Source organism: Tenrec ecaudatus, chromosome 7 (assembly GCF_050624435.1).
Source record: "Tenrec ecaudatus isolate mTenEca1 chromosome 7, mTenEca1.hap1, whole genome shotgun sequence".
Taxonomy (NCBI): Eukaryota; Metazoa; Chordata; class Mammalia; order Afrosoricida; family Tenrecidae; genus Tenrec; species Tenrec ecaudatus.
Genome location: NC_134536.1, coordinates 159,424,277 through 159,560,089, shown reverse-complemented (window position 1 = coordinate 159,560,089; position 135,813 = coordinate 159,424,277). Strand labels below are relative to the sequence as shown.

The 135,813-nt window shown below is 53.2% G+C and overlaps 9 protein-coding genes and 1 non-coding gene across 19 annotated transcripts in view; 5 read left to right on the top strand and 5 right to left on the bottom strand.

Annotated features, from left to right (window-relative positions):
- The first annotated feature begins 1,087 nt into the window (after positions 1 to 1,087).
- PPP1R18 (protein phosphatase 1 regulatory subunit 18) lies at positions 1,088 to 10,365 on the top strand. Of its 2 annotated transcripts, XM_075555318.1 has the most exons (4): positions 1,088 to 1,297; positions 1,688 to 3,272; positions 7,646 to 7,856; positions 9,503 to 10,365. In XM_075555318.1, exons 2-4 carry the CDS (start codon positions 1,716 to 1,718, stop codon positions 9,520 to 9,522), a joined length of 1,788 nt encoding a protein of 595 aa, XP_075411433.1. In that variant the 5' UTR covers positions 1,088 to 1,297; positions 1,688 to 1,715; the 3' UTR covers positions 9,523 to 10,365. The 2 variants fall into 2 exon arrangements, with proteins under 2 accessions (XP_075411433.1, XP_075411432.1); XM_075555317.1 differs by having other exon boundaries at positions 1,088 to 3,272.
- Positions 10,366 to 16,685: 6,320 nt separating this feature from the next.
- DHX16 (DEAH-box helicase 16) lies at positions 16,686 to 34,184 on the top strand. Its single transcript, XM_075555316.1, has 20 exons — positions 16,686 to 17,094; positions 19,759 to 20,003; positions 20,097 to 20,259; positions 20,484 to 20,540; positions 25,534 to 25,788; positions 25,886 to 26,089; positions 26,165 to 26,356; positions 26,902 to 27,012; positions 27,149 to 27,264; positions 27,824 to 28,034; positions 28,167 to 28,265; positions 28,355 to 28,507; positions 30,266 to 30,406; positions 30,594 to 30,756; positions 30,855 to 30,973; positions 31,089 to 31,156; positions 32,605 to 32,767; positions 32,867 to 33,028; positions 33,331 to 33,504; positions 33,963 to 34,184. The coding sequence occupies exons 1-20, from the start codon at positions 16,888 to 16,890 to the stop codon at positions 34,089 to 34,091; spliced, it is 3,132 nt and encodes a 1,043-aa protein (XP_075411431.1). The 5' UTR covers positions 16,686 to 16,887; the 3' UTR covers positions 34,092 to 34,184.
- Positions 34,185 to 34,242: 58 nt separating this feature from the next.
- C7H6orf136 (chromosome 7 C6orf136 homolog) lies at positions 34,243 to 38,614 on the bottom strand. Its single transcript, XM_075555315.1, has 5 exons — positions 38,411 to 38,614; positions 36,225 to 36,623; positions 35,314 to 35,603; positions 34,633 to 34,702; positions 34,243 to 34,530 (listed from the first exon to the last, which is right to left on the bottom strand). Exons 1-5 carry the CDS (start codon positions 38,480 to 38,482, stop codon positions 34,417 to 34,419), a joined length of 945 nt encoding a protein of 314 aa, XP_075411430.1. The 5' UTR covers positions 38,483 to 38,614; the 3' UTR covers positions 34,243 to 34,416.
- Positions 38,615 to 38,881: 267 nt separating this feature from the next.
- On the bottom strand, positions 38,882 to 54,958 carry ATAT1 (alpha tubulin acetyltransferase 1). Of its 8 annotated transcripts, none has more exons than XM_075555309.1 (13): positions 54,538 to 54,795; positions 54,382 to 54,442; positions 53,970 to 54,061; positions 53,803 to 53,863; positions 53,594 to 53,707; positions 53,103 to 53,204; positions 44,660 to 44,705; positions 44,476 to 44,544; positions 42,771 to 42,842; positions 42,374 to 42,617; positions 40,021 to 40,100; positions 39,886 to 39,928; positions 38,882 to 39,283 (listed from the first exon to the last, which is right to left on the bottom strand). In XM_075555309.1, exons 2-13 carry the CDS (start codon positions 54,418 to 54,420, stop codon positions 39,109 to 39,111), a joined length of 1,137 nt encoding a protein of 378 aa, XP_075411424.1. In that variant the 5' UTR covers positions 54,421 to 54,442; positions 54,538 to 54,795; the 3' UTR covers positions 38,882 to 39,108. The 8 variants fall into 8 exon arrangements, with proteins under 8 accessions (XP_075411424.1, XP_075411421.1, XP_075411423.1 ...); XM_075555306.1 differs by lacking the exon at positions 54,538 to 54,795 and adding an exon at positions 54,828 to 54,958 and having other exon boundaries at positions 38,883 to 39,283; XM_075555308.1 differs by lacking the exons at positions 39,886 to 39,928; positions 54,538 to 54,795 and adding an exon at positions 54,828 to 54,958 and having other exon boundaries at positions 38,884 to 39,283.
- A 423-nt stretch (positions 54,959 to 55,381) lies between these two features.
- On the bottom strand, positions 55,382 to 62,925 carry MRPS18B (mitochondrial ribosomal protein S18B). The gene is made up of 7 exons (XM_075555305.1): positions 62,677 to 62,925; positions 61,342 to 61,450; positions 61,153 to 61,250; positions 60,973 to 61,041; positions 59,668 to 59,734; positions 57,591 to 57,650; positions 55,382 to 55,905 (listed from the first exon to the last, which is right to left on the bottom strand). The coding sequence occupies exons 1-7, from the start codon at positions 62,752 to 62,754 to the stop codon at positions 55,610 to 55,612; spliced, it is 777 nt and encodes a 258-aa protein (XP_075411420.1). The 5' UTR covers positions 62,755 to 62,925; the 3' UTR covers positions 55,382 to 55,609.
- A 405-nt stretch (positions 62,926 to 63,330) lies between these two features.
- Positions 63,331 to 78,633, top strand: PPP1R10 (protein phosphatase 1 regulatory subunit 10). Its single transcript, XM_075555304.1, has 20 exons — positions 63,331 to 63,409; positions 63,663 to 64,191; positions 70,180 to 70,297; positions 70,868 to 70,954; positions 71,124 to 71,259; positions 71,618 to 71,669; positions 72,938 to 73,015; positions 73,132 to 73,305; positions 73,529 to 73,634; positions 73,758 to 73,870; positions 74,208 to 74,308; positions 74,653 to 74,797; positions 74,872 to 75,030; positions 75,201 to 75,447; positions 75,637 to 75,700; positions 75,807 to 75,998; positions 76,207 to 76,282; positions 76,509 to 76,622; positions 76,766 to 77,275; positions 77,457 to 78,633. The coding sequence occupies exons 3-20, from the start codon at positions 70,191 to 70,193 to the stop codon at positions 77,564 to 77,566; spliced, it is 2,571 nt and encodes an 856-aa protein (XP_075411419.1). The 5' UTR covers positions 63,331 to 63,409; positions 63,663 to 64,191; positions 70,180 to 70,190; the 3' UTR covers positions 77,567 to 78,633.
- A 5,262-nt stretch (positions 78,634 to 83,895) lies between these two features.
- On the bottom strand, positions 83,896 to 96,876 carry ABCF1 (ATP binding cassette subfamily F member 1). 2 transcript variants are annotated; one of them, XM_075555303.1, is made up of 25 exons: positions 96,724 to 96,876; positions 92,784 to 92,830; positions 92,407 to 92,496; positions 92,107 to 92,236; positions 91,953 to 91,990; positions 91,744 to 91,860; positions 91,049 to 91,123; positions 90,859 to 90,963; positions 89,942 to 90,046; positions 89,589 to 89,711; positions 89,145 to 89,245; positions 88,962 to 89,047; positions 88,532 to 88,671; positions 88,298 to 88,446; positions 88,038 to 88,121; positions 87,805 to 87,929; positions 87,552 to 87,664; positions 87,281 to 87,452; positions 87,108 to 87,182; positions 86,956 to 87,026; positions 85,816 to 85,848; positions 85,567 to 85,735; positions 85,189 to 85,253; positions 85,022 to 85,094; positions 83,896 to 84,917 (listed from the first exon to the last, which is right to left on the bottom strand). In XM_075555303.1, the coding sequence occupies exons 1-25, from the start codon at positions 96,794 to 96,796 to the stop codon at positions 84,751 to 84,753; spliced, it is 2,526 nt and encodes an 841-aa protein (XP_075411418.1). In that variant the 5' UTR covers positions 96,797 to 96,876; the 3' UTR covers positions 83,896 to 84,750. The 2 variants fall into 2 exon arrangements, with proteins under 2 accessions (XP_075411418.1, XP_075411417.1); XM_075555302.1 differs by having other exon boundaries at positions 90,850 to 90,963; positions 96,724 to 96,875.
- A 26,445-nt stretch (positions 96,877 to 123,321) lies between these two features.
- On the bottom strand, positions 123,322 to 130,217 carry PRR3 (proline rich 3). Its single transcript, XM_075555301.1, has 4 exons — positions 129,518 to 130,217; positions 128,790 to 128,852; positions 124,875 to 125,165; positions 123,322 to 124,614 (listed from the first exon to the last, which is right to left on the bottom strand). The coding sequence occupies exons 1-4, from the start codon at positions 129,615 to 129,617 to the stop codon at positions 124,508 to 124,510; spliced, it is 561 nt and encodes a 186-aa protein (XP_075411416.1). The 5' UTR covers positions 129,618 to 130,217; the 3' UTR covers positions 123,322 to 124,507.
- Positions 130,218 to 130,434: 217 nt separating this feature from the next.
- Positions 130,435 to 135,813, top strand: part of GNL1 (G protein nucleolar 1 (putative)) — a 9,611-nt gene continuing 4,232 nt past the window's right edge. Inside the window, exons 1-8 of the mRNA XM_075555299.1 lie at positions 130,435 to 130,809; positions 131,197 to 131,362; positions 131,708 to 131,844; positions 132,002 to 132,153; positions 132,255 to 132,326; positions 133,455 to 133,662; positions 133,826 to 133,921; positions 134,271 to 134,465. Of these exons, the coding sequence (XP_075411414.1) occupies positions 130,737 to 130,809; positions 131,197 to 131,362; positions 131,708 to 131,844; positions 132,002 to 132,153; positions 132,255 to 132,326; positions 133,455 to 133,662; positions 133,826 to 133,921; positions 134,271 to 134,465 (1,099 nt within the window). The 5' untranslated portion in view covers positions 130,435 to 130,736. The remainder of the gene's footprint in view (positions 130,810 to 131,196; positions 131,363 to 131,707; positions 131,845 to 132,001; positions 132,154 to 132,254; positions 132,327 to 133,454; positions 133,663 to 133,825; positions 133,922 to 134,270; positions 134,466 to 135,813) is intronic.
- Positions 135,645 to 135,810, top strand: LOC142453850 (U1 spliceosomal RNA). The gene has a single exon (XR_012785434.1). It is a non-coding gene; the product is annotated as a U1 spliceosomal RNA (small nuclear RNA).

Here is a 135,813-nt window from a genome sequence, read left to right as displayed (position 1 = left end):
GCTCTGAAAGCTGCTGGCTCGGTGCACCTCTCTCCCGCTCCCCGCAATCCCGTGCACACGGCGGGCGAGGGGCAGGGGCGAGCGGGGAGGCGGCGCTGACCGGCCCGGCAGCAACAAAGACTGGCCCGGGAAGGCTAAGGCGTGGGGAGGAGCAGCAGCGGGAGATGGGAAGGGCGGGCCCGGCTCCGAGCAGCTGCTGCTTCCTCCCAAAAGTCCCTGGAGGGCCCTGAGTCACGGGCCGCCGCCCTGGGTCGGTGAGCTAGTGGGGGCGGGTGGGGTGGGGGTGGGGTTCTGGCCCCCGAAGTTCTTCTCCGGGGCCACAGGAGTGAGATTCTCTAAGGACGGGGCACCGACTGAGGTGGTTGGGATGCAAACCGCCCTGAGAGTTCCCGAGCTGAGACCCACGGGACAGTCTTTGGGCTCGAGGCCCCGCCCCCTGTTCCTCCTCGGGTTCCGCCCCGCGCCCCCTTCCCTCTCCCCATTGTTCTCAGACAAAGCGGTGGTCGCCGCCCCCAGCCGGCCCCCAGGTCCCTGTCTCTCCTCCTCCTCTGCTCCCTCCTTCCCTCCTCCCCTCCCTCCCATCTCCGGATCTCCCGGACTCCCTCTCTCCTCCTCTTCCTCTCTCCCCCTTTCCCGACGCCGGGCTCCACCGCACCCCCTCCCCCGGGCCCCCGCGGTTCGTGAGTTGACTGAAGGGCGTCAGGTTTGGGGAGGGGAGTCCTGCTCGCCTTGCTCCTCGGGACCTTGGGCAGACTCTTTGTGCTGAGATTGTTAGCGCGCGCGCATGGCAGACGGGGTCAGGGTGCCTTGAGTGCAGGGCCACCGGAGTCCCAGACTCCGGGGGACCAACTGGAGCGTGTCCTCCCTCCCTCGGCACCCCTGGGCCCCGGGGCGCAGCCGGTGGAGTGGGAGGGGCGGGACCGCCCCCTTCTGGGAACGTGCTGGCAGCCGGAGCGCCTGGGTTCCGAGTGTCCCCCGGGAGGGTTTTCGCCTTGACCCGCCCTGGGGGCGGGAGCAGGGCGGGGAGTGGGGGGGCTGGGGGCGGAGGGGCGTGGCCGAGCTGCACTGGTGGGGAGCCCGGAGCCTGGGGCCCCGCTGGAGCCTGCGCCTGCCAGCCAGGCTTCTGCCGCGCCACTCCCTTCCCCTGCACCCCTTTACTTCCCCTTCTCCCCTCGCCCTCTTCCCTCTCCCACCCCTCTTCACCTCCCCGACACCCCCCACCCCCCGCGAGGCCCCATCGCCCGGTCCCCAGCACTGACCACCCTTCCTGCGCACTCTCATCTCCCTTGGGGTAGCGGTGAGGCAGCCTCCCTCCAGCCCTGGCCACCCCTCACCCCAGCTTCTCTTTCCTCCCACCCCGTTCCTCTGTCATCCTTGGGACAGTATCTAAGACTTCTTAACCTTGGGCTTCCAAATCGGACGTCTTCCTCTTTGCCCTGAATCTGGCCTCTTCCTCTCGCCCAGCTGACACGGCCTCCCCCTCTCCCCCCCCCACTCCTCCCTTCCCGCCCCTCGCCCCCGGGTACATATCTCTTCCTTTTATTTTTCCAGCTTTTCCCGTCCTCTGCCCCCTCCCCCTTTCCCTGTGCCCTCACCTCCACTCCTCTCTCATCTCCCACCTCCCCTCTCCACTTCCTCTCCCCTGAGCCTCGCTCACCAGTCTCTCCTTCCTGTCTTCTGTCCCCAGTGCTCCACAGCCTCACCCCCAGGCAAGCATGGCCACCATCCCAGACTGGAAGCTCCAGCTGCTAGCCCGGCGCCGGCAGGAGGAGGCAGCGGTGCGGGGCCGGGAGAAGGCCGAGCGGGAGCGCCTGTCCCAGATGCCAGCCTGGAAGCGGGGGCTCCTGGAGCGCCGCAAGGCCAAACACGGGCTGTCTCCTGGGGAGCAGGGCCCTGTGCCAGGGACTGTGGAGACTGGGCCTCCAGACCCGGACGAGTCAGCTGTCCTCCTGGAGGCCATCGGGCCAGTGCGCCAGAATCGATTCATCCGGCTGGAGCGGCAGCAGCAGCAGCTGAGGAACGAAGAGCTGCTTGCTGAGAGAAGGCCTGGGCCACTGGAGGCTCGGGAAGGCAGATCCAGCCCCCGGGAGACTCCGGATCAGAGCCCCAAGGGACCAGAGTCCAGGGATGAGAGACTCAGTCCTCTGGAGGCCACAGAGAAGAGGCTGGGGACAGGGGGAGCCTGGGAGGCGAGCCCCAGGCCTTTAGAGCCCCGAGACTGGAGGCCAGGCCCTGAAGAGGCTGGAGGCCAGAGCGGCAGACCTGCAGAGGCATGGAAATGGAGGCTCAGCCCTGGAGAGGCTCCAGAACATGGTCTCAGGCGGACAGAGGTGGTGGAAAGTAAACTGAGCCCCAGGGAGTCTGGCAACCAGAAGCGGGGCCTGACGGAGACCTGTAAAGGGAGGCTCGACTGCGGAGAGGCCCTGGAGCAGAGTTCACAGTGGAGGCCAAGCTCAGGAGAGGACAGCAAACACGTCCCAGAGGAACCTGGGACAAATGAAGACAGGCCTATCCCCAGGCCGGCCCCCGAAGACACTGCAGGTCTGCCAGAGACCCCAGCGAGAGAGGCTCCAGAAAGTGGCCCTGGACAGGTGGAGGCAGCAGAGCCCCAGGGGGCTGGCCTGGTGCAGGATGGCGATCTGGCCTTGAAGCCAACAGTAGGGTGGAAATGGACCCTGAACTCGGGAAAGGTTCGAGAGTGGACCCCCAGGGACACAGAGACTCAAACTCAGAAATCAGAACCTTCTGAGTTGGCTGAAAAGCGGCTGGGGGCTCCTGAGGTAGAGCCTGGAGGAGAGCCTCAGGAAGAGGAGACAGGGGCTCAGAGCAGGCCTCTGAGCAGCAACCTGCAGAACCACTGCTCTGTGCCCTCCCCCCTGCCCCCAGAGGACGCTGGGACCGGAGGCCCTGGGCTGCAGGAAGAGGAAGCAGTGGAGCCCAGGCCCTCACCATCAGTCCCTCTGTCTCCCCCACCCCCTGCCCCACCTGTCCCCCAGGCCTCTGGGGATCCCCTCATGAACCGTCTGTTCTATGGGGTGAAATCAGGGGTGGGGGGGCCCCGCCGCAGCGGACACACCTTCACGGTCAACCCCCGGAGGTCCGTGCCCCCTGCAGCCCCGGCCACTCCGCCAGGCCCTGCTACGGCTGACGCAGCTCCCGGGGCTGGGAAGAAGCGGTACCCGACTGCCGAAGAGATCTTGGTTCTGGGGGGCTACCTCCGCCTCAGCCGCAGCTGCCTTGTCAAGGGGTCCCCAGAAAGACACCACAAACAGGTAGGGGATCAGCCAAGCCGGACTTCTTAGGAGCCTGCTCGCCGGTTCTCTCTAGATGTCGGTCTTTCTTCTATTTTTATACCCCTATATGGTCCGCTTCTATTATTCTTTCTTGCTAATTCCAGCCCCCACCCTTCCTCTGGCTGCACCCACACCCAGTCTTCCCCTGCCCTCCCTTTCCATTCATTTCGGCTGTCTCTGGGTGCGTCTCCCAGGGCGTGCCGGGCTGCGGTTCCTCCCATCCCCTTGAGGCTCTGAGTTCTTCGCCCCTTAGTTTCCTCTGCTTTCCTCAGAATCGGGGACCTTTCTAGTCCACCTGGTGGGTGCCAAGAGCTGAGGCTGACAACCCTGGATCTATTATTTGCAGAGGTACCAGACTTTCCTAGGGGACAGAAGATCAGGGGAGGCCAAGGGAGTGGGTTATGAATTCTAGGGAGAAATGACAGTCAGGGAGGCTCGGGTGGAAAGTTCTTCTCGCCCCAAGGAAGAGGGAGAATGGAGCTGAGGGGACACATCCAAGAGGGGAAGAATGGGACAGGGAGGGCCAGACTCAGAAGGCATTTGAACCCCAAATCTGCCCCCTGGGAGAGGCACACAGAGGCCTTTTGAAGGGGGTGACCTCAGGGTCACCCCCCTGCCAAGCTGGGTCACCACATTAGACAGTACTCTCTTCTCTCTTGGGACAAGAAAAGCCTACTCCTCTTCCAAACTCCCCTCACCCCACACACCCCGTCCTTCCTCTCTTGGCTTCCCCTCCCCTGCAAGCTGGCTCAGAGTTGGTTTTCCCCTTTCTCCCTGCCACCCTAGCCTCCCCTTGAGGTAGAAAAAGAGAAGGGAGTTTGGAGATGCCAGGATAAAAGCCAGCAGGGCTGGGGTTGACTGGGGGAGTCCTGGACAGGGCTAGAGGCTGAGGCCAGCAGAGGAATAAGGAGTTATGGGAAAGTAGGAGTGGCCAGGCTGACTTCTCCCCCTGGCCCTGGCCCTGGCCCAACTTCTTCCAGACACACCAGCCAGTCCCCAGCTTGCAAGTCTCTCGGGGAAGAGAGGTCCCCTGCTCAGACATGTCAGGCTCCGATGTCTGCAGCTGACCTCCCCAGCAGGAAGGGGAAGTGGTAGAACCCAGCGCCACCAAGCAGCCCTCTGCGGCCCACCCACCCACACAAGCCATTCTGACCCTCAGAATGCTGGGAGCCCCTTGGGGAGTCACCCACCCCAGAGACTGGGAAGCCCCGCCTGGCCTCCAGTCCTCATAATTGTCCAACATACAGCATCCTAGGAAATACAGTGCATGTCTGCATGGTCTCCGGAACATCACATGGACCAACGATCTGGGCCAAGCTTGGTCACCTGGTCACAGACTCATCTCCCCCTCCCAGTTGGGCTCTCAGCCTTGGTGCATGCTCTCTGACTGCTACAACCTTACCCCTTAGGGCTGGGGACATGCCAAGTGGGTGACCAGGAGACTCCCCCAGGGGGAGGTGCTCCGAAACATCACCTCCTCCCCAGGTCTGCCCTCGTGTACTGTCCAGAGGAAGAGACAGGAGGCGTTGGGCCTCAAAGCATGGAATCTATTCCATGTTCCATGGGAGCCAGGAACCTGGTGTGCAGCAGGACCAGGGATGTTGACCAGGAGTGGGGGGGGGGCACCGGAAGTAGATCGGCCAAACAGGAAGCCTGGGGTGGGGCCGGAAGGCTGGTGGGGAAGGCTGGGCCTGGGGCCTGCCAGAACTGAGCTCAGGATGTGGTGAGAGAAGGAGGAAGCAGCTGCCTGGGGGTGGGGGGTAGAGGGGGGTAGTTGGAAGCACACAGTTTCCTAGACTGAGACACCTCACCCTTTCACCCTCTCTCAGACCTCTCCTCTCAGCTTCCTGCTCATCAGGACTAGTGGGCTCTGGCCCAGTGCCACCCCAGTCCACTGCCTCAGGGGTACGAAGGCATCCCACCCTCCCTCCTGCCTTCCCTAAATAACTCATGCTGCAGACTAATTCCATCAAACTGATCCCTGCCACTCCAGATAGCTCTGCCTGAGAGGCCAGCCCTTCCCATCCCCAGCCCCCTTGTGTCCTTATATAGCTGATGGGAACAGAGCAAGTGAGTCATTCTCTGCCCACTCCCCCCACTCCCAGGCAAGCGGTGCATTCCTGAGAAGCCCAGTCAGAAGTTGGGTGGTGGTGGTGGTGGGGGGGTGATGAAGGAAGGGGAGGGAGAGACAGTCATAGACTGAGAGCAAGTGAAAGGCCTCTTTCTTCCTCAGTGGGTAACAAAGGATGGAGATTGTTATCTCCAAGCCAAGCTCCTTGTCCTTCTGACTCATGGCAGCTGAAGGGTGGCAGAGTTGGGCTGCCCCATGGGGTTGTCTGGGCACAGAAAGTCAGCCCTTTCTTCCAGGATGTCCCTGGGTGGGTTCAGACCGCCAACCTTCAGGACACATCAGCCTGTCCCACCCCCGGGGATTAGCGGACAAGCGGGTATGGAAAGAAAACAGAATCGGGGTCCCAAACGTGTGGGCAAGCCGGACAGTAACAGAAGCAAACCAAACGCCCTGTCGCTGCCCACTCCACAACCCTATCGGAAGACCTGGCCCGGCGAGTTTCTGAGAGTGGAACTCTTTACGGAAGTAGAAAGCCCAATCTGTCCCTCTGAGAGGCTGGTGGTTTCAAACTGTTGACCCCACCAGGGCTCTTAGTAAGAGAACTGCAAGGGGTCTTTTTCAAGAAACTGGGATTTAGGGGGCCGGGTGGTTGTCCCTTGATTCACCCAGCAATTTGACCAAATTGGACTGGGGGTGGACTATACAAACATGGTCTCCCCAACCTTGGACCTCCTCAAGGGTCCCACTCGACCCTTATCATCCTGTCGTAGCAACACCCAAGCTTCTTATCAATTCATTCTGCCAACAGTGATTGAGCACCTACTGTGTGCAGAGTACTTTTTCACATGTGGGAGCCCTGTCTTCCGTCTTCCACAAAACAAGAATGCCGGCCAGGCCTCTGGTGGCTGGGGGAATTCTTTAGAAGGAAGTGATTAGGAAAGAAACCGCCTACAGGGCCTGTGTGGTGGGATGGGGGGTAGAGGGGGCAGCAGTGGGGGAGGGAAATAAGTCAACTAACTTTGTAACGGACCTACTACCAGAGAGGGATCCATGGGGGTATGGGGGCAGTATACTTCAGGCACCAGGAGGAGGCAGTGCAAAGGCCCTGTGGGAGGGGTGCGCCCTGCGTTTGGAAGAGGGAGGAGCCAGTGGCACGTTGGTCCGCACCCAAGGCATGGGGCAGGTGCCTTTTTCTCTGAGCTGGGAAAACTGGGAAGGGTTTGAAGTCAGAGTGACCTGTCTCTGAGCTCCAGCTGGATCTGGGGACCCAGATGGCCCTTCCACACAGCCCAGCACAAAGCACCTGTCCAGCCACCCTCTGGGTATCATTCTTCTCACAACTGGAGCCCTAGTGGGGACTCGGAGTGCAGGGCTCTGCCCCTTTCTTCCCAAAAGGAGTCCAGGGAAGGCCAGAATGGATCATCCAAGTAGTTCAAGTGGAATGTTTGCATTCCTTTCCCTAATCCCTTGGCTACCAGAGTTAATCCCCCATCCCCACCCATCATCACCCTGAGCTTCTTAGGAGGGCCAGGGGAAGGAGAGTCAGCCTGAGCAGCTGGTCCTCAGCCTGTCCTGAGGGGTGGTTTCTACAGAGGACTCTGTCACTGCCTGTGTGGATAGTCAACTCACCACCTGCACCTCTCAGGGTCTTAGGGCTCATCTGCTTCCCTGCTGTCTGGCATCACGGGGTACCTCTGGGACTTGCAGTTGTCTCCTGTCCCTCTCAGCCCGTTCTTTGCTCCAAGCCCACATTGGAGAGGAATGGGGGGCGGGTGTCCAAGGTTCTGGGATTCCCAGGGGCTGGGAAAGCAGTGTGTTGGTCTCCTTTTTCCTGGGATGCGCTGCCACCACCCAGCCCCCCCATGCCTCTGCCCCGCTTCCCTCCCTGCAATCACACATCTAACCTCTTTCCTCCCCTTGTAAGCATTTCTGGGATCACCCTGGGCGCCCACAGACTTTGTTGTGATCGCAGTATCTATTTCTGCTTATTTTACTTTCTTTTTCCGCCTCCGCCGCTGCCCACACTCTGAAGTGCAGGGACCCTGGTGCCAGATCACTCCTCAGCACTCACACTGCCACTGCATCCCTGCCAGAGCACAGGCCAGAGTCTGATGGTTTTGAAAGGTTATGATTGAAGCAAAAGGGAAAGTGGGGAGTGGCCGGGGAGGTAGGGGAGACTCAGCCTGGCACCCTCTTCCCAGACTCACTCTCTCCAATTCCCATTGCGATTGCTCATCATTTGACTTCAGGGACTGACCAGTCTCCTCTCTCTCACACTCAGCTCAAGATCTCCTTCAGCGAGACAGCCCTGGAGACGATGTACCAGTACCCCTCTGAGAGTTCGGTGCTGGAGGAACTGGGCCCAGAGCCCGAGACCCCCAGTGCCCCTGGGCCCCCAGAAGCTCAGCCAGACGATGAGGATGAAGAGGAGGAACTGCTGCTCCTGCAGCGGGAGCTCCAGGGCGGGCTTCGGACCAAGGCCCTGATAGTGGGTGAGTAGGGCTCTGCCAATCCAAGGGTTCCCCCTGGTGTCAGGGTGATGAACTGCAGTCCAGGAGAGAAGAACCCCCACACCTTCTACCCCGGCCCAAAGCTGCTTCCAACACATGAAAAACCAAACTGGTGGAGGAGTTCCTTCTGACTCAGAGTGACCCTATAGGACAGGATAGAACTGCCCCTGTGGATTTCAGAGGCTGTACCTCTTTAGTGACTAGAGACCATCACTTTGCCCTATGGAGGGTCTCTGTGTCAGAAAAGGTGGCCTGTGGGGAAGTGGATTATGCACTGGGCTGCTAGCCCCCAAAGTTAGTAGTTTGAACCCACGAGCCATTCTTCAGAAGAAAGATGAGGCTTTTTGTGCTTGTAAAGATTAGCAGCATCGAAACCCATCGGCAAAGTTCAGGAGAGCTGGGAAGGGTTTCATGTTGCTCCTGGAAGGGGCTCCTTAGGAGTACTAGTTCAACCGCTTCTTTTATAGGGGAAACTGAGGCCCTGGGAAGCAAAGTACACATCAGGCCTCCAGATTCCACGATTCTTTGTTCGGGGGGGGGCATGGTGCGTGTGGGGGGCAGCCTCTTGTGCAGTTCAAAACACCAGGTCAGCCAAGCCTCAGCTTGAACTCCAGCTTCAATCTTCATCTGAGGTGCAGCCTCAGAGAAACAAGTTTGACCTCCCTAGCCTGTCCTTTGCATCTCAGGAATGGAGTTAACGATCGCTACCTCTAGGAAATGTCGTGGGCTCAGTACTTTTTATGAGCCACCGGAACTGAGGCTGGATACAAAGTTCCTGAGCCTCTCCTCATTCGGGAGTCCCTGGGGGCAGAGCGAGTTGGGACCAGGACTGTTCGCCTGCTGGCCGAGCAGTTGGAGATCCCCGGCTGGCTACTCCATGGAGAAAGGTGGGGCTGTCTGTCCCCATAAAGCCTTGGACGGACGCCCACAGGGCAGGTCCACTCTGCTCCATGAGGGCATGGGTAGGTGGTTAAGGGACCCAGTCGCCTCGATGGCAGTGTGTTTGGAGTTGCTTGGTGGTGGTGTGAAATCGGAGTGATTAAGTACCTGAAGAGCCCCGACGGCCCATTGCAGTGCCCAGCTGCTCAGAGGATGGCTGGTCAAACCCATCCAGTGGTTCCTTGGGAGGAAGATTTGGTGGGGCATCTGCTCCCCTGAAGATCACAGCCATGAAAGCCCTCAGAGGCAGTGTCCATATGTCCTGTGGGGTCAGTATGAGCTGAAAATGACTCTCCCTAAAGCAGCATAAGAATGCCTGGATTGGGCATGGTTACTGTCACTAGTAGGCAAAAGCCTTTGGGGTTGATGCTGCAGGATACCCTCCTACATGCCAACTGCCCTTTCGGGGAGCGCTGGTGGAATAGTGGTTAGTACACATTGGGCTGCTCAATGCAAGGTCAGCTGTTCGAAACCAGCAGCCAAAAGACGGCTTTCTACTCCCATGTAGAGTTGAAAGTGTGGGAAACTGACAGAGGCAGGGCTACCTTGTCGGGTTGCTGTGGGTCATGCGTTGGCAACAACTCGATGCCAGTGAGCTGGGTTTAACTGCCCCTTTCAGTCTGAGGCAGGGAGGATGGGAGGGAAGGGCCCTCACTCATTCGTTATCTTTCTTGCCTCCTCTTGCACAGATGAGTCCTGCCGGCGGTGACTCCTCCCCCTCCTTCCCAGAACTGAAGATCCGGGAGCCTAGTCGATCCTGAGCAGACAGTCCCTGCAGGGGAGCGTGGCCAGGAAGGCACAGCCCCACCCCCCACCCCCCCAAGCTTGCTTTTCTCATCCTGTTTCTGAGAGCAGAGCCAGTTGCCCACCCCTAGCCCGATCCCAAGGTCCCTGATGCGTCGATCGTGCTGGTGCCTCTAGGTGATCCAAGAGTGAGTCCCAGGCTCCGGGGAGATGCACAGAGCCCACTGAGGGCGCGCGTGCGTGTTGAGCACCCCATCTCCACCAGCAGGGGACAACGTGGCCTCCAGGGCCTTGGCCTTCCTTAGCTCCCCACCACCCCCAGGGTACTCTCAGGATTTAAGCACTGTCTCTCCCTGGAAGGCCTGGCCTGCACCCCGACCCCTAGGCCAACACCCTTGTGTTTACAGCCCCTGCCTTCTCTCCAGACCACAGCCTGGTTTACAAACCGGGCAGCCCCCAGCCCCACGCTGCCAAAACCCAGGTTTACAAGCCACGCCCTCTTGCCACGTGAATCCCCTCCCTTCCACTAGCCTGTGTCTGCCTCGGTGGGAGTGGCTCGGGCGTGGCCACTCCCACTTGGGCTCAGTATTACTGTGCCTCAGTCCCCCCCCCCCCACCAGAGGGAAGGTTGGGGATATCTTGACCCTGTACTTCCACACAGTTATTTAATTTCCGTTCTTCCTCGGGGTTCACAATTGAACTGAATGAAAGGAAAGTGGGGTGACGAAGAAGGCAGCTTGCCTTCTCCTTACTTAATTCATTGTGGTTTTGTTTTGTAATTTTCCAAATTAAATGGAGCTCTCTCCGACTCTTGGCTGCTGCTTTTCCTTGGGGTGGGGGAGCCTATGTGGAGGGAAGGCGCTGGGTTCCTCGCGCACCACTTCTCCATCATCCTGTTGGCCCGCGCGAATCCTCTCTGGAATGAAGGCTTGAACCAGGGAACCAAGGTCAAAGCGGCCATCCACAACACACCTGAAAGCCAGAACACTAAAGGTGGTAAACTGAGGACCTGGATGAGAAGGTAATGCAGTTCAATCCTCAATGCTTAGAGCTACAGGTCTGGAAAGCTGACGTGGGTGAAGAGTCTCACGGTTTTGAGAAATAAATCTTTTTTTTTTTTTTTGAGAAATAAATCTTAACACACATTCTTTTTTTTTTTTTAGTACTTGATGAGATTTATTTTGTGAAACAATGCAAGCGGTGATAAGTCCCCAGACACACATTCTTATGACTAAACAACCCTCCAATTACTCCCCCCTCTCCCTCCCATAAAGGAGCTATCATGTAAGAGGAATCATTGCTGCATCTCACTGTTCCCTGTGCCTGGAGGTTGTCTGTAGACAGAGCAATCAGATTCTATAGCCAAACCCACCGTAAAATATAACAGACTCTGTCCTGACGTCTTCTGATTAGGATCACAGACTGTTGCCCCTGGGGAGGGCTCAGGGGCTCCCAAGGCCAACTAGCACTAGGGCAAGATGATGACTTACCTCCTTCTGGATTCTTTATGCTACCGGGTTATGATAATATCCATCAACTCTGTAATACGTTTACTGAACACGCCTGCCTTTTGAAAGCTCTGTCAGCCCCACTACATATACAAACCCCACTGGAAAATGCAGTCTCTCTCTTGGTCCTGCTGTCTGATTTCCTACAATCACAAAGCTGCTCCTAAGGACCCATTGGACTGGGGCGACCCCCTCACCCCACAACTAAATTAAAGGGTTCCAATATGCCTGTTACAAGGCACGCTGGAGATATATATATAATCTCCTTCCGGGGTTAAGATCCATGGAGCGAGAGCCCATGGCTTTAGAAGCCATGTACAGTTGATGGTACGAGTTTTGAGTTGATAGTATGGTTTTGTCCTTTCACTCATCCTCTGCCATAAACGGGGGACGGGGGACATCGGCTCTGTCATACCTGCTTCTTTTTTGTTTTCAGTTGCTGTCGAGCTCATTCTGAGTCACTGTGGTCCACATGTGTCAATAGAATTGGGGACCACTGTTTTTCGGGTTGTTTTTTTTTTAAAAAACAGGTTTTTTAAAAACAGTTTTATCCACACCTCATACAACTCAGTAATTCCATCTTATCAAGAAGAGTTGGACAAGGGAACCGATTACAAGGATCTACATGTGACCTCCTCCCTGTGGGACGGACAACAGAAAAGGGGGTGAAGGGAGATGCCGGACAGGGCAAGATATGATAAAATAATAATTTATAAATTATCAAGGGCTCATGAACGAGGGGGGAGCGGGGAGGGAGGGGAAAAAAGAGGACTTGATGCAAAGGGCTTAAGTGGAGAGCAAATGCTTTGAAAATGATGAGGGCAAAGATTGTATAGATGTGCTTTACACAATTGGTGTATGTATGGATTGTGATAAGAGTTGTATGAGTCCCTAATAAAATGTTTAAATAAATAGATAAATAAATAAATAAAAGAAGAGTTGGACAATTGTCACCATATTCAATTCTAGAACATTTTCTTCTTCCTTGTACTCACTGTTATCCCTATATTTCCCCCTAATTGTAGCAAAAGCAAACACAACAACACATTCTCCAATTCCACAACTTCTACATGTAGAGTCCAGTGCCATCGATTCCACTCTTCATGTTGTGCAACCACCACTGACTTCCTTTCCTAAATGATTCCACCACCATTGGTATAAACTCAATGCCACCTAAGCAACAACTCTCCCCCCTTCGCCCGTGGTAACCATTGGTCAAGTGTGGTTTCTTTTTTCTGTTTTAGTCGTTTTCTTGATATAGTATTCAAATATACATTTCCATGGTTAAATTACTTTTTTTGGGGGGGATAATTTTATTGGGGGCTCTTACAGCTTTTATAACAATCCATACATCACTTGTATCACTCACATTTGTGCATATGTTGCCATCATCATTTTCTTTTTTTTTTAAATCATTTTACTAGGGGTTCTTAAAACTCTCATCCCAATCCATACATACATCCATTGTGTCAAGCACATTTATACATTAGTTGCCATCATCATTCTCAAAACATTTGCTTTCTACTTGAGCCCTTGGTATCAGCTCCTCATTTTTCCCCCTTCCTCCCCGCTATCCCTCCCTCATGACCCCTTGATAATTTATAAATTATTATTATTTTGTCATATCTTACAGACTCCCTTCACCCATTTTTCTGTTGTCCACTCCCCAGGGAGGAGGTTATATGTAGATCCTTATAATCAGTCCTTTCTACCCCACCCTCTCTCCACCCTCCCGGTATCACTTCTCTCAGCAATGGTCCTGAAGGGATCATCTGTTCTAGATTCCTGTGTTTCCAGTTCCTATCTGTACCAGTGTACATCCCTTGGTCTAGCTGGATTTGTAAGGTAGAATTGGGATTATGAAAGTGGAGTTGGGTGGGGACAGGGGAGAGCATTTAGGAACTAGAGGAAAGTTGTGTGTTTCATCGTTGCTACACTGCACCCTGACTGGCTGGCCTCCTCTCTGCTACCCTTCCATAAGGGGATGTCCAGTTGGCTACAGATGGGTCTTGGGTTCTCAATCTGCACTCCCCCTCATTCACAATGATTTGATTTTTTGTTCTCTGATGCCTTATACCCGATCCCTTCGACACCTCATGATCGCACAGGCTGGTGCACTTCTTCCATGTGGGCTTTGTTGCTTCTGAGCTAGATGGCCGCTTGTTTACCTTCAAGCCTTTAAGACCCCAGATGCTATCGTTAAATAACTTTTTTAATGCTTTGCAAAAAATAAATAGGTAAAAAAATAAACGAATAATAAATAAATGAAATAATTGAATAAATAAATGAATGAATAATAAATAAATAAATATACATAATCACAGTCCTTATAGAGCTCTCTCCCCCTAAGACAATAAGTGTTTTCAATGGCTGATATTTTGGTTTTGGTAGGAGTGGGACGGTGATTGCCCAGCCTCCGCTTCTGAAGTGCCTCTGGGTGGACTTGAACCATCAACCTTTCCGTTTGTAGTAAAGTCAACTAACCATGTGTACTAGCCAGGAAACATTTTACTTATCCAGCTAGTCCTTAGCTCTCCAAGCTAGTACAGGCATGATGGAGTAGTCATAGTCATACATAGGATGCTTCTTCCAGGCTAGCCAGGGCAGACTCCCTTTTTGTAAAAATAGAATGCACTAGACAGATAAATCTTTAAAAAATCATTTTATTGGGAGCTCTTACAGCTCTTGTTACAATCCATACATACACACATTGTGTCCAGCACGTTTGTGCATATGTTGCCATCATCATTTTCAAAACATTTTCTCTCTCCTCCAGACCTTGGAAGACAGATGGATCTTAAGCACATGCCAAAGATCTGTAACCACCAAGGTGTCCAAAGAGTGAGCCAGTTCCAAGAGGGTGTGGGTACAGAAGGAAACATAATTATTACATCAATAATTAATTCGGTCGGTCAAGATCTTCATCAGGTGTGATGCAGTCAGGCTGTGACAAAAAAAAAAAAAAAAAAAAAGAAGAAGAGGAAGAAGCTAATATGCCAGGGAGCTCTCAGCCCATCTCAGATACAGAAAACAATGCATCCAAGAAGTCAATAATATAGACCCACCTGAGCCTGTTAACGGAATAGCAATGCTTCGTTTCCCAACAGTAGTATCCAGGAAATCCACTTAACCGTGCGGGTATGAAGCCGAATCAAGCAGAGGTCAGGCAGCCGAGCTTCAGGCAACAAGTTAGCTTTTAAATAAGCAGCCATTAGAGAATTTCTCAAACTGTCAGCAAAAGTTCGGAACTGTTTGCCCATTCCTTAATTTGGGAACTTTCTCCCCTCCCCTCCTCTAACAAGTTTCTGAGCATCAAGGAAAAAAGACACCTTTGTTCCCCACCCCACCCCTCCCAATTCCCCGCTCCCCCATTCCCAGCCCCCTGCCTGAATATCTACCTTGTATTCATCCTTGCTGCAGGTACCAGGCCTAGCAAGCGTCACTCCTAATGATCATGGGCTAGTCTTTCCCAAGCATGGACCTGGGTCTCCGATGTGGACTAGAACTTGAGCTCTCCCCTTTCCTTGCTATCTTTTTGGTCCCCTATTGCTAAGTGCCGTTGGGTGGGTTCTGTCTGACTCACGGTGTCCCTGTGTGCAACAGAGGAAATGATGCCATGCTCGTGCCTACCAATTGTAAAGCGCCAGCTCTCGTGCAGCCACTTGATCAATCCCCTTTGTTGAGAGTCTTCCTTGATATCTTATTATCCATCTCCCCTGCCCCTCTCCCCAACACTTTTGAATGTAAGTTGGGGAAGGGCTATTTTTGTCTGATTCATTCTCTGTTGTACCTTCACCGATTCAAACCAGTTGCTATAGAGTCTATCCCTACTCACACACTGCCAACTCCACTGCCATCGAGTTGACCCAACTCACAGTGATCCTGTATAGGGATTCTCAGGCAAAGCCTCTTCTTTCTCTTGAGGAGCATCTGGCGACTTTGAACCACTTACTTTGTGCTTAGTTGGCCGACGTTTTACTGAATAGCGTCATCACACATTCACACCTGACGCTCAATTTCTTGGGTTTTGATGGGTTGGGTTAGGTTTGACTTTTAAGGCATATGGTTTTGTTTTGTTTTTTGCAAACGTAAGCAGAGAACTCTGCTCTATAACCCAACCTGCCCAAGTTTGTTCTACTGATAGGGCCAAGAGGGGGCCAAAGCTCTTTTTCCATCAGTGACTTCTCAAAACCCAAGGACATCTTCCATAAGCCATCAATATGCATCTGACATCCAACAATTTAATGAAAGCTAACTTGATGCTTCCACTTGGAAGCAGAGAGTTTGGACTCCTGTTATGCACTATGTGTTAGGTAGAGTCCTTCTTTGAACATTCTTCAAACGGAAGAAAGTCAGTCTCAGGAAGCCAGGCATCAATAGGAAGCAAACTAGGTTTTACCACAAAGGCAGCGCAAACTATTTGATTTTTCTTTTTGGCTTTGGCACGCTTCAGACCCGTATCTTTCGTGAGCAGCCTCCCAGCATCGTCCAGTTTTGTCCAGTTTGCATGCCTGTCACAGGACTGAATGATTCCGGCCCCTCTGTCTGTCCTAAACGATTTGTCAAAGCACCACACAGCCCAACGCCACCGACTGTTCTTGGCCCTGCTGGGGTGTTACCGGGGGATCTGTAAAACTATCAAACATCTGCGCCTCTTTCCGATTGTACACCCTCTTCAAAAATACTACCCCCAACACAACACAAACCTCACTGCCATCGCGTGCATCGTGACGCTTAGCGACCCTACAGGACTGAGAAAGGTTGCCTCTGCGTTTCCAAAACCGTGGCTCTTTACATGAACCGAAAGCTGCTGGTGCCCTTGAACTGCTAACCTTGTGGCTCACAAGGCAACGTGTAACCCACTACACCACCAAGGCTCCACAAGCGGATTTGACATGCCGAGCTTATTAACCTCGAGGTGTGGCTTGGGGTAAATGTTAACGGTTAGAAGCTGTAACCTCGAGTCACCCTTGGGATTACATTGCAGATAGGTCCCTTATCTGCTTCCCGCTGTGATCGCAGAGCAATCTGACTTCCTCGTTCCACAGCGGAACTGGGCAGGAAATTCAAAACTGCAAGTCTAAAAGAGACATACACACACACAAACAGTGATACCGTGTAACCTGTGAGATTACATTGTATCAAAGCAAATCACCTCAGATTTGTCCCTAGATCCGTCTCCAGTGGCCTGCCTGCCCTTTTACTGTCATTTGGAAAAAATTTTGCCTGGACATTTTTTGTCCATGGCATCCAAAAAGTGTCACTTTAGCACAAAAGGAGTTTTAGACCAGATAAATGACAGCGACAGTGACTTAGAATTACTCACAGAACTCTGTATTAAAGTATATCATACCTGGAAGGTCGACTAGAGAGATTAAAATGAGCAATTTCTTAAGAATTACAGGCCTACAATATAAAACAAACTTTATGCAGAACAATGTACAGCTTTGGGTACAAAATTACTGACATAATTAGACCGCCAGGGAGGTTAAATGACTCAAGCACTCACGAACTGGCCATCAGGGGGCGACAGCGAGCTTGGGAGGAGGCGGAAGTGGGCAGAGGAAGTGAGGTTCCTCGATTCTTGAGCTCACTCGGCCACCGTAGATCGCAGACCGGAAGCGAGCGGAGCCACTTCCGGTATTTGAGGCCCGGGAAGGAGACGTTGGTTCTGTTAGAAGCTGAACCCCAAAGCCTTAAGGGAGCCAGCTCCCTGGCGGAGCTTAGGCTCCAGCCCGGGGGTCTAGGCCTCCGCGCGGACTGGCCCTCCAGCTCGGCTCCTCGGGACTCTTCAGGCCCCGGAGCAGGGACCCGGCGTCGCCATGGCGACGTCGGCGGGGCTGGAACGCTGGGTGCTGGACGAGCTGCACTCGGTGCTGGGGCTGAGCGAGCGGCACGTGGCCCAGTTCCTCATCGGCACCGCCCAGCGCTGCGCCTCCGCCGAGGATTTCGTGCAGCGCCTGCGAGACACCGACACCTTGGACCTCAGCGGGCCCGCCCGGGACTTCGCCCTGAGACTGTGGAACAAGGTGTCCGGGAGGGCGGGCCCGGGGCGGGAGCCGCGGGAACGGGGGTGGGGCCGGGGCGGAGATTCGGACATGGACCTTCCGAGAACTGCCCTTAAAGTTTCAGAGGCGAAGGGGTTAGCAGTCTAGTGCATAAGCCCCCGTGCCACCTGCTGTAAGTTCGGTTCACAAGTTTGTCTGCTCTGTCTGTGGTCTCCCAGCTGCTGTGCTAGTGGAGAAAATTCGTACCGTAGGCGTAGAACTCACTCCCTGCCATCAAGCCGATACCAACTCACAGCGACCCCATAGGGCAGGGAGACTTGCCCCCTGTGAGTCTCTGACTACCTTTTTACAGGAGTAGAAAGCCCTGTCTTTCGCGGAACGGCGGAAGATTTGGAACCGCGGACCTTGCTTAGTAGCCCAAGGCATGACCCCGATGTGAGAGTTCTGATATGTTGAACGGTGCATCTGACTGATGTTGACTGATGTGGCTCAATAGGGTGGAGTTGAACTCTCTCCCTGTGGATTTCTGAGACTTTTTTTTTTGCTTCACAGTTTTATTGGCACCTAATCCATATATCTTACAATTCCATCGCTCAATCATATTCAAGAAGAATTGTACTGTCATTACCACAACCAGTTTTAGAACATTTTCTCTTAAACACGATTAAATCGCTTTTCAAATGAGTTGTAGAATCACAATCAGTTCTAGTGCACCCTCCCCCTTCCCATATACATTGTTTGCTACCCCTACATCTCCTATAAACTCTCACATTCGTTATTATCACTATACATCTACCCCTTCCATGTTTCACAAACTGGGAAACTCAACAGAAACAATAAAAAATAAAGTGGTAAGGATGAAATAATAATAGTATAAAAGTACAAATAATGAGTAAGAAAGAAAAGACCACCATTAATCAGTATATAAAAAGCCAGGGAATACATTTTTGTTATGGAAGCAAGAAATACTTGCACCTGGACAAATTTCAGGTCCGAGACACAAATCTTGATGGCAGTAGAAAGCTGCCTCTTTCTCCCTTGGGGTGGCTGGTGGTTTTGAACTGCTCGCCTTGTGGTTAGCAGCCCCGCTCAGAATTTGCCGTGGCATCAGGCTGTGAGTCAGCCTTGACTGGGTGGCAGGGAGTGAGAACAAGCTTCCAGGTGATGGGGATGCTGCTGGTCCAGTGACCACACTTCTGAGAGGAAGGCATCAACGCGATGCTCGCGCAGTGCTAGGGGAGGAGAAGGGATGTGTAGCGAGTGATCAGGGAAGGTAGGTCCAGAGATCCACTAGAGTGGAGAAGGGAGGCTGGAGTAATGGTGGGAATGGTGAGATTGTAGAGGACAGGGCCGTGGAAATGTCATGACTATGTTCTGACTACCAAAGTGCTTGTGTAAGGAGTCCTGGGGGTCAGCAGTTTAAGCCTCACCTGCTGCTCCTCGGGAGAATGTTGAGGCCCATCTGCTCCTGTACAGATAGATGTGCAGCCTCAGACACCCTGTAGAGCAGCGGTTCCCAACCTTCCTAAGGCCGCGACCCTCGAATACAGATCCTCATGTGGTGATGACCCCCCCACACCATAACATTATTTTCTTTCTTTTTTTTTTTTCACACCAACAGCCTTACATCATTTATTGTTAAACTTGATTAGGAAGCAAAAAACCAAGGAATAAACCAGATTATTTGCCAATAGAAGTTCAAGTCATCAGATGGGGACAAAATTTGAGCCTGGGAAAATGCAGCCATGCGTGCCACCCTTCAGGGGGCTCCTTACAGCCCCAGCTTGGTTCTTCTCCAATGTCTTCTCTTGGAGTTGTACCTGATTTTATTACCGGTTTTCATTCGAATCCATTGGGGAATGGGCCGATTCTGCTTCTGTTTCTTGGCCAGGAATCTCTTAATCCTGAAAGTCTTATGAGACGACATGGTGAAGTCAGAGCACCACCGCACTCGGGGTGGCAGAGAAACGGAGAGAAGGAGGACCGTAACATTATTTTCATTGCTACTTCATCGCTGTCGTTTTGCCACTGTTATGAAGCAGGCGGCCCCTGTGAAAGGGTCGTTCGACCCCCAAAGGGGTTGTGACCCACGGGCTGAGAACCGCCGCTATAGAGGGACACGGGGTGGTGGAATCAACTTGATGGTGGTGGGCAAGGGTGAAATTGTCCAGCACAGGCCGAGGATGGCAGCCCTCCCGATGAGGCTGTGGAATATGGTGCATGGGTAGAGAGGAGGTTAGAACGCTCACCAGTGTATCCTTGGAGTCTGACAACAGTGCAGGCCGTGTGACAAGCTGCCCCCAAACACCCCATGGAGCTGGTAAGGCTTTTGGTAGGAGCGGCTCAATCGTGGGGAAAGCAAAGCCGGGAGAAGGAGGCTCAGGAACTGCGCACTGGGCTTGCGAGGATCAGGTTCACAAGGGCAGAGGTTTTGTCCTTTTCAATCTAGCCCTCTGTCCAGGACCCAGAATGATGCCTGGCACGGAGCAGACTTCAATAAGTGTCAGCTAAAGGAGGGACTTGTGTCAGGATTCGGGCCATGGTGTGAAGCCATGGGAACGAGAGAGGTGAAGGTTGCTCACAGTCAAGTCATTCCTCAAAGGGAAACGGACTTAGGCGGAGGGCTAAGAAGGTGGGCAGAGATCAGACGTGCCTCCCACCCCTTCTCTTCACCTCTGCTGACAGGTACCACGGAAGGCGGCGGTGGAAAAGCCAGCTCACGCAGCTGAGCGAGAGGCCCGGGCCCTGCTGGAGAAGAACCGGTCATATAAGCTGCTGGAGGACAGCGAGGAGAGCAGTGGGGAGACCGTGGCCAGGGCTGGGAGCAGCCTCAAGAAGAAGCGTAAGAAGCGGAAACACCTGAGGAAGAAATGCCAGGAGGAGGAGGAGGAGGAGGAAGAGGCCTCTGAGAGAGACAAGAGGAAGAGCGGGTAAGTTCGAAGCCAGATGGGTGGGGATGGGGCAGGCAGGTGATGGGACTGGGTTGCCTGGTGCCCTTAGTGATCGCCTGGTTGGGGCTGCAGGGACAGCAGACAGCAGACGGAGAAGCCAGAGTCGGAGGATGAGTGGGAGCGGACAGAGCGGGAGCGCCTGCAGGACCTGGAGGAGCGTGATGCCTTTGCGGAGCGAGTTCGGCAGCGGGATAAGGACCGGACTCGCAATGTCCTGGAGCGGTCAGACAAGAAGGTGTGTGGGCGGCAGAATGTCCCGTCGGTCCCCACGAGGGTCGGGCTGGTCACTGAGCAGGGGCTGTCTGGTGAAGGTTCTCGCTGCCGTACCTTCAGCTGTGGCGAGTCCGATTGAGCTGGGACGTTTCTTTGTGCAAGGGTGTCTCTGAAGGTGCCCTTGCGGTTCTAGAGGGAGAATGAAGGTCTGGCTCTCACAGCCCTCATTCTGCTTTGATCTTCCAGGCGTATGAAGAGGCTCAGAAGCGCCTGAAGATGGCAGAGGAAGACCGGAAAGCCATGGTGAGTCCCAGGGCCCAGGGAGCTCACGGCAGAAGACAAAGGGCAGTGTTTTCTGCTGGGGAGGTTTAGGGAAGAGACAGAGGAAGGGCTCTGGGCTTGTGCATGGAATGACCAGGCCTCCAGAGAATGAAGTTTAGTTGACAAGAGCCATCTGGCAGGGAGGGGCTTGAAGAAGGCCATTGTGCGGATGGAAGTTGTAGAGGGAAGGAATCCTCCATGGGAGCTCTCCACACACCATCCCTGACTCTTCTTTAGCATCAGACCACACTGTATTAGGCAGCTAGGAGCCTTCTCTGTGCCTGGGACGTACAGGGTTACATGCCCGAGGCAGCCGCCATCGTCTCACCGGGTGGCTGGAGGGCAAGGGCAGGGCAGCTGTCTGAGCGCCCCAGAGATGTGCTGACAAGTCGTCTCTGGGAATCTTTCCACCACCTAGCCCCGACATCCCCATGGGGCTGTGGGAGCGCCCCGTGACTTCCGGAGGTGGTCTTCTCACTGGACAAGGGCAGAACTCCTTGACCGTGACGGAATTCGTGAACCAGACTCTCCAGTGTGAGTCTTGGCTAGATTTCCCGAGTAAGGTGGCCCTGGGATTCTTTTGAGAATGTGAAGAATGGCTTGTCGCCCCTCTGGTCCCTCCTGTCCCCGCCCACGGAGTGACCATGGTCTGAGGTGCCCCTGCGGTGCTCATAGTGTTTCATTCGCCTGCCTGAATTGTAACTTTGCTAATGGTTCCTCAGCGAAGAACGTTTCACACAAGTAGAGAAGTTGAAAGGCATGTAGAGCGAGCACGCTGGTGGTGTACTGGGGCGTGTTGGCCGCGTCTCCTCAAACGCCCGTTTGCTTTGTGCCCACTGACTTGCTGTCGAGACGGCGGGTCGGTGAGCCCCAGGAGGGAAGGCATTGTGCTCGAGCTCTCGGTGCTGCTCTCACGCCAGGAAGACAGAGCCGTGATCCTCATGGCGCAACCGAGAACCAGCCCGCCACCGGAAGGACCCCAGACGGTTTTCCATTCCGGAATCCAGCCCAAGCTCAGGAGCTGCCTGTGGCTGTGGGGCTTCTTCCGCTTGTTTGCATTCTTCCTGCTTCTCCTCCTTTCTCGTCTCGTGCGCCGTCCTACGTCTGCATCGTCTGATCTCTGTCTCCTGGCATCAAGCGCTTCCTCACCTGTGCTTGCCGTCGACTTTCAAAGCGGACGTTTGGTCGAAGCGTGCCTGGACTCCATTTAAGCAGTGTGGTCGGAGCTCCCCTTGGGTGGTAATGTACCCCGCACATTCTGTCTGCTGGCCTGCCCTTGAGTACAGATGTCCCTTCCACCAACAGCCTCTCATCGCGTGGTTGCCGGCAGCCACTGCGGGTCCTTCCGGGCCTTGGTTATCTCGTTGGCATTAACCAATGGTCATTGGGGGCCTAGAAGCCCTGGGAGCACGGTGCTTAGGCATTGGGCTGCTAACTGCAGTTTTAAACTCGCTAGGTCAGCGGGTTGAAGCTAGCCACCAGCCGCTCTGGGAGAATGGTGAGGCTTTCTGCTCCGTGTAAAGTTCCAGTCTGGGCAGCCCACAGGGCAGTTCTGTCCGTCCTAGAAGGTCGTTAGGAGTTGGAGTCAACTCGATAGCCATGGGTTTGGTGTAAGTTTTAGTTCGTTCCTCCTGGCATTAATAATAACAATGCTTTCTTTTCTTTAAAGTGTAAGTTTACGTGGAAAACTAGATTTCCATTTAAATATCTCCACACCCTTGTTTCTGTGTTGCTGGGTACGTTTGTCACAATCCGCCATCCTTTCCAGTCTGGCTGTACCATTGCTGTTCCTCTAGCTGCCCTGCCTCAGTACTCAGCTTCGCTTTACAGTACATTCTGGCCTAGTTAACGGCCTAGTGCTTATGTATCGGACTGCTAACCGCAAGGCCACAGTTCAAAACCACCGGCTACTCCGAGGGGAAGACGGTGCTCTCCTCTCCCGTCTAGAGTCCAGTCTTGGAAGTGCCCGCGGACAGGTCTGCCCTCCCCCGTAGGGCTGCTGCTAGAGCCGGCGTCTACCGAGGGCGGCAAGTGTGAGTTTCGCTTTCGGTTTTTGAGATGGTTTTGTAAAGGAGCTCATGACTCACAAGTGACATCTTTGACCTGTCATTTAGCCCAAAGGTGACCTCAGGGGATCATTTCAGTTCAGGGTTTGAAGGCTACCTCAGGACAATAGTCTTGGGGAGTTTTCCAGTCATCCAGTCCAGTAAATTTGGACTTTAGGAATTTGAATTCTTTTCCAGTTCAGGGATCATTTATTGGCCGTTAGGAGTGTTTTCCAGTCCAGTCTGTTGGGGCGCCACGCCCTGGTCCCAAAGTCCTCCTTCAGCATTCCCTGGGACCTTGCCGCTCTGTTCCCTTGCTGTTCCACTGCACTCCCCCAGTGCTTTGCCTCGGTGTGGTGGGATCAGGTTGGGCGCAATTCCCACACTGTGTCTCCGGTGCTGTCCCCCGCAGGGCCATGAGTCAGTGAGGGGCATCATGTCTCATAGAGGGGCCGGCCATGTGATCCTCTCTGTGTACTGGCTGCTCTAATTGGGATCATCGTCCTCAAGGCCCGGTGGGCCAGGCTGTGCTCCACTCTCTCCTCTTCCCGCTGCATCTGCTCCCGTGTGCTCCAATCAGATATGTCCCCCGGAATTTGAATTCTTTTTGCCACATTTTCCGCCTGTTCTGCCAGCATCTGTTTGTTTTGGCTCTGCGCTGACTGGTCGTTGATGCTAGTCAACGGGCACCGTCTAGTGACCCTGGTCTCTGGGTAGAGGAGGTCCTGGTGTAAGTGCAGACTACTTTCCTTAGCTCTCTAGTTTCCATCTTTGTCTTTTGTTCCAGGTAAGGAGAGCTCCCTATGGCTATTTCTTAGGTGGTCGCTCACAAGCTCTTGGCTGCCATTTTTTATAGGAAGAGGAGCATTTTCTCAATGAGTAGGGGAAAGCTTAAATGCCTTCTGAAACTTAACCTCACTGCCGTTGATTCCATTCCAACTCATAGCCACCCCGTAAGACAGGAGAACTGCCCCTGTGGGTTTCCAAGACCTTCAGTCTCTGCAGGAGCACCCAGCCTCGGCTCTCTCATACCCTTCAGAAAAGGAAGGGGGGGACATGCTTATTTCCCATTAATGACCAGTTTTCAGGACAGGGAGTTTGATGAAAGAGTTAACGTCATTGATGATACATGAGCGTTTCCCGCCATTCTCTGTGAGTGTGTGTTTGGCCCCATTGGACTTGTGGGTTATATTTTTGCTATTTTACAGTCTCTTGGGTCATTCTTTTCGATAGGCAGATTGCTCTGATTGTGTGTGCGCGTGTATGCACGCGTGCGCACACGTTTTTCCAACAGTCCACCTGCCTCCGCCCTCAGCCTGAAAGGTTGTTTTGATGGTGGTACCCAGGTCAGGTCACAGTCGTAAACTTCCGCTTCAAGGCTTTAAGACAAGCCACACAATGAAGCGGAGTCTGAGAGTGGTAGGGTACTGGTGGGGGTTTGCCACTGCAAGACCTTGTTGCCACTGTGGAGAGATTGCTGTGGGAGCAGGAAGGGCCTTGAGGAGATAGCTACCCAGCCCCTGCCTACGTCATGTGTCCTGAGACAAAGGTCAATGTGAGTCTGCACCAGACATGGCAACCCCGAGCCCGCTGCCCAGCCCTGGTCAGCCGGCTGCTCCACCTTTCCCTCCTCCCTGCGCCACTTTTGCTGGCTTGAACCTCGGACCTCGGGTTTGGACCACAGTGGCCCTCTGCTGTCTCTGAGCCTGAGCCTGGGGCCGGAGCCCCTGTGGAGTGTCCTACCTTCTCCAGAGCCCTGCCCTGCAGCTCCCCTGTCTGACTCTGGTGCCCCCGCCTGGAGGCTACTTCGCTGCACTCTGCCGATTCCGATCTAACAGCATGGTGTGTGCTGTTGTTTGGAAAGCTTTTCCAGAAAATTACAAGAGAGATACGTCTTTAGAGTCTTTACCTTTAAAAAATCTTTCATGTGAACTTAGGTCTCCCTGATAATTTTATCTCATTTGGAAGTAAAAATGAAATATATTGCCCACGCCATTCTGAAGACCTCACCCATTGTCCTCTGCCTTTTACCCATTTTTCTTTCTGAAATATTTTGGAATCTTCGCTTTATTTCTCATATTTAAAGACAGTCAATTAATTGGCACAAAGGCATGCCCGAGAGTTATTGTAGGTTTGATTCTAGCCACTACAATAAAGTGAATATCAAAATTTTTTTAAAAAGGGTAAAAGTGTGGAAGCCAAGTGACAACATGTGTAGGAGAGGGTTAGTCCCAGAGAGCTAGGTGCGCTGATTATAATATGCCTCATAGAATTGCGCTCTGATCTTCTAATTCCAGCTTTCTGTATCTAATTGATATTCCTCCCTTCTCAAATGGCGAGCATTGGTTTTAAGACCAGGTAACATCTCACAGGGGCAGCGATTGCCTGTGATGTACACTCCACCCCACCCCACCCCCATGGATTCCCTCTTTCTGTCTTTTCCCTTTGAGGCCTGTTCTTCTTAAATATGGGTGTCAGTCCTTTGGTCTTCACCTTTCCACTGACCTCAGTCACATGCTGAAGGTGAGGTCTGACCTAATCTCACAACTGCCTTCCTGACCGAGCAGGTGAAGTGGTGATGCTGACTGACAGAGGGGCTTGCGCAGCTGCTGGGTGCTGCTGCTGCAGGGCAGTGTGGGCTGCCAGCATGTCTTGGGTAGAAGGGGGAACCCAGGCCCCAGCTCTAGGGAAAGCCTGTCTCTGTCTTTCGACGTCTCCCCGGGCATCTGTCTTTCCTCCATTGGTGTTTGCTTCCCTCTGTGTCTGCTGCTGCAGTTGCATTGCCGTAGCAGAGAACACCCTAGTTCCAAGCGGGATTGTGTGCACAGGCACTGGGGTGGGGGGCTCGCTCGTAAGTATTTTGAGGGGACACAGTACATAACCCAGCCTGTGGCATGCCCAGAGGCCTTGACTGCCCGCTTGTGACCCAGGTGCCCGAGCTGCGGAAGAAATCTCGCCGGGAGTACCTGGCCAAGCGGGAGCGGGAGAAGCTCGAGGACCTGGAGGCCGAGCTGGCTGATGAGGAGTACCTCTTTGGGGACGTGGAGCTGAGCAGGCACGAGCGGCGGGAGCTCAAGTACAAGCGCCGGGTGCGGGACCTGGCCCGCGAGTACCGGGCGGCTGGGGAGCAGGAGAAGCTGGAGGCCACCACCCGCTACCACATGCCCAAGGAGAGCCGAGGCCAGGTGAGGCGGAGGAGCCCCACCCCGGCGCGAGCCAGCCGGGCCTGGGCAGGAAGGCTGGAGAGGCAGCCTGGGGGCCTCACTCTCCACCCCTCCACAGCCGGCGCGAGCTGAGAGTCTGGTGGAGGAGGAGTCGGTCGCGCCTGGGGAGGAGCAGCGGCGTTGGGAGGAGGCCCGGCTGGGAGCGGCGTCCCTGAAGGTTGGGGCCCGAGACGCTGCCTCCCAGGAGCCGAAGTACCAGCTGGTGCTGGAGGAAGAGGAGACCATTGAGTTTGTCCGGGCCACCCAGCTGCAGGGCGATGAGGTGAGGCCAGGGGGCTGGGTCTGAGGAGGGTCCGAGGTGGGCCCTGGAGCACTCACCTCTGTCCCCCTTCCTCAGGAGCCCTTGGCGCCGCCCCCGCAGACCCAGGCCCAGCAGAAGGAGTCCATCCAGGCCGTCCGCCAGAGCCTCCCGGTGTTTCCATTCCGAGAGGAGCTCCTGGCGGCCATTGCCAGTCACCAGGTCCTGATCATCGAAGGCGAGACGGGCTCCGGGAAGACCACCCAGATACCCCAGTATCTCTTTGAGGAGGTATGGCGCCTTCCTCCCCCCTCCCCCCCGCTGGGCCTGTGCAGTAATGGCTTCCCTCGGTGGAGAATGAGGAGGGGCCGTCCCCCCTTCAAGTACTTCATCTTAAATCTTACCAGTGTCTGAGCCCGGTCGGCATGTTAGCTGAAAGGAACAAAGAGAGAGACCGAGACGGGCTGGGGGGTGGGGGGAGGGAACAAACAGAGAGCGTGAGGGTCTCCACCCTAGCACTGCAGACCTGCAGGAGCCACACGATGCCCAGTGAAAGGACTCGCTTTCCTGTCCTCATCCCTCTGGCTCCCGTCCCTTCTGGATGCCACCACGTGATTTGTCCTCTCCCTGCTCGGCTCTTGGTGCAACCTGCAGCTGAGCACCCAGAGAGCTGGGTCTTTGCGGCCGAAAGGAGCCCAGTGCGGGTCCTGGGGTGCCAGTCTTCTTGCCCGGTCCTCGCCTCTCCTCCAGCCCCGCCCTGCTTTCCCTGCTGCTTTCTCTGAATGGCGCCAGGGGCCCAGGGATCAGCCTCTGCTTCCTCCCCGCCACTCGTTCAGGGTTACACGGAGAAGGGCATGAAGATCGCCTGCACCCAGCCCCGGAGAGTGGCGGCCATGAGCGTGGCAGCCCGCGTGGCCCGGGAGATGGGCGTGAAGCTCGGCAACGAGGTGAGGCCAGCAGCGGGCCGGAGGGAGGCAGGGCCGTGGTGCCCGGGATGCTGCCCACGTCGCCCTCAGGGCTCCTCATCTCCTCGCCCCAAGTTCCCTGCTGGCACCCCCAGCCCATTCTCGGTCTCCTGACCAGGTTGGCTACAGCATCCGCTTTGAGGACTGCACGTCTGAGCGCACCGTTCTCCGCTACATGACTGACGGGATGCTGCTTCGGGAATTCCTCTCTGAGCCTGATCTCGCCAGCTACAGGTACGCCCAGGATCCCGCCCACCCCTCCCTGTTTACCAACGCCGCCCCGCCCAGGGCCTTGCCGGGTCTCCCCTGAGTAGGCCCCCAGTTCTCGAGTCTTCAGGTGGGCAGGAGAAAGGTGAGGCTGTCTGCTCCCGTCCAGAAGTACAGCCTCAGAAGCCCTGATGGGGCGGCTGTGGGGCAAGTCAGTGCCATGGCAGCAGCTCAGGTTATCAGGAGTTGGGGCGGGAGGGGAGCCGAGACTGCAGAGCGCCTCTCCCATCGTCTGCTCTCTCTGGCAAGAGCAGCTGCTGGCCCTGAGCAGACAGATCCTCAAGGGTGTCAGCCTTCAGAGCTGACCTGTTTCTGTCGGCCGAGGCTGCAGGTGAGCACAGGCCCCGGAATTCTCCGGGTGCTAGGCCTGTGTACCTGGAGGACCGGCTTCAACTTGGAGCCCCACATTCACTGCTGGGGACGAGGGATGGGAGTGGCGAGCTCCCCTCTCCCCCGGGGCACCTCAGTCTTGTCTCCAGGCCTGAGGTGCGCCCACAGTTCCCTCTCGGCCTCGTGCCTTCCCCAGCGTGGTCATGGTGGATGAGGCCCACGAGCGGACGCTGCACACGGACATTCTCTTTGGATTGATCAAGGATGTAGCTCGCTTCCGGCCCGAGCTCAAGGTCCTGGTGGCCTCCGCCACGCTGGACACTGCCCGCTTTTCCACCTTCTTTGACGATGCTCCCGTCTTCCGGATCCCCGGACGCCGGTTTCCGGTTGACATCTTCTACACCAAGGTGCGCCCTTGGGCTCAGCCTGAGGCCGGAAGCTGGGCCTCCAGAGGGAGTTGTCCCAGTGAGGCAGGGAGGAAAAGGGAAGACTTGGCTGGGAAGGAGCCTCCCCGTGACCCCATCTCACCCTCTGGCCAGGCCCCAGAGGCTGACTACCTGGAAGCCTGTGTGGTGTCAGTCCTGCAGATCCACGTGACCCAGCCGCCGGGGGACATCCTGGTGTTCCTGACAGGACAGGTACGTAAGGGGGAGGGCCCGGGGGGGGGGACACACAAGGCAGATGTTTAACCCCCTGTGACAGGGCCCTGTGTCGCCCCCTACCTCAGGAGGAAATTGAAGCTGCCTGTGAGATGCTCCAGGACCGCTGCCGCCGCCTGGGCTCCAAAATCCGGGAGCTGCTGGTGCTGCCCATCTACGCCAACCTGCCTTCCGACATGCAGGCTCGGATCTTCCAGCCCACACCCCCTGGGGCGAGGAAGGTTGGTCGGAGGGGCCTCCTTTTTACAGCCCTCTAATTCTTGCAGCTGGTAGCAAAACCAACCAATGGAACAAACGTGGTGGGCGTCTGCTCCCTGCAAGCTGTGCCCTGTGCAGCTACAGGAGCAGGGCGCTCAGGGCTGGGGAGAGAGGGTGAGTCGAGCCAGCCCTGTGGTCCTGCCAGTGCCTGAGCCGTGGAGAGCATGGGGGAGACTTAGAGGAGAGACCAGGTCTTCAGGAAGGCGGGATTCGGTCTGGACCTTTAAGAAAAATGACAGGAGAAAGACGGGAAGGGCCAAGGTGCATGTGAGGTCAGCGGGCTTGACCCCGTGGTGAGGGAGTGAGTGATAAGCCCATAAAGCTTTGGACTGCAGTTAGGGAGGGCCTCGGACAGCAAGCGGAAGGGGGTGAACTTGAGAGATGGACTGACCCGTAGCACAGAGTGAGCCGTCCTGGGACGCAGTGGTACACGCCGGGCTGCTAACTGCTGGGTCAGCGGGTGGGTGTAACCCGTCAGAGGCTCCCTGGGAGAAAGGGGCTCTCTACCCTCGTGAAGCGTTCCATTCGGGGCAGTTCTACCCTGGCCCGTAGGGTTGCCAGGAGGCGGCACCCACTCGATGGCAGGGGATTTGGTGTTTGGTTTGCAGGACAGAGTCGAACTGCTCCCTGGGATGTCCAAGGGTGTAAATCTTTCCGGAAGTAAACTACCTCATGTGGGGGCTGTAAGCCACTGACCCTTCAATCGGCAGTCCGGTACTTAGCCCAGAGTGCCACTAGGACACCTTGGGAAGGCTGCTGTGTGAACAGAGCAAAGTTCCTGGCCTCTCAGAAAGTAATCCAGCAGGAAAGGACAATTGCCATAGACATGCATCATCCCGGGCGCCACACCCTCCCTGCCATCAGGGAGTGCTGACTCCGAGGGGCCGCTCAGAGACTCAGAGCAACTCAGCGAGAGTGTCTCCGTGGGGTGCAGGGGCGGCCTCTCTCGGAAGGTGACATTATGGCTCAGACTGCATCAGGTGAGGGAGGGACTGCCTGTCCAGGAGAAATATGTCCCCAGCAGAGGGAGCAGCCAGGGAGCAGTCGGCACGCAGGGCTGGAGGGAAGTCGGGAGAGCTCTTGGAGATGAAGTCACAAGGCAGCCAGGGCACCAGGGGGAGTCTGGATTCAATTCTACAGAAGGATGGGACGCCATTGGAGCATGGGCAGTGATGGTGGTAGGTGCACGTTTCTGTCTCCGAGGGGTCGTCCTGAAGCCGAGCAAAGCTGAGCTAGAACAGTAGTCGGCAGCCTGCGGCCCGTGAGCCATGTGCAGCTCTCTCAGCACTTACTGGTTCTCTTTATTTGTACACGTCTACTTGTGACTGTCAGTTTGTACATTGTTGTGTGGGACAGGATCGGCTCTTCCATCTCACAGGTTTGCTGCCCCCTGGGCTAGAGGCCCTGGGGGTAGAAGCGGGGAGTGTGTTCAGGGGCCTGTGCAGGACGTGAGGTGTGAGGAGTGACCTGAAAGTAGGATGTGGAGCTGGGCCAGGAACCATCTCTCATCCCTGAGACAAACCCTGTCCTCGGTTTCACTTCCTTCCTGCCCACCCTGTGCCCTGCTGCCCTTGCTGTCGGCCTTTTGGCCTGGACCTCCTCCCTTGATGTGGGATGCTCTCCCGCGCTGCCTGGACTGCTCCTCTGCCCCTGCCCTTCGACACCTAGCTTTCCAGGATGGCTTTTGCTAGGTGCTTGGAGGGCATGGTCTTTGCCCCCAGGTGGTCGTGGCGACCAACATTGCTGAGACGTCGCTCACCATCGAGGGCATCATTTACGTGCTGGACCCCGGCTTCTGCAAGCAGAAGAGCTACAACCCCCGCACCGGCATGGAGTCACTCACGGTCACCCCCTGCAGCAAGGTCAGCTTGGGTCTTTCTGGGAAGGTTAAGGCCAAATCTCCGTATGGAGAAGGTGCCATTCAGAAGGGGGTTCCTGGAGGAGGAGGACTCCCCCACCGGCCGGATCCACCCAGATTTTGTCCATGAGTCCTTCCCCCTCTTTTCCCCTATCTCATGGTTAGCCGGCCTGTCTCTCCCTTCTGTGCAGGCCTCAGCCAATCAGCGAGCTGGCCGGGCAGGCCGCGTGGCTGCAGGGAAGTGCTTCCGCCTGTATACCGCCTGGGCCTATCAGCATGAGCTCGAGGAGACAACGGTGCCCGAGATCCAGAGGACCAGCCTGGGCAATGTGGTGCTGCTGCTCAAGAGCTTAGGTGGTTGCGGTGCCATCCGAGAGGGAGGAGGGAGATGGGGCCGAGATCCCCTGAGTCCTTGTGGAGGGACCGTCTGACCCCGCCGCATCTTCTCTTAGGGATCCACGACCTGATGCACTTTGATTTCCTGGACCCGCCACCATATGAGACCCTGCTGCTGGCTTTGGAGCAGCTGTATGCCCTGGGAGCCCTCAACCACCTCGGGGAGCTCACCACGGTGAGATGGGAGGGCGGGCGCCAGGGGAAGAGGTGGGCTAGTTCTGGCGACTCCTGGAGCGGTGGCGGCAAAGCCGAGGAAGGACTGGCCGCAGCCGTCTCCTTCCTCCTCTTAGTCTGGTCGGAAGATGGCGGAGCTGCCGGTGGACCCCATGCTGTCCAAGATGATTCTGGCCTCTGAAAAGTAAGCTTCCCGCCCCGCCTGCCCCTTAGCTCACCAGCTTCCTGTGGCCCTGTTTGTCTCTAGGGACGACTTGTGAGCAAGCCGTCACTGCCCCTCTGACGCCCATAAGGTCTTTCAGAGCTGCTTTCTCCGCCGCCATGATAGCAAATGGGGATGGACAGAAACTTCAGGTGCAGAAAAGACAGTGGAAGATTATCTGTTTGAGAGGGACTCTGAGTGATAGCTGGTTTGGGAACATTCTTCAGGGCACCTAGCAAACGAGGAGGTTCCCCCCAAAACACCCAGATTTCTTTCCCCCCAAAACTATGTATTTAAATTTTTTTTTACAAAACAACATTATCACCTTCAAAGTACTATCCATTGCACTTTGCAAATCTGCGATTCCATTCTTGGGAACATTTTTTTCTTATTTTATTAAAAGATCATTTTATGGGGAGCTCTTGCAGCTCTTACAACAATCCATACATCAGTTGTATCAAACACGTTTGTACATATGTTGCCATCATTTTCTAAACATTTTCTTTCCACTTGAGCCCTTGTGCGCGGCGCTCTGAGATGGCTGCGTGAGCAGGTGCACTGTCACGGTAGCAAAACCCGCCCGCCTGCCTGCCACAAATCAGGCCTATTTTGTCGACCACTGTTACACAATCCTTTCAGAGCCTCTAAATAGAAAGCCTGATGACTGCCTATATCCGAGTACAAGCCGAGCTTCCCAGCACATTTTTGTGCAGTGTTTGTGGTGGAATTGGGTGTCTCGGCTGACATTCGGGTCGGCTGGTACTCAAGTGCACCGCAGCGAGGAGACGTTGTGATTATTCAGGAAGTTACCGGCCCTCAAGAATGAGGTTTGCCATCAATGGACAGTCACCTTTTTTGAAACAAGAAAACCACTCGTACACTTGAGATTTTCCCGTAGTGCTGGCCTGGTAAGCTGCGTCCAACACCACAATAATTTCAGCAGCATTTTCCCGAGCAGGAAACAAAATTCCACAGCCGCATACTCTTCTCTTCAGCGGACCATCGCAAAAAATGAGGCTTGAGCAAAACTGCTTTCACGAAAAAATTCATTGTGACCAGAGCGAACCTTCCCAGGCGATGCCACTGGGTGCCCGTACTCGAGTGAGTTGCTTGATGCTCGCCTAGCGGGTAAAATGCCTACTGGAAAAGGTCCGCTCCACCAGTGCAGTTTCAGGTTGTTTTTTTTTGCCCGGTACCCCACTCGTATACCTTTCAACTGCCCAAACTCTCAGAAGCCCCCAATACTCCTGTCATGCCCTCACCCTCTGGCTATCACTTGTGTGTCACCGTGGGGTCGACAGTTCTGGTCACCAGACTTGTAGCCAAGGCCCATCTGAGGCACATATCCATCATGCGCTGCTGGTTTCTTCCTCCCCCGTGACCCTGGGCATCTTTCCTGAAGTGGGTGTGCTGTGCCCTCCCTGCTGCAGGTACAGCTGCTCGGAGGAGATCCTGACGGTGGCTGCCATGCTGTCGGTCAACAACTCCATCTTCTATCGGCCCAAAGACAAGGTCGTCCACGCGGACAATGCCCGAGTCAACTTCTCCCTCCCCGGTGGGGACCACCTGGCGCTGCTCAACGTTTACACTCAGGTGAGTGGGAGTGGAGGCACCCCCCCCCCCCCCCCCCCGCCCCCCGAGCGCTCGCCCTGCTGTGTTGTACTCGCCCTGATCCGCCCCTCCTCTTCACAGTGGGCCGAGAGCGCCTACTCCTCCCAGTGGTGCTACGAGAACTTCATACAGTTCCGGTCGATGCGCCGAGCCCGGGACGTGCGCGAACAGCTGGAGGGGCTCCTGGAGCGGGTGGAAGTTGGCCTCAGTTCCTGCCAGGGGGATTATGTCCGAGTCCGAAAGGTCAGCCGTGCTCCCGGCTACGGGTCTCCACCCTAGAGCCTCCAGAGCAGGCTGCTGTGGGTGGGGTGGGGGGGGGGGAGCAGAGCACACAGCTGCCCCTCCAGCTAAAGCTGGATTCCCCCCCCCCCCAGTGGACTGTGTCCTCCCAGACTGGTCCCCAGGGGCGGACCACTGAGGGTGGGCCCCAGGTAGTTCTTCAGGCTGCCTGGATTGGAAGCCTGAGCCAGTAAGGCGTGAGTGGCTGAGGCTTCTGATTGACGTCTGGCTCCCGACCGACTCCCCCGCCCCCCTTGGCTCCTTAGGCCATCACTGCCGGTTACTTCTACCACACAGCGCGCCTGACTCGGAGCGGGTACCGCACGGTCAAGCAGCAGCAGACGGTGTTTATCCATCCCAACTCGTCCCTCTTCGAGCAGCAGCCCCGCTGGCTGCTCTACCACGAACTGGTCCTGACCACCAAGGAGTTCATGAGACAGGTGAGGCACCCCAGCCAGGCAGAGGAGGCTGTGGGGACAAGCTAAGAGCCCTGTTTCCAGTTGCCGGGGTTGGCAGAGAATCGGGGAAATGCACAGGGGGGTAAATAGTCACAGGCAGGTCCTTTTTCTAATACTCGTCCCAGCGTCTTCTAAGATCTGACAAGAGCTACATAGATTGGTTCTGTAGTTCGCTGTTGGGAGTCAGAACTGGTGGGGAACGCAGTGCCTTCTGCCTTCACAGGGCACACCTGCCAGGTCTTAGGCCCCAGGCTTGCTGGGGCTATTTACTTGTCATGACGGCAGAGGTGTCTTTGCCCTTGGGATGCGGTTCAAGAGCGTGTGCCTTTCCTCCTAGCTCTGCAGTCACACGCGAGCTCTCGCCTGTACGCACACCCGAGTCTAGGTGGCAAAGAAGGCGACGTTACTCATCTCTCCCCACCCCCCCGCCCCTCCCCCAGGTATTGGAAATTGAGAGCAGCTGGCTTCTGGAGGTGGCACCCCACTACTATAAAGCCAAAGAGCTAGAAGATCCCCATGCTAAGAAAATGCCCAAGAAGATAGGCAAGACTCGGGAAGAGCTAGGGTAACAAGGACGAGAACGGAAGTTGACCGAGCCCAGCTGCTGCTCTTGCTGTACGTTATTTAAAATTTCAAGTCAATAAAACTATTTTTGGAGTAAAGCTTGCAGGAGCTTCTGGAATTCAAAGCTCGATCGCGACACATGGCCACTCTATCAGATTAATGTTATCACTTTAGCTTTATTATTTACAAATTAAATTACACAGCAGCTTTACACAGGATGAGATGGACAGACATGGCGGACAGAATTGGGGAAGAATCGGGCCTGCTTGGCTGTCCCCACCCTCTTGTGCGTTGGGTCATCAGTGCCACCACCTCCACCCTGGCTCCCCATCAAGCCTTGGGGCACAGGTGTACGTGGGGTTCTGGTTCCGACAGTCCCAGGGCTACCAGGGCCCCCACGAGCAGTTTCTTCACAGGTGTCGGCGGTGAGTGTGAAGGCATCAGCTGCAGGGAGCAAGATGGAAGGTTAATGCCAAGGGAGGGCAGTTCACAGAGGGTGTCTCCCTCTTCTCCCTCCCCCCAACCCCTCCCCATTCTAGGACTCACTTTATCCAGGCGATGCCGACAAATGAGGCCACTGGAATTCAGGTAGAAGGTAGAATAGGCATCGTAGGCCCTGGGGAGGGGAGGGAAAGGGGGGGAGGGGGAGGCTTTGTGAGGGAGAAGGCAACTGGCCCTCCCAAGGTGTAATTCAAGCATTTGTTGAAACTAATGGTTTTCACCTCTGCCGGGAAGAGGCTTCAAAAACAAGATGGAAAACTTCGCGACTCCCTTTTTGCTTCAATCTCCCACAAACTTGGACGTCCCCTCGTAATCTTTAGATGCCTGCATCTTGGGGGTTTTCAAAAAAATCCTAATACCCAGGTTGCAAATGTCTAGACCAGTATTTTAAAAGATTCCTAGGTGACTGCCCTGTGCCAGGGAATTGAAAAACCACTGACATAAGCACACGGTGTTATAGACTGAGCCAGTGTGGAGGATTCTGCTGGGCCAGAAGCTTGCTGTGAGGCTTAGCTCTTGAACAAAGGTACTGTCGCGTGTTCACCCGAAAGGTGCCGCTCAGAAGTTTCCTAACATACTCAAAGCCTTCGCTCTGCTCCTTACACCAGACAGAAGCAGCTCACAGTCAAGTCGGGGTGGAGCAGGCTGTCTGGGAGACGAGATGGTGATTATAGAAGGGAGACTACAAATGGAGTATGGTTTGGGTCCCTTCTCATTCTCTCTCACCGGTACAGCTCCTCTTTGTCCCGCTTGTAGAAACGCAGAAACAGCGTGTGGATGGGTAGACCCACAAGCCGCCAGCGGGCTTGCAGGGTCCAGTTCTCAGGGTGGCGGGTCAGCTGCAGAACCTCCAACCGAAGCTGCGCGAAGTAATTCCAGGCCAGAAAACGGCAGAGCGTCAGTGCCATGATGTACCACGCGCGGCCCCTGGTGCGCATGTTCAGGATCTCATTGATGAATTCCACGTCGGGGGAGTAGAGCGTGAAGTCGTGGGAGTGCAGGAAGAGGTTGGGAAGCTAGGAGAAAGTGGGGAAGTCGAAAGATTAATTTGCTGCTGAGGGAAAGGTCCTCGTTTCAAACCCGGGGGGGGGGGGGACATGACAGCTTCCAATATGATTTACAACTTTGTCAATCACAAAGATCAACCTAGGATCCCCTCAGGAGGATGAGCAATAGAAAAGCGAGTAAGGAGCAACAGGGGACAATGTCAGATATGAAAATAATCTATAGCTTATCAAGGGTTCGTGAGGGAGGGCGGGCAGGAGAAACGGGGAACTGATATCGGGCTCACGTGGAAGAACGCTTTGAAAATGATGGCGGCAGCATATGTGCAAATGTCCTTGACACGGATGAATGTATGGATTGAGATGAGAGATGTAAGAGCCCCCAGTAAACGTATTTAATACAAATTTCCAACTTTGGAAATCCCAAAGGGCCATTCCACTCAGCCCTGGTACTGTAGGGTCACTCAGTGGCAATGGGTCAACTCCGAGTGAGGAGCAACTTTTTCAAGAGAATGTTTACAATTAGCTCTATCCCCGCCAAATGGTTCCATGAACAAATCCAGGAACTAACCTATTTCCATTATGACCCATAACCCCCCACGGTAGACAAAGACCACTTTCAACATAACTTACCTCTTGTCTCAGTCTCTCATACATGACAGCCAGGTGTTCCTCCATACTGCCGTCCCCTGATGGCTTGCCAGGGGCGGGGTGGGCAGTTCCAGGGGCTTGGAAGGATATTAAAGCCCCTGGGTAGGGGCAGGGAGGTCCTTCAAAGAGACTTCTAAGCCCATCCAGGCATCCCCTGTGCAACTCAGGCCCTGGTCCCTCCTCTGCATTTCCTGGAGGGAGAACTATCCACGGTGAATTGAGAGCCTGGACCTGAGGGAGAGGTAGCCACGCAGGCTGGGGAAGTCGTCGAGGAGAAGGGCATGAGGGTGGGGGGAACCAGAGCAGGGAAGGCCGGGGAGCAGCTGTCGTGGAGTGGGGCCAAAGTGGTGGGAATGGTAGCGCCCGTGGAGAAAGCTGGTCCTAAGGAGGGAAAATAAACAGAAAAATGAAGAGGTTGGTTTCCTGATGCCTCTTCATCCAAATCCTGTCCATTCACTGTTTCTTGCTTCCACTGGCTTCTCTGAAGAGGAGGGATGGAAGGAGGTAGTAGAGGGGAAGGGACGGGCTCAGCTTCACCTCCCTTTGAGAGAACCTTCCCCAACCATTAACCAAACCCCTTTACATTTAAGATTTCAGCACTGTCTAGGGTGCAGGGTTTTTTGTTTTGCTTTTTAATATAAGAATACAGGTTTGAGGGAGGTGCGGGGAGGGCGAGGAAAAAAAGGGAACTTGATGCAAAGGGCTTAAGTGGAGAGCAAATGCTTTGAAAATGATGAGGGCAAAGAATGTACAGATGTGCTTTATACAACTGATGTATGTACATGTATGGATTGTGATAGGAGTTGTATGAGCCCCTAATAAAATGATTAAAAATTAAAAAAAATACATGTTTGCTAGGGGCTCAAGTAGAAAGAAAATGTTTTGGAAAAGATGATGACAATATATGTAAAGATGTGTTTGACAAAATGGATATATGCAATAAAGCCACCAAAATTGATCTAATATTTAAAAAAAATGGATATATGCATGGATTGTTTTTCTTTTTTTAAATCACTTTATTAGGGGCTCATACAACTCTCATCACAATCCATACATACATCAATTGTGAAAAGCACGTTTGTACATTCATTGCCCTCATTCTCAAAAAACATTTGCTCTCCATTTAAGCTCCTGGCATCTGCTCATTTTCCCCGCTCCCCCCCATATGCATGGATTGTGGTAAGAGCTGTAAGAGGCCCCCAATAAAATAAGATTTCAAAAAGAACGTTTGATGAGTGAGTGGGCCAACGAGTCAGCAGGCCTTTACTGTCCTGTGGATGGAATTACGTGGCCCACAGGACCTCTACAATGAAGCGTTAGGCAAACGTTGTACCAGGAAAACACCCAAGTGAGGCCAAGGGCAACTGTCTTTGCCCTCCAGTTCCACTGTGCAGCCCTGCCCTAGACACTCATTCCCACGCCTCTTCCTATAAACGTCCTCCTATAAACCAGGGAGCTAAAAGCGCCGCCGGATTGCTACAGGGAGTATATCTGATAATGACCGCAAATAAAGCGTGGCACCGCTCCTCCCAGTGCCAGCCCCTCTGAAGGGCACACACCACCGCGGGAGACCCCGAGGCCTGGCCTTCACTCTCCCCTCTGGTTCTGGGCACTCAAACTGTCACCCCAAATTACGCCTGGCCCGCGCCCGCCATCCCCAGGGTCCCCGGGCTTGCAATCCATCCCGGCAGGCGGGCAGGTGCAGGTGTCCCCGGCCGGGGGCGGGGCCCGAGAGGGTCCCCAGGGCCAGCTTGGCTGTCACGACTACTATGCAGGTGGCGGTGCACAGGCTGCGTCCGCAGGGCGGGTGGCGCCCAACGGGGCTGCGGGGCGCCGCGAGAGCCAGGCGGCCAACCTCCTGTCCCGTCTGCCCTTCAAGTCACCTCCAGCCCCAGGTAACCGCAGACCCGGCGTTAAGGACGCGCCCCGCGATGCCTCTGCCTCCACCGCGCCGGCCGGCTCCCGGAGCGGCGAGCGACGACATCCTGGGCGCGCTCGACCCCCGCGCCCCCCGCGCCCCCCGCCGCGCCCCCCGCGCCCCTCGCAGGGCCCAGGTGGCAAGTGGCGGGGCGCGGCTGGTGCGCCTGCGCGGAGGCGGGGCGTACTCTGCCCCCCGCGCCGGGCCGGAGGAGGGTCTCTTCCCGGCCCCTCGCCCCCGCCGCTCTCACCTGGGGTCGTGCTTGGTAGGCGCGGAGGCTGGGGCCGAGACGGCGGGCCGCCCTCCGGCAGCGCTGGTACATGGTCTTCCGGGAACGGAGAGCGCGCCTCCCGAGTCCGGCCCCCGGCCCCGGCCCGCGGCGAGCGGCCCCAGAGCCGGCTTAGTGAAGGGGAGAGGGAGGGGGTGGGGGGAGATGGGGCCGAGGGAGCGAACGGGATGCTCCGCGCTTGCGCACTGTGTGCTCCAGAGGACGCTGCCGCGCTCCGTTGGCAGCCAGCGCGCCTGCGCCTGCGCCGGCCGCCGCGGAGGCTGCCTGAGTGCGCCTGCGCCTGCGCCAGCTGCCGCGGAGGCTGCCTGAGTGCGCATGCGCCTGCGCCGGCCGCCGCGGAGGCTGCCTGAGTGCGCCTGCGCGACCAATAAGCGGCGCGGAGAACGGTCCACCCACCGGCTTGGGAGGTTGCGCTGGAATCTGAGCGGGAGATGCGGCAGGATGACCGAGTCCGGCCGGCCGGCCGGCGCGGGGAGCTGGGTGGGGCTGAAAGAATTAAAAGCTTTAGAATAGTTCGTGATACGAATATTTTTTTATTACACTGCTTTATTTTTAAAAACCCTCTTTGAAGCCTGTTGAATGAATGAATGCATCAGGCATTGTCTGTGTCCCCTAATAGGGAAGATACACGATCTTTGGCACCGTGAGGTAGCTGAGGCTCACCAGGGCCTGGTGCTGCGACCTTCCTGCAAGTTTCGAATGAACCTGGCGTTGAACATGCCCCCACCTACTCTCCAGGCCTGGGTAGGTGGGTCCTGGACCTGCAAGGAGACTGTGTGCGAGGGTTGCTCCCTGGGCCCATTCTGGGACACGATCTGATCCTCACTGGCAGACCTGGGAGGTGGAGAGGGGGTTACAGGAGAACTAAACCGATAATTAAGATCCCCCAAACTCTTCCATGTCCACCTGGTCACGTTTTTGGTGAGGTCTGAGGCTGGACCCCACTAGTTAAAATCAAATCCACTGCCATCCTTATTGCTTCCAACTCCCAGCGACCCATAACGACCAGTTAACACTACCATCAAGTCAATTCTGACTCTCAGCGACCCTGGAGGACAGAGCAGAACTGTCCCTGTGAGCTTTCGAGGTGAACACTTCATTGGTGTAGAAAGCCTGTCTTGCCTTTTCCTCCCACGGAGCAGGCGGGTTATTTCATGGGGTGGCAGCCTAATGCATATTCCCTGTGCCAACCAGGCTCTCCACTACTTAGCTGTGCCCGAAGAATGTGAAGCCCTTAAAAATACCAAGGGAGGGCATTGGTCTTATGGGGAAAGAGGCTTGTTAAAGCGGCTTATTCGGTGCTAGGTAGAATAATTAAAGGCGAGGGCTGGTGTGCAGTACAAAGATGGAGGAGGAAGACATGGTCAAGAATGATGTCGCAGGGCGGGAGGTGTGTTGTGAACAGCTGGTTGAGGGGAGGAGGGTCCAGACCTCACCTAGTCTGTGTTTCCTGTCCGCCCTGCTTCCATTCTTGCTTGCCTGTGGAAATAGCAGGCACATGCAGGGAAAGGTTGGGTAGGTAGTGATGTGGCCTACCTGGTGTTGTGGTAGCGAGGGGGAAATAGCCTTACCTGTGTCTAGGGGTGAGACATTCAACCCCCGGTGGCGGCTGTAACAGCAGCTCTGGGCTACCAGCCCTGGGGTGGTCTCCCTGCAGAAGAAATTGGAAGTGATAGGGAGAGGCTATGGGGTGGAGAAATCAGAGAGGAGTAATGGGAAGATCATGGAGGGTGGGAGGGGAGGGCAGTCTCCCTCTGGGCTTCTAAACTCTAGACGTGGCGGGGAGGGGAGCTCATTTCTCACCTCAGGATTTTTGGAGTAGTCCAGATCCGTTAAAAGGACAGTTAAATGTGATCTAGGTCGTCATTAAGACTCACATGACAGGTAAAAAAAAATGTTGGCGCAGGTGCCCGGATGTCGGGTTTGGAAAGCGTGGCCGCTTTAAATATAGGGTGACAGACTAGAGGGAGAGAGGGAGCGAGGAGGTTGGACTTAAGAGGAAAAGGCAGGCAGCCTTTGGCATGGTGACAGACTGTAAGATGCCCGCAGAGGTTAAGGGGTTGGCCACAGAGAGACCCAAAAGGCTTAAAGGGAGAGGGAGTAACAAATCACAGAGGGGGAAGAGGAATCCCGGGAGCCATCGAGAGGTGGGTGGGTGGTCGGTCCGAGATGGTGGTCAATCTTGACATATCTTGGTAAAGCCTGTCCCAAAGTAGAGGGTAGAAGTCCCTGGGGAGGGCTGGAGATCCAGCAGTGAGGGGTGGGCGGGCGGCAGATCCTAGGAGGGAGCTGAGACTCCTTGGCAGAAGATCTGCGTATCCCAGAGGCACGGAAATCCCAGGGAAACAACGGGGGTGGGGAGGGTGGGCGACGCACAAAAGAGACCGAGACCTTGAGATGGCTTTTCATTTTTGGATGTTTTTCATTGAAAATGTCAGTTTAAAAAACACAGAAGAATCCACACTTTATTCAGACAACACTGAGCAGAAGAAAAGGGAGAGTGAGTAGGGAGTGTGGGAGATCCTGCTCCCGGGGGTTTGGGGGAGACGGTGGTGTTGTGTGTGGGAGTGATCGGAGGGGGCAAGGATGTATGCCGTCCTGGGTGTGGAGCAGGGAGGGAGGAGCGCAGGAAGGAGGCCATGGGAAGAACGGCCCAGCTTTCCCTCCACACAGTGTCGCGTGACAGGGATACATCGGCAGCTAGATACACCCGGGGGAGGGTCGATATGATGGGGGGATTCCAGACCTTACAGGTCCTTGAGACCAGGCTTCAATCCTGAGACAGGGCCAAGAATGATCCCAGCGGGCTTAGCTGGTCAGGGGAGGTGAGTGGGCGCCCTGGAGTCTCCTGCTGAGATGCAGCAGACAGCCGCTGGAGCATCACACTGGGGGAAGTGAAGAGTTTGGCAATGTTGAGCCGACCCCCTTGGGGAGCTGGTAGTTCCGGAAGGTCCCTGTCCCACCTTGGGAAGCAGAGCTCAGCACAGGCGGCACGAGCAGGTGGAAAGGACGCGTGCGGTGGGTGGCACAGGGCCGGCCTAGAGCCCTCGGTGGACAGTGGGGAGAAAGCAGGGCATGTTTTCCCGGGAAGACTCCTGACCGGAGTTCCCTGCCAAAGGACGCCCTTGGGCTTTTCATAGGGCTCGAGTCTGACAGCAGGCAAGAAAGAGTGTGCTTTCCTGGGTCCTGAGGCGGAGCCACCCAACCACGGGGTCTGGCAGCAGATTGAGGGGTGTCCAGAGCTCGAGTGAGGAGGGAAGGGGGCTTTCAGGGGGCCGGAGAAGAAGCTACAAAGAGTGAGGCCATCTGGGACAACCCAGTCGTCCAGGAAAGAAGGGGGGCCCCGCGGGCTGTCAGTTCCTCTGAGCCAGTCCTCGGGATGGGGGTGAAGAGGGAACCTGGGGTTCTCGGGGGAAGGGGTCTCTGCCCACCCCAGATCCCTGAGGGAAGGAGGGGAGCTGCCTGTCAGTAACGACTCTCCTCAGAGCGGGGCAGGGAGCTGTGGAAGGGTGTAGGGACAGGAAGAAGGGAGAGGGAAAGTGGGGAGAGAGAAAGAGAAAGAACCATCAGAAGCGAAGAGAAAGCCAAGGAGAGAAGTAGAGCTGCCCACTGGCCTGCTGGCACGGCTCGTGGCACGGCAGCACCGACGTGAACCACTGGCCAGACACCCTGCCCCTCCATGCCAGGCTTCTCCGACCCCCCACCCGATGGGTCTCGGGGTGCTTCTGACCCCAGGCCTCTCCCTTTAGAAAGAGAACCGTCAGGGTCCACGGAAGAGCCCCATTCTGCTCCTTCACCGACATGTCTCTTGAAGGTTTCGGGGTTCCCCAGCACATCTACCCCGATGCTTCGAGCCTCGGATGGACTCGGATGGTTTCTGCCACGTCTCAGCCCCTCTTGGAGCCTCCCGAGCCCTCCTGTTACCTGGTGCGGCGGCGCTGGGCTGGGCTGCCCCCCGAGTCAGTGGCAAGCAGAAGGCGGGCGGTGGGATGTGGGGGGCAGAGGCGCAGGGACCGCAGCAGCTCCTGCTCTGGCACAAAAGGGCGGAGGGGGCCCCGTTCAGGTGAGTTTCCCAGGCTGCTGGAGCGGGGAGGTGGGTGGGCTGGAGGTGTGGTGCGGCGTGGGGCCCTGTTTAGGGGCCACGGAGGCTCCACGGCTACCTTCAGAACTGGGGTGGGGTGGGGGGTAAAGAGCCAGACAGAAAACAAGGGAAGACAGATGAATGCCATGAACATGAAATTAGGACAAAAGAGAAAGCAGAGCCCGTAGAGGCCACAAATCCTCCCCCGGGACCCCAAGCAGCCCCATCCCCTCGGCTTACATTCTCGGTCACTTGAGGAATATGGTTTAATGTCACCCTCTGCTCTCTTGGGCGGCAGCTTCCTTGCTGGGGCTGGTGGCAGAGGGAATGCAGGGAAGGTGAGCCCCGGGGGACACGGCTTGAACCCCTCCTTCCTGCCATGCCCCCCCACCCCAACTCCAAGTCCCTGCTCCCTGATACCCAATTCCTCCTGGGGAAGGAGATGCATTCGGTGCCATGGCAGAATCAGCTCGGTGGTCGCGTCAGCCCACCAAAAGGGATTGCAAAGAGGATGGCGTGCTGGAGTACTTTTGAGGAGAGCCGGAGGAGGGAGGAGGCCAGAGAGTTGAGGGAGAAAGATCAAAGGGGAGACTGGGAGGGGGGGCCTGGGAGATGCAGGAGAAGGGCAGCCGAAAGAAAGTGAGCTCTTACTGTCTGTGGGTGCTGCCAGGCCCCCCTGGGATTCTGAAGCTGTGCAATGGTCCCAGCTGGGCCCACGAGGACCCTGGGTCCCTCTAGATAAGATGGACAAAGCCCTTGGTTAACCAGGGATTGCTTGGGACAGGCTGGGGGTGGCCAGAGGGACGTGGCCGAACCTCTCCTTGCTTTGCAGCGATGGGAACAGATTTAAAAAAAGAAAAAACAGATTTAAAAAAAAAAGACAAGGAAGACTATGGACGCCTAAAAGGCGTTAACGGACTAAACAGGGGTGGGGGGAGGCAGCGTCCTGCACAAAGCAGCCTCCACTTCTCACCTGCCCCCACCCTTCCCTCTTGAGGAGTTCCTTCATTTGTGGCACGGGGTGGCCTCGCAGCTAATTCACTTAAGCTCTGTCACCATGAGCCTCCCCCCATGGGGGCTCCAGGCAGGTCTGTGCTGGTGCCTGCACCACCCTTGTTAGCACGTAGAGTAAGAGCCAGGAGGGAGCAGCCCAGGCGAGCAGAGCAAGCTGGGAGAGACAGCGGCTCTCAGCCCCTGGCAGCGAATAATGCCGGTACGTAATGGCAAACAGGAGTGGGTGGGTGGCGGTCAGTCCCCGTTCTGGTCATGAGGAAAGGGGAGAGCTAAGCCACAAAGGCAGCTCTCAGGAGCGTGGCACCTCTGAGCAGCGAGCAAGCGCTGCACAGCCGGCTGAAGGGCTGTGGGATGTCCACCTGTGGGCTGCAGTGGACAGGAGGGTTCAGCTGGGCAGGGCGGGAATCTGTGTGTCTGAGTCAGAAGGGAGCGTGGGAAGCATGTTGGCAACTCGTATTGTTGGTGCCCCCAGACCGAGTTTGTGATTTGATTCGAAACGTTCTGAAGTCGTGATGAATTGTCTTCCAAAAGGAATGCCCACACAGTGGGCCCTTCAGGCTACTCTGCCCGTCGCCTGTCTGATGTCTGCACACAGAAAAGGGGTTCGCACGTGCCCGTCCCTTAGGGGCTCAGGGTAGCCTACAGGGTTGGCGAGCGCTGGCTCTGGACTGTGGACGGGCCTGCAGCAGCAGGAGGCTCCACAGGCAACAGTTACCAAAGAGACTCTCTGGAGCTTGCTTAGTCAAAAATCTGGCCAAGTCTAAAAGGCACCGAGCCACCAGGAGGGCAAAGACAGTGCGGTCAGGGTGCCGGAGGCTGGGGTTGCTTTACAGTCTCCAACGTGCTCCACAGAGTACTGCACCCCCCAGGCCTCGCGAGCAACTAGCGGCCACTGCACTGCGATCGACACCCCCGTTCCGTGCAGCTTTACCCGTGGGCGTGGGATCCAGCGCAGCAGCACGGGCGTGTCGAGCTGCCCTCAGAGAGTGAGCAGGGGGCCCTGTGAGGAAGGAAGTGGTGGTGCCCCTCAGTGAGGGGTCAGTGGGACCAAGGGGTCACCTTTGTCCGTCCCCTCGCCCCAACTACTCGAGCAACCCGAGAGAGAGACAACTTACGATGCTGATGCGCGAAGAAGCCTTCGAAGACCACAAAGTTGTTCACCTAGAAGATGACGCCGGTGACAACAGAAAAAGTTGTTCATTTAGCCACTCAGCATATACTTGGGATACAAGCTCTTTGCTAGAAACAAAGTAACTCAGTACAAAGCACAGGAGACAATTTCCCCCTCTTTGGAGAAACAAAGTAACTCAGTACAAAGCACAGGAGACAATTTCCCCCGTCTTCCGGCCAACGATCAAAAACTCAAACCTTGAACTTCTTAACCTGATGAACATCACTCAGCGGCGGGGAACATCTGGACGGGGGGCTTTCCAAGGCCCCCCAAATCAAACTCATCAAGACCAGCTGACGTGACACACCTCCTAAGAGAAGCAATCCCAGCCACCACACCAGGGCTGAGTTAATGGAATGTTTGGCCACAGAGAGCAGGCTCATTTTCAAGGCAGTAATGCTGCGTGGCCTGTGAATGATGTCCTAAATACCCAAATGGCCCCGGCAGAAAGGGGGGTCTCCACTCTTGACCTAAGTCATGCCCCTGAATTTCCCATGTGGAGATCCTTGAAATACGAAATATTTACTAACTGCATATTTACCTCAATGAAAAGAAGCCCACACACCCTGACAAGCTGATCCTAAAGTTCACATATAATTGAAAGGAACCTCAAGCAGCCCGAATCATCTACTAAAAGAAGTCCACTCCCCAATTTCCAAACTTATCCAAAGCTGTAGTCATCAGTCAGTGTGGTATAAGGGCAGACCTATAGCTGAACAGAACTCACGGCCCAGAAGTAAACCCTCACATCTGTTGTCAATGGATTTTTAAAAAAATCATTTTATTGGGGTTTTGTACAACTCTTACCACAATCCGTACATCCATCCATTGTGTTGAGCACATGGTACATTTGTTGCCATCCTCATTCTCAAAACAGTTGCTTTCTACATGAGCCCTTAGTATCAGCTCCTCATTTTCCCCTTTCCTCCCCACTTCCTCTCCCTCATGAACCCTTGGTAATTATTTTGTCATGTCTTGCCCTGTCTGATGTCTCCCTTCACCCACTTTTCTGTTGTCCATCCCCTAGGGAGGGGGTTATATGTACATCCTTGTAACTGGTTCCCCCTTTCTCCCCCACCTTCCCCTTCCCCTTCTTGGTATCGCTAATCTCATTATTGGTCCCGAGGGGTTTATCTGTCCTGGATTCCCTGTGTTTCCTGTCAACTGATGTCAGCAAAGGTGCCAAGGCCATTCAGTAAGGAAAAAACAGTCTTTTCAGCAAATGGGTCAACTGGATATCCACATGCAGAAGAATTAAGTGTGACCCTCTACCTCACACCATATACAAACCCCCCAAACCAGTAAACTAGACTTATAAAATATGTTCTACTTCAAAGGGCATTATCAATCAATAAAGTGAAAAAGACGACTCACCCAGAATGGGAAAAGAATTTGTAAATCACACATCTGATAAGGACCCGATATGTCAGATAAAAAAATCGCTTATAACAAAAAGTTACACATTACGATTTAAAAGTGGGCAAAGAACTTCAAGACCCAGACGATGTGCAAGTGACCAATAAGCCCATGAAAAATATTCTGTTTCGTTAGGTACTATAAGGACTGAAGTAAAACCACAATAGTTAACCTAAGATGGCCAATGTGGAAAGAAAATGGGAAATAGCTGTTGCAGAGGCTGGGAGTGAGGGGAAGCACATGCACTGCTGGCAGTTACATAAAACGGGGCAACGGCTGTGGAAAACAAGCTGGCAGTCCCGCACCCAGCCGCACCCAGGATTCTCTACTCCTCGGTATATATTCAAAAGAACCGAAAACTTACGCTCCAGTAAAAACCTGCACGCAAGTGTTCGTGGTGCCGTTGTTCACAATGTGCTCCTATGGCCATCGGTCCCTGCTGACTGTCAGCCTGCTGTGGATTCTGAGACTGTAGCTGTTGATGGCAGTACGGAGCCCCGTCTCGCCCGCGGAGGTGTGATGGTGGTTTCGAACTGCTGACCACGTGGACTGCAGCCCACTGGGTAAACCACCACCCCACCAGAGCTCCCCTATTCAGAGCGCAGTTTTATCCACATGTGAAACACGCTACAGGGACGGGCCTTAAGAGTAGCCCGCAAGAGAAAGAAGTGCACCACCACCCAAGGTCACGCTGATGTGATTCCACTTAGAGAGCACTGGCAAATCCATCGGCAGAGATTAGTGGTCGTCAGGGGCTGAGGGGAAGAGGAGAGAAGTGGGGATGACGGCTTACTGACTGCGGGCTCTCTTCCAGGGCGATGAAAACACTCTGGAGTGAGTGACGATAACCGTGTAGCATTGTGAAGATACAAGAGAGAAAAAGCCAAAGCAATGAATTCTGTGCTTTAAACGAACATGCTGATGCCTGCGTTCTCGGAATTGCATTTCACAAACCAAACCCACGCACCCAGGCTCGGCTTTTACGTTCGCCCAGGAGCCCAAAGGAAAAAGTGCACCCAGCACGCTGAGCCGATCCAAACTGCCCAAGCAAAACCAGACGGAAGAGTAGACTGTTTACAAAACAACAAGGAAAACAAGGATGAGGGAGCCCACCCAACACGAGGGAGGCACAGGCGTGCTCTGTTGAGTGGTTTCCTGGTACTCTCCCCTGTGGCTTGCCCTCCCCACCTGCGCCTGCGGTCAGTATTTTAAAGATTAACGAACAGGGTTGAGAGGCCCAGCTTGCTCAAAACTAACGAGCTTCATGAGGCAGAGCCGGGCTTGAAGCCCCTGATGTCTCCTTCGGTGCACAGTGTTTATGCCAACAATACGGTGTAGTCATTAGAACAGGCTCGGGAATCAAGCCTCCACTGTACAACTCAGGTGGACTTTGTCAAGCTCCCAATTTGTATACATGCAAAACGGAGTTACAAATAATACCCTATTTCCCCCAAAGTAAGACATCCCCGAAAGTAAGACCGACTTACAGTTTTGCCTCTCGCTGAAATATAAGGCATCCCCTGAAAATAAGACCTCCCTGAAAATAAGCCCCCCCAAGTTACCTCTGGACTGTAGAAGTGGGTGCCACTGCGCAGCTCACTGTGGGCCGCAGCACAGCCAGAGCAGACAGGAAGTGCAAGGTCTCTTTTAATAAAACAACAAATAAATGTGTACCGTATTCTTCATGGAAAAATCAGACATTCCCTGAAATTAAGACCTAGTGCATCTTTGGGAACAAATATTAATATAAGATACTGTCTTATTTTTGGGGAAACAGGGTAGCACCAACCAATTGCAATGATCAGTGTATAACTGCCTGCCCCCCCACCCCCCGGGGATGAACAATAGAAACATGGGTGAAGGGAGACAGAGGTCGTGAGATATAAAATAATAATTTATAATTCATCTAGGGTTCACGACGGTGGGGGAGGGCGGAGGAAAAAAGGAGAATCTGCTACCAAGGACTCAAGTAAAAAGAAAATGTTTTGAAAATGATGATGGCAACATAACATACATTAGTGTTTGATACAATGGCTGTGCGGATTGTTGTAAGCGCCACCAATAAACTGATTTATTAAATAAGTAATAGCATCCATCTCGAAGAGATGTGCACAGATCGCCTGAAATGAACCCCCCAGATCTCGCTCACAGCTCAGGAAACTGTGTAGCGCTGGCAGAACAGCAGCGACTTTCTTTGCTCACCATGAAAATAGTTATCTGTGAATAATCATCAGTCACCAGAAGCAGTGCAGAACAGACACAGCCTCTGTAGCACCGAGGAGACTTTATAAACACATCCACAGAGGTCAGGGAAGGGGGGGACTCACGGGCTGAGGACAGCACCCCCAAACATGGCCGGAGGGTGGTGTCTCCACCCTCCTTGGAAGCCTCCAGAAATCTGAGGTCACGTCAAAGCAGCAGCAGGCTAGGAATAAGCCAGGATGGCTTGGGCTGCGCCCGTCTGGCACCCTCCCTTTGGGCCAACGCTTCAGCTAACACGCTCTGGGGGAAATCCCCCAGTTATCCTTGAGTCCTGTGCGCCCTTCCAAACTGCGTGTCAGGGATCGAGTTGCCAGTACCCCCTTCAGAGTCGGGAACGCTGGGCCGCAAGGAGCTGCCGCTCTTGCGAAAGGCACAACTCCCACCAGGAGGTGAGAAAGTGGCACACCCGAGGGTGGGGTCACTGTCACTGGGTTCTAAGTGTGGACACCGTGCACCAGTGCATTCTTTGCTGGGTAGCTTCTCAAAAGTATTCCCAGCAGCAGCCTCGTGTACGTGGTCATCCTGGGGCTCAATGGAACCAATGAAGAATTCACTCCTTTCCCAAGAGTGTTCACGAAAACATCAGCTGTTCTCTGTAGTGGGGACGGCTCAGGTCTCCTGTTATAACTGAGTAATCCGTCTGATGGCAAACTCTGCGCTCCGTCTCAGTGCACTGGAAGGCCTGGGACGTGCTGAGTGGAGCCTGCCTAGCTCCTGCCCTGAGCTCTGCTTTCGGTCTGTGAACGCACCAGAACACGCTCAGCCACAAGAGCATGTGGGCCGTGTCCTGGAAGTGCTGGCTGGTTTAGCAGCCCCCGGCCTTTGCTCATGCTAACTCCACTGCTTCCTCTCCATGAGCTCCCTCGAGCCCCACCTGACCACCCTCATCTTCCAGTTTAAAGCTAAGTCAAGCCTTTCTTTCCCGTTGCCTCTCCCGAGGTGTTGCTCACCACCTTGTCCCTCTGCCACCTCTGTACTTCCGCCCACCGAGCCAGTCGAGAGGTGCATGCCCCTCTCCACGGCTAACCTGCCAACCGAACCCACTGCCTGCCCACTCACGAGTACTTCAGCAGTTCTCCCACTTGCTCTGGCGTCGCCCTATTGCGCTCTCCGGAACGCTGGGACGACGCTTATGGGAAAAGCGGCACCTTTCCCCCTCATAGCAGTGAGAGGCCTGAACCATTGGCCCGGAGGCCAGCAGCTCAGTTCTCAGTCCCCAGCACCAACGGGCAACGGGTTTCAGTTAAAATAATTGTCTTTTCTTGCTGTCTCCAATTCCTATCTTCATCTCCCCAATCCACTTGCTTATCTCGCTCTCTCGCTCCTCTTTGCTTGGTGATCTCACTCTGTCTCTTCACTTTAAACACACCTACCGTTCACAGACACTCTCCAGCCTGCACACGTTTTCTCGGAGCTCCAGGCAAGTACTCAACTGTCCCCCACTCAATCTGAGCGCATCACAGACATCTCCAACTTAACTTACTCTAAATAGAATCCGAGTATTTCCTGCTGAAGTGGGTATGCATTGGGTTGTTAACCACAAGGCCAGCAGCTCAAAACCACTAGTAGAAAGACAGGACTTTGGATGAACAATCTGGAGGAGAAAACAACCGGACCGACAGTTCCGGGGGGACATGGGAGAGGGGGAGGTGGGGGGAAAGGAAGTGGTGTTAACAAGCCCAGGGACAAGGGAACAGTGATCCAAATCAGTGGTAAGGAGGGTGTAGAGGCCCAGTAGAGCGCAATCAAGGGTAATGTAACTGAGGGGAATTACTGAAACCCAAATGAAGGCTGAGCATGATAGTGGGACAGGAGGAAAGTCGAAGGAAATAGAGGAAAGAGCTAGGAGGCAAAAGGCACTTATAGAGGTCTAAATAAAGGCATGTACATATGTAAATATATATATGAGGATGGGAAAATAGATCTATGTGCATATATTTATAGGTTTAGTATTAAGGTAGCAGATGGACATTGGACCTCCACTCAAGTACTCCCTCAATGTAAGAATACTTTCTTCTGTTAAACTGGAATTCCACGATGCTCACCTTTCCAACACAATCGCTGAAGACAAAGCGGGTGCATAAGCAAATGTGGTGAAGAAAGCTGATGGAACTCATATCAAAAGATAAAGTGTCTGGGGTCTTAAAGACTTGAAGGTAAACAAGCAGCCATCTAGCTCAGAAGCAACAAAACCCACAAGAAAGAAGTACACCAGCCTGTGTGATCATGGTGTTGATAGGATCAGTTACCAGACATCAAAGAACAAAAAATCATATCATTATGAATGAGGGGAAGTGCAGAGTGGGGACCCAAAGCCCATTTGTAGGGCACTGGAGATCCCCTGGCAGAGGGGTCTCGGGGACAAGATGAGCCAGTCAGGGGGCGGGTGATGTAGCACCGATGAAAAACACAATTTTCCTCTAGTTCCTAAATACTTCTCCCTCGTCCCCCAACTATCATGATCCCAATTCTACCTTACAAATCTGGCTAGACCAGAGGATGTACACTGGTACAGATAGGAACTGGAAATCCAGGGAATCCAGGGCGGATAAACCCTTCAGCACCAGTGGTGTGAGTGGCAATACTGGGAAGGTAGAGAGAGGGTGGGTTGGAAAGGGGGAACCAATTACAGGGATCTACATATAACCTCCTCCCTAGGGGACTGACAATAGAAAAGTGACGGGAAGACATCAAACAGTGTAAGATATGACAAAATAATAATTTATAAATTATCAAGGGTTCATGAGGGAGAGGCAGTCGAGTGGGGAGGGAGGGGGAAAATGAGGAGCTGATGCCAGGGCCTTATGTGGAGAGCAAATGTTTTGGGAAACGATGAGGGCAACGAATGTACAAATGTGCTTTATAAAATTGATGTATATATGGATTGCAATGGGAGTTGTGTGAGCCCCCGATAAAATGATTTTTTTAAAAAGAATTTTTTTTAAAAAAGAAGAGAAGACGGGGCTTTCTACTCTCATAAACAGTTCCGGCCTCGGAAACTCGCAGCAGCAGTCCTACCCTGGCCTATCGGGTCGCTTCGAGTTGGCATCACTCATTAGCAGTGAGTTTGGCTGCTTTATTTCCTAACACTTCCCAAATCTGATTTCCTACCTCAGGGACTGCGACTCCAGGCCACATGTTTAAGGTCTGACCCGTCCGTACCATCCCCCCCGCTGACGCCTTCCTCTAAGCAAACTAAGCGTAGATGCGGACTCTCGGTGACCCTCTGCCAGTTTCCAAGACTGTAGCTGTTTGCAGAACAAAGTCCCACCTCTGTCTCAAGGAGCTGCTGCTGGTGGCTTCCAAGTGCCGCCCGACCACATGGACGGCAGCCTGACCGGTACTATACAGCGTCGGGACCGGAGTTAGTCCTCACCTTGCTCATCAAGATTCCTGAACTGCTCTACTTGCTTCCGTCCGCGGTCTCCTCTTCCTGCCTCGGCGCAGGAGGAGGCCACAGTGATCTTGCTGAAAACCGGCCGCCCTGCTACGGCTCTGCTCAGACCTCGGCAAAGGCTCTCGTCCTCGCCGGGAATGGTTTCGCCAATGTTTTCACAGCGGCTGGCAGCCGGCGGTGCTCGCACGTCCCGCTTCTAGGTTCTTGTCTTGTCTCCTCCCCACCGCCCTCACTCTTCTACCCACGTCCATGGGAGGTACTCCTCGGGCACATCCCTGCCTCAAGGACTTCGTAGTCCCCATTTTCTGGGCCTGGGGTTCTTTCTCTGGGGAGAATGCCTGGCTCTTCTTACCTATAAGGTATTGCTCACATGACCTTTTCTTAGTCTCTCATGATTAACCCAGTTAAATTCTCTATGTTCACCCCCCTGCCCCCACTCAACCCCCACCCCGACTCCCAGGCATCCATGGATTTCCGCGTACAACGGCCTGCCTTAGGGTTTGCACTGGACCCCCCAGGCCTTCCCTGAGGCCCCTCGGAAGAGATCCGAACCACCCATTTGCCAGTGAGCACTGAACTGTGTGGACTGTCTCGGAACACCTTCTTGTAGCCAGTGTCACTTTACAGAGCACGGATCCTCAACCGTAGCACACGCGGGTTTGTTCTGCTTCTCGCACTAGAACGTGAGCTCCCGAAAAGCAGGAACTGGTCCCAGTTTGTAAAGGCAAGTATTCCCAGCAGTGAGGACAGACCTGGTTGCTCAATAAACCCTCGGGGCTGCTTGGGGTGTGGGTGTGAAGAACATTGTTCATATCTACCACACTTGCATACAAGCAGGACCACCTTCTCCCTCATCGATGGAAGCTCCCTGAGGCGCGGACCCACTGCTGTTGAACTGAATCTGACTCACAGTGACCCTGGAGGACAGAGTGCTGCTCGGTGTCCCAGCACCGTAAGCGTGCATGGGAGCTGACCGCGTCCTTTCTCTTCGATGGAGCATGGCTAGCAGCTCAGCTCTTCACCTACTAGGTCACTCGGGCTCCTGGGGAAGCTGGAGTGCCTGTGCATGAGACATGGGCGGGAACTGATGCTGTGCAGACAACAGTCCATGATGCAGAATCAAAATTCAGAGAGCGGAATGGCGTGGGGACACAGGCCAGTGCCCCCAGGCAAGGAAAGCGCTTCGTTGCGAAACGGAATCTGCTACAATGGGCAACCAGGAGCTCCTGGAAGGTGCTACTGCTTGACTCCCAAACAATATACACCTTATAGGAGCATGCTCGGTGGGGCTCCACCCTCTGGGACCTCTCACCTGTGGCACTGTGGTCTCCAGGTTGTAGTGCTTGTTCAGGAACTTCAGGAGCTTCTGTGAGGGCCTATCGATAGCCAGTTGGTATGGTTCCACTCGCTCTTTCTGCAAGGAAGAGGAGGCTCAGGGTCGAAGGTGTGGGAATGTGGAAGCAGGAAGAGCCATGGAAAGGAGGACGAGGACATGGAGGGAGGGGGTAGGCAGGACCTCTGGAAGGACTCAAGGCAAAGGGGCTTTGGATCTTCATTCTGGATGGTAATCACGCTAGGTCAAGCAGGGGTGCAGCCAACAGGAGGAAGGCCCTCACCAAGATGGGTCGACACAGTGGCTACACAATGGGTTTGGGCCTGGGGACACTTGTGGACGGCACAGGACCGGGCAGGGTCCCCTTCTGTTGTGCACGGGGCCACTGTGAGTGGGAACCGACTCAACGCCGCCCCCCCCCTCCCGCCCCCAACCACATCGATGGGCTCTGGGAACGAGCTCAGTAATACCTGCAACATGTGTTGGAAGAGTTCTCGCCCATGGCCGTGACGTTGAAGCGACTCGTGGATATAGAAGTCCAAGATACAGAGTGGTTCTACCTCATTGTGGGCCTCACGATCATCCTAACAGGCAAAGGGCAATAACGATCGTTTAGGGCCCAGGCATCTTTGATGCTTCCCAACCCCCAATATGTTTGTCTTCAGGAATCAACGCATACCAGAACAAAGAGTTTCTTGTATCCAACTTTGAGAAAGCCAACAATGGCACCCTTGACAGCCCTGTAGGAAAGGAAGAAGCTAGTAGCAGTTACTTAGGAGAGGCCCAATGAAAGGGGGGGCGGGGGGCGGGGGGAGGAGGGAATTCCATATAGTGTGTGGCACTCACGGTCGGGCTGAAGTGTCTTTGAGCACATACATGACATGGCGATTACTCTGCATCCGCGATGCACTGGTGATCGGAGCAGGAAGATGCTGAGCCTGCCCAGAGGATGGAATTTCTGCAAGTGACTTCCAAGGGACCTCAAACTCAAAACACTGTGCCTCACAGTGACCCCACAGGGCGGAGGAGAGCACCCCCGCACCCCCCAGGTTCCCGAGACTACCAAAACCTTGATGGGAGGAGAAAGCCCTGCCTCTCTCCCACGGAGCACCTGGTGGTTTCAATCTGCTAACCTCCAGGTTGGTAGCCCAATGCGAACCCACTATGCCACCAGGGCTCCTGCCAAAGAACTTAGGGCCTCCTTTTTCTGTTCCCCCAAGACCTCCCCCCGCCCCCGCAGTTCCAGCCGCCCCAGTACCTTGGCAGATGCCTTGCCCAGCTCATCAACAATGGTCATGATTTGCTGCTGCAGGTCCGTTCTAGAGAGAGAGAGACAGAGTCACACACTTCCCGGGGCTCAGCGTCCTGGCTCATCCTCCCACCCCACCTGGACCCCCCCCAACTTCTGCCACACCTCCTTTCAGTGTGGTCCTAGCCCTCCTGCTTAGAGCTTAACAGGGCTTAGCCGGGAGGGCTGGCCAACTACATCCCTTGGGTGGAATCACATATTGGGCAAAGGGGTGAAAGGTGGGGGATTCAGGCCCATACACCCTCTGAAGGTGAAGGGCACAGGTCACCCTCCGAGCGGTCCCCGGGACATCAAAAGGCTCGGCCAGTAGGCGGTAAGAGGGGCGTGGTCCCCGGGTCAGGTTTTCAGAAGGCCGGGAGGAAAGAAAGGGGCCTGGGGCAGGTTTGAGACGTCACCGGGCCGGCGTTGCTGTTCCGGGCCGGCGGGCCGGGGGCCGCAGGTGCTGATCCAGCACCGTGATCCGCTCCGGGAACAGGGCGTCCACATCGAACGGGAACTCCATAGCCCATTGTGCGTGGCCGGCGCCGCCCCCACGCAACGTCACTTCCGCCCTGCCCCCCAAAGTAGTTCCCAGGTCTCAGGACCCGCCCCCACCCCTTGCCAGTCAGAGTCCTAGCGACCCCGTCCACTTACCACGCCCACCGCCCCCTTAGCAACGCCGCCCAGAGCGGTGGGTGCCAGAGCGAAACACATTTTCCCTTGGTTTGTCGACGTGCTCGCCCTGTTGCCCCTGTGTAGACGACAGGAGTGGGGGGACCAGAGTCCCTAGAGCAGCATGCCAGGTGCCCAGGCCAGGCTGCCTCTGCACCTTGAAGAGGCCCCAGAGCGGGGCGGTGGGGCTCCGCCCCCCACAGGCCATCGCGTTCCTTACATATGAGAACCCACCAAGCCCCCAGCACCCCAACGAAGATGGCATTCATCTGCAGCTCAGCTCAAAGCCAGACCGGGCCGGAGAGACAAACAGCTTTATTGCAGGGGAGCTGAGCAGGCAGTCTGCCAGCAACGGAACACTTGACCCATTCTTCACCACGGAGAAGCACCTCCTTCAGTCTCATCCCTTCAACGACCGCCCCTTCCTCTGGCCCAGGGCCTGCCAACTGGCCACAAAGCAGCCACCACTGTCCAGGGGGCCACGGTCCCAGTCGCAGAGCCTCCCCTCACAGTCAACTTGCAGCTCCTAGGGAGCACTCTGGGGGTCCGCCTGCTCCGTGGAGGTGGCTTCGGTGGGAGCTGGCGGGGGCACTTCGGGCATTGTCTCCGGCGGGGGGCCAGTCTCTTCCCGGAGGTAGCCCTGGTAGAGACGGCGCAGGCGGGACAGTTCTCTCTCTGGAGGCTGCTGCCAGCGGTACCACGGGTACCAGGGGTCTCCTGAAACCAGGGTGGGGGCTGGTGGAGTAGCACTCACAGCTCCGTGAGAAGTACTGAAATCGAGGTCCCGGGGTTCAACCTGGGGAATGTGGAAATGGAGGAGACCTAGAGGAAATGAAGAAGAGGCGGTGAGGTGAGGAGGAGGCAAATAAGAAAACTGACATCTGAAGAGGGACCAAAGGGGCAACTGTGAGCTGAAAGGGCCTGAGCTGCCTGCCAAGCTGTGAAGCCCTGCACCGGGCCATGAAACTGTGTCTGGAGCTAGGGAAGGGGAGCTACCATGACCTTGTCCCAGGTTCATGCAGAGGTGCCATGGAGCCCAGGGCCAACGTTTCATGAAGAGCCTCCTACGGTCTAGTTAACCAAACTCACTGCCATTACGTCGAGTCACACTCGGGGTGACCCTAGAGGGCAGGGTAATTCCGCCCGCCCCTGTGAGTTTCTGAGACTGGGAGCCTTTATGAGAGTAGAAGTCTTCATTTCTCTCCCGTGGAAGCGGCTGGTGGTTTCGAACTGCTGATGTTGCAGTTAACAGCCCAGCGAGTCATTCACTAAGGTACTGCCACCAGATGTCCTGCCCTTGGGATTAGCACTTGCCAAGTTAAGAGGGCAGAGAAGGGAAAGAACACAGGAAGAACATGGGGGCAAGGCCGTGACCTACTGCAGTGCAGTGAACCACTTAATACAGCTCACGTACATTCTGGAAGCCCTGCTGGTGTAGTTGTTAACAGTTGGAGTGGTGCTGCTCGCCACAGTCAGTGGATCGAAACCACCAGCCACTCCACAAGAGAAAGTTGGGGTTTTCTACTCCCGGACACAGTTACAGTCTCGGAAACTCACAGGAGCAGTCCTATAGGGTTGCTATGAGTCAGTATTGACTCCATGGTACCAAGTTTGTTTGAGGATTTGTTTTTAAAGTATCATCTTTGTAACTTTCCCCAAGTGGGTGGGACTATGCAAGGTAAGCTTGTGGCCCACCAAGGGGATTAACAAGCAGTTAAGCTTCGTGAAGCCTGTATGGAGAGGAGGCCATGAAAACCAGGTGCGCAGCCCTCTACTGGGTAGATGGGTCAGTTGTTGGGACCCCACCAGACTTAAAATGAGCTATCTCCGAAGCAGGCAGGGGCACGTCCCCACTACCAAGGAAGACGGCGCAGGAATGGACCTCCAATCTCAGCACTACGAGCCCCCTAGCCTTGGGAGAAGGGGAGAGGCAGCACTGGCCCCCGAGTGGAAGAAACGAGCACCTTCTGGGGAGTGTGGTGCTTCGGGGCACTTGCCAGAGGAGATAAAGAGCTTTGTAAGTTGCCCAAGCAGGCTGCAGGGCAGGCCAGAGAGACTTGCCTGCAAACATGGCTGAGAAGGGACTGTCTCCCAGCCCCTCCTGATTCTAAATGATAATCCATTTCTTTAAGTCCCACAGTTGTGAATACTGCCTGTGAGCTCTGTGTGACCATGGCCATGAGGCACCAAGGTCAGTATGGGGGTGGAGTGCCATGGAAGGGACAGCGGCACCAGAATTGGTAAAAAGGTAGGAGTGTCTGTCTGTCTGTCTGAGATGTATTTGATCTCCACTTCATAGATAGACCTTTTGCTATTGATCTGGATTCGCTCTGGCTCTCATGTCAGACATCAGACAGCTCTGCCATGTTTGTACACAGGAAGGGACTCAGGAGAAGGGGCAATGACAATGGAGTGGACAAAGTGGGAGTACTCTATCCACCCTCCAGCCTGAAGTCACAGCGTTTCTACCTGCCAGAACCCTGCTGTGTGGTGCTTCTCATGCTTACCATGATCCCTGGCTTTCTGGATGGCCTGGGTCAACATCTTGTGTTGTTTCATACAGACCCCTGCAGGGAGGAGAAAGACGGGTGAAGACGAAACTTGGTACTGGTTCTATAAGACACAGTCAGCCAAAGGCTAGAGCGACGATGACAGAGGGATACGAGTTAGAAGACCTGGCTTGACTCAGCGACTTCATTTCTCTGATCCCTCCGTGAGGCTCTGTTCCCCTAACTGGCAAACAGAGAGACTCTTCCTCAACTCCTTGGGTGAGAATGAAGATTTTGGAGGGCCGAGACACCGGAGAAGGATGACTAGGTGTTATGAATTGAATTCTGTTCCCTCCCCCACCACACACATTATAAATCCTAATCTCTGCCGCGGTATTTATAATCCCATTTGAGAAGGAGTTGCCAGTATTGTGTTGAGGCGGGCTTAGGTTGGGTATATGAAGTGGCTTCAAAAAGTTGGTAGAGAAATGAAAAGGCAGTGGAATTTTCCCATAAAGTCTTTGAAGGCCTTTGCATCTCTTTTGACATACAAAAGAAATCCAACAATGGAGCAGAGATGAGGGGAGCAAGATCCCCAGGCAAGTGAAGACTGGCCAGGAGCCAAAGCTCAGGGACAAGGAGAGCCGACAGAGAGCCTTCACTAGAGCGGGAGGCAACATTTGGAAAGGCACCTACTTAGGCTATGTTTGTGACAAGGGTACTAGTTTCCCGAGGCACTGAGCGTGTCAATGTTAAGGAGGTTCTTGGGAGGAAAGTGTGCTTCACTGGGGGCCAGCTGGGACAGATGCATACAACTTCATTCAAGGAAGACAAGCTTCCAGACCTAGCAAAGGGAGACTGAGACAGCAGCACGAGAAGCCTTTCAACCGTTTACAGCTCGACTCAAAACTCCCTCTTCCGAAACTATGACTAAGTGCAAGTATCAGACAGTCACTCCCAATAACCACAGATTCACATTACTCTTGGCAAATGTTCTTGGGCAGCGGTTGGCGAAGTTTTCTGTAGAGGGTCAGATAGCAAATGTGTTCAGCTCTGCAAGCCCTACCATGTCTGTCTCAACCCCTCACCGATGACTCTGTAACGGTGTACACAGTCCCACCAGGCCCGTAAGGGAGTCACTGGTGGGACTCACAAGGACGATGACTGCATGAGAAGATGCACTGTCCTGGGTGAAAGGAGACAGCAGACGTGTAAAACATGAAAACAGAAAGAATGTATACATTATCAAGGGTTCACAAAGGTGGGAGGGTAGGGGAAGGAGGGGAAAAGAGGAGCTCATATCAAAGGCTCAGGCAGAAAGAAAATGTTTTGGAAATGATGATGGCAACATGTCCAAATGTATGTACATAATGTATGTAAGGATTGTTCTAAGAGCTGTAAGAACCCTCAATAAAAAAAATTAAATAAAAAAAAACTATCTCTGGGCATAAAGGAATTATTTTTTAAAAAAGAACTCAGGACACAAGGAATCCAGGTCAGATAAACCCCCCAGGAACAGAAATAGGAGTAGAGCTACCAGAAGGGTAGGGAGAAGGTGGGCAGAGGAGGGGGGAAGAAAATAATGATAACTTATCATTTATCAAGGGGTCAGGAAGTGGGGAGGGGCAAGGGAGGGTAAAAAGAGGAGCTGATACCAAATGGAATATAAATGTTTAGAAAATAATAACTAAGTACAAATATGCTTGATACAATTAATGAATAGATGGTTACAAGAGTTGTAAGAACTCCCAATAAAATGATTTAAAAAAATAAAAACAAAACCCCTCAATAAAATGATTAAAAAATACAAATGAAAAACTTTTAAAAGTAAAATAAAATGGAAAAAAATTCACTGCTCTGTAGCAGAGAAATGAAAATGACTTTATTACAATATAGTTTTATTTCCCAAAACAGACAATGGCTGGATTTGGCCTGGGGGTCCAGCCACAATCTTAGTTGTTTAGCCAAGATGCCCATAAAGTTCAATCACACTTTGTAAACTCCAAGTCAGTCACTAAGCAAATCCCTGTTGTCTGACTGCTAACGAGTTCTAAGACACAGTCCTCTGGTCCTCTGTGGGGCTTGCTGTACTAACCTGTGTATGGAGCGTGGAAGATGATCCCCGTATGGGCACACACAAACTGTTCCAAGAGCTTCACGTTCTGTCAAGAGGAGGAGAGGACTTCAGAGCGAGTGAGAGCAGCAAGACCATTAGACAGGCAGCAATGGCCTCCAGGCTCCCATGAGCCTTAACCCCTTTTTCACAGCATCGATCCTCTTCCGTGTACCACTTTTTGTCCATCAACTTGCTGAACCTGCTCTTGAAAACGCCAACAAACTCCTCTGCTTTTGGTCTTCCATTTCACTCGCACCCCCTGTATTCTGCTACTGAGACGCAGACAATTCTCTTCCACAAGAGTAAAGTTTGTTTTGGGTGTGTCTGTGTGTGCTTTGGTTTGGTTTTTAATCATCTGAGTTGTTTTGTTTTTTCCTTTGTACCTGGGAAGAAACTGTGATTGATTCTGGTTGTTTAATTTCGTGTGTGTGTGTGTGTGTGTGTGTTTTAATTGGGAGCTCTCACAGATGTATTAAGTTTTCATAGTTCAAGCACATCAAGAATAAAGTTTTAAAGTCAGCCCTTTGGGCAAAAATAAAAAGAAATCCGAGTCAAACGTGGAAATCCTGAAATCCCTCAAAGAGAAATGCCCATCCTTATTCTCCTACTTGGGATGAGCTTTGTGATGCCGCACAAGTCAGACACAGGGGCATCATGCCGAGACCTCGCATCACCTCTCCAAGGGACCAACTGATGAGTCCAGGACCTTCCTCCACAGCCTCTCGGGAGAAAGCCTTTTCCCGGCACTGCAAAGTCTGGCCTCTCCCACGGTGAGAAAACGAGTTTGTTAAGTGCTTACTGTAGTTCTGTTACACAGCACCACCTCTCTCGGACTACACCGACAGTGATGTCATAATAAAGAAAACATCAGTCCATTCCACTTGCTAATAAGTGCAATGAGCCTCTTGGGCACTGTTCTTGTATGACAGGCAAGCAACATTTTGGCCCGCACATTTACACTGTAAATTTTATAGAAAAGGCAGGATGAGAGGGGATGTGTTCTTATCACCCAAACCAGAAAGTGAACTGCAGGGCCATCAGATAAAGGAGTAAGGGGCACCTCTTTAATAAAGCAAATAAAACACCGAAGTCCCATTCTTCTGCAGTTGATTCCAACTAAGACCAACCCAAAAGCACAGAGAAAAACTGGCCTGTCAGTCTTCCAAGGATCTTTACTGATAACCTTTTGGCGGGCAGCCTGGCACCAATGGGGCAGGCGCCTTTTAACATTCAAAGTAACTCCCAATCCTTATCCTGGAGAAAAGATCTCTGGATCCGCCTTACCCGAAAGTCAACATGCAACTTGTGATCTCGGCAGATTGGGCAAGGGTTCCCAGCAACTTTATTTCCACGCTGTAGAGAAGAAAAGGGTAGGTGAGGAGGTTCAGAGCCCCTTCAGAAAGAATGCTGCTACCACCGTCGACCACTCCGTCCCCACTCCCCATCCCTCTCCAAGAAACTCACAATGCACATCTTCCGCGTCTTCTGTGAGGGTATGCCACCTTTGTGGTTGCGGCGGTAGTCAGCCCACACGGGGCGAGAACCATAACGGCTCTGGTATTCTACGAGAAGAGACAGCCAGGGTCATTTCTAGGTGAAACAGGCAAGAGGTCACAGACCTCACCTGACTTTCCCTTCCGCCTTTAGAAATACCTTCTGAATCCAGGTATTTCCAGGGTTCCTGCTCATAAGGAGAAATAGGAGCCGGGGGCAAAGTCTCTTCTTCAGGGGGTGCTTTGGTGCAGAGAGTCTGGAGAGAAATCTACAAAGGAAGTACAAGCGCATGAGTTCAAGAACAGGCTCATGGTTTCGCTCCCATATTTTGGAAAGGGGTGCATATCCATTGTGTCCATGGAATATATATATGAAAAGTAGTCACTCTTTTCTCCAGCATCCTGTTTAATAATCTGAATCGTTTAAATAAAATCATAGTATTTACTACAAACTCTGTGGACACGCTCACACAGAGACCAGGACAGCAATAGATTAGTACTAGGCAAATGAAAAGTAATAATTCTGTTGGAATGCAATCGTGCAACCAACTCTTCTCCCTATCTTCAAATCAGATCTAGAAAGAGAAGTGAATGTTAAGAGACAACTAGGGCAGGTGGACTGGAAGACCATCTTAATTTGAGGAAAGTTTTAAGGACCTGGCAGACCTAAGACAGTCAATGACTTTGGGAAAATGAATCGAAGCTGGTGGAAGGAGGAAAGGGGTGAGTAGCTAGGCTCTTGGAAGTAGGATATCTGGGTGGGAGGGGATTCACATGACAGGTGAGTCCCCAACATAATCTAACTCCAAGTCAGAGTTCCCCAGCCTCATAAAAAGGTGGACAACATTCCAATACAAAGAACAAAGGAGTCCTAACGCGGGTCTTAAAAGCTCCCAAGCCTGTTATTAACTCTGGGGTGGCCCCATCTCTTCACTCTCCACTACCACCTTAGGGAGTGGCACCTGGGCAAGCCTTCCAAAGACCGTGCCCCACCAAGAACTCCCAAGTTGGTGAGTACCTTAGGCTGGAGGGAACCTTCAATCCGAAAAACTTTATGAACCTTTCAAGGGACTTAGTGAGATAAGCTGAGCTGGGAAACTGGCCACCCTGGTCGTGAGCACGTATCCTGGACAAATGGGAAATGGAAGCGCTGGTCGTCAAAATGGCAGACTTAAGACACCATCCTCATAGCTGATGGAGCCGAAGGGTCAATTCCAAACCGTAGCTTTCTAAGAGAAACGATTTTTGGGGTGGGGGTGGGGGTGGTGGGAGATCTCTACCCCTGGCTCTTTGGCCTCGTTTTGGGGGGGCCGCAAATGACCGTGCTATTGGAGTGTGGGGAGGAGGGGACAGAAGGAAACTGTCGCCGAGACCACCGAGTCGTGAGCACGTGAGCCAGTCTCTCCCTCAACCTCCTGCATTTCGGGCCGTAGAACGACGACCTACAGACGTAACTCAAGGGAGGATTGTGCAAAATGGGCCCCCAAGGAGTTACCTGAACTCCATAGGCACCTCGGAGAGGTAAAAAGCTGGGAACCCGCCTCGGCAGCGCCTTCAGTAAGGAGGCCGCCATCTTGAACGTCCAGGGCCAGCGCGCCCGACAAGGCGCGCGCGCACAGCCCGAGACGCCCAGGGCTGAAAGTCAAGGCCGCGCCCGCAGTGCCGCAGGTGGCCGCGTGCTGACGTCAAGACGGAGACGTAGGAAAGGGAGGCGGCGCGGCGAGGGGCGGGGGGGGAGTCAATTTCAACTGCGTCACAATCGAACCGAGCCTCAAAATTGAGCTTTCTCTACACGAGTCACGACGCCTCGTCGACTTCGTCCTTGGCGTTTGCTTCCCGATCAATTTGGAAGGCGCTTTAGGCCGGGATCTTGTCAGTGCGCATGCGCCGAGTCCGTTCCACCAATCCCGCGTGAGACTGACTCGCCGGGGGCGGAAGTGGTGGAACAGGGAAGAGGCGGGACTATCCTCTCCGGTCACGCGCACGCAGGTGGGGGTCAGGGAGAAGGCGGAAGAGGGAGCGAGGTGGGCGAAGGGGCTGAGCGAAGGCGGGGGAGCGTAGCCAATCAGGTGCCGAGTTCCTTTTTGGGTTGGCCAATGAGCTCACGCCTCGCGCACAATGTCTCGCGACAAGGGCGTTTCGCGAGCGCGTTTCGGCGCGTTGGGCGGTGTCCCGGTATAAAAGACTCCGCCCGAACGGGCATCCGCCATTCTGGGGTTCGTTTAGAGGTAAGTTTCGGTTCTTTGTTGGTTGGAGGGTACATTTTTTTTTTAATTTTTTAATTTTTGCGGAGCGTTTTTGGGTTAGGAAAATAAAGCTCAGCTGTGGGTTCGGCTCGTAGACCCGATCTTTATAAAGCGGCTGCATTGGGGTTGGTGTGTTCGGGGGAACCAGATGTGGTTTTTGGGGTTTTTTTGAGTATTTTAAAAGCAAGCCTTGCTGATCACATCTTTCTCCCTTGTGTTCCTTTTCATTCCCCAGGTTTGAATTTTCTCGGAGAAAGACAGGCCGGGCACGAGGAAAAAAAAGAAACAAGCCGCAGCAACATCTAAGCCCTTGAAAGGATCCTGAGAGAGGGGGGGAAGGGAAAACAGCAGCCACCAGCCCAACCACTTGTGTCTTCTGCCCCCCCTCCCACCTATCTTGCCCCCCACCAGCCCACGCTGCTTGGGACTTGAAATCTGTGACCGAAGACCGTCACCACATAACTGCAAAAACAATCAACCACCTTCCCTTGCTAAGCCCACCCAGATTCACTCATCCAGCGTTTAATTTTTTTTGAATCCACTCAGATTTTTTTTCTGCGACCCCCCCGCCCTAAGTGGAGGTGGGTGGGGGGGGGAACGAATACTGAGCTGGCCTTTTGTTTTTTTTAAAGAGACTTTTTGATCCAATGAGGCCCTCCAAATAATTGAGTTTTGGGTTCTGGTTGGTTGGTGTTTTTTTCCTCCAAAATTTTAATCCCCTTCCCCCTGAGCCTGAGGTGCTGACGTCGCAAAAAAATTGGATAGTAAGTGTCGAATTTTCAAAAAACCAGCCTTGCAACAAGAAATCAACGTTTCCCGTTGTGAAACCAAAAAAATTAATGAGAGGAAGAACAGAGATCCTAGAACAAAGAATTGGAGAAGGACCAATCTGGTCGATAAGTCTCCATTATGAAGGGCCTGTGGGTCTAAACAATCGCGCTCTCTTCCCTACCCACCTCTTCCTGCCCAGCAGCAGGCACGGAGAGGGTGGAGGGAGGGCCAGCAAATGAGGATGTTGACGGTTAACCCTTGGTAATCCAGCCAATTTCCAGACTGCCAGAGCCATAAGTGTATACTTTTTATAAAGAGGCTACCTTCCTCTTAGCTGCAGTCTACAAAAGGGTTAATGAGCTCACATACAAAAGATGGTGGATCTTGTGGCCCCAAAGTCCCACTTCTTTGTGTGTGAGACGAGCCAGGGGCGCCTTTCAATTTGCCAGATTAATAAGCAATCTGTACATAAAGATTGCAGGGTAAGGAGATGGGCAGAGCGAAATAGAGCTATGACTTTAAATGATTGTTAAATCCTCTCGATGTAATTTGCTTGGGGTATATGTGCGGTTAAAGTAGGTGGCAATCTAGGAATAAAGATTGCAAGACACTTAATTTTAGGGCGAAATATAATCTTAGTGCCAATACATACATGATAATAGTTGGTAGGAATGTCTTGTAATTGTTGCCGATTGCATAGGATATTTAAAAGCAGAAGTGATTTTAACATTTAATGATATTTTGAAGGGGTGGGAATACCGCTAGGGGCTGGGAAGGTCGGGGGGATGTGGGATTCAGGAGTATAATTTTAAAAGCCATATAGTGCGATTGAATGCTAGCGTTCTAAAAGATTTGTGTCTTTAAAAGCAATTTTTTTCTTCCCTGCTTCAATATGGCGACCTTTCCTTGTCCTTTTGTCTCTTCCAAGCGGCGTTGCAGGTTGTTTTCTTGACCCATTTTTCTCCTGTCCTCCCACCTCAACCCTATTTGTTGAGCGGGGTCCAAGCCCTCCCCACCCCCCTTTCTCTTTAAACGGTGGAAGGGATGGTTGGTGGTGGTAGTTTGAACTTCAATCGGAAATTCAACTCACCTTCCAGAAATTTGCTCCTCTTAAGATAATCGTTTTTAACTTTTCACAACGCTCTTGAAAAATTGGTCAAAGATTTATTCAGCGTGGGGGTACTTTCCTCCCCCCCCCCGTCCTCCCCCGCAACCGATCCAGTGGGTAGCATAATCGTAGAGGCCGGCCAAGCGGGGGGGCCAGCTTTTGAGTATTGTAAGCTCACCATTACAAAATGGCGTCCCTGCTTCTTTGTGTTTCTTCCCCGCTGCCACCCAGAGCTTAGGGCCGCCCTAGAAGCTTGGTCAAGGGGGAGGAGCGGCCCTGGGAGGTGATGTAATCAGCTTGCTCCTCCAGGCCCCGCCCTCCTGTAGCTCCGCCCCCTGAGCTGATTGCTGAGCCTGGCTGCTGCTGCTGCCAAGGAGGAGCACCTTCGAACTTGTCCTCCTCTTTCGATGTCATCTTTCTGCCCTTGATCTTCCAAGGGAAGAAAGCGTACAGAAGTTGGTCTTTGAGGCTGCCCTCGGGCAGCTGTAGTTTTACTGAGTCATCCAGCCCCTTTGAGTGTTCACATTCTTTGACTCCATCACTGTTGCTTGGAAGTTTTCCTCACCTCTGTTGCCAATTAAAACCTCAGCCGTACTTTTTAATACTTGCCTGTAATAGCGTTGTAACCTCTCGGGGCCGGACACAGGGACTTGAGAAACTAATGAGGGGACAGGGGGAGCTGAGTGAGACTGCATTGTGCTACTTTCTGCTCAGGAACCAGCCCTTAGGCCTCTGGCTTTGGGATGTTTTGTGTAAGGAGAATCTGGGGGGAGAATGGGTACTTTTAGGACTTTCTTAAAAAGTGCCCGTGCCCCACGTCTACATTCGGGGCTAAACTCTTCAGTGCTGTGTGCCACGCTCTCCAGTTGCTTAGCTCCTGCACGTTGGCACTAGGATGAGACGTGACTCTTTAGGAAAAGAGGCGGCAGTTGTAAACTCGAGGCAGGGGGAATCAAGCCACTGTTTCTGGTAAGCAAAACCTTTCTGGTATTAATTACATTTCACAACCTTCATTTGTCCGAAGAGCCACTTTTTGGTTGTTTTTTTTTTAACTTTTCCTCTTTAAAAAAAAAATGAGGGAACAGTAGTAGCCCCTTTCCATTTTAACTTGTGCCATACCAGTTGGTGCATGTTCAAAAAGCTGTACCCTATTTGAGGGTGGTGTTGGGTGGCTTGCCCCTTTCTTAACACTTCTCTGGAAGTCACAAGTCTCAGGAGCTCTGTATACCTTTTATTTTCTTTAAATACCTGCGTGGAAACGTGGAGATGGTAGGCAAAAGTGGAAGGGCGTGTTGGACAACTGTCCTACGGTGACCGCTGCTTTGCTCCTGGGTCTGACTCGCCATGTAGTACTTCTGGATGGACGGGAGGGACTCTTCCAGGTGCCTGTTGACCAGAGTTTGTTATGTTTAAGCAGCTTTTGCCATGTGTCTGCACCATACCTTCCTTGGGAGCTGAACATTCCATCCACTGGGGATCTCTAGTGAGCAGGGGATTAATAAAGAGGTCTTAACATGGGAGTTAGAAAGCAAGAAAGCGGCCTACTAGGGAAAGCAGAACCGTCCAGAGAACTTGGAGAGTGCAGTCCCTGTACTCGCGGCCAGAGTTCTCTTGTGGGATCATTTCCTAGCATTATTGGGGATTTTCTGCTTTCCTCAGAAGGTGGGAACAGGGAAAGGCAGGTACCCAGGTTTTCAAAAGTGACTGGTAGGTGCTTTCTTCTCAGGAGAGAGAACCTTGTGAAGCCCCTCAGGCAGCTGAGCCCATGTTGCGGTCTAGACTGGAACTGGCTAAAACTCTGCGGAGGAGGAGCAAAGAGGCTTTGAGTCGGAAGCATGTTCATTTCCAGAAGTAGTAAGACCCCAGAGTGAAACAGGATTCCTTTCCTCCTTTTGTTAGAAGATGCTTAACTATTTTTAAAGGGCGCTGACTTGCTTAGGATCTTTGTCCTGACCCAGTTCCCGCCTGTGCCCTTTGTGACTGGCGAGGAACGACTTGAGCCACAAGATAGTCTGGCTTCACGTCCCTGGGGGTCATTCTAAAGTGTCCTCCATTCTGGCAGCAGAAGCCAGGGGCGCTTTGTGACTGCATCTCCCTCCGCCGAGAGCTGGCGGATACTCCCCAGTGCCTGTCTTGCTCACATCCTCCTCTGGGAAGACAGCTCAGCGCAGGACCAGCTGAAGCATTTGGCCAAGGGATTGCCTTGCCCCCTGCAGGAGTGCTCTGCTTCAAGGAAATGAGCAGCAGACCAAACAGGAGCCTGGAATGCTTCGGGTTTCGGAAAGCTACCTCAGGCTATCGTTCTAGACTCCCAAGTCATTCCTTGGCAATACTGGGACACAGGTCACTGTTCCCGCCAGCTCTGGTCATTTCCTTGCCTTTTCTACCAGGACCTGTGTCCAAAGTGAGCCTCTTTCCTTCCCACTGGAGTACTTTGTGAGTTCATTCACAGCGTCCTGACTTCTTCTGAAGGAAGCTGGGTTGTAAAATGCTTGAAGGGGGGGTGGGGAGAGCTGAGACTGGAAAGCCCTCTTAGATTGTATCACATTTTACTCAGGAGACAAAAGCCCACTTAATTCGATTTCCAAAACAGTAGTGCAAAATGAATCTTTTAACCTATCTTCTTTGTCTCCTGGCCTCCCTTGATGGGTCTGTCTTTTGTTCTTGCTTGGGAGTTTGCTAATTGAAAAGTTGTTTCCTGTGGTGAAGTTCCCAGAGTGGAGCATGGGGCTCTTTGCTCCCTTTGTCTCCCCACCCCCTCCCCCATCCCACCTGTGTGAGGGGATGTTTCTGCTCAGGTGGCAACAGTTTCCCGGTTCTGAAGGAAGGAAAGTGATGGCAGGCCTCTGCATACCTGGTCACGGGTGCACTTCTGCACGCATGTTCATCCTGCGCCAGGTTTGAGTTGGTGAGGCCACCTGTTAAGGGGTGGCTGGTTTCAGACCAAGTTCATTGGATTCAAGGCTGTTAAATTGGCATATATTGGTGTGGCATTTACTGGTAGGCTTGGCTGTAGGTACATTTAAGTGTACATGTTTCTTGGTGGTAACTGATCTGTACCATGCTCTTTTGGACCCCCTTGGCTGCCTTTACCATCTGGTAACAGATGTGATACTGTTTCATATATCCCTCTACGCGATCTGTGTATCCCTGTATCGTTTCTGTGTATCATTTTATAGGACCTCAGCTACAGAACCATAATTGCTTTATCCCTGCCTCTGGCACTCGGCATTAGTGAGTGGATCGATCCCACAGATGAAGGAAGACTTGCTAGCATCCAGTTCTGCTTGCGTACTTTCTCCCCTGAGCTCCGGGTCTGCGCGCCTTCGTGGAAGTTTTCAGTTGAGAGTTGGCTCATTGTCTTTTCTCACTGTGGTCATGTCTGCAGGTTGTACCCTCAGCCATCGAGTCTGGACCACCTCTCTCTCTCTCTCTCCCTCTCTCTCCCCCCTCCCTCTCTCTCTCTCCCTCTCCCTACCCCTGTCTCTCCAGGCTGCTGCCACCTCTCTCTACCCCTCTCGACCCAGGCTGTTAGGACCGTTGCAGTTATTCTTTGGGGAGTGTTAAAAGATTGAGATAGGGAATTTTTTTCTTGTTGGGTATTTCATAGAACAAATTTGCATTATTTTATAAGAAACCTGTTCTCTTTCTGCACAAAATTGCTGTCTTTGAAAAGCACACACGCTTGCTTCTACCTCTGGGCTGGCCTGGTGTCCGTCTGCCAATTATATGTAGGAGTGGATGTTGGCTTTGGGTTGTTTTCTTGGTCCCCTCCCTCCCGAGTGTTTACTTTATTTCCCAAGGGCACATCTTAGCAGAGGCAGCTTTCTCTGGTCTGACTCCACGCCCATGTGTCGAGTGTAGATAACCCAAGTCCGGACCATCATGTGTACCGAAGAAACCACTGTGGGCGTTGAGGGCTCGCTGAGAAATTGTGTCACCGCACTCTGGCCTGTGACACGAGTGGAGCTTTTCCGGAACCCCCTTCCACACCGGTTGCCAGGCCCTTGTCAGGATGCTGGCTGGCTGGGTGCCCTTCGTGCTGAATCCGTGGCTTGTGGTGCCAGACCTTCCTTTGACTCTAGGAAGGTGGTGTCGTTTTGGGGGGGGAGGAGGTCAGAGTCTTGACTGTGCTCTCGCAGCCATGCTCTCTCAGACCGTGGTACTCGATGGGCAGTTGATGGCGAGGGAGTGAGAGTCCAGTCGGGGCCTAGGCAGACTTGCTTGTGGATTCCCTTTGTAGCAGCTCTCTCTGTTGCTGGAAGCTACCCCCAGTTCCCCAGGGGAAAGAGTCTGCTCCGTTCACCCAACTGCTTCAGGTGGTTGTCCACGCCTGTAAGCAGAGCACTTCTGGTGCTTATGCCTCTGAATGGACAAAGACTCTTTCAAGACATTTACCCCAAGCACCTAAGAACGCCCTACTTGCAGTGTGGGCTTGCCATGTGGATGTGGTGATGGTTTGTGCCGGGCCAGACCCATTGACTTAGCCCCTGAGGAGAGACGGAGCCTAGGGACTGGTGGAAGATGGCTGGGAGACGGGAGCATCATGCGCTCTGTAGGCACTTGAATCTGAGCCCTTGAATGCACGCTAGTGAAGTGCCCCTGACCTGGAGGGATGTTAAGTGGGAGGGAGGGACAGAAAGCTTGGCCAGCCAAACTCTGGTTGGGTTCCCCCTTCGGTGGTCAGCCTGTGCTTAGTGTGTCGGGGCTCCTCCCTCAGGAGGGACCATTGTCAGTGTTGCTTTTACCTAGGAAATGGCGAGATCATGTGAATGCAGGTTGGGGAGTTAGCCATGTTTTGTCAGGTGATAGAGATGAGGTGCCGGGGCTGTCGCTGCCAGCCACTTATTCTGTGCCGTTTGTTCTTTTGCAGGAAGCACGATCATGGGGTCGGGTCCCATAGACCCCAAAGAGCTTCTCAAGGGCCTGGATAGCTTCCTTAACCGAGATGGGGAAGTCAAGAGTGTGGATGGAATTTCCAAGATCTTCAGGTGAGTCTGCCCCCCTCAGGAGCTCTTGTAGATGGAGCAGGAGGAGTGATAGGAAAAGACGATCTCTGGCTTCCTGCCCTTCAGAAGAAGCTAGAGATGCAGCTGTCCACAGTCCTAAGCAGGAGTGGTCACCCTGAACGAGAGCAGGGCAGTCAAGTGACAGGATTCCTGGTTCTATTGTGGCTCAGGTTCCAGGGACCCAAAATAGCATCCCCTTCAGGGACCCACGTCAGAAGGAGAAGCAAATGACCCAGCCAGTCTGGAACAGACCGCTAAGGGATGGCTCTTAAGGCTTAGAACGCTTCCCTTAGCCGGAGATGGGTGCCCTGTGGGCCAGGGAAGCACGGGTTTCAGGATCTTGGTCATCCTCCGTTGTCCGGTGGTTTTCTATGTCACTGGGATCCATCCCACCCTGCCAGAGGCCTGAGTGACCCTCCCACACAGAAGCCAATTCCCAAGTCATCAGGAATGGATTCCTAGTCACTCCCACCAGATAACCAACAGGCTCTTCTGGGAAGAGAAGAGGCCCACTCTGGCTGCCCGGCCCTAAACTGCATTCCTCTCTCGCAGCCTGATGAAGGAGGCCCGCAAGATGGTGAGCCGGTGCACATACTTGAACATCCTCCTGCAGACCCGCGCACCCGCCATTCTGGTCACGTGAGTCGCTGGGGGACTGCGGTGGGAAGAAGTAGGAAGTTAGAAAGGAGGGCGTGGGGGGTGGCATGGGGTACCGAGACTGTGGTAGGCCAAGGCCCCGGTGTGTGGGCTGTGGTGTTTCTAGAACCCAGCGAAGGAAGTTACAGACTGTCCCCCTCCTGGACCACAGGTTCATTGACGTTGGTGGCTACAAGCTTCTTAACAATTGGCTGACATACTCAAAGACGACCAACAACGTTCCCCTCTTGCAGCAGATCCTCCTGACCCTGCAGCACCTGCCGCTCACTGTGGACCATCTCAAGCAGGTACGTGTATTCTGCACCGCACGGGCTCTGACAGGGCTGCAGACGGGCGCCCTGCATTAAACTGGGGGAAGAAAACGGGTTTGGAATCAAGAGGCTTGCTTCAAATTGATCTCCTTTGATGGGTGTTGGGTTTGGGGTGTTGCCCACATCTGAGGCTCGGTTTCCCCTCAGATGGGAATCATTGTAGCCATCTAGCTGGGTACTTCTCAAGATTCAGGCTTTGTACAGGCTAAAGTACCAGGTGCACGTTAGCTGCAGTGTAAGGGACTGTGAGGTTGTGGGTTTAGGTGGGGGTTGTTCGGAGCGGGCTTATATGCCTCCTGGCATTCACCTCGCTGTTGCTCCCTGTCTCTCCTAGAACAACACCGCCAAACTGGTGAAGCAACTGAGCAAGTCAAGTGAGGATGAAGGTATGCATACTGCCTGGGTCCTGAGCTCCTACCCCCACGCCCCCTTCCACAAAAACACCACCTCTTCCCACCCATCTAGGATCTTGGGTTGTCTCTTTCTTCCTCGCCTTGTTGTTCTCGCTCTCAAAAATCCCATTTCCCTCATTGGAAAGTTCCACCCACAGACACTCTTGTAGGACGCTGCCACAATCCTGACTCCCGAGCATCTCCCAGCTCGGACCCCAGCCGAGTCTTAACTTTTCCAAGAAAAGGGTGGGCACCCCTGGCCAGGCCCACATAGTCTGGCCGTTTCTCTGCCTCCCTACCCCGGGCAGGCAGACACCAGCACCGTGAGACATGACTCATTCCGCCAGGTCCGCCCTGGAGGAACATCAGAATTCGGGAAAAACTGCTAATGCAGGACCGCTCTCTGAACCAAGGGAGTCATGTCTGGGTCCTTAGGGCAGGAGGCTTTGGCCTCTTTGGTCTGGAGGGAGTGTCCAGGCCTGGAGGAGCCTGTGCAGAGTTCTGCTGCTAGGGGCGGCGGCCTTGGGCACACTACTCCGGGATACAGGACCCCGTTTGCTTTTACTTGACGGAGTTCTTCATGCGGCAAAGCATCCCCTCGCTTCCACTGGGCAGGTTAATGCAGGTCGTGGGTCTTCGTGTTACCTTTCCCATAACGTACATGTGGTGTACGGGTAACGCAGGCGAGCCCGTGAAGTCACTGCCCAGCTTTCAGACAATACTGTGTCCTCGCTCCATCTGGCGGTGGCCCTCTGTGAGGAGGGAGGGATTCAGTCCACTCACCTAGGACCCCTCAGATTGCACATTTGTAGTCTTGAGCCAGCCGTGCGTGGAGGCGGCGGTTACTGCAGGACGGTGCCGAGCTGGCCGTGTGAGATGGCCGGGTGTTTGGCAGTTCTGAAAGTTGGGTTCTAATGTTCAGCCACCGTTTTTCGAATTTGGGCCTGAATATGCCTCCTTGGAACTTTTGTGATAAACTCGTCTTTCGGACCATGCAGAAAAAGTGTCCTCGGAGCCCCGCACAGGCTCGCTGTCCTGCCTGCCCGTCTCTGTTCTGCTGCAGGGGAAGGGCAGAGGCACTTGTGCTCGGCGTGCACGCTGGCCCTCTCTGTACTATTGTGGCCCTTGTCGCCGGGTTTCCATCTCTGCGGGAGCCGGTGTCTGAGCAGAGGCCGGCTCTGTGACTGTCGATCGCACGGTTTCACGCGTTACGTTTGCCAACATCCCTGATTCCTGACCTTACCCTTTCCTGTCGCCCACAGAACTCCGGAAATTGGCCTCCGTGCTTGTCAGCGACTGGATGGCGGTCATCCGATCTCAGAGCAGTGCCCAGCCTGCTGGTACGCCCCTTCCCCGTGCCTGTTTTTTTTTTTCTTACTGGCATGTGGTCCCCCCACTACCCCCCCCTCTACCTGCTGTCATAGAAGCCTTTTCTGCTTTGCTTGGTTTGCAACAGAAAAGGACAAGAAGAAACGGAAAGATGAAGGAAAGGGTCGGACCACTCCTCCTGAGCGACCCTTGCCAGAGGTGAAGGCTGAGACCCGCACGGAAGAGGTCCCCGAGAAGAAAAAGGAGAAACCCAAGTCGCTTCGGACCATGGCACCCAGCCACGCCAAGTTCCGCTCCACTGGTGAGGCTCTCGGTGGTTCTGCGAGCTCTCTGGGCATATACCTGCCCCGGGGGTGGTAGGTAGTGGCGGGAATAGTGTGACTTTGTGGTCTGTGACAAGCGGGAGAGCTTGCGGGGGTGGGGGGGGGCGGGAGGGGCAGAGGGAGCTCCGTAGAGACAAGGGGGTGGTCCGGGAAAGGGAAGGTTGGGAGAAGGGCGGCTGCCCACACTGCGCCTCCCCCCAGGATTAGAGCTGGAGACGCCGTCCCTGGTGCCCGTGAAGAAGAACGCCAACACAGTGATGGTTTCGGACAAGTACAACCTGAAACCCATTCCCCTCAAGCGACAGAGGTACGGGCCATGTTCTGGGGTTCAGGGTGGGGGTGGATCCGTGAATGGGGTGGGCGCTTGATGGGCATCCAGGAGGTGCTGGTGGGGTGACGGAGATGCTGACTGCCTGCCCCTCTTGGACAGTTCCCTAGCTGTTCCAGGAGACGTGGTCCCCCCTGCAGAGAAGAAATACAAGCCGCTGAATACCACCCCCAACGCCACCAAAGAGATCAAAGTGAAGATCATCCCACCACAACGTGAGTCTCAGGCTGGGGGGCTGGGCGGGGGGGAGCCTTTGCCCAGGGGTTCACGTTCAAATGCTGTCCCCTTTGAGTCCTCAGGGCCCCCCCGCGTGTTTGTTGCGCGGCGGAGTGGAAGTTGCTCTGGGGAGGGGAGGGGTCCCATTCATTCCGTGACTGGTTGGGGACTCGCGGCTCATCTGCAGTGCTCACGACGACGGCTCGTTTTGACCCCGTGAGCTGATTTTATTGTAAGTCGAGGCGGAGTTGTCGTCTGGCCAGCGTGGGTCCCTAGGAAGAAGATGGTGAAGGAGACCTGGTGGTTGTAGGTTACAGTTGTCCTTGTTTTTTTCAGCAATGGAGGGCCTGGGCTTTCTGGATGCTCTCAACTCAGCCCCTGTTCCCGGCATCAAAATGAAGAAGAAGAAGAAGGTGCTGTCGCCGACAGCTGCTAAGGTGCGGGGCCAGGGGCCAGGCGGAAGGGGAAGTAGAGAGGCAAGTGGGGGGGCAACAGGAGGAAGTGAGCGGCCGCGATGGACTGGTGGAGCCTTGCTAGTTTTACATCGGGCTGCGGTTCAAAGCCACCACCCGCTCCACGGGAGAAAGACGAGGCAAGCTGCACACAGGCCCCGAGAGCAGCTCTGCTCGGCCCTGGAGGCTCACGGGGGCCTGGAGCGGACTCCACGGTGGCGTGTCGGCTTTGGCTGGGGCGGTGGTCAAGACACACCCTGGGAAGGAACCACGCTTGCCTGGCCCGGGTCACCCTGTCGGCCCGTTGACTTCTTTCTCTCTCACCGTAGCCGAGCCCCTTTGAAGGGAAGCCAAGCACAGAAACAAGCACCGCCAAACCTTCTTCTCCTGAGCCGGTCCCCGCCGAGGCCATGGAGACGGAGCGTCCGGGGACCCCAGTCCCTCCTGTTGAAGTCCCCGAGCTCATGGATACAGGTGAGTGTGGAGCCCGCCCGCCGTCTCGAGGTGTGCTTGAGAGGGTCCCAGTCTGACACGCCCTCCTCTTCCAGCCTCTCTCGACCCCGGGGCTCTGGATGTGAAGCCCGTGGAGAGTCCTGGCGATCCCAGCCAGCTGACCCGGAAAGGCAAGAAGAGGAAAACCGTGACATGGCCCGAGGAGGCCAAACTGCGGGAATACTTCTATTTTGAACTGGATGAGACGGAACGAGGTAAGAGGTCGCACCTCCTATGAAGAGGATTGTGTGATGCTTGGGAGAGAGCGGAAAGGAGGCTTGGCCTTGGAAACCCGCAGGGGCCATCCTACCTGGGCCGCCGGGGCGCCGTGAGCGGCATGGCTGTGCCAGTGAGGTGATGCTAGTTTGTTTCGCCCTCTCACTAGTCAATGTGAATAAGATCAAGGACTTTGGAGAAGCGGCGAAGCGAGAGATCCTGTCAGACCGGCATGCGTTTGAGACAGCTCGGCGGCTGAGCCATGACAGCATGGAGGAGAAGGTGCCCTGGGTGTGTCCCCGGCCCCTGGCTCTGCCCTCGCCCCTGGTCATCCCAGGGAGCAACAGCCAGGAGCGGTACATCCAGGCCGAGCGGGAGAAGGGGATCCTTCAGGAGCTCTTCCTGAATAAGGAGAGGTGAGCAGACTGGGCTTCCTGCCAGGGGATCTGGGCCCCTTCAGATCCTGCCCTGAAGGGAGCTGGGATAATTGAGAAAGGGGGTGGAAAATAGAAAGCCCAACCGCCCCCACCCCCTGGTGTCTGGCCTGAACCATCTGCCTCACCTTCTGGTTTCTTGTCTTTCTTTTCCTGCGGCATGCCTGATAGTCCCCATGAGCCCGATCCGGAGCCCTATGAGCCGATACCCCCAAAACTGATCCCTCTTGATGAGGTGAGTGAGCCGGTGGCGATGGGGGGTGGGAGTGGCAATAGCTTAGGTGTCTTGCCGCGGCTTGTCGGTGAGAAGGTCTCTTCAGTGGCCCTGACTTCTCTTTCAGGAGTGCTCCATGGACGAGACCCCCTATGTGGAGACCCTGGAGGCCGGCGGGGCTGGCGGGTCACCTGACGGGGCAGGCGGCTCTAAGTTACCCCCTGTCCTGGCCAATCTGATGGGGAGCATGGGCGCTGGGAAGAGCCCCCAGGGCCCTGGCGGCGGCATCAATGTCCAGGAGATTCTCACTTCCATCATGGTATGTACGAAGCTGCCCCTGCCGGCACTTCCCCGGCCAGTCTCTGCTGTCCCCCTTTCTTCTGTCGTCTCGTCCTGTCCTTGCGCCTCGTTCCCCTCTCCCTTTCCTTTGACCCTACTTCCCCCGTCCTGCTCTCGCTCCTTCGCTTCCGCCTCCCTCGTGTTCGCTTCGGCGCCTGTCGCTGACCTGTCCTGCTCCCTCCTCACAGGGCAGCCCCAACAGTCACCCCTCGGAAGAGCTGCAGAAACAGCCCGACTACACAGACAAGATCAAGCAGATGCTGGGTACGCAGGCGTGGGGGAAAGCAGGGTGTCACGGGCCCTGGCCAGCACGGTGCTGTGACTGAGCAGGGAACGGGCGGGGGAGGGGTTAGCCCGGGCAGGAGAGGGGCTGCTCTTGAAGGAGGGGTCGTGGGCTCCCTCAGGACGTCTGAGCTTATCTAAATGAGGAGTCCCGACCCGTGCTTTTCTGGGATCCTTGCTGACAGGGCTTGTCTGGTTGTCATTGCAGTGCCGCACGGTCTCCTAGGCCCTGGTCCAGTAGCCAATGGGTACCCGCCCGGGGGCCCCGGGGGCCCCAAAGGCATGCAGCACTTCCCCCCTGGCCCTGGAGGGCCTATGGCAGGTAGGTGGTGGGAGACGAGCGTGAGCCCGTTGCTTGCTCGGGCCTGATGGAGACTAATGTGAAGGGACAGGGAGAAGCTGCTGCTGTAGCGTGCAGTACGGGGTTTCCTGCGGGTAACTGTCCCTTTCCCTTTCTATTAACAGGTCCCCACGGAGGCCCCGGGGGTCCTGGTGGGCCAGTGGGCCCACGTCTCCTGGGCCCCCCACCCCCTCCCCGGGGCGGTGATCCCTTCTGGGACGGCCCGGGTGACCCCATGCGGGGTGGCCCAATTCGAGGGGGCCCAGGACCCGGTCCCGGCCCCTACCACAGAGGACGCGGTGGTCGAGGAGGAAATGAACCTCCCCCTCCTCCTTTCCGTGGCGCCAGAGGAGGCCGCTCTGGAGGAGGACCCCCAAATGGACGAGGGGGTCCCGGTGGGGGCATGGTTGGAGGTGGGGGTCATCGCCCCCACGAAGGCCCTGGCGGAGGAATGGGCGGGGGCAGCGGACATCGCCCCCACGAAGGCCCTGGCCATGGGGGGCCCCATGGCCACCGGCCTCATGATGTCTCCGGTCACCGAGGCCATGACCATCGAGGGCCACCCCCTCACGAGCACCGGGGCCATGACGGCCCGGGCCACCGGGGCCACGACGGAGGCCACAGCCACGGAGGAGGTGAGCGAGCGCCCAGCCTGCCTAATTTGTCCTTCCTACGCGTCCTCTGAGGAGCGGGGAGAGGCCGCTGCGGGGGTTGCCAGGCTGCACGCGAGGTCCAGGACCCCATGGACTAGAGGGGAGGGCTGATGGGTGGCACTGACCCCTCTTTTCCTCTAACCAGCTCACCTCATTCCCACAGACATGTCAAACCGCCCTGTGTGCCGCCACTTCATGATGAAGGGCAACTGCCGCTATGAGAACAACTGTGCCTTCTACCACCCGGGGGTCAATGGGCCCCCCTTGCCCTAGGGACCACCTGCCCGCCCCACCCACACCACCTCCCGTGGACTGCAGCCTGGCTCCTTCCACCCTGTTATGGCTTCTGTGAGGCCCATCTGCCCCTCCCCCCAGCCGAGGAGGAGCCGGCCCCCTCAGTTCCTGCCCACTTGGGGTCCTGGGGGTTTCTGATCACTGGTGCACATTGATGTGCATTGTCCCCCGGTGGGGAAGAGAGAGACTGGACACATTCTGTACCCCTGGACTGCTGAAGAGAAGACCCAGTTGACTTCACTTTTTGAGGAGATTTGCCCTGTACCCCAAACCCCTTTCCAGTATTGCCCTTCATGCCTGAGAGCTGAAAGCTGGCTTCCCTGCTCTCCTATGGTGGATCCCCCACGTGCGCACAGACTTCTGCCATGGGACCCGCCGCACTTAGGAACTATCATCCCAGCCAAGCCTGTTGCCCCTCGGGGCTGGGGGTGGTCTGTCCTGTGCACTGAGAGGGCTCGGTCGGGCTGGATCTGATTCTGGAGCCCATCAGCCCCACGCCGCCCTCGGCATCATGGGCTTTCTCAAGACCCCCTCCCATGAACACCCATCTGCATAGGCGGTCCACTCGGCCCGGTGGCGGCTGACTTGCATCTATCGGCGTCCAGCGAGAGTTTTCGTGGGCACGAGTCAGGCCCATGGGGGTGCCTGGTCTTTGTGACCATTCATTCTGGAGGCCTGGAAGAACACATCCGTGAGACAGACCAACTTGAGCCCGCCTGCTGGGCTGATGTCACACTACACACACTGCCTCTGGGGAGCCAGCCTGCTCCTCCTCCACCCGGAACCTTGTCCTAGGGAGGCTTCCAGCTCCCTGTACCCAGCAGCCATCGAGTCCTCACCAGGTGTCCCCCTCGGTGGGCTCCAGATGAGCTCCCTCTCCTTTACCTGTCTCGGCATCAGTTGTTTTCTATGAAAACAGTGGATTGGTTGGGTTTTGTGCAGGGTCATGGGTTAAGAGCCACATGGATTTGAGGATTTTTTCTTTTGGTTTTGGTTTTGTATATTTTGTACATTAATAAACAGGAAAGAGAAGCAGCTTATTTAAACCCTGGTGTGCTTGAACTCTGTACCAAGTGGGGGGAGAAGGCCCGGCCCACATCAGCTAATGTAGATGGAGATACATTGAGGCCAACCTTGGCGGAGTCTCATTTGAGTGGCGATTGTTCTGCTGAGCCCAGGCTGGCCACACTGGTTCGTTTGCGTGGCTGTGAAGCACAAAGGTGGTTTGAATCCACCTGGCTGCTCCGTAGCAGCAAGGCCAGGCGATCTGCTTCCCTAGAGATCAGCTAAGGAACCCCTGTGAGTGTCATCTACTCGACTAGCAACTGGACCTCAGCGCAATCAGTATCAAGTACTGAAAAGATGATCCGAAAAACAAGGGGGCTTCAAAAAGTCCTGGAAAACAATTCCATTGCCTTCTCATTCCCTGCCCTCACGGAAGGGCTGCAGCCACCTGGTATGACCTGGTTAGCTATAGGGGGCAGAGTAGGGCCCAGAGTCAGCTTTCCCCAGCAGTGGGAGCTCAGCGCGCTCCGCTAAGCTGACCGAGCAGGGGGCCTTGATGTCGGCATAGCAACTGCAGCTGAACAGCACATCCCTGCAAACTTCAGGAGGCAAGAGGGGCACAGGGTTGGCTGGCTCTTGAGAGAATAGGGCAGCTACCAGGTGCACCAATGTGCCCATGCATTTTCACTGTCATCGAGACCAGTGTCGGAACATGAAATGCCTATTATTTTAACACCGGAAAATTGAGCTGTTCTTGGAACCAGACATTTGAAGGATGAAGTCTAAAAGTACCCATACCTCTATCGACTCTCTGAAATGCGAAGGTACCATTTATCGCCGTACCCTCCACCTCGATCTAACTTCTAGACGTTTCCACCTCCTTCCCCCAAAGAATTCTGCCTGCGCTCCTTGATTCCACACATCAAAACGGCAGTGGGGCATCCTCCAGGGACTCAAATCATGTTTTGGGAATACAAAGAGGGCTGTAGATGGGCGAGGTTTCTCGGGCAGGTTCTGAGCCCCTGCTATCCTTCAAAGCAGGTGTATTGTTGAGGCAAAGCGCACAGCTTGCCTGGCTCTTTCTACTTGTAACTTCCTATGATCGTTCTGTGCCCTTCAAGAAAAGGTATCCTAGGTAAAGGCCTCCTCAGTCCCTCATAACGTCGCCCTGATCGGACCTGACCTCTGCTTTGAATCTCACTGGCCCCCCTGCGCGACCCCCCCCCCCAACCCTCCGTCTGATTGCTCCTTTGTTTTTGAAGGCAGCCTAAGGAGACTAAGACAAGTGTATTGCTGAGAGAACTTGTCTTCAACCAGCCACTGACTGACTGCAGGGCAAGTTTGAAACGTTTGGAATAAACCCATGCACATAAGAACCGGAGCGTTCGTAGCAGTACTTCCGTGATCACCCTCGAAAAGTTGCATGTTGTGTGTATGAACGATTTAATGTCTGGGGTGGATTCCAAGATTTTGCAATTCTAATGAGTTCCCAAGGCTGCGAGGATAACTGCTGATTGCCAACCCCAAAATCTATATTATATAGTACATATGAATCATGCTTAACAGTTCATTAATCTAGATTTTTAAATAGTCAACAAGAATCATGCTCAAAAGCCTACTGGTCTGGACCACCACAATGCCGCGGCTGTTATTTCTAGCCCTGGCCACATGAGGGCAACAGCTTCCCACGTTTCACAGGCCTCATTTGTAGGCAAGCCCGAGGGACCAACACAATCAGCGCCAAGACTGAAGTTGGCGAGAATTTCCGTTCACTTGTATCCACTAACGGTCCCCATGGAAGCAGCAGTCAGGAAGGCAAACAGCAGATGACACTCAGCCTATCTACTGCCACAGATATCTTTAATGAGCGTGTGGGAAAGCCATGATGTCATTTTGAAGACTGATGAACTGTGTGGGAAACGCAGGCCTCTTAGAAGTGAGGATGGGAGACTTCACGTCATTCCTTGGGTCCCTGGAGAAGGACCTCATGCTTGGGGAAAGTAGAGGGTCGGCACAAGAGAGGAAGACCCTGGACAAGATGGACAGACACAGGGGCGGCAGCCAAGAGCCAACCATCATGAGGCTGGCACAGGCCCCAGCAGGACTTCCTTCTGTGGTGCACGGGGTGTCGGAACCAACGAGACAGCGCTTAACAAGTCCCAAGAGCCCACGTTTCTCCTTTCCCAGGTCTGGTTGGTGTGTTTTGATCGCTGCTCTGTGTGCTGGGAAAGGCAGGCTTGAGGCGGGGTGTGATCCAAGGGCCAAACTCCCCGTGAAATATCAAGTGATGGGCCCAGTTCAAGTACAAAACCCACTGAACCGGCCGCGACCCTGTGCGGTGCCCTCTGGTTTCATCTGCTGCCTGCCTCTCACGCTCCTCCCCGCAACAGACAAGAACACGCCAGAGTTTGTGCTTCGAAGTTCATTCCCCTTATTTTCATTTTCCAATGAGCGCCACCGCTTCAAGTTTCCCATCAAAATCCAAACGAGTTACATTTTCACACGTGGCCTGCCTCAAGAAGTTAACTCTCCGGTCGTTCTCAGCATTTCCCTCAGCCCCAGGCGCACCACCTCACCTCTACCTGCTCTCATGCAGTCAGTGTGATGGCGAAAAACCCTTGGTTCTTTCTGAATCTTAGCATTGGCTCAAGACTGCAGATTGGCAAACTCTCTCAGTGGGTTCAGTCTCGGGCACCTACTAAACATGAGCTCCATGCAGGGGGCCCTTTCCACTTCTGGAAAGGCCCACGTCCATTGTACCTTCGCTTCTCAGAGGAGGGCATCTCCTTTCCATGAACTAATAAATGGCCTCTTACTCTTGCTTGCCTCTCCACCGTCGTGTATTCCCTACCGCCAACAGAAGCAATCTTGTAAACATGCACACCGGATCGATTCGCGCTCCCTGTAAAATGCCAGTGGCTTCCCATGGATCCCCGGATCACCCAGCTCCTTGTAAAAGGGATTCTGGCCTCTGCCCAGCCTCGAAATTCAAGTTACTTGACTCTGCCAAGCTCTTTCCACCCTCAGGCTGGTCTGTTCCCGGAGGGTGTTCCCGTTCCTCTCAGCAAGCCGGTTCCTTCCCAACCTTCAGACCTAAGTAGTTTTCCTATTCCTTGTGCTGATAGATTCTTTAATCAGTGTAAAAGTCAGACCCCACGGCCAATCACATCTTTCCATCTTTCCAACACTCTTGATGATCTGTAACCGGCCCCCTCCCCGACCCCATTTTCTCAGTCTTGCTCAGTCTTTGCCTCGTTTTTTTTTTAAAAAGCCTGAAGTGAACACACACGCGAGCCCCCAAACCCTCCCCCACTTTAACCCTGCAGCAGTTATTTTCTTCACAAGTTGCTAAGCAGCACCGAGCCTAGTCTTATCACCGGCCTTCAAGCTGCTCAGCTTGACATGCGTCTAAGGCACCACAATTCCCATCCTAGCACTTGTCACGTTCAAGGTGACGCTGCTGCCGCCGCCGCCGTGACACTTTGGGAAGTACTGCCCCAGAATGAGCAGCGTCAGCCTATGGGTTTCTGCCCAGCACCAACCTCACGCGGTAAACTTCCAGACACTCCCAGGCTGTTTGGGGCTCTTGCCTGGTCTCGTTTTCACCATCTGCCAGGATCGCAGTCCTGCCTGGCTAGACTTGGCCCTTATAAGATGGCATGGGGGGGAAACCAGGAGTCAGACCAAGGAGCCCTGTGGTGGTGAAGCTTTCGGCTGTTGGCTGTTAGGGAAAGGCCAGGACCTTCCTTGCGGGAAAGAAATGCAGCTTTTGCCGCTTCCATCCGTATCTGTGCCAGCAAGTTCGGCAGGGCACTTTCCCACTGCCCCACGGGGCCGATCCAGGGACGTCACAGGGGTCATGGCAGGGACACCATCCCAGCTCACCCCCTTCCGGGCTGTGACGTGGGCAGGCTGGCCTGTGAGCTTCCTCAGTATCAGGAAGTGAACCATCTTTTTCTCCCTCCCATTTTGATGTCAAGTGATTAGGTCCTACTTTCTCCATGTGCGGAAGGTCATCAAAATAGTTGCTAAAATTGTTTATTTTTCAGTTGCCTGTTGTTTTGCCCCATTACATGCCATTCTTTAACCTTTATTGTACACTTTTGCCCACATCTAGGTGGATTCTTCACAATTGCATGATATTGTACGTTAATAGACTTTTATGAAGAAATGAAGTTTGTGCCCATGGATGGAAGTCATTCTGGAGCTGAAGGACTTGAGATTTCTAAGGAAAATTTTGAAATACAAAATTGTGGTATTCATTTTCTAAATGCTGCTGCTGTTATCACCTCATCTAGTAAACCAAAACTTGCACGCCCAAGACGTCGAGTGTAGCATGACATCCACACGTTACAAGAATGTGGACACAACGGACAACTACAGGTACAACCCCCAATGCCACCGTCAGGTGAGGCAGGTACTGTTGATGACCGTCACAAGAGGCTGATACAAGCTGTCCGACGGTCATCCGATCAGGGGACCGGATGCCTGCCTTCCACTGCACAATACCTGCCGTCCCCCAACACCGGCACCATCTGTACTGACTGCATTCACTCAGGTGGCCTCCGGTTCCTCCCTGCCGTCATTTCCTAGCAGGGCATTCGGCCACCAATTCCACCCCAAGCCTTCACTTCCGGTGTGAACCTTGCATCTGAGGCCCAACCTACTTATTTCAAATTGCGATGGCGAACTCCAGGTCCTGAGGCGCTCTTCGCTTCCCCTCTTGAACTGGGCATAGCACCCGACCATCCCTTTGCTCCCCACCCACTCGCAAGCTCACTCTAGGTCCTAGTACTGCCGTGGCTCCAACCGCCTCGTTCACAATTTAGTCACCTCAACACCCTAACCGAAGAGCCCCGCACCCCCACCCCGTCACTCTCGGTCTACCTCACCCACCAGACCCCAGCCCGCTGCCGGCAGGGCCGTTTCCTCCGTGTCCACAGGAGCACCCTCTCCATTTTCTCCGGACCAGCTGGTAGGCTTGAACCATCCACCTTGAAGTTAGTAGCCCAACAGCTAGCCCACAGGACTACCACCTCACACACCAGCACCCCACCCATCCATACTTTTCTTTCCGGATCTCCTGCTCCAATTTAACTGAGAAAACTGGCGACACCAATTCATCAGCTCCCAAATACATCTGGTTCTCTACCGAGTGTTGGAACTGTGTTTTTCCTAATGCTGAGAGGTGGCCCCACCCCTCCCCCCTCATTATTCAATCTTTACTCGATAGCCTTGTGAAGGGCATGTGGCAACTGAGCATCTACAATACCAGTCATTTGGCAATAATCTATTACATCCAATTGTAACCAGCTCCTGTTTTATTTCCAAGTCTTCTCTAAGTGGGCAGTGCACAGGCAGACCTCCTTACTTCCTGTGTCCGCCCCACAGCACTGCACGCGCTGGCCACTCATCCCTTTGGAAAGGATCAGTATTCTGGTCTCTGACCGCCTCGTTCACACTGAGAGGCAAGTGTCCTTGGTGGAAGGGAGGATTCTCAGATAGCAAGCACTCCCCACAGGGAAGTGAGGCTGCAAATAGGATCCATCTGTATTCGTGAGGAAAAAAGTGATGGGAAATTGCACAAAACGAGAAGAGTGTCCACCCCCGAGCAATGGTGTCGGGAGGCGCTGACTCCTCTGCTCGGCTTGCTTGCTTGCACTGGTAAAGGGAGGTTTGGGGTAGCACCACCCCTCTCTCGCCTCCAAGTCCCCAGCCAGACCAAGGTGGCAGGCCTCAGCACACCTCCAGCTCAGCGCTGCAGCATCTGCTTGTGACCCATGAGCGAGCGCTGAATCCAGCTGGAAAGAGCAGCGCCACTCAGTGACTGGGTACCAGGGGACAGGCAACTGGGCCCTGCAAGGTGGACAACGGGCCTCTGGGTCACACAGCTTAGCAAGGCAGGTTCCCGTGTGAACGAAGGTCACCTCCATTCGCACGGGGGTGTCAGGGGCAGAGTCAGCCCAGTTTCTGAAGAGGAGTGGACCAGACACGTGTTTCGAGGAGCAGGAAGCAATCAGTGGTATCCCGGTCACATCAAGGCAGCCGCCTCGCCTGCCTGTGTGGTTGTGGAGCCGGCTGCAGGCCAGAGGCAGCCGCCCGACTGGTGACACACATATCCTATCGGGGACTTGGGTCTTCAGGATCTCCTGGAAGGCTCAATCCCGGGGCCGGTTGACTATGACCTCGCCCAGGGCCTCCAGCACCTCCCGCTTGTAGTCCTCGAAGTTGCCGTCAATCTGGCTGACACTCTGCTCCTCCACCACCCACAGCTGGCAGTTGGTTTCTGTGATGAGCCGGGCGTCGTGGCTGACGACAATCACAGCTTGCAAGGGAGGGAAGGAGGGAGGAGTCAGCATACCCCTGGGGGAGAGGGGGGCGGGCGACCCAGGGGCAGGGGCAGGAGGGGCTGGCTCTGGGCTGACTTACCACCCTTGTATTCGTTGATGGCCTCTCCCAGAGCGTCAATAGACTCTATATCCAGGTTATTGGTCGGCTCATCCTGCGGAGGAGGAATCCCACGGCTGAGCATTTCGTTCCGACGCCCATGTCAGCCCTGTGCCCCTCACCCCTGCCCCACGGCCCAGGTCACGAACCAAGACGAGGACATCAGGCTCCCGACAGGCCAGCTCTGCAAACACAACCCGGGCTTTCTGCCCACCTGCAGCACAGAAGGAGGGGCCGTTACTTTCTACACCTCACCTCCTGGGCCCTGAGCTGCGACTGTGGATGCGTGTATGTGGGTGTGTGTGGGGGTGGGGTGTATGTGCATTTGCTCACTGCCACCAAGTCAACGGAGACTCCAAGTGACGTGAGGAGACAGAGTGGGACTGGGTGTCCTGAGACTAACTCCGTATGGGATTTATGGGAGGAGAAGGCCCCACCGGTCTCGTAGGCCAACGCGCAAGCACTGGCCCACCTGCAGGGCCCCCTGCCTCTAGGTCTGCTCGCCCACCCCGCTGCGGCTGCGGGACCTGAGAGCTTGCAGATCTGGATGGTGTGGGCGTGGCTCTCCAGGCCGAAGCGGCCCAGGCACTTGCGGGCGTCCTGGTAGGGGAGGTTGAAGCCCCGCTGCAGGTACTCGGTGGGCGTCTCCTCCATGCGCAGCTGCTCGGCGTACTGCTGGTTGAAGAAGCCGACTTTCTGCCGAGGAGAGGGAGGTGCTCAGTGACCGTGGCCCCTGCTCAGAGGTTTCCTCTCTTCAGTCCCCAAAGCCAACTCACCAGTCGGTGGTTCCTCCTCATCTCCCCTCGGGTCTGCAAAGGAAAGGCAGGTGTTGCGTCCAGCAGCATTCCCCGGCAGGGAACGAGGACGCGCAAGGAATGGAACGTGGGGTTCAGCCTCGCACGACCAGGCGCACCCAGCAACGGGGAGGAAGAGTGGGGCCCAAGGGGAGCAGGAGGCGAGAACCGAGGAAGGGTGACACAGGGACAGGCTAACGAGCCGGACTAGTGAGCAGGCGGGGAAGGCCCACAGAGCTCTGCTGCACTGCGATGGCCACTGGGTGAGACACAGCCACAGGGCTGCAAGCAATTCTGGGATCCAGGCCCAGGGCAGAGTGCTGTCAACCACACAAGGCAATGCCGGCCCCGCAGCGGCAGGCCGTGCGGGACAGTACTCCACGCCGGTGTGAGGTGGTGGTTTTTACAAGCGGACGGCTCGGGGCAACTGTGTCCCACGCTGGCAAGTCTCACACTATTTCAAACTTTTTCAAAATGCTGTTATCGTGTACTTAGTAAATCCACAGCAGAGGGTAAACGTAATTTTTACATGTGTGGAAAAACCCAGGAACTCGCATGATTGGTTTTCCTGACTGAAACTGAATCCACACGATCTCCTTCGAGGGGTGACAACATAGTCCTTTAGGAGTGAAAAATCAGAAATAACCTAAGTGACCAGCAACAAATACATTATGATAGTCATGTAAAATGGATGCACACACGAGCATCTCCAAGGAAATACATTTGAGGTTCAGTGTTTGGAAAGCTGGCTATGAGACAATTTGTATAATCCACTTGTTTAGTAACTGTTGGTGCCACACACACACAAAAATAAAACCCCAAACTATCGGCGCCTTTGCAAAGGACAAAGAAGACCCCCCCCCAAAAAAAAATGCACTGGTCGTTTTGAGATTTCCCCTTTTCTTCTCCAGGGACACAATGAGGGAGGGTCTAAGTTTGGGTGAAACCTTTTGTTGTTTTAATTCCATTTTACAAAAACTCTGCGAGGCTCCCTTGTGCTTTTTTTCCCCTTATCTGAACATGTGTCCGTGGGCGGGCCCTCAGCCTTCCCCCCAGCTCTCAGAGCTCTCCCTCCCTGGGAGGCTCCAAGTCCCGCACCCGTCCCCGCAGCCCGGAACTCACCGGCGTCAGCTTGCCCGTCAGCAGCAGCAGCAGGGTGCTCTTGCCCACGCCATTGGGGCCCACGATGCAGACTGCAGGCAGGTAGGCAGGCTGTTAGCTGAACACATCCTCTGCCGCTGTGGCCCACCCAAGCCCCTGCCCCCTCCACTCACTCCGCGAGTCCATGTCGATGCCAAAGTCCAAGTTCTTAAAGAGTGCCTTCTGACCCTCATAGCCAAACGTCACACCTGCAGTTAGGAGAGGCAGCGCTGGCTTCCTTCCCAGGGCCACCCCCAGCCCCTGGCGGAGACTTGGGAGTGCTGGGGCACTCAGAGAGGCCACTCACCGTGCAGGCCCAACACAGGAGGGCTGAGGGGGGGTGGGTTCGGGAACGTGAAGCGCACAGTGTACTCCTTGGGGCGCTTCAGAAGCTCGGGGGCCTCCTGGGACTCTTCGTCCTGGTTTTTCCGCCGACATTTCTGCTGCTTCCGGGTCAGGGCTTCCTTTGTTTGCTTTTCCTGGAGAGGAAAAAGGAGGAGAAACACTGCAGCTTCCCCAGCGGCTGCAGCCCAGTCCCCCGCGCCTTCCTCAGAGGGGCCACCGGCCTGGGCACGCACGGCCTGCTTGGTGGACTTGCCGCCCGCCTTCAGCTCCTTCAGCTTCTTCTCCTGCTTCTCATACTGCTTGAGCAGTTCCTTCTGCTTCTGCTGGTACATCTTTTTGAAGGTCACTGGGGAAGACCGGGGTGGGCATCAGCAGTGGCTGCCCTCCCCAGCAGAGGGGCACCGGGGTCTGCTAAGACTTGGCCTCCCGGCTCCCGGCTCCCCCCTCCCCCAGGACCCTCTGCACCACGGCAGCAGTCGCCCTTACTGTAATTGCCCCTGTAGTAGTGCAGCCGCTGGGCATCAAGGTGGATGATGTCGGTGCAGACGTCGTCCAGGAAGCCCTGGTCGTGGGAGACGATCAGCAGCGTCTTCCGCCAGCCCTGGAGGTAGCTGCGGTTTGGAGAAGGTGCAGTCACAATGGTCAGGGTGAGGGACAGACAGGCCAGGGGCAGGGACTGGAATCGCAGAATGGAACCTGATGCCAGGGGACTGACTCACTTGTTGAGCCAGATGACAGCATTGAGGTCCAGGTGATTCGTGGGCTCGTCCAGCATCAGCAGCGTGGGCTCCATGAAGAGGGCCCTAGGGGGTAGCAGAGAGGGCAAGAGGGTCCACGGAGAGGAAAGCCTTACTCATGAGCCCCGAGGCTACGGGCATGCCCTGTAGCTGACCTGAGGAGTTACAGGGCAGCCGAGGTCCCCCAGACGCCCTGGGAGCTGCAGGAAACAAAAAGGCCTCACACCAGCTGGGTGGCTCACCTGGCCAGGGACACACGCATACGCCAGCCTCCAGAGAACTTCTGCGTGGGCCGGTTCTGCATTTCTGGGTCGAAGCCCAGACCAGCCAGGATCCGCCGCGCCTTGGCCTCTGCAGCTGCCGCCCCTGTGGCTCGCAACTCCTCATACACCTGGGAGGAGGGAGAAGAGGACACAGGTTGGAGGACCCCAGTCAGCCCGAGTCTGTGCCCGTGTCCCCTGCGCCATCTCCTCTACCTTCTCCAGCCGCTCGGCTGCCGTGTCGTCCCCCTGCTCCAGCTGCCTCTGAAGCCGCCGCTCCTCTTCCAGAAGCTTCAACCGTTTGGTGTCAGCCCGCAGCACAGCCTGCACTGCGGGCGTCTCATCCGCGACCACCTCTGGGGACAGGGGTGGCGGTGGGGCAGCAGTCAGGCCACCTCAATGGCCAACGGACCTAGTTCCTCTCCCTTCTGGTTTCCCTTCTGCTTTGGCTGTCCTTGCCCCCAACCTCGCATTTGTTCCAAATAACAGTATCTGCAGGTCTCCCGCTTCCCACCTTCCCAGCCTTTCCGCAGCGAGCCTCACGTCTCCTTTCCAACTCCCTACCCCGTTTCTGCTATAGACCTGCCTGTCTCTTCTCCCCCCCGCCCCCCGCCCACTCCAAGTCCCCTTCCAGGCGCCAGCTCACCTTGCTCACACAGCAGCACGTCGATGTTGGGGGGGATGCTCAGGGCTCGGTTGGCAATGTGCTTGAGAAGAGTGGTCTTGCCCTTGCTGGGGAAAGAGAGCTCCTAGTACTGGGCCACACCCACGATTCGCTTCTCTTCCCTCCAGCCCCCTTTGCATTGGTACCCCGGTCTCCTCTCCTCACCCATTAGGCCCCACGAGCCCATAGCGGCGGCCAGCTACAATGTACAGGTCTGCGTTGATGAACAATTCCTTGCCATGGGCCGAGATGCTGAACTTCTCCAGCTGCAGCCGTCAGGGGAGAAGGTGAAGAGGGCAGGGAGGAGCACTGAGCCTTCTCTTCGGGGAGAAGAGCTGGACCTTTCTTCCCCAGGGACGCCTGCTGATGAGCTCAGGGGCCCGCCAGCCCTCCTCCCCGTCCATTGTCCCTAACAGGGCACATGTCCCAAGTCCAGAGCCAGTGCAGCTTGTCCCACCCGACGTAAGGGCCAACCGCTTTCCTCCCCTGGTTTTACTAACCTCTCTGAAGTTGGCAGAGCCCAAGGTGTGGAAACTGCTCCCGAGCTTTCTGCTAAGTTGGGGGCCCTAAGCACTTGTGACCCGTGAGGGCAGGCCTCTCAGAACTCACCTTGATGTCAGACGCATTTTCTAGCATGGCCTGACGGGAGGACACCTCTGCCTGGGACACAGAGAAGTCATTTTCCGCAGCGCTGGCTGCTTTCAACGAAGCCACCTGGCGCTCGTACTCCATCTGGGAAAGGAAGAGTGGGCTTGAGCCCGATGCCTGCCAGCGTCTCGTCACTGAGACACCTACCCTGACAGCCTCACAGCCATGGCTGGCTCTGCCCCCACTGCCTCACCTGAAGTGGCTCCCAAAGCCGCCCCCTTCCTGTCCCCAGATGCACACAAATGCGCCCAAGGTGAGGAGCAGAGAAACACCAAGCCCCTCTGCCCTGACGCACGAAGAACTCAGGGCCTTACCTGTTTCTTCAGTTTCTTCTTCTCCTTTTTGCTAAGGTGAGCGTAAGGATCGTCGGCCTTGGGCTCGCCATCGTCCTCCTCTTCCTCCCCATCTTCCTCCGAGCCCTGTGAGAACCAGAGGGTGGTGAAATCTAGGGCCCCTTCTAGAACTCGGGTTTCAGGAACCCCCCCAGCCCAGTCAGCTCTTGGCTTCTTTACACCCCACCCGTTATCGCAAGCCCTGCATGGTGGTGGAGCCCCTTTCTCTTCCACTCCCCCACCGCTGTCCTCAGAGCCTTTTCTTAACAGTGTGAAGGGGCGTGGATGGCTCTTTTCTGCACACTCCCGCCCAGGGCAGTCCCCCAGGAGGTACTGCTCAAGTACACAGCTACTGAGATACCCAGCCAAAGCAGGGAGTGCCAGAATGCTAGAGGGCATCCTGGGGACCAGCCCTGGTCTTGTCCTGAGGTCACTGAGGCAGAGAGGCATACTCAAGGTCACGGAGGTGGTGCAGGGCAGAGCCGCAACTCCAACCACCTGAGGCTACTCCAGGGCCCTTCCCTGTCTAAGTCAGTGCTGGCAAATCGGACTTGACACCTGCTTCTGTCTAACCTGTTTTGTAGGAGAACTTTTTTTACATTTCTCACAAACCAAACCCACCACCATCGAGTCGATTCCGACGCACAGCGACCCTGTAGGGCGCTGGGGGTTCCCAAGACTGCTTTCGGGAGCAGAACACTGGTGGTTTCCACCTGCTGACCTGGCAAGGGTTAGCAGCCCCACGGGAACCGCTGCCCCACCAGAGCTCCGAGGCGATGAAGAGTGACAGAATTCCCACTGGCCCGTCTGGGCCTTTTCAGAACACCATCCCCTGCGACTGTCGAGTCCGGGTTCCTCTGCCTCCTCCCAGCCAAGACCCACGTGTGCACCTTCTCCACCTTCTTGCCCTTTTCCTTCTCCTTCCCCGGTTTGGGCGGCTTCTCTGTTACTTGTTCTTCTTCGTCCTCCCCTCCACTGTCTAGAGCAGCAAACACATTTTGAGGCTAACAGAGACAAGAGGAAGTCTGGTGAGATGGGCCTAACTCCCAAGCCTTCTGCCTCGCCTCACCTCACCAATTCCTCCCTCACCTTGGTCTTCCCCTTGGACTTTTCTTCTTTTCCCTTTGTGCCCTTGGCCATGGGCTGCTGCTCTTCAGACACCGCCTGGAGGAGAAGCCCCCAGAGTGAAGCTGTTACCTTCTTGCTTAACAAGCTTTACTACAGTGTAAGTTCAATGAGCAGGTTAACTAACACTGCCTAAGAAACAGAGACCAGAAAAAGCGCCTAGGGCCTGAGACCCAGAGGGCAAAGCAGAAACAAAAAGCGACCATAAACAGAGTCAGAACCTAGGCACTGTCAGGCAGGTACCTGAGCCACGGGCGGGTGGGAGAGAAGCTAGTGCTTAGATGGCTGCCTTGAGAGGGGCAAATCCCAAGGAAACGGGTCCAGGCCTGGAGCAGGCCTTCTAGGGGAGCACAAACAACAAGCTTCAGGACCCAGGGCTGCAACCACCTGGATATGGAAACGTGGCCGGGCTGACCTAGAGACATACAACCAAGGGTCTTCAATAAGACTGCGGGGCCCAGTGGAACAACAAAGACGTGCAGCTTCCGGGCGAGACTTTTAGTTCGGAACCAACAGAGGCATTGCGGTTTTTGAGCAATGAAAAGGATATTAAAGAAGCGAGCCGTGCCAGGCAGAGCTAGCAGAGCTGGTGTGAGAGCGGGGAGCCCGCGCGCTTTGGCCAGAGGCGCTGGGGGGTGGGCAGACTGTGTCATCGTCACCTTATTGACCCGATTCTTCTCTGGCTTGGCAGGTTTAGGAGGACATTTTTCCTCCTCCTCCTCCTCCTCCTCTTCCTCACTCTGATCCTGAGTCAGTGCTGCGAAGGCATTGCTGCCCTAGAGAGCGAAAGGGCAGGAGCCATCCGTCAGTAGGGCAGTCCAGCCTGAACCCCCAGAGCTCACCACACTGAGATCAGTAGAGGGCTCACCTTGGTTTTCTTCCCTCCGCGAGGTACCGGGACAGGTGCTAGAAGGATAAGGGGCGAATGAGACCGCAAAGAGAAGGGCAATGTCTGCCTCACACATCAGGTCCACCCCCCGAGACCCGAGGCCCCATCACGCTCTGTGACTCGGGTCACGTACTCTCATCCTCCTCATCGCTGGCCGGCACCGAGAGCTTCTTAAGCCGCTCCATGAGCTCTTTCTCCTCGCCATCATCATCCACATCCTTCTTCCGCCTGCCTTTTCGAGTGTCTCGCTTCTTTTTTTGTTGCTGAAAGAAAAAGAAAGCAAAGAGAATGAAGCCAAGCCCAGCCCTTACTACTTTCTCTCTGCTCGAGAGTCCGACATCAGCTAAGTGAACAAGGAGAGGAGGGGAGGGGAGGCTTGGGCTGAGCAGGCCTCAGATGCTGCTGGGACTGGTTTGTCTCATCATCCCTGTACCTGCTGCTGCTGCTGCTCCTTCTCCTTCTCCTTCAGAGCTTTCTCTTCTTCCTCAGCCTGCTTATCTTCTACCGCCAGCTCTTCAAAGAACTGTGCACGGAATTGAGAAGACAAAAGGCGATAGGCTCAGAGACACGTGAGCTCTTTTCTGCCACACACAGACCTACCGACTCTCGTTTTTTAGATTGGGAGTTTGCATTTTAGACCATCCCCTCTGCACTCAATAGTTGAAAGCACTCATCGCCGATGCTCCCCCCCAGGACCCTTGCCCTCTTTTGACAAGTTCTCTCCTCCTTTGTTTGGCCCTTCCCACCTCCTTTCCGGGGCAGCAAGAAAGCACCAGAATCTTCTCTGACACCCAACCTTCATTTCCTCACCGTCTTTTTGGTCTTCTTGTCTTTCTTCCCTTTCTTCACCACTTTCTCTGGAAGGTTAAGCAGACACGGTCAAGGGTGTTTGTCTACACCTGCCGGAGCAGCCTGATGGTTCCTGCCAATCGCTCACTGGCCTCCACCCAATTGTACTGTTTTCCAGCCCAACTGCTGCTCCTTAGGCACGGTGCTGCTTCACAGCTCCTGCAGGAAGAACCGTTCCTCCCTCTGCTCAGCCACCAGCAAATACAGATTTCCTCAACAGCTACTCTGTGCGCCACGGGGACAGAGCAGCCAGTGAGGGAGACAGACGCCTGAGAACTGCTCTGCAGCTGACAGTCTCCGACAAGTCATTTTTGAACAGATTACTGACAGGTGTGCTGAATGTTCCCGAAGGGCAGAGCAGGGCAGGCGTGCCACCACAGGGGTGGAGGGTTAGGGGCTAGGGACTGGCCTCATTTGAAGACACATGAAGCTGGGCCCTGAGCATGAGAAGCATGGAGCCAGCCAGCACCAGGCAAGTCCGAGTGCCGCACAGCTTACGGCGTGGCCAGGTGTGAGCAAGAGCACACCGGGCAGGGCAAGCAAAGGTGCCACGTGGCTAGCACTCAGACAGGAGAACGGGGCAGGGGAGGCTGGCATGGAGGACCTGCCAAGTCAGGTGAAGAAACGGGGACGTCAACTGGTACCATGACGCCTGCACTGCCTGGCACACAGTGGAGCCGGGACTGGCAGAAACAGGTCCAGAGCAAACCCGCAGGACAACCCAGGGAAATGGCAGTAGAGGGCGGGGAGTAGCAGGCTTCAGATGGTGGGGACAGAGGTGGGAGCAACATTAGCTGCGCAGGAGTACCATTTGCTAGGGCAGGAAAAAACCAAAGGAAGAGAAACACCCCCTCCCTGCCCAGAAAGGAAGGGTTGGAAGCTGGTACGAATGGTTTGGAATATTCTGTTGTTTGTGATGACGCAGTCCAAGCCAGCGCTGGGTAGCAAGAAAGTGAGCCTGTGGGACTCTGGCCCGCCTGTTCTGTTCATACACGCAAGCTCCCACGGCAGCACTGTTTAGCCCTTTGACTATGTATACATCTTTCATTCAAGAGAACAACCTGAGACCGTTTAGTTTGTTGTGTTCCCAGGGAGCAACGCAGGAAATCAGTAAGTTTACTGACGGAACAAATTCCAGCTCCTCCCTCCCCTCCCGTTTCCCTACATGCAGGGGACCCTACATACTCTCCCCCACCACACACACCCTCAGACAGAGGCAGCCTGTAGCCTCCTGGCTTCTCCTGTCCACACACCATCTTCCTCTGTAAGCAACCTCATCCACTGCTACCTAACTCCACCCCAAAACATTCCTGTAACCATTAGACTTCAAACAAACGAAGGGCATATGGTCCCCACTCTCTACCATCTTAGGTATAGCAGCCTCAGGCGGGAACTGTCTGCATTACTTGTTGTTAGGTGCCGTCCGGGCAGCCCCGGCTTCTAAGGACCCTGCGCGTGAAAGGAAACACGGACTGGTCCTGTGCCACCCTCACCATCACTGCGATGTGTGAGCTTGCCTTTGCAGTCACCCCATCAACCCACCTCACCAGGGGTCTTCCTCTTGTGTGCCTGATGTCAGGGTCTGGTCCCACAGTACTCGTCATTTCGTCAAGATTGACGGAGCTTCCGGGATGCCAGACACTGGGGATCATGAAGGGCAGTCCCTACAGACTGAAATAGTTCTATCTTTCCTGCTGTGCTGGAGGTCACCCTACCCACACCACTGCCCTGGATTTTCCCTCCGCCCAGGCCTTGCTTGCCCTGTCCTCCACCTAGGACACATTTTGAAGCCTAGCCCAGTACTAGTTGGCGTGACTCAAAGTGTCACGGCATTGAAAGATGCCCAGGAGACACAGAATGAGGCGATTCCAGGGAGTTGACTCCTGAGATCACTAAGGCCCAATGAGATTCCCAAGAAGCAATGGCATAGCCAGCTCACCTCGACAAGACTCAGTGACTCACCCTAGACACCGTTTCCTCCTCAAGAGGAAGCTCGAACCAACTGTCATCACGCCAACCCTAACGCATGGCACCCTCACGTGTGTCAAGAACACACAGCTGTGCCCCACAGGGTTGGCAATGGCTTACACGCCCAAACCCCCGCCCTCTTCCCAGGAGAACACCAGGCTTCTCTTCCAAGGTACCGCTGGGGAGACCTGACCTGCCAACCTTTCTGTCCAGACCTCCCAGGGTCTCCTGCTTCATCTTAAAACAACAACATGAGCCCCTAATAAAATGATTAAAAACAACAACAAACAAAAAGCCTACTGTCTGGATGTGTATTCCCCTCCCGACAACAGTGTAAAATACAAAATCGTAATAATATATAATTGATCGAGGATTCGCAAGGGTGAGACGGTAGGAGAGGGAGGGAGAAAAAGAGGAGTTTATACTAAGGGCTCAAGTAGAAAATGTTTTGCAAGTGCTGATGGCAACATATTGTACAAATATGCTTGATACAATTGAGGTATGGAATAAGAGCTGTGAGAATCCCAATGAAATTATAAAAGAAACAGCCCCCACCTGCTGTCATCAAGTGGATTCCAACTCACAGCCAACCCTCTTACTCTCCAGAGGCAGATTGCTACATCAATCTCCCACAAAACGCTGCTGAGTTCAAAGCACCAGTCTCCCAGCTGGCAGGCAAGCATCTAACCACCACGCCACCAGGGGTCCTTAAGAACCACTCGTCGGAGGGGGGTGTGTTCTGAGATGGGAAATCTTTAGGGAGCAGAATGCCTCACTTTAAGCCCTCAATCTTACACCCCTCTTAACTACTATTTTCTCTCTGTGCACTCACCCGCAGGGTCTCAAATGAGCGGTCCATGCAAGCTCCCCTTCCTCATTTCCCATTCCTTCCCCGAACACAGTCCAATCTGATTCACAGTGCCATCATCTAATGAAATGCCACCAATGCCAAGGCAGCCCCTGATCGTTTAGCTGCTCGGTCCAAAAGGCGTTCTCTACACCAGATTTTTGTCAGACTTCTCTGCAGCGTCCCACGCTCCCTCCCTGTCTTCTGTTTTCAGCCAAGCTCTGGGATCCTGTCTGCTCTAGGTTTGCCCCCCCTCCCCCCATCCCCTTTCACCAGCTTCCTCAGTCTCCTTCCTTGGCAAGTTTAGGTCATTTTTGACGCTTACCAGATGGGAAGGGGTGGTGTCGTGTCCTACAAGACCAGAACAGCTAGCTATCGCGGATACTGTTGACAATTCTGCCCTAATTCTCTGCGCCTCCCGACTCTCATCTCTCCTCCGCTCCCAGCACTGACACGTATGATCACCCACTGTCTCCTCCACTGGGGCAGGACGCACGGAGCTCTGCCTTCCCAGTGCCTCGGCAGTGTGCCTGACACACAACAGGCGTTCAGTGCCGGCGAACTTAGTCACTGTCTCTCTTTTGGGGGCGCTGCTCTTCAGGAAATCTCACCATCCCAACACCCAGCATCTCCCCATCTGCTCTAGCGAAGAAGTCAGATGGCGGGTGGCCCTTTCAATAAGGCCGGGAAGGCGTCGCCTCCTTGGGAAACCGGGGTGCGTACAAACGGGTGAAGGACAACCAGGCTGGGAGCATACAATCCTGCGGGGCGTGGAGAAGACGCCCCAAAAGAGGCGGAATCCGAAAACTTTGGTTTCTCCCCATTTCGTCCTCGGTACTATATGGCCTTCCTCGTCGTGTACGCACTCGGTGCCGGGGAGGCTCAGGGGAGGCACCTCAGCACCCCATTCTTCCGCCCCCCACCCTACACCCGCTCCAGCCGGGGCAAACGCGCCCAGGCCCCACTGCACGCATGCGCGGCAGACTCCGCACGGCCCGGTGGGCCTCGCGCGCCGTGACGCGAACCCCAGACACGCGCCCTACGCTCTGCCTCTCCTTCCGTTTCCCCTCTGCCGACGAGCCTCACCGGCGGGCGTCGGGCTCTCTCCGTCCCCGATCCACTCGGGCTCCGGCGGCTGCTGCTTAGGCCCCTTTGGCATCGCGGTGGCGGTTGTGAGGGCTCGCGGTGGCGGTGCCGGGTCCTATTTCCGCTTCCGGCGGCGTGGAGGCCTTAAGGAGGCGGGCTCTCGGCGCGGCCGCGGCAGGCCCCGCCCCCGGCGGTGCACGTGCGGGCCATCCCGGCGGCCCGGGGCGTGCCTTGCGTCGGGGGCGTGTCCCGCGTCGGGGGCGGGGCTTGAGGTGACGGGGCGGGGCCGGCGTCCGCCCTCTCCCTCCGCGTCTGAGAGGCGTCTGCGTTGGTCCGGGCATCCCGACCTCGGTGACCTTTGGACGCCGCGTCACTGCTAATTGTCGATTGGAACGCAGGAGTCCAGCATCTCTGCACGTTAACCTTTGTAGCTTCTTTTCATTTTTTAAAAACATTTTTATTAGGGGCTCATACAACTCTTATCACAATCCATACATACACATACATCAATTGTATAAAGCACATCCGTACATTCTTTGCCCTCATCATTTGCATCAGGTCCTCTTTTTTTCCCCCTCCCTCCCCGCTCCCCCCTCCCTCATGAGCCCTTGATAATTTATAGATTATTATTTTGACATATCTTGCCCTATCTGACATCTCCCTTCACCCCTTTTCTGTTGTCCGTCCCCCAGGGAGGAGGTCACATGTAGATCCTTGTAATCGGTTCCCTCTTTCCAACCCACTCACCTCTACCCTCCCAGTATCGCCCCTCACACCCCTGGTCCTGAAGGTATCATCCGCCCTGGATTCCCTGTGCCTCCAGCTCCCATATGCACCCTGCTCTATCCAGACTTGCAAGGTAGAATCATGGTAGTTGGGGGGAGGAAGCACTTAGGAACAGGAGGAAAGCTGTATTCTTCATCGGCGCTACCTCGCACCCTGACTGACTCATCTCCTCCCCTAGACCCCTCTGCAAGGGGATCTCTAGTGGCCGACAAATGGGCTTTGGGTCTCCACTCTGCACTTCCCCCTTCATTCACTATGTAGCTTCTGTTCATGGTTGTTGAGACCTCCTTCGCGCTTGACCACTTCCACCAGGTTAAGGACTCAGCCCGTTGACCTTAGTGTTAGACGGATTGCATAATCCCAAGGTGTGTGGATAATCGGGTCTCACCCCCTCAAATGATACAGTAGGAACTAAAACCCGAGGAGCTGAAAGCACGGTGCAGTCAGGCTTGTATTCGCTTTACTAAACAAACAAACAACAGCCTTTTCAGGAGTCCTGGTAGCACAGTGGTTATGCCTTTGGCTGCAATCTGCGAGGTGGACAGTACAAACCCATAAACAGAGTCTCAGACACTCAAAGGGGGAAGGCCTACCCTTTCCTTCTATACGGTCGCTATAAGTCGGCAACAACTCGATGCCATTGAATTTGGTGGTGGTTTTTTTTGTAACAGCTTTATTAAAAGTGGACAACGTTGAAAGCAGAAAGTGATTCATGGATCAGTCATAGTGAACAGAATATATTGAGTGAAAAGATCATTCGATTTCCACTTAGGAAATTCAGTGGTCGGTCTTTGTATGTCTTTATATGAAGGGAGGGTTTTGCAAAGAGGTACAAAACCCCTTCCAGTTTCAAATATAAAATTTACAGTTTTATTGGCACATCACCACATGTACCTCAATAGTTTAATCATCTAAGAAGAGGTGTACAGTTATTATCGCAATCCATTTTAGAACAAGTTCTTCTCTCTTGCACTCGTTGTTATTAGCTCCCCATTCACCCCAGCCTCCCCTGCCAGACCCTTAAGAAACCATTAACCCATTTACTGCTTCTATAGACTTGTCTATGCTGGATTTCCTATGCAGAAAAAAATTATTTTAAACCTAACAATGATAACAAAGTAAAACAGTTGGCGCGTCATTCGAGAAGAAAGCAGAAAATATTAAAGACTCGAACAAATTTAAAATGCATCAAAAGGGCGACCAAATGCGGTGTTAAACTGCAAGAGCATTGGCCATCATCCCATCGAGCCCATGCTGACTCATAGTGACTCTGTGGGGCAGGCTAGAACTGCCCCTGTGAGTTGCCAAGACCGAACTGTTGGCGGGAGCAGAAAGCGTCATCTTCCTCCTGAGAAATGGCTGGTGGCTAGTGGTTTCCAACTGTGGAACTTGTGGATCCCAGCCCCAGGTGTAACCATTATGCCATCTGAGCTCCTTTAAAACCAGCTCTCCAGCTCAGGGCACTAGTGTAGTTCCATGTGTCTTGTCAGCTGTGATGTCTCCCAGAGAGTGAGCAGAGAGGGAGAGAGGTATCTCCCGCCTCCAAGGGGGAAAATACCAGATTTCCCACACAGAAGCCTCATTGGCTATGACCTGATTGACAGACTAGACCCCACCCCTTCACTCTTAATCCTCTCAAGTCCCAAATTGACACCAGATGATGTAGCTACCACACCAATGCTCGGTGAACTGGGCTATGGACTAAATGTTTGGACTGAGCTGAAGCAGGTCAGGGTCCTGCACGTGCTTCCCTGCCCTGTCCCTGTCCCCAGAAGTCAGCAGCAGAAGGCGCCAGATAAGATAGCTGGTGAGACCAGATGTTACTGGTTCAAAGAAAGCACCAAGGAGTCGACAAGCAATTCTGGGAGTTTCCAGACCCCATATGCTATTTGCTGTACATTCCTCCCCACCCCTTTAAAAACCCATGCCCAGCAGCTGAGCGCGACTTCCCTGACCTAATAAAGCTATTTCTGTTTCTGTTCTCCCTTGTGCTGTCAGTTATGTCTGTCCGTCTCCCTGTACCTCAGCTTCACCCTTACACTAAACACCACGCTGACCTTGAGCACTGGACTTGCAGGCAGCCTGGCATCCCCCAAGCACCACACCACAAAGATTCAACAAAGAGGCCAACTAAATGAACTGAGCCCTGCCTGAGGCTGCCTGCACCTTGAAGTGAGCTGGGGTACTCTGATGGGAGAGGAAGCAGAGTGTCTGCCCCACCCGGGAGCTATGGAAGTAGTGGTCATTGGACTTCAGGTGGAAGCCCTGGCTTGGTGAGTGTCCAGTGAAAGGGACCCAGAATCACAATATATTTAGTACCTCGATGGCCCCCCGAGCATTGATCGGACAGATTGTGATCTGTTGGGCCGGGATCTGCACTTGTAAGAATTGATCCAGGACGTTTCCCCCTCGCCCATCCCCATGCTCAGTGTAAACAGCGCTCAATCCCTTGGGAGAGCAACCTGTGCAGGGCAGCTCTGGGAAACCGAGGACCTTGAAGAAAGCGTAAGCGGCCTATTCTCTACACTCCGGACCACAGGGCTTGGAAAACCAGCCCTAGTGTTTCCAGGAAAACCTCCGTGGTCCGGAGGCAATGGAGAACTCTGAAAACACACATTCTCCCGGGAGAAAGAGTTCTCCCCAGTGGCCTCCATGAAGAAGCTAGGATAAAGCTCTCCCACAGGCGCTCCTCACCTGTGCACTGGTGCAGTAAAGGATTCCTGCCTTTCAGGGCGGCAGATCCTTCTGTCCCTCCCCCTCAAGGAGGACCTACTTCTTTTGTCTCTTAACCACCCACGACTTGTCATGCAGTGTTCCCCCAAAGGGCTCAGGAGAGCAGATTCACATGCTTCCCGTTCTACAGCGCAGGTGCTAGCTGGAGGCACGCAGGCCCCCAGGTGCTGTAGAACTCCACTGGTGCATCAACTCGAGGCTCTTCTCCCGATACTGGAGATCAGACCCCGTGTCCCGTTTTTCTGACCCCTTCTTTCTTTCTTTCTTTTTTAACATTTTATTAGGGGCTCATACAATTCTTATCACAATCCATATATATACATACATCAATTGTATAAAGCACATCTGTACATTCTTTGCCCTCATCATTTTCAAAGCATTTGCTCTCCACTTAAGCCCTTTGCATCAGGTCCTCTTTTATTTCCCCTCCCTCCCCATCCCCCCTGCCCCCATGAGCCCTTGATAATTTATAAATTATTATTTTGTCATATCTTGCCCTATCCGACGTCTCCCTTCACCCCCTTTTCTGTTGTCCATCCCCCAGGGAGGAGGTCACATGTAGATCCTTGTAATCGGTTCCCCCTTTCCAACCCACTCACCCTCTACTCTCCCAATATCGTCCCTCACACCCCTGGTTCTGAAGGTATCATCCGCCCTGGATTCCCTGTGCCTCCAGCTCCTATCTGCACCAGTGTACATCCTCTGCTCTATCCAGACTTGCAAGGTAGAATTCGGATCATGGTAGGGGGATGGGGGAGGAAGCATTTAGGAACTGGAGGAAAGCTGTATTCTTCATCGGTCCTACATTGCACACTGACTGACTCATCTCCTCCTCTAGACCCCTCTGTGAGGGGATCTCCAGTGGCCGACAAATGGGCTTTGGGTCTCCACTCTGCACTTCCCCCTTCATCAACTAAGGTAAGATTTTTTTATTCTGATGATGCCTTATACCTGATCCCTTCAGCACCTCGTGATCACACAGGCTGGCGTGCTTCCTCCATGTGGGCTTTGTTGCTTCTGAGCTAGATGGCCGCTTATTCACCTCCCCTTATTTCTGTAATTGCACCATCGGCTCCTCAGGACCCGATTCAATCGTGGGGCTGGACCCCACAGGACAATGACTCTACAGTGGAACTTCACTCGAATAGACCATGTTGACCATGTCTTGAGTTCTATGTCATTGGAAAAAGAGTTGATCTTATGAATGTGATCACCTGATACCCCAGGGGGATGATTGACATGTTTTTTTCTTTTTTGTTTCTTTGGTTGTTTTTCACCCTTTTGTTGGTTAGTTGGTTACTGTTGGTGGTGGTGGTCTTATAGAGTTTTGTTTTTGTCATAATATGACCGCCAAAGTAAACCACAGTTGAGCATAATCCCTGGACTAGCAGATGGATTCTGGACACTCCCACTTAACTCTACCCCCAACCCAAGAACAGCTAGTTCTGCTACCATGGCCTTCATGACATGATCCCTTACGTTAGGGGCGCAGCAGCAAAGTGTGGTGAAGAAAGCAGATGGGGCCCAGTGACCAACTGGAATAGTGTCTGCGGTCCTAAAGGCTTGTCCTCAAACAAGCAGCCCTGTGAGTGAGGAAGGAGTCAACTCAGTCCCCATGGAAGAAGCACACCAGTGTGTGCGATCCAAGGACGACAGTAGCAGAAACCAAATGTGACGAAGAGAAAGCCAGCAGAGCTCGGTTTGTGAATGCTGACTCTGTAGAAGGCTGTGGGGGACCGGGGGAGCCCAATCTCCAGCTGCAGAGTCTGTAGTCAGATTAAGCCTCTGGCAGAGCTTCTCGGTACTGGCAAGGCACTCAACCAGAATTACTAGCAGACAGAGATGATGGTAAACATGAGGATGGTGAAGTGAACATTGACCTCGGTTGACCTCCCTCTTGACCCGACCTGAATTTGTTCTAGCCTCAAGTACTTCTTGCTTGTCCCACGACAAAACTTTCCCCCGTGGCTTTTTAAATATGGATGTTGGTCTTTTCTTTCTTACTCTTTATTTGTATATTTTATCTTTATATTATTATTTTATTCTTGCCATTTCGTTTTTGTTTTTGATGGTTTCTGTTGGGTTTCCCAGTTTGTGAGGCACAGAAATGGATACATAGAGATAATAACTGACACAAGTGTTTATCCGGGATGTGGGGTGAGTGGGTGAGGGAGATAGGGAGGGAGAGAGGATTGCGATGGAGCACTGGAATTGATTGTAATTATGTACATGAAACTCATTTTAAAAGTGATTTAAGAAAGCAAATGTTTTGAGAATGATGAGGGAAACAAATGTACAAAGGTGCTTGACATATGGATGGATGGATGGATGGATTGTGATAATAGTTGTACAAGCTCCCAATGCAATGATTTTTTTTAAGTGATTTAATAAGAGCTGGAAACACAGGGAATCCAGGGCAGATAAACCCCTCAAGACCAATAATGAGAGTAGCAAGACCAGGAGGATAAGGGAAAGGTGGGGGGAAAGCGGGAGCCAATCAAAATGATCAACCTATAACCCATTTCGCAAAGGGATGGACAACAGAAGGGTGGGTGAAGAGAGACTTTGGTCAGTTTAAGACATGAAAAAAAAATTATAAATTATCCAGGGTTCATGAGGGAGGGAGGGTGGGAGGATAGAGGAGGGGAGAAATTAGTTGATAACAAGCACTCAAATAGAAAGAAAATGTTTTGAAAATGATGATGGCAATGAATGGATGTAATCCGAGTTGTACAAACCCCCAATAAAATGACTTTTTAAAAATCAAATCATTGTGAATGCGGAGGAGTACAGATTGGGGACCCAAGACCCATGTGTAGGCAACTGGACATCCCCTAACAGAAGGGTCGTCGGGAGGAGACAAGCTAGTCAGGGTGCAGTGTAGCAACGATGAAACATACAACTTTCCACTAGCTCCTAAATGCTCCCCCCCCACCACCACTATTATGATCCCAATTCTACCTTACAAAGTCGGCTAGACCAGAGGATGTACACTAGTACAGATAGGAACTGGAAACACAGGGTGTCCAGGGCAGATGATCCCTTCAGGACCAGTGGTGAGAGTGGTGATACCGGGAGGGTGGAGGGAGCATGCACACTGCTACAGATAAGAGCCCGCAAAAAGACAGGGAATCCAGGATAAACCCCTCAGAGCCAACAAGGAGAGTAGAGATACCAGGAGGATTGGTGGATGGTGGGGGAGGAAAAGGGGGCATCAATCACAAGGATCAAACTAGAACCCCCTTAAAAACAACAACAACTCTAACCTTCTCCCAAGGGGCTACGAATAATGGAAAATTGGGTAAGGGGTGAGAGAGGACAATGTAAGATATGGAAATAATAATCTACAGCTTAGCAAGGGCTCATGAGGGCGGGCGGGTGGGGGAGGGTGGGGAAGAAATGGGGAGCTGATATCAGGGCTCAAGTGGGAAGAGAATGCTTTGAAAATGATGATGGCGGCATATGTGCAAATGTGCTCGATACATTGGATGGATGTATGGATTGTGATAAGAGATGTAAGAGCCCCAATAAAAGTTTTTTTAAAAGAAAATGATGATGGCAATATATGTACAAATGTGCTTGACTCAATCGGTGCATGTGTGGATTGTGACAAGAGCTGTACGAGCCCCCAATAAAATGATTTTTAAAGCGATTTAAATATGGAAGTGTATGATATGTGAATACTATATCAATAAAACCACTAAAAAAGAAAAAAGAATGGATAAACTATAGGTCTTGATTTTCTAATGGATACAGTAAGATTAACTAAGAAAACATTGCCTCTAAAAAACAAAGCCCCCCCCCAAAAAAAAAAAGAAAGAAAGAGTTACAGTCTCAGAAACCCATGGGGACAATTTTATCCTGTCCTGTAGTGCCGGGCTGCTGTGAGTAGGAATCAGCTTGAGACAGTGAGCATTCCATGAATGAGTCCTTGTCAGGGCTCCCCCACCTCCCATCAGGAGCTAGGATGGGACTCCCTCTCCCAGCTGCATGGAATACTCGTGGTCACTCCTTCCTGCCTTCGTCTACATCAGGGACTCTCTCCAGGTTTTCTCTTCCATCCTCTTCCACTGGTTTCTTCTCTCGAGGCCTACATGTTGAAGTACTTCAGGTTCATTTATTTATTTTATTAAATACTTTTATTGGAGGCTCCTATAGCTCGCATCACAATCCATCCATCCATCCATCGTGTCCAGTACATTTGTACATACGCTGCCACCATCATCTTCAAAGCATTTTCTTTCTACTTCAGCCCTTGGTATCAGCTCCTCCTTTCTCCCTTGCTGCCTCATGAATCCTTGATAGATTATAGATGATTATTTTCATATCTGGTTTCATTCTTGACACTCTTGTATCTAGACTTAATCCCCTCTGTCCTGTGTCTATAAACTCTATAACTAATGTAGATTCCCAAGTTGCGGTAAACTGAGGGTCGGGATGAGGATGTCATGCAGCTCAATCAGCCGCGCTCATCATGACAGGCCAGGAAAGCCGACTCTGGCAGGGGAAGACTCTTCTTATAGTTATGAGATGTAAATAAATATTAATATGCATTCTCATGACTGGACACAGTCCCTCCAGTAACTCCCCATAAAGGAACTGTCATAAAGGAGCTACCATATGAGATGAATCATTTCTGTGCCTGGCTACTTCACAATGCTTAAAAGTTTTCTGTTGATGTATGTATATGTATGAACTGTGATAAGAGTTGTATGAGCCCCTAATAAATTGTTAAAAAAATACACTTAAAAAAAAAGTTTTCTGTAGATAAAAGCAATCGGGTTCTATAGCCAACCCATCATCAATATAGCAGCCCCCTGGGGAGGGCCTGGGAAGGATTAAGGTCAACTAGCATCAGGACAAGACACTGACTTATCTTATTGCTTGTTTATGATGTTACCTGTGTATGATATTACCTATTGATTATGTCTGACGTTAGCTGTATGACACGCATGCCTTATGAAAGATCTGTGAGCCCCACTACAGATCCCCATTGGAAAATACATTCACTCTCTCAGTCCTGACATGGGATGAGGAGTCCCTGGGCCCCGCTGTCTGTCTTTAATATTTTCCATAATCGGAAAGTCTCTATTCAAGTGTTGGGGACCCCCTCACCCCGACACCACGTGTCTCTCACCAACCCCAACTTTGGTTCTGGAGCTACAGGCTCTGACTGCTCATGGGACATTGGATGTTGATCTAATCATAATAAAGAACAGCCACAAACAACCCATGTCACTGCATCAGTTCTGACGCAGAGCCACCCGTACAGCTCTTTTCGCTCCCTAAGGCTTTACATTTGTCCAGCAGTAGGTAGACAGCCTCTTCCTTCGCACATGGTCTCCAATTAATATCGAGAGTGTTTCTCACATTAAGCTATGCAAAACGGAACTCTTGGTCTTGCTCCTCAAACCTGCATCTTTTCTAGACTTTTTCTGCTAGGAAACCACACCACTTTGCTCTTCCTCCGTGCTCCTTCCCCGATCAATGCATCTGCAGGACTTAATTCACTCAACAAGGATATGAATATGGCGTAGAGCGTGTGCCAGACTCTCTTCTGGGCTCTTGAGTCCACACCGAATACAAAATAAATTAAAATAATGAATAGTATTTTATTATTATACAAATAAATGAATGATGAATACATTTAAAAATAAAGATTTTTGCTTATATTCTATCAGGGGAAATAATTCTATGGAAAAAAGAAAATACCAAGTAGGATAATGTATGTCAGAAGGGAAAAACTAACCTCCACCATCATGATCTCAATTCTACCTTACAAATCTGACTAGACCAGAGCATGCACACTGCTACAGATAAGAGCCTGCAACACGGGGACGCCAGGACAGATAACCCCCTAGGGACCAAGAATGGGAACAGAGATAACCAGGAGGGGAAGGGGAAGGTCGGGGAGAAAGGGGGAACCGATCACAAGGATTGACATATAGCCCCCCCTCCCAGGGGTACAAACAACAGAAAAGTGGGTGAAGGGAGAGAAAAAAGAGGAAGAGCTGATATCAAGGGTTCAAGTAGAAAGAAAATGCTTTGAAAATAAAAATATTTAATAAACCACCAAGCCTTGAGAAGGATATTCCCGCTCAGAGCAGTCAGTCTACAGAGAAGACCGCATGGCCGGCCCCGCTATGAGACACGGCATCCCTCACTGACCCATAGCCCTACAGGGGACAACTCCAGAGTCACAGTGTGGGAATTCCCATCTGATCCCACCACTAAGGGCGTGGAATAGAACAGCAAACAGAGCAACAAAGTCCCGAGAGAATACCAAAAATAGACCCTGGTGCCAGGGCTTGGTGGCCCATCAGACTCAACTGGAAAACACTCCTAAAGGCCAACAAACAGTCCTTGAACTAACTATAAGCTTTTCTTTCTTGTTGTGTTTTGTTGTGTTTCTTGTCATTGGCTTGTTGTTATTTTGTTTTGTTGCTTGGTTTTGCTCTGTTTTGTTTTTGTGCATATTATTATCTCCACAGGTCTGTCTAAATAAGTTGGGCTGGATGAACAATCTGGAGGAGAAAACAATGGGACCGACAGTTCCAGGGGGGACATGGGAGAGGGGGAGGTGGGGGGAGGGTAAGGAAGTGGTGTTAGCAAACCCAGGGACAAGGGAACAAGTGACCCAAATCAGTGGTGAGGCGGAAGGAGGAGGCCTGGTAGGGCGTGATCAAGAGTAATGTAACCGAGAGGAATTACTGAAACCCAAATGAAGACTGAGCATGATAGTGGGACAAGAGGAAAGCAAAAGGAAATAGAGGAAGGAACTAGGAGGCAAAGGGCATGTATAGAGGTTTAAATAAAGGCATGTACATATATAAGTATATTTATATATGAGGATGTAGAAATAGACCTATGTGCATGTTTGCATAGGTTTGGTATTGGGGTAGCAGATTGGGCCTCCACTCAAGTACTTCCTCAGTGCAAGAATACTTTGTTCTATTAAACTGGCATTCTGTGATGCTCACCTTCCTGACACAATTGCTGAAGACAAAGTGGATGCATATGCAAATGTGGTGAAAAAAAGCTAATGGTGCCCAGCTATAAAAAGATATAGTGTCTGGGGTCTCAAAGACTTGAAGGTAAACAAGCAGCCATCTAGCTCAGAAGCAACAAAGCCCACATGGAGGGAGCACACCAGCCTGTGTGATCATGAGGTGTCGAAGAGGTCAGGTATCAGGCATCATCAGAACAAAAAATAATATCATTGTGAATAAGGAGGAGTACAGAATGGAAACCCAAAGCCCTTCTATAGGCAACTGGACATCCCCTTATGGAAGGGTCTCACGGGGGGAGATGAAGAGCCAGTCAGGGTACAGTGTAGCAATGATGAAGCATACAGCTTTCCTCTAGTTCTTAAATGCTTCCTCCCCCCATACTATCATGATCCTAATTCTACCTTACTAGTCTGGCTGGACCAGAGGATGTACACTGATGCAGATGGGGGCTGGAAGCACAGGGAATCCAGGGCGGATGATCCCTTAAGGACCAGTGGTGAAAGTGGCGATACCAGGAGGGTGGAGGGAAGGTAGGGTGGGGGGAACCAATTACAAGGATCTATATATAACCTCCTCCCTGGGGGGTGGACAACAGAAAAATAGGTGAAGGGAGATGTCAGACAGTGTAATATATGACAAAACAATATTTTGTAAATTATCAAGGGTTCATTAGGGAGCGGGTGCAGGGAGAGAGTGGGGGTAAATGAGGAGCTGAAGCCAGGGGCTTAAGTGGAGAGCAAATGTTTTGAGAATGATGAGGGCAATGAATGTACAAATGTGCTTTACACAATTGATGTGTGTATGGATTGTGATAAGAATTGTATGAGCCCCTAATAAAATTTGTATATATTTCCTTCTCTTTTTAAATTAAAACTTTTATATATATATATAAGTTTTAATTTAAAAAGAGAAGGAAAAAAACTAAAAGCCAAATTCAATGCCATTGACTTGGTTCCAATTCATAGTGACCCTATAGAACTACCCCGGTGGGTTTTTAAGACGGTAATTCGTTTGTTTTTTAATTATAATTCATTGGGAATTAATACTTATAGAATTCCATAGTTCAATCATATCCAGCAGAATTATACATTTGCTAGTACATCTGTTTCCAAACATTTCTTTCCTACATGGACTCCTTAAGGTCATCTCCCATTCACCCCGCCACCACCCTGTGCTCCCCCCTCCTTCCCCCAAACCCTTATTCTGCTTCCTCCCTCTATAGGTTCGTCGATCCTGTTTCATATACTGAAAAACAAAACAAAAAACACATCACGTAACATAATTTCAAGAGGGTGCCTCCCAATGACCTAACACCTCTGAGGTACACTCTAAATAGGTACAAGCAAAACAATGCAAACCAAAAATACAGACAACTTTGGAAACCGGATCAGGCCCAGCACGCATCATAGGGGGGAATCTGCTGACAAAGTTTTAACCGTTCAAGTTAAAAGCATGCCTTTGACCTTCTGTACTCAACTCCCTAATGCGCTTTGTTTAGTAACCACTTTCCTCCCGTCCCTCAGTTGTGGATGGAGGGGATTCACTGTTCACCGGAGGCTTGTTTTCTATGTAGTTCCACCAATGGACCTTAGGCTCCCACTGCCGTCCACAGACCTCTGTAAACCAGACCCTCACAATTTAAGCCAGTGGTTCTCAACTTTCCTGATGCAGCGACGCTTTAATACCATTCCTTATATTGTGGTCACCCCCAACCATAACATTATTTTTGTTGCTACTTCATAGCTGTCATTTTGCTGCTGTTACGAATCGTCATGTAAATATCTGAGATGCCGGATGCATTTTCATTGTTACTAATGGAATATAATTAAAGCATGGTTATTAATCACAAAAACAATATGTAATTCTATATTGTGGAATAGTTATTTCTAATTAAAAATAAGTGAAAGTTTGTCTTGAATCATGGGGTAGCATGGGTAACAGTCCTCACTCCGGGAATCTGCATGTGGGCGGACCCGCCTGGAGACCGATTGAGGAGCGGTGTCTCGGTTCCTAAGAGCGTCGGATATGTGTACTTTCCGATGGTCTACTCTTAGGGGACCCCTGTGAAAGGTTGAGAACCGCTGATTCAGGCTGATACCAATCCTTTCTTTGATTTGGGATTATGTACTTCACAATCCTTCGCTGACTGATGATGGTGTGCCTCCTCCAGGTGGATTTCGTTGACATCTCACTTAGACGGTTGCTTGTTTGGAGACGAGCCTTTAAGACCCTAGATGCTATTTGATCTGTACCTGGGCACCACCTAATTTCCCCATCACACTGTTATAGACAGCACCTGCCACTTCAGTGTTCCCTTCCTGAGGGTGAGTATCCAGCAGGGCTATGATGTAAGAACCAATCGTTCCTAATTAGGAGCTAGGATTTAGTTCAGTGGTTCTCAACCTTCCTAATGCCCAGACCCTTTAACACAGTTCCTCATGTTGTGGCGACCTCCAACCATAAAACGATTTTGGTTGGGACTTCCTAACTGTAACTTTACTACTGTTATGCATCGGATGGCTCCTGTGAAAGGGCTGTTAGACCCCCAAAGGGGTCGTGACCCACAGGTTGAGAACCACTGATTTCGTGGAAGCTTCCACACCCATTTCTAGATCTATGTCTTTTAAATTTTTGTTCTTTAAATGTATTATTAGTTGGGTGTTGACCCAAATGTCGTGTGATTACATTATTCTATCGTGTCAAGCAGAACTGTACCATTGCTTCCATAATCCGTTTTCAAAAATACTATTTCTTCCTGGGTTCCTTGACTTCTCCCTTTTACCTCCTCCCTTCCCTGTCCCCCACCCCTAAAATCCTTGAGACTAATTTTTTAAAAACATTTTATTAGGGGCTCACACAACTCTTATCACAATCCATACATATACATACATCAGTTGTATAACGCTCATCTGTACATTCTTTGCCCTCATCATTTTCAAAGCATTTGCTCTCCACTTAAGCCCTTTGCATCAGGTCCTCTTTTTTTCCCCTCCCTCCCCGCTCCCCTCTCCCTCATGAGCCCTTGATAATTTATAGATTGTTATTTTGTCATATCTTGCGAGACTAATTTTTTTTTTTAAGCAAACAGGCTTTATTTAGGGGAAAAAACCCGCCTGGGCAAAGTCCTACAATCTGCAGCATCTGGGCTGGGGGAATCGCCGAGACTAATTTTTTATAGCAGTAGAAAGCCTCATCTTTTTCCCTTAGAGCAGCTGGTGGTGTTTGAACTGCCAACCTGGAGGTTGCCAAAGCTCAATCCACTCTGCTACTAGGGCCATATCAGAAGGAAGGCTGTACTACATCTAAACTAGATTCCATAGAAAGGTCTATCTTGACCACAGTGGCTTGACTGGCCTTCAACTATCATCTGCTTATCCAATATTCAAATTATGTCCTTTCAAAGGAGCCCTGGTGGTGTAGTGGGTGGTGTCTTGGGCTGCTAACTTGAAGCAACTCACAGTGACCCTACGGGACAGGGTAAAACTGCCATTGTTGGTTTCCAAGACAAACTCTTTACAGGAGTAGAGAGCTCCTGAGGAGAGGTGGCAGTTTAGAACTGCTGACCTGTCAGCAGCCAAACCGGTACCCACTATGAGTCAGAATTGACTGGATGGCAAAGCGTTTGGTTATTTCCCTCGTATACGCAAGCACAATCTGGGACAACTGGCTTGTTTCCTTTTGAGGTGAAAACATACCTGGAAACTAGGAACAGGCTTCAGATTGGGGTTGCTGGGAGCTCACCTGGTGCTCACAGCTAGACCTGGAATCCTAGTAAACAGAATCTCACAAAGCACCAATGCCCGAGAGGGCCATTCTGTGACCAGGAGGGAGGGAGGCAAATGTTGTCAGCTTGTCTAAGCATAGATGTCACTATGCAAATCGTAAAACACCACGCCCCCTTGGCTCATGGGAGCAACTGCTACTTCTTTGCCAGTTACAACCTTAGGCATGCTTCATTTCTCTCTCCTTCTGGATAAGATTCCTTGAGATGTACAGTCACACAATTACCACCCTGCCTGACGACACCGTGCCCAGAATGATTCCCTGCCGGGGGAGACCAGCCCCCGACAAATGTCATGGGTTCATAGGTACGACTGTAGGGTTATAATATATAACGATTATAGTAAAGTCTTGGAAGACAGGAGAGAGTGAAATAAAGGAGTTAGACGCATTTCATGGTAGCCTGCTCACCTCAGCCCCTCTTGACGGTCCACGTGGAGGTGCAGGAGGAAGAGGGCAAGAGAGCGCGAGCTATTTCTTTCTAACCAAGCCTTAGATATCTTTGGGGCGTACCAACCTCCTGATTACAGCTAACAACCTGTGTCGCAGGAAGGGGGTGTACCGTAGGCAATACAGCAACGGGAGGGGGATGATTTAGGGGTGTACACACAATAGGAAGAGGCGGGATTAGGGGTACACATGTGACAAGATGGGCAGATCCTAGATTCAGGATGGCAGCCTAACCTTGGATGTCACGGAGTTGGTCTGACCTGTTCTGAGCTCCTCAGGAAAGCAATCCACTGTCCTTAACAGCAGGGAGTGAGCCGCACCTACGGTGGGTGGACCAGATTGCTCCGGATGGCCGATACCTTCAGGGAGATAACTTGACAATCATTTACCATTCACTGCAAGCAGTGTCCTGGGTCTGATGTATATTTGGGGGAGACACACTGGGGAAACGCCTTTTTATATCCCACAATGCCCCGCTTCTTTGAATCTTTCCCGCGCGATCAGTTAACACAACCCCTAATCCCCTGGTCATCCCTATAGTTGTTAGCTGCCAGGGGTTGGCTCCAGCTCCATGTGCTGCTTATGACCAGTTGTGGATCAGACACTCATGGTCACAGGGTTTCCATTGGCTGGTTCTCAGCAGTGGATCTCTAGGCCTTTCTTACTAGCCCATTTGGGTCCGGAAGCTCTGGGGCAGTCTGCACTATATCAACACGCAAGCTCTTGCTGTCGGAAGGGTGGGGACAGTGTCGGAGGAGCCTTGGCTGGGAACCCTAACACGCTCTTCATGAGCTGCCTCATCCCTAACTGTGAGGGCAGTTTATTATTTCATGTGGCTTCTTCTAGCCAAGGTCTCTAGCTCCTACCAAAGGACCTTTCCCTGCAGGGGGTCTGGTAGGAAGGTGGGGGATGATACTGATAGGATTCACCAGTCATTGCAAACAGGATTCCCTGGACTGCCATCGTGCTGCATATAAAATAAGCCTATTAAGGAGTAAGGCGAAGGAGCTCTTTACCAACAAAGGCCAACCAGCAGCTGTACCATCAGAGTGGCAGCAACAGAAGCAGGAGGCAGAGCATAGATCCGAGGGATGGGATTTGTAACTCTGGGAGCAAGTAACTTACTGCCATCCAGCCGGAGTCTTGGTGACTCCCTGTGGGCTCCTGAGACTGTAACTGTTTATGGGAGTAGAAAACCCAGTTTGTCTCCTGCGGAGCTGCTGGTGGTTTTGAACTGTCAAACTTGTGGATCCCAACATGTAACCATTATACCATCCAGTCAAGTGCTTTTGTGCTGGAGGGTAGCTTGGGGAGTGCGGGGTCTCTGGGTGCTGAATTGGGGGAGTTAAGACTGGCTGGCCAAAGGAAGGGAAGCTGGTTGCCTTTGGACTGAGGCTTATAGAAGTGGGGTGTCTTTAAAAGAAGAAAAGAGAAAAAAAAAGAAGTGGGGTGTCTCTGGGCCCTTAATTCCAGAAGTTGGGCTGCCTGACCCATGGGAGTGCCTTGGCTTGGAGGCTTTCAGCAGAATGGTAGGTCCTTTGAGCATTTGCTAGGAGACTCGATAGAACTTTGCAACACGTCCTCATACACAACTCAACCCTGAGCGTTTCACACAGACATTACAACTTGGTAACTTCCTTAAGAAAACCTTTCATCATGGATTTTGTCTGTGAGTTCCGTGCAGCCATTGCAATGAATGTAATAAACCAGAGAGGAAAAATAGCGCATTTTAAAATTGTTTTATTAGAGGCTCATACAACTCTTATCACAATCCATACATACATCAATGTGTAAAGCCCATTTGTACATCCATTGCCTCATCATTCTCAGAACATTTGCTCTCCACTTAAGCCCCGGGCATCAGCTCCTCAGATATCTTGTTTTCTAACATTTTTTTTTTTACATTTTATTAGGGGCTCATACAACTTTTATCACAATCCATACATATACATACATCAATTGTATAAGCACATCAGTACATTCTTTGCCCTCATCATTTTCAAAGCATTTGCTCTCCACTTAAGCCCTTTGCATCAGGTCCTCTTTTTTTTCCCCCTCCCTCCCCGCTCCCTCCTCCCTCATGAGCCCTTGATAATTTATAGACTGTTATTTTGTCATATCTTGCCCTATCCGGAGTCTCCCTTCCCCCCCTTCTCTGCCGTCCGTCCCCCAGGGAGGTCGTCACATGTGGATCCTTGTAATCAGTTCCCTTTCCAACCCACTCATCCTCTACTCTCCCAGTATCACCCCTCACACCCCTGGTCCTGAAGGTATCTTCCACCCTGGATTCCCTGTGCCTCCAGCTCCCATATGCACCAGTGTACAACCTCTGCCCTATCCAGTCCTGCAAGGTAGAATTCGGATCATGGTAGTTGGTTGGAGGAAGCATCCAGGATCTGGGGGAAAGCTGTGTTCTTCATTGGTACTACATTGCACCCTGACTGACCCATCTCCTCTCCTAAACCCCTCTATGAGGGATCTCCAGTGACCCACAAATGGGCTTTGGGTCTCCACTCTGCACTTTCCCCTTCATTCACTATGGTGAATATATATACACATATATGTATATATATAATATATTTTGCATGATGCCTTATACCTGGTCCCTTTGGTACCTCGTGATTGCACAGGCTGGTGTGCTTCTTCCATGTGGGCTTTATTGCTTCTGAGCTAGATGGCCGCTTGTTCACCTTCAAGCCTTTAAGACCCCAGACACTATCTCTTTTGATAGCCGGGCACCATCAGCTTTCTTCACCACATTTGCTTATGCACCCATTTGTCTTCAGCGATCATATCATGGAGGTGTGCAGCCAATGATATGATTTTTTGTTCTTTGATACCTGATAACTGATCCCTTCGGGACCACGCGATACACAGGCTGGTATGTTCTTCCATGTGGGCTTTGTTGCTTCTGAGTCAGATGTCCGCTTGTTTATCTTAAAGCCTTTAAGACCCCAGACACTATCTCTTTTGATAGCCGGGCACCATCAGCTTTCTTCACCACATTTGCTTGTTCACCCGCTTTGGCTTCAACAGTTGTGTTGGGAGAGTGAGCATCATAGAGTGCCAATTTAATAAAAGAAAGTATTCATGCATTGAGGGAGTGTTTGAGTAGAGGCCCAAGGTCCTTCTGCCACCTTAAAACTAAACCTATAAATATAGACACATAGATCCATTTCCCCATCCTCATATATATATTTGCATGTACATGTCTTTGTCTAGACCTCTATAAATGCCCTTTGACTCCTAGCTCTTTCCTCCATCTCCCTTGACTTTCCTCCTGCCCTACTACCATGCTCCGTCCCCACCTGGGTTACAGCTATACCTCTTCTTTACGTAACCTTACCCTTGATCATTCCCTACCAGGCCTGCCACTCCCCCCTCACTACCATTTTGGGTCCCATGTTGTTCCCTTGTCCGTGTTTGTTAACACCACTTCCTTATCTCCCCACTTCCCCCTACCCCAAGTCCCCCCGGAACTGTCGGTCCGTTGTTTTTCCTCCAGATAGTTCATCCAGCCTGTCCTATTCAGACAGACCTGTGGAGACACTAACATGCACGAAAACAAGACAGAGGAAAACAAAGCCACAGTATACAACCAGACAACAAAACAACAGCAACAAACCACTGACAAAGAACAAAACAAAACACATCAAGAAAGAAAAGCTTGTAGTTAGTTCAAGGATCGTTTGTTGGCCCTTAGGATTGTTTTCCCGTCCAGTTTGTTGGGGCACCACGCCCTGACACCCCCCCACCCCCCAAAAAAGCGCATTTTAAGACGATATTTACCCACACGATGACTCAAACCTAACTCTGTTTGACTGTAAATGTGTTCATGGTCATCCATGTATGGAAAGGCTTTGCTACTTTTACGGACTTATTCTTTATTCTCTATTCAAAGTACGATCTTGCTAAAATATCTGGCTGGAACACAGACTTTCTCTGTCTTTCCCTTTTCTTTGCAGAAGTTTGTGGCAGTGAGATTTATGTCCACTTGCACTTGTGTAGGGCTGAGGTCCGGGCTGTCAATCAGGTCACCGCATGATGATGTCTCCTGAGAGGTGTGGCCTTTTGACGAGAAACATCGGGGCTTCCTCTTCTTCCGCCTCGGACCCGTTGCCTTTCTGTTTGATGGCACTCTGGGCCTGCCTCCAGGACCACCCCTGTGTGGGCTCCCCGATCCTGAGCGCTGTCTGTGCCCTGTCACATTTCCACTACCCTTACCCACAGGACTCCACACCATGGGCCAGTGACCTCCCTGCGCCCTGCTTCACCTTTCTGGCTTACCAGCCTGCAGCTGTGTGAGGGGATTCTGAAGAGGGCTCTGGCTAGCAAAGGACCCATGAACTTGAGTTGCACTGAGCTGGGATGCCCTCTTGGTGGAAAGCTCTTTGTTTCTTTTTTTTTATTTTTTATTACTTTGTTTTTTTATTTTTTCTTTTCTTTTTTAACACAGATTTTTTAAATGGATTTTTCCAGGTTCTTATATATTAATCAAGAGAAACTTCTCCTTCTAAGTAATTCCTAAAGAAACGTGACCACGTCTTGAGTTGTTTACCTCAAGCGCTCTAACTCGCTAGCTTAGAGTAAGGTCCACTTGCTCTTATTCTCAGACACCAGTCATCCCTGACTTACAAAGGGGTTCCATTGGTTCTGACCGAAGCTGAATACCCTTTCCCTTTTAAAAATATCTTTTCTAAAAAAAAAAATATATTTTCCTTTTATTACCAGCCTCTTTATAACTCCCATCTCTGAAGAGCTGAGAACAGTAACCTGAGCCAATGATGCACTGTGGCATCGCAAGGCCACACAGGAAAGCTCGTTCTTACATACCTAAGTCACTGGTTTTATTTTCCTAGACGACCCAGCTTACTTTTTTAGTATTTTGTAATTTTCTTTGGATATCTTTTTCTTTCAACATTTTATTATAGGGTGGGAGGGGATAAAAGGGAGCTGACATCAAGGAATTCAAGAAGAAAGAAAATGTTTTCAAACGGACTGTGGGAGCAATTGTACAATACTGCCTGATGTGATCCAACTATGGAGTGATATGACATCTGGAAGAGCTCCCAACAAAATGATTTAAAAAATTAAAGGAAATGTTTTCAGGGATTTTGTTACAAACTACCGTTTCCCCAACAGTAAGACATTCCCCCCAAATAAGACCTACTTACAGTTTTGCCTCTTCTTGAAAAATGACATCCCCCCAAAATAAGACCTCCCCAAAAATAAGCCCCCCCCGAGGGTACAGTAACTCTGGACTCTAGACCATAGTGGCGGGCGCTGCCACGCAGCTCATTGTTGGCCGCAGCGCAGCCGGAGCAGACAGGAAGTGCCAGGTCTCTTTTAATAAAACAATAAATATGTACTGTATTCTTCATGGAAAAATAAGACATCCCCTGAAAATAAGACCTAGTGAAAATAAGACCTATTTTTACTTTGGGAGCAAAAGTTAATATAAAACACTCTTGATGTATGTACATGTATGAATTGTGATAAGAGTTGTATGAGCCCCAATACATTGTTAAAAAAAAAGACACTCTTATTTTCGGGGAAACAGGGTAGGTAGAAGTTTACATTTCAGAACTATAACAGTTTAAGCTGCTCATCAAATTCCACAGTAGGTTACCTGCACTCCTCACTCCTGGATTTCTCTTGTACAGATGCTTGCATTTCCCTGGTTAGATTGACTCCTCTTCGGGATGGCAGCTGTAAATGGGACCATTGTCTGGATTTCCCCTTGAGATGACTTTGTGAGTATACGCTGATGTCTGTGTGTCCCTCTTGTAACTTAGCACTTTGTTCAAACTCTTTAACTAGTTCCAGTCATTTTCTTGCTATCTTTGGGATTTTATATTGGGTCATACCGTCTTCAAGGAGTGATGACTTTACAATCTCTTTTTCTAATTGGGTTAATTTGGATGCCTTTTATTTCCCTGTCTTATCGCTCTGGCTAAGCATGGTCCTTGACCCCTTCCACCTGGAGACCAGCCCTTGGCGGTCAAGTGTAACCTTTTCACAACAGAGTTCCATCAAGTGCCTATGAAGGATCCCTCTGTGTCCACAAACCCCGAACCTCCCTTCAGATCAATGCCTTTGATTTGTCCATAGCCCTTGAAGACTCCACATCTTTCTCCCAGGTGGCTGGATTTGGGGTCCCGATGAATGCACGACAGTCACCCTCGGATCGGGCTAGCTTGTTCCCCAGGACCGCATGTCTGGCTGCGCGCCCCAGAGCCGTGCGTAGTCTGCAGTGCCGCCGTCCGCCTCCCCTACGCCAGGACAGAGCGCGTGGGTATTCTTTATAAAGCCTACGTTTCGAAGCTTCAGTCACACGGAGCCACTGGCCAGGGGCCTAAGTTACAGTCCATTGGATGGAGGATGAAGAGCTGCACGTTCGCTTCCAGGAAATTGCCTCCAAGACAGCCAGTGCCGTCTGTAACCTCCATGTCGAGGTTTGGAATGCGACTGAGAAATTTAGAACCTGATGCTAGACTGACGAGGGGGAGGGCCTCACTCTAAGGATCAGTGTCATAGGGTGGAGCAAAGAGTTGTAGCTGGCTGCTGAAACAATGGCTGGAGACACACGTGGCAGCTGCGGAGGCGGTGGCTTGCGCCTCTGGAAGATGCCACCCACGAAGGCACCCTTGATGCTGACACAGAAGAGGCAGAAGGCGGGCCCAGCCCCACCCCCACCCCCCACGTGTGCCCTTCTTCATCGGAGTGTCAGGAAAGCTGAACGGAGTTTGCACATGTCTTACAAGGCTGACAAAGGGCGGAGACTGGTGTGCCTCCAGCGCTGGGTGAAGACGCAGAGAAGCCACCCCCTAGGAGTGAGGGTGCTCAAATAAATACCTGAACTTGAACCAGAGAGTCCACCGAGTCACCTTAGAGACCTGTGCAGCAAAGCCAAATGGCCTGACATGTGAAACGGAGCTTCCAAAGGAGGGGGAAAGGCAATGGAGTAGAGACAGACTGCCGAGAGGGAAGGATGTGCCCTCACTGAGGAAAAGGTATCAATCCAAACAGCTCGGCAAACCCCACAGAGGATACCTTCAAAGGAAAATAGGGGCAAGTTGATCACAGTCCAACTTCTAAAAGCCAAAGATAGAAAAGTCCTACCAGGCGACAACAAAATAAAAATAATTTTTAAAAAAAGGCATCAAAGGAAGCCAGAGGAGAGAACATTATCTTCTCATCAAAAACAGTGGAAGCCAAGAAAAAAAGAAATGATGTCAGGAAAATGCTGAGAGCAGTGGCTAAAAGCTAGCAAAATTATCTTTTCATAAATCAAGGGGAATCCAACTGAGAACGCGGCCCCCAAAAGATGAAATGACTGCCGTGCAGTGTGCAGTCCTTTCTGACTCACGGCCACCTTCTGGGACACAGCAGGGCTGCTCAGCAGGATTTCCAAGGCTGGCAAACTTGATTAAAGCAGATTGCCACACCTTTCTCCCTCGGAGCAGCCACGAGGGCTTCCAATGGACAGCTGCAACTTGAAATGTTGGACCAGGACCTCAGGGGAGGTGACCTGTGCATCCACTGATGTTTTGCTGGGTATATGCTCGACAACAGCAACAAAACTAAAAGTTGTTCAGAGCTCAGAGAGACATCCATGACACTGGGCCTCCACTCAAGTCCTCACTCAATGCGAGAACACTTTGTTCTATTAAACTGACATTCCATGATGCTCACCTTCTGGACACGATCACTGGATTGCTAAAGACAAATAGGTGCATAAGCAAATGTGGTGAAGAAAGCTCATGGTGCCCGGCTATCAAAAGTTTTGCGTCTGGGATCTTAAAGGCTTGAAGGTAAACAAGCGGCCATCTAACTCAGAAGCAACGGGGCCCACATGGAGGAAGCACACCAGCCTGTGTGATCACAGGGTGCAGAAGGGATCAGTTATCAGGCATCAAAGAACAAAAAATCATAACATTGTGTGCTCACCTCCATGATACGATTGCTGAAGACAGATGGGTGCATGGGCAAGTATGGCGAAGAAAGCTGATGGTACCCGGCTATTGAAAGATATAGCATCTGGGGTCTGAAAGGCTTGAAGATAACTAGTGGCCATCTCGCTCAGAAGCAACAAAACCCACATGGAGGAAGCACACCAGCCTGTGTGATCACAAGGTGTTGAGGGTTCAGTTATCAGGCATCATAAGAACAAAAACTCATATCATTGTGAATGAGGGGGAGTGCGGAGTGGGGACCCAAAGCCCATCTAAAGGCAACTGGACATCCCCTTACAGAAGGGTTGCGAGGAGGAGATGAGCCAGTCAGGGTGCAATGTACAAATGATGAAACATAAAACTTTCCTCTAGTTCCTAAATGCTTCCCCTCCTCCCCCACTATCATGATCCCAATTCTACCTTACAAATCTGGCTAGCGCAGAGGATGTACACTGGTACAGATAGCAACTGGAAATACAGGGAACCCAGGGCAGATGATCCTTCAGGATGTGGTGAGAGGGGCAATACAGGGAGAGTGGAGGTAAGGTGGGGTAAAAAGGGGGAACTGATACAAGGATCTACATATAACCCCCTCCCTTTGGGACAGACAACAGAAAAGTGGGTGAAGGGAGACTTTGGACAGTCAGTGTAAGATATGACAAAATAATAATAATTTATAAATTATCATGAGGGAGGGGGTACAGGGAAGGAGGGGAAAAATGAAGAGCTGATATCAAGGGCTCAATTCAAGTAGAAAGCAAATGTTTTGAGAATGATGAGGGCAACAAATGTGCTTGACACAATGTATGGATGTATGGATTGTGATGAGTTGTACTATCTCCCAATAAAATGACTTTTAAAAAAGAGAGAGGTGTCCATTAACAGAAGAATGCGTGCACACAATGTGATGTGGCGAGGCACCAGAACATGAGATAGCCGTAAAGGGACATGAAGGCCTGAAGCGTGCTGGGAACATTATGCTGCGTGAAATAAGTCGCAACATGGCAGATCCTGCATGGTCTCATCTGGATGAAATAGACAAACTGTAGAAAACAGACATTAATCACATGTAGCAGGAGCTACTGGGATGGATGGAGACAAGCTCAGCCGTGGGCCAGGCCAGTGCTTGGTCTGTCACATGCACTGTGGTAGTTACATCATCTGGTGTCAATTGGGGACTTGAGAGGATTAAGAGTGAAGGGTGGAGTCTAGTCTGTCAATCAGGTCATAGCCAATGAGGTCTCTGTGTGGGCATGACCTCCTGGGAATTCTGGGAACTCCTGTATGACCTTCTTGGAGGTAGAAGAAACTCTGTTCACTCCCTGACAAAAGCTCTACTGACAAGACATGGCCTTATGCTGATCTAGCCCATGCCATGGGAGCTGGAGACGACACATGGAGACCCACGCCAGCACTGAGATGCTTACATCACTGGATCCACAAGACTTCCCATCCACTGGCCTGTGATCTTCCTGCATTCGGCGTCATTGCATGTGTTTCATGAGTCTGAAGAGGACTGTATAGATTGGTATCAGACATATGGGCTAAGACTGGACTTAAGGACTTGATCTAGACGGGGCTGGGACGTTTTCACAATAGTCAACCGCTCTTGTATGTAAAGCTCTTTCTTATACATGAGTGTCCATGAAGTTGTTTCTCCAGTCTACCCAGACTAACACATGCACCCAACATGAGAAGTGGATGCTGGAGCCAACACCCCTCAGGACACACCGGCCAGAGTAGCCCATACAGTTGCAGCAAATGCGTCACCTCTATTAGGTTGTCTCTCAGAATGCCTGTGCTGTGGGACACACCTGGTGAGCACACCTGAGGCCCCTGGTCCTGCCAACATGGGGATGTCCAGAAGAAAGGGCACCCAAATGGCTACTGGTGGCAAAGGGCCTGGAGAAGCTGGAGGCCCAGTGGCATGGCCCCTCATGCCCTCACCAGAAACCAGTAGGTTTGGAAGGAGATGACTGACTGACACAGTGGGGCTGGTGGATGCAGCACGGAGACCAAAGACTCCACCTGTCCAGATCCTGAAGACAGTAAAGAAACGGCAGAGCTGAGCCAACGCGGACAATGAAAGTAACTACCCAGAGATAATGAATTACTGCCAGAAAAAAGACCTTCCGGACAGAGAGTAATACAGCAGGAGGGATTACAAAAAGCAAAAGGAAGAAGGTGACAGAAAGGAAAACTTCAATGTGTGTGTGGCCAACAGCTCAGCATGTCACTGCTGGTCCCCTGACGAGCCTGAGACCAGGAAATCCCATGACCTTCCTTTCACGATAGAAGCATCGCTTCCCCGCCCCATGCTCCCTAGGAAAGCTGTTTTTGTTTTCACATTGCGATGCCACTGTTTGCAGCGACTCCAACAAAACAGGCAGTGGACAGATGTGATGCATCGCAGAAAAGAGTTTGAAATATTTTTTTAAAAAACATGAAATTGTAAATGGATGCACCCAATGTGCTCTGTCCACAGAATGGAATCTTGGGAAGCCATCCATTTAGAGAATGACGTCCTGGTGCTTGCCGCCACAAGGACGAACCGTGAAACAGCACGCTGACTGGAGTCAGACGCTCCAGGGTCAATGCCATGTGATCTCACGTCTACGAAATCAGCACCTGCTTTAAGACTAATTTTGGATTTCTGTTACAATTGAACTTAAGCCTGATACATTGAAACACAGTAGCTGTTTAGTGAATATGCAGAGTGAATGTATGTGGCCCTGCTTGTGGCTTCCACCACTAGTTATATGCAGATAATTTGTCTCCAGCTTTAGTCTAAATCAGAGGCCTATCTAGCCGCCTACAGTACTCACTTTAGTATTTCTTTAATTTTATTTTTCACTTTAGTATTTCTGCTTAGATGTTTAGGAGGCAGCTCAGATGCAATAGTACAAAAAACCGATTGACAGCTCTGCCTGTTCTTTCAACAATACTTTATGTAAATGGAACTTTGCCTAAACTACCCTGAGACGGAAAAACTTTTAACCCCACCCCACCCCCAATGTCCTTTTCTCTAACGCCACTACCACCGGCCAAGTGGAAGTCATGACTTTACCTGAGCTACTAATAGACCTTCGGTACTCCTACTTCCAAGCTGGATCCTTTCCATAGATTTATGAATGGACCTCAGGCCTTTCAATTTACACTTAGCCGATTAAAACCCTTTTAACAGCCAAATCCTTATGGTCTACCCGCAATTTTCTCGGCTCATCAGGGCTTGCTCTCTCCCACCTCACCGCCTGCTTCTCCTTCAGAACTGGTCTGTGGGATCTTCCTCCGGCACCCCCTTTGTACAGTTTTTCCACACATATCTTCACAGTACCTTCGATCATTTATTTACCAGTACTTGTGCATTGTGCTTTAGATTTCAGATTCGCTTGGAGTCTAGAATGTTGCCTGGCTTACAGAAACCAACCACCCCAAACACACTGCTAACGAGCCGTCCATTCTGCCTCCTAGCAAGCCTCAGATTTGGTTTCTGAGACGGTAAATCTTTGGAGGAGCAGAGTGGCATCTTCCTCCCGTACAGGGATGGGTGGGTGTCAACCGCTGACTTTGTAGTTAGTGACCCAATGCCTGCAAATGCTTGAAAAGGCTTAATCCGTACCTTTTTGCATACAGGAAGCCTACAAATAAGAGTAAATGTGTAAGTATCCCACTCTGACACATTTTACCCCGGGACACAATGCAGGTTAGTCCGGTGGGTGCCCACAGGGAGGTGACACAGCTGGCTTTCCAATAAGAACCGTTCCGCATCGGTGTTTCTCGGTCACCGCTGTGCGTGAGTTCAATGAGGAACGTGCTGACTGCAGCCCGTGAGAAGGACCTCGCCGGCGCCTTCACAGGTGCCTGGAACACGGGGATGCGAGAAATGCTCGTTTCTACCGCATTTATTACTAATATTTAAAAAAACGCTAAAAAAAACAACAACCAAAAAACAGAAAAGGTCACTCTTTCTCCTCCAACAGCTCTCGTCCTCCCCTCTTGCCCACCATACAACTCCTGATCCATGTCCTTGGGGCAGTTCAACACTGCATCTGTTCACCGCCGTTTTCACAGAAAACAACCAGTGCCAAGGATGGGGGCGGCGGTAGGGGCTGGAAGAGGGAGACAGTCTGGTCCAGGTCCCACCTGGTGAGAGACCCGGTGGAGATTCACAGAATGCCAAGGAAAGGGCTGGTGCCCTCGCCATGGCAAATGGCCTGGAGTGGAGCCAGGCCCAGCAGAGGCGTTAATCCGGTGCCACAAGGGCCTGCCAGACCCAAGGACCCCACCCTGGGGTGGAAAATGGGAAGGAGCGGCCAGGCAGACTCCTGGGAAGTTTCACCATCCTCCCCGGGTTGGGAGGGCCGAGGAAAGTCTGAAGGGCACCAGGAGCCTGGCTCGGTTTGGCAGAAAATGTACTCTAAGGTGGGGAAGCCACAGAAATGGCCACAGACACGGAGGAGGGCTACGGGGGGCAGCACAGCTTCACAAAGCACAGTGATCACAGACCATAGCGACGGGCTCATGCGGCTGACGCAGAGGCTGCGAAATCCCAAAGTCAGGAGAGTGGCCTTGCTGGGAGTAACTCGGTGGCAGTCTCTCACCTTGGAACCCAGGCCCCACAGCCTGGGGAGTCCCACAGAGCAGCGGACAACACTGGGGGTGGGGGATGGCACAGAAAAAGCAGCCAGAAGAAGGGAACGGCGGGAAACGGCTCCAGGACTCTCAGGAATGCAGGGCAAGATGCTCGAGAAACAGGTGGACAGATGCCCGAGAAACAGCACCAACGAGGTTTCCTGCTCAGCAGTCATTTGGCAAAGGGGGAGAAGGATCAAGGAGGCAGCGAAAGGGAGCACAGATGGGGCCCCGAGGCCGGACCTCGGGAGTGCACGGGGCGTACCGGAGATGAAACACCACGCTGGAGCCTGATGGGGAGGTGCTGGATGAGGGTGGGTGTCACTGAGAGAGGGGGTGTCTCATGGGAGCCTCACAGTAGCTATTACTGGGCCACGGGGAAGGTACGGCCGCTAGGTCCCAGAGGGCTCATCGCAGCCCGGATGGAAAGGCACAGTCTCACAGGGGAGGTCCGTTGACGCCCGGGTGGTAGAAGGCACAGAAGTCTTCGTATCGACAATGGCCCTTTTTGGCGAAGTGTCGGCAGATGGGCCGGTCAGATTTGTCTGTGAAGCAGTGAGAATCGGACAGTTTACAATCTGATTCAGAACAGAAATACATGTCTCAGAAAGCTGGGCCAGAGAGGGACAGTGGCTTGCTCATTCCCTCCCATCTCCAGCTGTTTTGGAAGGATAGTCTTTACGCTGGGAGAAGAAATAGAGCTACTGCAATGGGGTAAAAAAAAAGTCTACAGAAGGGTCTTGGGCATTACCCTGGGAGGCGGGCAGTACGTACATACACATGGGCCTTGAAAAGCAGAGCTCACCTTCCATAACCTGGGGTTCATCTGTAGGTGGGCAGGTATTCTTGATGAGAGACCAGCTCTTGGGCCTTCGAGGGTTCCTCTGCTCTCTGTGAAAGCCTCCCCTGGGTGGACCCCCATGGCCCGGCCCCGGAAAAGGAGGCTCGGCATTGACTCCCCACCAACCACGACCATATGGGCCAAACCTGGGACCGAGGCCTCCCCGCGTTGGGCCTCTTCCCCGGGGAGGAGGCGGGAGACTCAGCAGGGGTGGTATTAGTGGTCCTCCAGCGCCCGGAGGGCCTCTGTGGAGAGCTGCAGGGAGAGGGCAAAGGAGATGGACAATGTTTGCGCCACGGCCAGTTTAATCCCGACACAAAAACCCATGCTTTCTTGAAAATACCATATCCACAAAGACACAATTTTAAGTGCATAGCTCCATTATCATAAGCTAAACACCTGTCACTCCCGCCAGATGGAGAGCCAGACTTTCTCTAGCACTGCAGAGAGATCCCCCTTGCGCCCTTGCCCGCCACTAGCCCTCCCGCCAAAGGCAACTCTCGCCTGACTTCTACCACCACAGCTGCTTCTGTCTGCTTTCAAACTTTGCATCAGAAATGGAATCATACAGCCTGCGTTCTTTTGTGTCTAGCTTCTTTCGCTCAACATCATGTTTGTGAGATTCGTCCGAGTTGGTTGCCTGCAGCAGTTCGCGCGTTCGTTTCTCACTGTAGTGCGGTATTCCAGTGCATGCGTGTACAAGTTATGTATCCATTCTACTGGTCATGGGCATGTGGGTGGTTTCCAGTTTGGGGCTATAACGAAAAATGTTGCTATGAACATCTTGATAACATTTCTCACACATACGCATGCATTCTGATGAGTGTATACGTGGCAGAGGCACTGCGGAGCCACAGAGCATATAGATCCATACGTTCCCCTTTAATAGACACTGCTAAGGGTTTTCAGAACGGTTGTGCCGGTCCGTGCTCCCACCGGCACTTGTTCCCTATCTGTAACAGCACCGGGCAGTCATACTTTGGCTTGCAATGGGCTCCAAGCTCACACTTCCCACTGCTCCAAGAGCGGAGTTCGCAAGACATCTGCTGGGCGCTCACAACTTTGCTTAAACTCAAAGTCCGACTTGCAGGCACCTGTACAGGGTGACAGTGAGCCGTGCACCTCGCCAAGGACACACGGGGGTGCCGTGGCAGCCTCAGCGCCGCTCTAGCTCAGTGTGTTAAAACAATGTCCGATGGAAAAAAAAAAAAGAAAATGATGAGGGCAAAGAATGTACAGATGTGCTTTATACAATTGATGTATGTATATGTATGGATTGTGATAAGAGTTGTATGAGCCCCTAATAAAACGTTTTTAAAAAAAAACAATGTCCGCGTGCTTCTGGCTGCACTTTACTGGCGTAAAATATCATGACCGTGGCTCCAAAGAAAGCTAGCGATACCAGGAGTACAGCTAAGAGGAAAACGGTGAGAACCATGACCATGAGCTCAAGCAAGAAATCATTACATGTGATACTTGAAAAAAGAAAAAAAGAAAGAAATCACTGCAAAATTTTAATCAGGCGACTGAAGGCAACACGTCGACCCTATCAACATTTTTGAAGGAAAAAAAATGTGATTAAGGCAGCCAGTGTAGCAAAAGGTGTGAAATTGGTAACCGCTAAACAAAGAACCCAGACCATCAAACAGGCTGAAAAATTGCAGCTGCTTTGGGTAAATCAGAAAACAACACGATGGCGGTGGCATACTGAGACAGTGAGACGTGAGAAGGCTGAAAGCCTCCAGACTGATTTAAGGAACGATGCTGCGGGAGTGAGCGCGGAGCAGCCAGAAGTGTTTAACGTCGGTCCTGGCTGGTTTGAAAAATCCAGAAAGAGAGCAGGCAAACACAGTGTAGTGGGGTGGGGGGGAGAGAACAGTGCAAATAAAGACGAAGCCGACATGTTTGTGGCTGAATTTGCGGAGGCTGGGGGTTTCGTTCCCCAGCCAGTGCTCGACTTCGACTTTTGGGGGAAAAATACCAAAAACACGACCTCCAATACTAAAGAGAAAAAGACAGTGCCAAGCCATAGTCTATGAAAGACACTCGCTAGGTTGTTGTGTGAGAATGCTAGTGGGGATTTTAAAATGAAGCCCATGTTAGTGTACTAGTTCCCAAATCCACGGGTTATTCAACATCACCACAAAATGAAACAGAAGTGAATTTTATTTGCTGTACTGTTTTGATATCTTACGTACTATATTTGCTGCATTTAGATGTTTTAGAGGCTATCTCTGTAACCTAGGGAGGATGTTCATTTTGTTTAAAAGTCCAGGAAAAATGAATTTGTAAATGTAATCTTGGGGCCTCGGAATCGATTATTTGGTTTTCCATGATTTCTTTTTTTTTTTCTCCCATATTTCTTATGGGAAACAATGTTTAGCTCTGGAACGTCTGGGTGCTTGAACATGGATTTGGAGTGAATTGAGTTTGGTAACTGCGGTATCCCTGTATTGCTGAGCTTTCTCACATTAGCACTGTGGCGAGTGTAAAAAGTGGTGCTTTTTGGCCGCCCAATGTGCAGTCCTAATGCGCATTCACTGGCTCTTCAGAGTGCCTTTTTGAGGAGGTGCTTGTTCTAGCCTTTTGCCCATCCCTCTAGCAGACTGTCTGGAAGAGCTCTTCTCTCCTGCATACAGCTTCTCCCACTCTACGGCTGCCTTTGGCTTTGAGATGCCCCCAGGGCAGTTCCAGTCCCACAGGTGCAGCCTAGAATGGCTTCAAAGGGTTTCCAAAGCTGGCCTTTTGGAACCAGACTGCCAATCTTACCTTCCGAGGCTCCTTGAGTGAGTTGGAACTGCCTGTCTTTCAGTTGGTTGTCAATAGCTCAACCAATGGTGCCACCAGGGCCTCCTCTGAATTCTTAATGGTGCCATTGACTACAGGAAAGTTGAGATTTTTTTTTACTATGGTTTATCAGTCTGTCCTCTCTGGTCAACACATGTACACTTCTTGGGGTTAAGAACCTGTTTCTTTTCGTGGAATTATTCCTCTAGTTTCCATACTTAGAGATCAACAACAGTCCGTTTGGAACAGCTTTTTGTATATGCTATGATTAAGAGGTCAATTTTCTCCCTGCTCCATGTAGAATACATAGTCAACTAGAACCCTTGTCTGCTTCTGAACTCTCTCTACTGACTTACGTGCCTGCCATCCTTCTAATACCACACTGCCATAATTAGTGCAGCTTTACAGTAAGTCTTGATATTCAAAGTAAGCTTTCTGTTTCTTTTCTTTTTTCAGTCACCGAAGGGGAAGTATTAGTAACCTCATTAACTTGGAAACAGCCCCCTGCTCATACCTAGAGCTGCCGTGGGGGCGGCTCACGGCTGAGGCTTTCAGGCAACCCAGAGAGGTTTAAACATCAGTGCCCCTGACGCCGACTCATCACCGTCAGGCCTGAATCAGGTGGGGTGTAGCCGTGGGAATCCCTCTCCAGCCCAACCCCTGAAACTTGCTAGGAGTGGCACCCAAAGAACTCTGCCATGGGTCTCAGGCACCGGTTGAGGAGGTCTCCTCCGGGCCCTCAACCTTTCTGTCCAGCGCCTGGAAGCGCGTCCCCTCTATTTCATTCTTTAAGACCATCTGGGCAGTCTTGCACTAGAAAGTGTTTGTATATAAAGATTTATGTAGAACACTTATTTCCACCGGAAAAGGGCGGGAATCCTGACTGGGGGTGTATTGACTCCATAGATCAATTTGAGAAGCGACATTTCGCAACATCCGGTTTCCAATGTGTAAAACACACAGGCTCTACCTTCCCATTTACGTGGTGCAGAAGCACTGGTCTTTGGCTCTCTGGTCCCTACTGGGTTTTACTCCCTCCCGTGTTCCATTCTCCTTGAGGCCATTCAAGGATTGGGGCCCCTTTCTTCTCACCTGCCTTGGGATCACCAGGCTTCCCATTGGCCATTGGAGGAGGGCCCAGAAGGCTGGGTGGTCCTGGAAGTAGACACGGAAATATATGGTCATCAAAATGGACTAAAGGACTGATGATGCCATGATTCCACGTTTTAGTTTCTCCTACGCTTTTCTTAGTTCAGCCAGTAAAGCCAACTATATTCTCAGCAGGGTTGTCCGGTTTTCACCCCATCTGTCTGCCCTTCTTCTGCAAAGCCGTGCCAGGGCTTGCAAAAAGGAGCCTCAGCCCTGGGAAAAATAATGCAGGAGAGGGTGCTGACAACTTTCCCTTTCGCTTCAAAGCACCCCAGTTGATCTTCTCCCCAGCCCCCAACCCTGAAGAACAGTTTAGAGAAGCTGCACTTGCACCGTTCCGGGAAAATCTGGTCACAAAGCATCATTCGGGTCATGGAGCTCTTTAACCTCTTTGGCCCCCGTCCCCCGCTGTTCTGCGGCTGCGCGCGCGGGAGCTCTTTATCTTTTCCTCTCTGCTTCCTCCACTCTCTACAAAGGTTTGGGAATTGGACCAAGATTGCGGATTCACGTAAGCAAACTTGTCCTTCAGAGCTTCCACCAAGATTGGCCCCCTTTCCTAGGGCGTGCACCCTTCTTCCTTCCATAAGGATGTCCCCTCCCCACCTTGTTAGCCCGAGCCCCTTGCCTAGCTAGACAGGCTGACAGGCGTGAGCATCTCCCGGGCTCCTCACCGATGGGACTCCCGTCGTCCTCGTCTCCCATCTCTTCGCGATCTGGCAGTGGGGCCTGCGGTCGTGGAGGCTGCTGATTCTGCTTCTTTCGCTTCGGCATCGTGGCTGCCGCAATGGCTACAGTGGGACCTGGAGGGCAGTGTGGAAGGGGGCCCGGCTGGGATTCTGTTTCCGCTTCCGGGAGGTGGTGGACAGCAAGGCTGAGGCTCCCCTCATTGCACTTCCGGAAGGTTGTGGGGCTCCTTGGCTGCAGCCCCGTCCTCAGGTCTTTGGCCAGGCATGGACGCAATGCAAAGCCTTCTCTCTGCCGCCTTCCCTTAAAGGTTTCGGAAAGCCTCCACCCGTTCCCTTCCCGCCGGGGAGGCAACACAATCCGTTCCTTACAGCGAGTCGACGGGATCCCAACCTTCCGAGGCCTGAGCAGGGAGCTGTCGCATCCTGGGACCGACACTTCCGGTCCCCCTGGTTACCATGGTAACGGCCACCGCCGCAAACTTCGGGTCCTCCGACCGCCTTCCAAGGCCCCCGATCACAACTAGATTGCCTTCCTCGCGCGCGCTCATTCCTTGGATCGGTACAACGGCTCCTTATTCTCCCAGAGAATCTGGGTCCCGGCGGCGCAGCGTCCACGGTCCTTTCCATCGGGCCTCTGCCCTGGGCTCTGGCCGTTAGCCCAACCAGCCGACCTCCCTCTGCGGCCGCCGGCCAGCGGGTGGGCCCTGTGGCCACGCCCCCCGCGTCCGTCGGCGGAAGGGCCCGCCCTCCGCCCCGCCCCCTCGCCCTCCGCCCCGCCCCCCCGCCAGGTGAGTGGTAGCTTCTGGCCCGCGCGCGAGCGACTGCTGACACGCGGCCCCCCTCTTCCGACGGCGACTTGGTAGCGCCCGTGACGGAGTGAGCGCGAGCCTCCCACGCGCGCCTCCTCCCCGGCCGCCGCGGCGCCCTCTCGGTGCCACTGCGTCCCGCGCCCCGGGGCGGGCAGCCCGCGGGGCACCGCCGGCTCGTCTCGCCTCGCCCCCCAGGAGGGAAGCGACTGTTCTGCGGGCGGCTCGCGTCCGCCTTCCCCCGGGAGCCGCCGCGGCCCGCCCGCTGACGTCACCGGGAGGCCCCGCCCCCTCCGGGGCCCCGGGCCCTGAGCGGCGGGGGCTGCCCGGGGTCGCGGGCAGTCCGTTGAGGCGGCCGGAGCTCCGCGCAGGGCGGGCCAGGTGTGCCGGTCCGGGCCATGCCGAGGAAGAAGCCTTTCAGCGTGAAGCAGAAGAAGAAGCAGCTGCAGGACAAGCGGGAACGGAAGCGAGGTCCGTGTGGGAGCGGGAGCAGGAGGCGGGGCTCGGGCTCCTGCACATCTGGAGGGAGAGGTGTGCCTGCTGCGGCGGCCCTGGGGGCGGGGGTGGGGGGGCGCGCGCGGCGACCCGTGCCGGGGACCCGGGAGCGTCCCTTGCTTTAGTCCCCCGGCCGCTGCAAGGGTTGGGAGAGGATTGCGAGTTGGGGGAGGGGAATTCCTCCATCCCCGCAGCTCCTTGGAGGAGGGGTGAGTCCACCCCCCCACCCCCACGCACATCCGGGAGGGTCCTGGGCCGAGTGGCTGTCAAGATCGGGGGCCTTGAAACGAGCGGAGTGGGGTGATGAGGGAGCCAGGGAGGGGGGGTTTTCTGGCCCCTGTCGTCACCGGCCCCTCCCCGCAGGGCTTCAAGATGGGCTGCGCTCCAGTTCCAACAGCCGCAGCGGGAGCCGGGAGCGGCGGGAGGAGCAGACGGATACCTCGGACGGGGAGTCCGTGACCCATCACATCCGCAGGCTTAATCAGCAGCCAACCCAGGGGCTGGGCCCGCGAAGCTTCGACCCAAATCGGTGAGGGAGGGTGGGCGGAGCAGGGGTGGGATGGGGTACTGCCCGGAGTCTACCCGGAAGTCCGAACGTGTGTGTAGGTGGGGCGTGGGGGGGGGGGCAGGCTGCTGCTGGTGGAGGCTTGGATGTAGAAGAGGTGGGGTTGGGGTGTCCAGAGTGCTCCACAGCCTTCCCTTTGAGGAGGGAGTGGAGTTTGGCTTTCGAAGAGGAGGAAAAGAGACTTGGAGTGAAGCTGGCCGGTGGAGAAATGAGATTTGAACCACTGTAGAGGGAAGGAGGGCCGAGAGGAGGGAAGATGGGGTGTGTAGGCCCCGGGGCGTGCTGGAAGCCTGGTCCCCGTCCCCGCAGATACCGGCTGCATTTTGAGCGGGACAGCAGGGAGGATGTGGAGAGGAGGAGGAGAGCAGCCCGGGAGCAAGTACTGCAGCCTGTCAGCCCGGAGGTGCTGGAGCTGGACATCAGGGAAGTCTATCAGCCTGACTCGGGTGAGTCCCGGTCCACCCCGGGATCTTTGGGACGGGAAATACCCTGGGGAAGGGAGGTTGGGAGGGTCGGAGCTGATCGGGAGGAGAAGAGTTGGTTACACACCTGTGAGCCCCGAAACGCTCCTCGTTCCTACTTGGACTTGGCTGTTTCCTCCAGTCCTGGACTTTCCTCGACGTCCTCCTTGGAGCTATGAGATGTCCAAGGAGCAACTGATGAGTCAGGAGGAACGCAGCTTCCAGGAGTATCTTGGGAAGATTCATGGGGCCTACCCCTCTGCGAAGCTCAGCTACTTTGAGCATAATCTGGAGGTGAGCATGGGGCATAGAGAGACCCATGGTCATGTTGGTCCGAGTGGGAGGGGCACCCTGCCTGGAGCTCCGTGTGTTTCCACCCCCTCCTCTCTCTGCAGACATGGAGGCAGCTGTGGCGAGTGTTGGAGATGTCTGACATTGTCCTGCTCATCACCGATATCCGGCATCCCGTGAGTATGAAGGGTGAAGGTGGGCAAGGGGAGGAAGGCTCTTGAGGAGTCAAGGTCAGGGGCAGGAGTTGGGGGACAGACAGCCGTTTCTTGTCATTTCTAGTTACTCCACCCTGTGTTGATGTCCGTAGTCTGGGACTCGCTTCTTTACTCATCTGTTCTCATAGCTCTCGGTTCTCATGCCTTTCTTGGCTGGCCCGCTTCTCCCCTTCCTTTGACACACCTCCCAGCCCGCCAGAGGCAGGCCAACACATAAAGTTCCCTTGTGGAGCTCCTCATGGCATGATGGCTATGTATCGGGCTGGGATCCACAAGGTCTGCAGTTCAAAACCACCAGCTGCCCCGTGGGAGAAAGATGGGCTTTCTACTCCCTTAAAGAGTTAGTCTTGGAAACTCCCAGGAGCAGACCTACCCTGTCCTCTGGGGTCACTAGGGAGTGAGTTGGGTTTGGTTTGGTGGAATTCCCAGGGATTTTTATGGAAGCAGCTCGGGACTTCCCCTGCCCTACCCACACATGCCTTTTCCTCCGTAGCTCCTGGGTCATAGCGGTGCCTTCTCACTGTAAGATTCTACCCTCACCTGGAATGCTCAGCTCGGGATTAAGGCTTAGGTTCTTATCCTGGGCTACTCTCTCACAGATCTTGACCTTTTACTGTGATCTTGTCCTTCAGAGGGAAAAAGAGAGGTCTGTGAGGACATTTGTGTCAGTGTCCCCTAATGACCCATAAGCCCACACACACACACACACAGTGTGCAGGCGCACACACATGCCGCACACCCATACATGGCTACACGTATATGAGGAGGCTTCCAAATGTTGGTAGAAAAGTGAAATTAAGGGACCAGCTTCTCCACAAACTTCCACACACACACATCCTCCCTCTGCATCCATCTGCTCGCACAGCCTGTACCTCAGTGTGCTGGAGCCACTGTTTCCTTATGTCAGTTTTGGCTTGTCTCTGTCCCTAATCATGACCTGCACGAATCCCCCTTGAGCCTCACGCTGCCGTTACTAACCCGTGTCGGCTTCACTTTCTGTTTGGCTGATTTGCTGGCTTCACTGGCGAGCCTGCCCCTGCTGGGGCCTGTGTCTGAGCTGTGCCTGGGTCTCACTGCTCCCTCCTGCAGGTCGTGAATTTCCCGCCCGCGCTTTATGAGTACGTGACTGGAGAACTGGGGCTGGCCCTGGTGCTGGTTCTGAACAAAGTGGACCTGGCCTCGCCAGCCCTCGTGGTTGCCTGGAAGCACTATTTCCACCAACACTACCCCCAGCTGCACATCGTCCTTTTCACCTCTTTCCCTCGGGATCCGCGTTCCCCACAGGACCCCAGTAGCGGTGAGTGGGCAGTGAGGGCCTCGTGGAGAGCTGGGGTAGCAGTGCACCAGGGGGACAGCAGAGATGCTAGTGAACCGTGGGGCCCTGAGCTCAGCTCCCCTGGTGGTGGCGGAGGTGGGCTGCGGAAGCCTGAGTGTTAACCCTTTGTGCCTTCTGACCTTAGTCTTGAAGAAGAGTCGGAAGCGTGGGAGAGGGTGGACCCGGGCTCTGGGACCGGAGCAGTTGCTCAGAGCCTGTGAAGCCATCACCGCGGGGAAAGGTATGTGCCCCTCAGAAGGTGCCACGGGACACCTGAGACCGGGGCTTCTGCAAGTCAGCCCCTCTGTTGTAGACGCCTTAGAGAGGTTGTGGGTCATGGGGGCTGACTAGCAAGACGGTGGGCAGGCACTTCGGTGGGATGCAGCCTTCGGTCTCCTCGGTACTTTTCAGAAACAGAAATGCCAGTGGTTCTTGGGGTGGGTTGACCTACAAGCTGAGGAGAGGCTTTTGGGCTGCTCACCCCAGAGGTCACTCAACCCATCAGCTGTGTGATGCACAGTTGGGGCGGGGGGGTCACTGTTCTCGGTGGTCCCAGGGAGAGCCACCTCCATCTTCTTCTTCCCGAGTAGTAGACTTGAGCAGCTGGCGGGAGAAGATTGCACGGGACGTGGCCGGGGCCACCTGGGGTAACGGCTCCGGGGAGGAGGAGGAGGATGACGACGGGCCCGCAGTCCTGGTGGAGCAGCAGACTGATTCCGCGATGGAGCCGGCCGGCCCCGCTCGGGAGCGCTTTAAGGATGGGGTGGTGACCATCGGCTGTGTGGGTAAGGAAGCGGCATTGCGGACACAGCGTTTCAGTGCTTGGCAAAGAGGGGTGGGCTCAGGCCCCGTTAGGTCTCAGGACGTAGAAGAGGCAAGGCAGAGGAGGCCCGTCTGCTGAATGAATCCACCTCTTCCCAGCTGTGTGACTGAGAAAATTCATTAACAGCTCTGAGTTTCTGTTCCTTTGGTGACAAAACTGAGGCCCCGATGCCAAATGCAAAGAGTGGGCATGAAGGGTAAGTGGAGTGGTGCTGAGGGGGCCTCGCAGCGCCCGACAAAGCCGCTAGAGCGTAGCACTGAAAGGGTGCTGCCCCGTACCAGGCATTGTTCACAGGGATTTTGGTATGTAATACTGTATATGAATATGCAGTGTTCATGTCAATGTAATTGTTGTCAGTTAGTAATAGTAACATTGGTAGAATGTGCAGTATTAATGCTGCATATGAATTTTGTGCGTGATACTGTGGTGGGGGGTTAGGTATTGGGCTGCTAACTATAAGGTCAGTGGTTCAACCCCCAGCTACTCTTGAGCGAGAGAGGTGGCCCCGGGAAGGTGTACTCTCTTGGGAAGCTGAACCGGGCGGCTGTGCTGTGCTGTGCGTCGGTGTTTTCTCGTGTTCAGCTGTAGCACTGAGCTCTTAGCGTGATCGTCAAGTTGTACTGGGAGTCTGGGTCGCCGTCCTCAGTAAGGGCTGTTGTCGAGGAGAAGCTGCTGCCCTCCGTGGGGAGAAAGCAATGTCGGATAAGAGCCCGAGTCCCCCCACTTTTCAGTGTGATCTCTTCAAATAGTTTTTGTTGGAAATGCGAGGTGAGACCTTGCCACAGTATCTTGTCTGAGGTGATACTGGAAGCAGAAAGAGCTCAGCCCAGAAGAAGGGGGGACGCGCAGCTGGTAACCGGACTTCTGGGAGCAAGTGCTGTACACTTAGCGCTCGGTCTTCGTGTTGTTTCGGGAAAGACTGGGAGCTCGGTGATTCTGGGGCCAGCAGGAGTGCAGGGGGTTGGTCAGGGTTGGGGGATCAGAGTTAGGGAAGAGTAGCGGGCTGAGGTTGGAGAAGCCTTCACAGGCCACATCATCTAGGGCCTTTTGACTGAGCAGGAGAATGACAGGCTCTCAATTCCTTTTTTTAAATCAGAAAATCATTTTAATGGTTACAGAACTTCTTTGAAAAGCAGAATCCATACTTAACCTGGCAGGGGAGAGACCAGGATCACGAAGGTGGTTTTCCCAGGGCGAGGCCTACCCATTGCGCTCCGGATGTGCCGACCCCTGCGATTTCCCCAAATGTGAGAAACTCGACTGAATAATTTGTGGTAGTAGGGAGCAGGTGTTCACACTCTCCCCTGAAA

Coding starts and splice junctions, on each gene's coding strand:
- ABCF1 (XM_075555302.1), bottom strand. CDS start 96,796: ATGCCAAAGGGGCCTAAGCAGCAGCCGCCGGAGCCCGAGTGGATCGGG. Junction 91,124..91,743: donor AGAAGAATCGGGTCAATAAG/GTGACGATGACA, acceptor CTTCTCCTCCAG/GCGGTGTCTGAAGAGCAGCA. Junction 85,849..86,955: donor TGACGGGCAAGCTGACGCCG/GTGAGTTCCGGG, acceptor TTTCCTTTGCAG/ACCCGAGGGGAGATGAGGAG.
- DHX16 (XM_075555316.1), top strand. CDS start 16,888: ATGGCGACGTCGGCGGGGCTGGAACGCTGGGTGCTGGACGAGCTGCAC. Junction 20,004..20,096: donor AGAGACAAGAGGAAGAGCGG/GTAAGTTCGAAG, acceptor TTGGGGCTGCAG/GGACAGCAGACAGCAGACGG. Junction 26,090..26,164: donor CCCAGCTGCAGGGCGATGAG/GTGAGGCCAGGG, acceptor CCCCTTCCTCAG/GAGCCCTTGGCGCCGCCCCC.
- C7H6orf136 (XM_075555315.1), bottom strand. CDS start 38,482: ATGTACCAGCGCTGCCGGAGGGCGGCCCGCCGTCTCGGCCCCAGCCTC. Junction 36,624..38,410: donor CCTACCAAGCACGACCCCAG/GTGAGAGCGGCG, acceptor TTCCCTCCTTAG/GACCAGCTTTCTCCACGGGC. Junction 34,703..35,313: donor GACAAAGAGGAGCTGTACCG/GTGAGAGAGAAT, acceptor TCCCCTCCCCAG/GGCCTACGATGCCTATTCTA.
- PPP1R10 (XM_075555304.1), top strand. CDS start 70,191: ATGGGGTCGGGTCCCATAGACCCCAAAGAGCTTCTCAAGGGCCTGGAT. Junction 74,309..74,652: donor TGTCGCCGACAGCTGCTAAG/GTGCGGGGCCAG, acceptor CTCTCACCGTAG/CCGAGCCCCTTTGAAGGGAA. Junction 75,031..75,200: donor ACTGGATGAGACGGAACGAG/GTAAGAGGTCGC, acceptor CCCTCTCACTAG/TCAATGTGAATAAGATCAAG.
- ATAT1 (XM_075555306.1), bottom strand. CDS start 54,934: ATGGAGTTCCCGTTCGATGTGGACGCCCTGTTCCCGGAGCGGATCACG. Junction 44,706..53,102: donor TGGAGACCACAGTGCCACAG/GTGAGAGGTCCC, acceptor GTCATCTTCTAG/GTGAACAACTTTGTGGTCTT. Junction 40,101..42,373: donor GCCCAGCGCCGCCGCACCAG/GTAACAGGAGGG, acceptor TTTCTTCTGCAG/GGAGACCACCCCAGGGCTGG.
- PPP1R18 (XM_075555318.1), top strand. CDS start 1,716: ATGGCCACCATCCCAGACTGGAAGCTCCAGCTGCTAGCCCGGCGCCGG. Junction 3,273..7,645: donor CAGAAAGACACCACAAACAG/GTAGGGGATCAG, acceptor TCTCACACTCAG/CTCAAGATCTCCTTCAGCGA. Junction 7,857..9,502: donor GACCAAGGCCCTGATAGTGG/GTGAGTAGGGCT, acceptor CCTCTTGCACAG/ATGAGTCCTGCCGGCGGTGA.
- PRR3 (XM_075555301.1), bottom strand. CDS start 129,617: ATGCCGAAGCGAAAGAAGCAGAATCAGCAGCCTCCACGACCGCAGGCC. Junction 128,853..129,517: donor GGACGACGGGAGTCCCATCG/GTGAGGAGCCCG, acceptor GTCTACTTCCAG/GACCACCCAGCCTTCTGGGC. Junction 124,615..124,874: donor TGAACCCCAGGTTATGGAAG/GTGAGCTCTGCT, acceptor ACTGCTTCACAG/ACAAATCTGACCGGCCCATC.
- MRPS18B (XM_075555305.1), bottom strand. CDS start 62,754: ATGGCGGCCTCCTTACTGAAGGCGCTGCCGAGGCGGGTTCCCAGCTTT. Junction 61,251..61,341: donor GAAATACCTGGATTCAGAAG/GTATTTCTAAAG, acceptor CTCTTCTCGTAG/AATACCAGAGCCGTTATGGT. Junction 59,735..60,972: donor AGTTGCATGTTGACTTTCGG/GTAAGGCGGATC, acceptor TCCTCTTGACAG/AACGTGAAGCTCTTGGAACA.